Source organism: Cupressus sempervirens, chromosome 6, assembly GCF_028749045.1.
Source record: "Cupressus sempervirens isolate cs-2001-9-10 chromosome 6, ASM2874904v1, whole genome shotgun sequence".
Classification (NCBI taxonomy): domain Eukaryota; kingdom Viridiplantae; phylum Streptophyta; class Pinopsida; order Cupressales; family Cupressaceae; genus Cupressus; species Cupressus sempervirens.
In genome coordinates this window covers 117,547,155-117,691,333 of record NC_143123.1, presented here as the reverse complement: position 1 = coordinate 117,691,333, position 144,179 = coordinate 117,547,155, and the positions used below count along the sequence as shown (strand labels likewise).

Sequence of the window (144,179 nt, the reverse complement as noted above, 5' to 3'; positions counted from 1 at the left end):
ATTGTAGTTGTACAACATGTTTTAAGGTTGTTAAGAGATAATACCAATGATATAGTCACTTGAAACAAAAATGCAAATTAAATACTACTTGATCAATACCTAAAATTGAGGGTTCTTCAAAGAAGATCTCGTACACACATCTTTTACGAGACAATTATTGGTGTTGGTATACCAATAAACAATACTCTACATACCCTTTTGAAAATTAGTGATAAATTTGTATGGATTGAAGGCATATTTAGTGGAACTTTGAGTTACATTTTAATAGTTTCTTTGCCAAATTTGGCATTCTCATCAAGTCCAATCAATGAATTTTTATGTACGAATTTACTATTTTCTTGATTCAAATGTTTCAAAATACCTCAATGATGGTAAAACAACAAGTGAGATTGAAGTTAACTTTTTTTGGGGTGCAACTTTAATACTTCAAACAGATTTCATTTACGGTTGTGGAAGAAACTTGAACCTTGCTATGGACCTTGAATAGATGGAATGTGGTTGTGTGCAAGTTGGGTTCTTCTTGATGGAGGAATATGTTGTCGTCAAAAAGGGAAGACTTACATTGGTTCTAGATGCCATCATTGACATATGGGTGAATATTAAACCAAGTAAACACAAAAGTACCACACAAATATCTCAAGTACTCTTCACATAATTCCAATGCTCTCTACCAGGTTTAGACATAATCTTGCTCAATACTCTCATTGATTGGGCATATTTAAGTCTCTTCCATAATAGCCAAAACCTAAACAATAAAATTGGTAAGATATAACTTATGTTACATTCGAGTTTCTATTAGTCAACCTTCAATTTTCATGCATCCATTGACATGTGATCTTTTTTATTAAATCATATTGGTGTTATGTATTCTATGATTAAAACATTTATAGAATTCCCTAAAGTGGCACAAATTTAGTGGTTGCAATGTACTTTTTTCTGTGGAATGAATCTGTACCATACGCATTAAGAATCATTAACTTCCTTAGTGAAGAAATCCACTCTTTTTCATAGTTTTCCTTGATTTAAATATAAATTTCCTTTGTTTTTTTCTTGAGAGGGATTTATATGGTGTTCTGGTGTGATGTTGTGCTTATTTTGAGACTGAGTGTTTGATTAGGTTTTGAAGCTTAGATTTGAAACAGTGCATCAAAGAACTGAGATAAAGAAAATAGAGAAGGTGGCAGCTACAATGCTATGGGAGTAATATATTAAGACAAAAAAAAACCCTACCTTTTAAAATGGAATATACCCTACACATGAACATTAAAAAAAAGAGAATGAAATTGTCCACACCTGAATGTTGCAAAAATGCTTTTCTATGTTGACGTAATGATCTACGAGACTAATATCCCCAAGAATGAAATGCTTTCCAATCTACGACAAAAAATCGTTTATCAAATTTATGCCTACTAGTAAAATAAAACACAACAATATATTTGACATTTCCCATACTTTGAAGTTGTGATAACTAGATCTACTGCAAAAACCCTTTTTTATGTTGACACAACAATCTGAAAACTAGATATATGAAGATGCACAATCAACACAGTACTAGATCTTGGAGATCGTAGATGGGAAATCACCTTTTTTATGTTGCGAAAACCAAATCTACTGCAAAAACCCTTTACAATGTCAACGCAATGATCTAAAAGCTAGATCTATGAAGATGCATAATTAGCAATAGTACCAGATCTTAGAGATTGCATATGCGAAATCACCTTTTTTATCCAAATGATTTTTTCCGCAGCTGTGTGAGACTATTGGGACAAAATGAAAAATTAAAAAAGTCAGTTGCCGATTATCGCACCACATATTGTCACCCAAATGTCAAAATTTAAAAAATTATGTGTGGTCTAGTTAGTTAAACCATAGTTACAATTGCAGTTATGGCTGCAGGGTTAAAAATTAGATTGTTACGGTGCACATGATTACTAGTCTGCTGACAGTTATGTTGACACGGTTAGGGGTTAGTCTAGTTGGGACTTTCTAGTGACGATGATGTCAAACGTCATGTCCAAGGTACTAAAAAACATAGAAATAGATGGAAAAACTACTGAATGTACTTAAGGTACTAGTTTTTATGTATGGGTATGTAATAGTTAGGCATGGATGATTTGTCTAGAAAGCATTGTAACACACACTATACATTTCATTTCTTTCAAGTTGGTGATAGTCTGGTTGCATTTGTAGAAAGATTTCACCTAGGAATGACATCAGAAGATAAAATACTTTGTGCTACATTCCTTAACACCCTTCTTCTTGCAACAAGTTTTTGTCTGTTCTAGTACCAATTGTACTCCTTCATTGCTTGCTTGTGGAATGCTTGTGAGTTGACTGTTGTAGGCTCTCCCAATTCATTATGGAATGATGTGCTCTTCTATCCTATTAATTGGTAGGGGAAATTTCCACAGTGCATTCAATATTGCATGCTTGATGATTGTTATTTTATTTTACCACATAATCTCAAACACTGATCTATTAATCAAATAATAAAGGACATTGCATTTATTTGTTTCTCCAAGATGTATTCCTTATATTTGTAGTTTGGTTCTGATACCATGTTAGTTTTCATGGATCGTTGCAAATGTACTAAGCACTGCCATGTTAGGTATGTGTTTTGCAAAGAAACAGTCTCTTCCATTTATATGGAGAATCAACCAAGAAGAGACATGTCACTTCATGAAACATGTCTATTAGTTATCACAAAAATAACACAATGACACATATAATTGTGATAATTAAATATTACAATGTAAATTAAATTATTCCATATAATATTTTTCATAAATTATATGTGTGTGTATCTCATATATATAATTTAAATTATCTTACTGAATTATAACATTAACATCTACTAATTTAAATGTGATTAGGCACATAACCAAACAACAAAGTAGCGTAGAGCTCTTCATCCATCACCTTAGATGACTTCTCCCCGAGGACCCCTTTTCTGACTCCGAGGATGTCACCTCCATGTTCCACTCACTTGCATTTGCCTTGTGGGATTCTGCCCTTCTCTCCATTCCCCATTGCACCTCCTTGCTCACCCCTCACTCCACTCACAGGTCTTGTCCCATGAACCAATGGTTCGATGAGGACTACAAATCCTTTCATTGCATGCCTCGCTCTTCTTCACCCACTACTTTTTCCTCCTCTTCCTCTCAGTTGAGGCTCAACTACTGCCACTTTCTTTGCCATAAGAAATAGAAGTTCACTTTATTGTAGTGTAAGTCTCTTTGTGCCATGTTCTTCTAGTCCCCAAAGCTCTTTTGGCGCACCATGTTTCCTCACCATCCCCCCCTCCCTCTACTCTGGAAATTCACTCCCTTACCTCCCACACCTCCAAACTCTATGATATTCCTGGCTAGCCCCCTCCCCATCTCATCCTCCCCCCCCACCTGTTGTCACCTCTTCTCCTTTTCCAACATTAGTGAGGCAGTTAGAGCTATGAACAGTAGCAGAACTCCAAATGAGGAACGATTTCAAGTTGACTTCCTCAAGTTGGGTATCTTTGTCCTGGGTTCCTTTCTTATAGTGCTCTTTAATCGAGTGGTTTGTGTCAGCTTCCCCGCTTCTTGGTCATGACATATTATCTATCTGATACATAAATTTGGGCCAGCCTCTGATCCCAAAAATTATAGGACCATCATGGTTAGGCATACCTTTACCAAACTCTATGCAACTGTGTTGAATGGTATCCTATCTGGTGAGCTCGACCAGCGACATTGTTGGCCTAAAGGTCGGGTTGGGCTTCGTTCAAATTTTCAGACCACTTGTCACATTTTGACTTTACGAGCCATCATTGAGGAGCCTCGCCACCACTCGGTGAAAGTTTATTTTTGTTTTATTGACTTTTTCAAAGCTTTCAACTATGTTCCTCAAGTGGCTCTCTTTTAGCATCTTAGGTACATCAAGATCTCATAGATTCTTCTTATAGCTATTATGAGGTTATACGAGCGCATTGAGGGCAGATTCAGGACTCCATAGGGCTTCTCTGATCTTTTCCAGAGCACTATCGGGGTGAAATAGGGTTGTCCTCTCTCCCCTACTCTCTTTGGCATCTACATCAACGAGCTTGGGGCTTTTCTCCATGATTGCTTGCTCCCTGGCAACGGTTCTTATCTACATCAAGTATTGATCTATGTTCTCCTATTTGTTGATGATGTGATTCTCCTAGCATCTTCTCTCGATGGTCTTTAGCAGCTCCTTGATGGCTTGGCCTCTTTCTACGACTCATGTCAGCAAGTTGTAAATCTAGGCAAGACTCGAATATGGTTTTCAATTGTTTGAGGACATCGCATCTCCATTTTTACTTCCAGGGTACCGAGATCGAGATTGCTTCTCCATATACTTACTTGGGGGTTAAGTTTTCTAGACCTCAATTCAACTTGAGACCAGCCATGCAGCCCAGATTCAACAAGGGGCTTGGCTCCCTTGCTATTCTTGAGCGACAGTGTTTTTGACACCACTTTGAGGACACCACGACTAAGATGTCTCTTCTTGACTCCCTAGTCAAGGTGATTGTCCTCTATGGCTCTACTGTTTGGGGCCCCTCCGTCTTGGAGTTTGACTGGGCCTTTGTTGAGACAGTCCAAACTCTTTTCCTTAGGTGCATTATCAAATGTCACTAGTTCACACTACACAACATCGTTTTGGCTAAGTTTGGTGCTCACCCTTTCAAATTGGGGACTATCTTTGATTTAGTTTGGCTTCTTCACTGAATCTGGAGCTTCACTGATTCCTTCGACGATCATCATAGATATTCTTACTTAGCTTATTATTCCTCTATGGAGGTTGTGGGTTTAGACTCTAATCACAGGTGTCATTGTTGGTACACTCAGGTCTCTGCTCTCTTGGGCTCGATTAGTATTAGTTTGGATTGTCTTCCCCCCTTCCATTTTTTTCTAGATGCTCTAGCCCATCTTCTTCCACCTTAGTGGGAGTTGAATGAGCATGTTAGACTTGACATCTACAGATAGTATGTTATCACGACCTAGAGGAATCACCTAGGTGGGCTTCGTTTGTGCATGGCCTTCTATGTTGAGCACTTTTTTGATATCCAGGATGGGATCACCTTTTGTCCCTAGTACCTCACTCATCATTGGATTGACACTCTTTGCATCTCCTTGGGATCTTTTAGGGTGGGATCTCACTAGCTACGTATCCAAATTGATCACCATATTGGTAGGGAGGACAAGATCTGTTGGCTTTGTCACCTTGGGGAGGTTGAGACTGAGTCTCACTTTATTTTTTATTGTCCCATTTACTATGAGATCCAAGGGAGATTCTATTGTTTGTTCAGAGAGTGTCAGTCTCTTCCGTCATTCTTCAGATATATTGACCAGCACTGTCTTGCACTCTACATTCTATAAGCCATGCAACTTTGTGAGCACACTATACAACTCCAACTTTGCTCGACATCGACCCCTATGTAGCTCATCACCTCTTTCTTCAGTCCTACAGTTCCTACTTGGGGATCGAACCGGCCTCTTTACACTATCTTAGTTCACACTAGATCTGTGAGACCCCGCAGAGATTACACTAGGAAACGTCCCTCTAGTAGACCTCAGAGGCGACCTTCTAGAGTACCTGATTGTCCTAATGTCCACCTTTCCATTCTAGACTACTTCTTGCCTATGAGGAGTTCTTAACTGTTGTTATTTCTTTTCTTGGTTATTTCATTGTTTTGCTTTCACGTTCTTTCTATGGATGTCGTTTGGTGTTCCCTCTATTGGTGTTTTGCCCTTTGTACTATTTCCAATCCCTTAGATCCTCATTGGTTTCTTGTTGGACATTAATGAATTTATCTTATCTTATCTCGATGGCAAGTGGCTCATTTACATTCCATGATTTCACAACCATTATATAGAAGCATTTATTCGACTTAAAAGAAGCAACAAACTCTACTATTGTCATGTGCTTATGAGAATCATGCATCTTGGATGAATGACCTACAACAAAATTATATTTTTTTATAGCAATTCTCCTATTATGAATAGATTCCATATGCCTAATTCAAAAACTTCAAATGAATTATGGCGTTAAAAAATGTAATAAGCTTTGTATTTCATAAGAAAAAAAATTGAGTACAAGGAAAGGAGGTCTTTCATTTCCTACTCTACTTTTCAGCTGCTATTTCAGATATATAATAACTTTCATCATCCAAAACCAAATCACTCAACAACAACAATTGATTTGAGCACCTCTCATGTAAATTAAAGTTCATTTTCTCAGCATTGATATCTTTCACACATCCATTTTTTTTCAGATATCTCAACCTCAAAACAAAGATTTGATATATACTTGAACACAACACAATCTCCCAATTGCAGCCCATTTGATAATTGAGAAATGTTTCCCACACAGGTTGGAATTCAAGATTATTGTTGATGCACTGAACAACATGTAGCAGTGGCTCTGAATGACACACACGTCTTTGTTAATTTCAATAGAAAAAATATTTGAAAACCCACAAATAGTAGTTTTAATTAATGTCAAAGAAGTGGAGTTGGCAAAATCTTTGTGATAACCATCAAGGGAAGAGACCCAGTAGCCGCTAAAGCTAACTTCACATACCTAGATCTCCTAAACTGTAAAATCAAATTATGTCAATTTTTTAGGTGTACCTCCGTAGGTGACTCAAGAGCTTAAAGCTAAGGTTTCAGTATTTGGGCATTTAGGGATCTCTCTATAGAGGTCATAGAGTGTGAAGTGGTCGAAAAATGTCATTTTAAAACACTTGCCCGATACTTGTTATGTTGACCCCCCAATAGCCGCTACCCAAAATGAATAGTATTTTTAACACAAATGGACCAATCAACAACTAAAAAATCTAGAAAAATATCAACTATCAGTACATGTGTTACCATTATTTGAGACTTTTTTTAAACGGTGATTAGGGTATCCATGAGGAAACTCTCACGATCATTAAACCCCCTCATAGCTATTGACTCTCTCCCCTAGTCAATTTCTACGGATTGTTTAGTAGACTATTTTTAAAAGAATTACATTGATAGTCAACTTAAAAGTATTTTTGCAAACTAATATATCTGCACTGAAACTATAATATATTAATAATGGATTTTAGTTTAGTTTTAAATCAAATTTAAGTAGAACTTAATTAAATCTTTGTTATATTTAAATGGGATAATTTAAATTGTTATAATGAAATTCCTAAATTACATAGAATAAATAATAATAAAATTAATTCAAATTAATATTTTGAAATTGTTATAGGAAAAAAATATCACAACTATATTAATTATTTAAACATGTTTAACATTAGAAGACTAATCTTCTATATAATTTGCTGGAATATTTTAAAAAATGATTTATTTGATTAAGAACAAATGATATAGATTGTGAACATATTAATTTTTGGTATATCTTTAAAATTAAATTTTAATATTTATGATTAAAAAAATACTAGTGGTCAATTGTAAGTTATATGATTTATCTTTTTGAAGACATTTAATTGATCATTAATTTGTAATTCTCTAATTGTAGAAGACTTTGGTAATGAAATTTACTGTAGGTGTCTAAATTTACATACCATAAAATTGTTTTAATATGATAATTAAATAGAATTAGTATAGAAATATTTAACTAAACATGTTCAATTGTGAGAGTTTATATGATTCATCTTTTCGAAGACAATTGATCACTGTTTTTTAATTCTTTAAGCGAAGAAGAATTTGGTAATGAAATTTATTGTAGTTGTCGAAATTTACATACATGATAATTAAATAGAAATCGTATAGACATATTTAACTAAACATGCTAATCTACATATAAAGTTGTGTTACAAATTTTTATTTGTAAGAAATTTAAAATATATTAATATAAATAAGTATTACTTAATTTTAAATATGAAATTATTTTGTTTTAGATGTTTTCAATTATGTTAGTAGTTTGTTAATATAATTTGTTAGAAATCAAAATTATTATTAGAATTAAATGTTCCCCAACTCGAAAGTTATGAATTCTGGGAATTATTTTGTATTGGATGAATAATTAATTACCAAAAAATTATTTTAGAAATTATTTTATATTAGATGAATAATTAATTACAAGACAATTAATATTTAATATTGGATGTTGTGAAGTAACAAAAAAATGTCATTTTGAAACATGTGATAGTAAAATAAAAGTAGAAAAGAATTAAGAAAAAGAAATAACAAATAAACAATAATAATTTCGTTATTTATCCTATAAAAAAAATTGATAATTTATATTTAAGTGTTCATTTAGAATTCTAAATGAAAGTAATTCTTTGAGCTTCCCCTACAATTATATTTAAGTGTTCATTTTTCTAAATGAAGTAATTCTTTGAGCTTCCCATACAAAATCACAATACAAGTTACTTAAAAATAAAGTCAAAAATAAAGTCAAGTTCAAAGTTCAAAATAGAGATTTCCACTAGATCTAATGTCTTATACTTATTTTGAATAAAAACAAGTCTAAATAAATCTAAATAAATAAATCATGAATGAAAAAATTAACAAACATTTAAATAATTAGTAAAAACTAAGAAGAAAGAGGACGAAAAAATTAACAAACATTTAAATAATTAGTAAAAACTAAGAAGAAAGAGGACGAAAAAATTAACAAACATTTAAATAATTAGTAAAAACTAAGAAGAAAGAGGGAAAAAATGAGGACACAAAATAAGAGGAAAAAAAAAGAGGGGAAAGAAGATGGAGAAAGAGGATGAGAGCAGACAAAAGAAAAAGAGAGAGAAAGTGAAGCAACATAATAGGAGGTGGAGGAGATATTTATGGAAATGATAAAGATAATGAAGAGAAAAAGATAGGGAGGAAAAAGAAAAATATAAAAAATACGATTTTCTAATATATAATATATAGATATACATGATAAATATATATTATTTTATTTTATTTTATATATGTTTCTATTTTTTGTTTGTTCTATTTAGATATGTTTCCATTTTGATGATTGTATATTTGTATTAATTCAAAATCGAAAAATATGTATTATTTTATTTTATATATGTTTCTAATTTTTTGTTTGTTTTATTTAAACATGTTTCCATTTTGATGATTGTATATTTGTATTAATTCAAAACCTTTGTTGAAATAAAAATATAATGAATTTTTAGAACTTTTATTGTATTTTCATATTACTTATTATATAGTTTTATAAATTTAAAAATCTACAAGCTTCCTCTTTTATTTGAGATTTTTTTATATATTACTAGTTTATAATATTAAATTCTTCATTAAGAGTTTTGCACATATTAATTAATTAATATTTATTATTCTCATTTATAAAATATTTAAATTTAAAATGATCTCTTAAATTATCTTAAAACTTTAAAAAAAATTCTTAAAACGTAAAATAAAAGGATGAAAAAAAAATTCTCATTGAAAAATGATATGACAGGCAGGGGCAACCGGGGACCATCAAATTCCAGACCCGATCGCCACTATCTGGAAGTTGCTTGAATTGCGACGCAACTAAATTAGATCACCAACACGGAATATGCTGAATGCATTTGCTGTTATATAATGCAAACTATCACAGGAGAAATCCGTGCTTCTCTCTCATTTGAATCCCTTCGGTATTTTTCCAAACAATCTGGGGTCCGAATGCCCCGAATTCCTCTTAAAAATGAGAATTTTGGAGAAATATCATCACCTCGGGAACACCCGAGGAATTCGATGTCCACGTACATACCAATTATATTTTATCCTCTTGCAAAGTTGTCTGGTAATATTCACTCCTTTTTTTACGAGACGGTGGTGAAAATAAAGGAATAAAGTATACCATCTTGTGAAGCACGAACAGTGTGTTCCATTATAAAGGTCCATTGCCCATTGTGACGCTTAGTTACAAATGCTTAAACCAAGAATCAATATCAAATTGCTAACAGAAGGTTACAGGAAAAAGGATAATCCTGATACTTCATAGTACAAACTTGCTTGATAACAGCCTCATCTTCTCCGCTCTCATGGTTCCATCTTGTATAAATAGGTGGAGACTTGAGAGGGAGGCAACACCAACTAAACATCCCTATTTTCGCTCACATCTTGCTCAGTTCCACTTCTAAATTCCCTAAAAAAGGTACAGACGAAATCATTGGTCTTACGTGCCTCATATCAATCAAATACATATACGGCATCTCAACTAAGACAGTAATATTTCACATCAACACCTACAAGTATCCCTATTTTCACTCTGACCTTGCTCACTTTGACTCAACTCCTTCAAATTACAGACCAAGTCGACATTCTCAACATAAGGCACATGCTAATTAATGCATAAAAGGCATGTCAGCCAAGCTGTACTGGTTTCCTGTATCAGCATTCCCAAGCCAACCTATATACGTTGTGAATGTCTCCTCCAGTAGTTCTTTGACAACATTCCGTGCTTGGCAAACGCCAATTAAGTTTCTTGTTGAGATTTTCCAGCAATATCAGCTACTGTAGCAAAGGTAGATGGCTCTCTGATACATCACTACGATTTTCCAACTATAGACTTTCCCAAAACCCATGATACCAAGGACAACTCTATAAAAAGCAGGGTAATCATCAAGGCTCGGTCCACTGCCAATCCAAAAACGGTGATCCCAGCATGATTGAACTGAAAGTACATCACTGTAAAAAATAAGCAGAAAAATCATCAATCATCGAAGGGCATAATGAGGAATAAAAACAGATGGTGGTTGAAGAAACCCTCAAACAACAAAGTACAACAGTTAAATGAGTTAATTGCACGACAAAGATGTTCTAACCTTTGTAAGATTTGCATCACAAATTAGTATGAAGCAGCTAAAGAATTACTTTATATCCCCTAATTTATGAGTTAAACGTTTTTTAGAGTTATCAAGATAGTAGTTTTGCAATTTATGTCAGGACTTGACCAGCATTAGACTTAGCAAATCTAGAGTTTACCAAGGGCTTGTCGCTTGTGATACGAAGCCACATCAGAAGCAAAATGAGATTCAGCTGGAAATGCTAAGTCTTCTGAAGAATCAAAATCACTTTCATAGTCAGCCACCATTAGAGAATAGATTGGGTCTTCATCTCGTACAGGACCATTCCCATTAGCCTCATCCTTTGATTCATATGCATTGCATGTTGCCATAGCATGCCATTGACTTGCAATTGAAGCTATTCTTTGGGCTCTATGTGTAGTTTTTGCTGCTGCACGTAAACAAAGCAAAGCACCAACAAGCTGCACGGCAGACAATACCTGCAAATTATACATCATGTTATATTCATGTTGAAAATTGTCTATACGATGATGTATGCTTAAGAAAACCAATGTATTCCACCATGCACAGATAATAAAATTGGAATAATTGGACTTGCCTGATTCAGCTTCAGAACTCTCGAATAATAAGATGTAATGCAGACACATATATAAAGACAAGGGATGTACACAAATTGCCTCCATCAAATAACACAACACAATAGAATTTTATAACGTATGCCACGTTGAAAATTGGTGTTTACACACAGGTTTTATAACTCACATGAAAGCTAACCATAAGCCGTAGATATCCAAACAAGTAAGTCCATTAAGTAAAGGTTGATAATGATTTCTACCATTCTATAGTCCATTAAGCACTAAATAAATCACCGTCTTACCTTTTGAAGGGAACAAAAGGCAAAAAGCTCATAACTAGAGGTCTATTAGTAAAAAACTCTGGCCAACTATTTGGAAGCACGACTTGGCAATTTCTTTGATATGCTGTTAACAGCCTTTCACAAAGGCTGTAAAAGGATTATGATTTAGAAGACTTGAAAACAAAGGCCTCAGATGAAAAGGGCCCAAAACTGAAGTACTGGATGGCAAGATTTAGTCTATTTTGATTCTATAAAGGGCTTTGTGTCACTAGTTTTTCTGAGTGGCAAACCTAAGAGTGCCCAGCCACAAGTATATTAACACCAAAATAACACACGATGATGGTATCACCACTAGGAAAAACAAAACAGAACCAGATCATTCATGAAGGAAACATTCTAAACCCGTAGTTTACTTAAGAATATGATATGCACACTGTTAAATGATAGAAGAAAGTTACTGAGCACAAAAAAGAGTAATAAGAAGCCAGGTGTTGTTAAGAATCAGTAATTACCAGAAAATCGCCTGCATTGATAAAAGTAATGGTTCCACTGTAATATGCTGTCTCGAAAAAAATCATCAACTGGCTAGCAGTCACCAGCAATAAGGCAAGAAGAAGATACAAACGAAATCTGTGACTTATTTTATAAAGCTGGAAGCGGAGGTACATGTGCTCCTTTAAGAAGATAGACACATCAGATGTTCCTTCTAAAAGCTTTCCAAAATCTTCCACATGAACAATTTGAAGTTTGCACACCAAGTTGAATAGAACACACCCAGAGAGGAAAACAGTTGTCAAATAAAGCCATGATATAAGGATGGCTATAAGAATTGCTGCAGTGTGCCACCAGGATTCTTCATGAAGATGTATGATCCGCAGAACTTCCCGAATCACCTTCACCACAAAGCAAGGAAAGATGACCCATTTAAGAAGACTAAAGCTTTCCTGTCGAAAGAAATATCCAAAAGTCAGTTGTCCAAGCACTAATGATCCTTGATCATATACAAACATTTAAAGCAACTGACCATCCATTTAAGAGAACATACTCCTGCAGAGCTAATATTTGATGATTGATCACATATGGTTCCCACATATTTAACACGAGAAAACCCAAAATATAAAAAACAAAATGTCATAGCAAGTTCCCGATTCAACTAGTACTACATATTTGAGCACTGTCAATCAGCTACTGCTACAAAACAACCCAATGCTCACTCGTTCAGATGTGTAGAAATTCTCAGAAATTAAACTTGGATATGGTAGTTGAAATTTTCAAAGGACCAGCTATGACTCAAACATGGGACCTCTCATTTTCTGCTGGGGTTCTCTATCACTGAGCTAGCAGCCCATTGTGTGATTCATCCCTTTGCAATTTGGGTATGCCTCATTCCTCCAAAATACCTTAATCCCCTTTTTAGCCACACTACAGATGTTTTGGGCTCTTGGCCTGATACCAGTGATTTTTCCATGGACCAACAAGAACTCAAGCACAGGGGATAAACTTTTAATGGACAAACTACGAGTTGAACCTAAGAGTCAAGACCTCCACTTCACTGTTGAGATGCTCTACCAAAGAGCTACTGGCCCTCTGGGTGACTGGTCCGTCTATGATTTAGGTATGGCTCATTTTCCAACACCCTTCCTCTTCAGCCACACTACAGTGGTGAGGGATCCTAGCTTGGCTTACCTTTGTGAACCTGGGCACTTGGTTAACCCGGGCTCTGATACCATGGTATACTTTTCACTGACTAGCTAGTATTAGAGATTAGAAGAAAATTTATGTAATAATACATTTCTATATTCCACTCCTTGATTTGTTCAATCATAAATGACATATATGTAAGATTTTCATATCCTATATTATTGGAAACCTATATAATAACTCCTAAATATATGAGTTGTTTTACCTCACGGCCAAAAATACTATCATTTAATATTATGTTGTTTCTCAACAACTTAATACTAATGTACATAACTCTATTTTACTAATTGTGCTAACCTAAATGCCTATGTGAACACTGATTCCCGACATTTGAAGTGGAACCTAAGATCGCCCGTTTGTTGCTAGGCTGCTCTACCATTGAGCTACTGGCCCTCTTAGTCATTGGTCCATCTTTGATTAAGTGTAGCTTATTTTCCAACATCGGGACTTGCCATTTTCTTTCTTTTGGTATGCTCACCCATTTTTTGACCAGTCTTACTGTTCGGGTGTGGCTCATTTCCTTAATAGATAAACATACTTTGGACTAAAACAGACAACAATGGATACGGCCTTCCTATTTGGAAACACCACATAACCATGATCAATCAATAATTATTTGTCTTCGATAAAATCATGAATAAGTTGTCAAATAATGACCATTGAGATGAACATGGTAGCCTGCATAAAACAAATGCCATTTTATTGTCATCTTGTACTCAAGCACGCAGTTCTGGCTTACATTCATGTGCACTCTCACATCATTTTACACAAGGACCAGTATGTCCCTCATTCATGCCCCTTGTTCATGCCATTTCATAGTCAATGTTTTTCTCAATCGCAATACTGTCTTTAGGGCTTCCAGATAAGGATGTGACCCAAGGGCTTCAAGCATGCAACTGATAATGTAGTCTGAATCGTGACCCACTCCACAACATCCTTATCTATCAAATCATACAGTTCGAAACAATAACCAGAAATATGTATTGACGATACCAAAAAGAAGTCATTATATATATATATATATATATATAGGCCGCTTGACAAACTACAATTAATAAGTTCCTAAAATATATTTGAAACAGCTTTATAAACAATTCTAACTTTGTGTTTCCATGTGGCTGCTCAAGTATATTTTGTGCTTAAATTTTAGCAGTTACATGTTCCAATGAAAATCTTTAAGTGTCTAAAAAGGATTAATAGAATCTTTAGTTATTTAAGTGGAGCAGCTATTATTTAGCAATTAAAAATAATGTGTGGGAAAAGAGGAGGGGTGGAAAATAAGCAGTGGTTTCTTATTATCAAAAACACCACGCGGCTCCACAAATATTTCTCCCTTGTTTTTTTTAAAAGATTTTATTTCTACTTTCTTTTGTGTAAAAATATTATTCAATGAATTAATTCAGATGTCACTTTCCTACTTAAATTTAAGCTACAAAATACATATTAAAAGGGCCACCAGCTCCACAATTATTTCCTAGAAAAGTTGAGCAGCCACTGCTAGCCTAAATAAGCTAAACAACAGCATGGGAACATGTTCTGAATGAACAGACTAATATTTAATATGATATCCCCACTTTATATTATGGGCATAAGTGTTTGCATCTTGGTCTGCATTGGGCTGTAGTTGCGGTGCCTGGGTAAAGGCAATCTTCCAGATTTAGCTAGTGTGAACCTTGAAAAATATGTAATCTGTAAATGTTAGAGCTTTCATTACGTTTCTTGTATTTTATTCTTGTGACCACTTGTTTGTTTTCAATTGGGGTTGCATGGTTAGAAAATATGAGGGCCGCCTATATGGCAAGAACCTAGAAAGATGTGACCCCTTCCTTGGTTTCAATTGGGGTTGCAAGGTTAGAAAACATAAGGGCATGTCTTATGTGGCAAGAACCTAGAAAGATGCAAACCCTTGCTTCATTTCAATTGGTTGCATGGTAAGAAAATATGAGGGCCTGCCTTATGTGGCAAGAACCTAGAAAGATGATGGATAAGTATTTGGGATGCATTGAATACGGAATTGTATTGAGTTATTGGTGTTTGACTAATCTTGTCTATAAGGATTGTGAGACCCCAAGTTGGTATCAAAGTATTAAGCCATAATGTCCCGACTAAAGCATCTGTGTGTCCAAACAAAGTTTTCTTTTAAACTAAGGTAAGACACGCAATAAAGCTTATTATAAGCCAAGGTAAGCTTATAAACTTTGGTTAATTGGAAAGCAGGTTAAAGTGCAAAAAGCCAGAGAAGCAGTGGACTTATAGCAGACAAATGCTCCGAGTGTTTGTGTTTTTTATATGTCTTATTGCCTTGTGATTCGTTGTCCAATATAACTGGTAAGGAATCTAGAATTCCATCTCAAATCAGTAATTATTTACGACCATAGTTATTACCCAAATTTGTCTCTTGAAATTGTAATGAAATCGCATGAGTGGGTGTTGAACCTCCACAAACAAAAACTTCCAGAGGCCATATTTTCTAATATTATGAGCCATGCACATCATTTTGACACTGCACCTAAGCATGACCCAGATATCTATATCATCACTTCAAACTTAGTCACCTCAATTTGTGTACAGTCTTTACAGACATTCGCCCACAAAGCAACTATCGGCACAACAATCCCTAGTGTAAAAAAAGCAACCAAATACCACTTTAAGTGGGGTCGAATGATCAATTCCCAGGAAAAACAACAGCTTTCCCAAGCGTCTATGCCTGAGATTAATATCAGTGGCATCCTCGGAGCTTGGATTAGACGTGATATTTTTCAATGGGAGGAAATTTTCAATTTCTTGCCCCAAACAATCCACTCGGATCTCCATTTCTCGACTTCCGTTTGCCATTTAATACTACAAGATGGGTATGGAAGCAATTAGAGAAAAAGGGAGTTTTGCCCTGGATTTTGTAACGAGAAATTCAATGTACAGCTCGACCGCTCATAATTGTTTCCAAAAATATTATAAAATGTTTGATGGGCCTACAAATATTATATTACTAGTGTCGATTGGCATACATGTTCTCTGTCTCCAGACTTTTATGCATTTGAACTATTTGGCTTTGAAAGGATTATGGAATTTTGTAAGCTATTTGTCTTGGTGGTTTCCTTGATGCAAATAAAAACCCCTCCATGAGGTTGATGTACCTAAGCCGCTACTAAGCTACCACTCAAGTTGGTTTTGACTTTGAATCTAAACTGTAGGCCAAAAGCTATACATAAATCCTTCTACAATCACTTCATGGTTTGGTAAAGCACTTCACATTCATCTATCTCACAGACAAGAGCAACTAAATTAATGGAAATAATAATATTGTTTTTGATTAAGTAAAACAGGTTTTAACGGGTGCCTGAAACCCAAAGGTAAACAAAAAAATCAACATCAAGTCCTGAACATGAGGCAAACCAACAAGAAACAATAGGCGATAGAAGGCCAGGAGAACTTAACAAAACAAAACACAACCTTTGAAAGAACAGGCAAGCCTAGCAAACAAAAAACCATAGGAAAAACCAAAAAGCCAGGGGAACCAATCAGGGCATCGTATTTTGACCAGCTTAGCAACCTTGAGCTCCAGCATTTCCATTGTCTCAGCTGCTTCACTCATCAACTGTATGTCATCAGGAGAGTCATCCCTGTCCCTCTTCTTCTTGTTCAATCTCGTTCTATTGCTCGGGCTATCAACAAGGGGGTTGACATCATCTTTTTGTTACCCTATTGCCCTCATTTTCCTTGTCATCTTTGACCCCTGTGCTAACCTCCATCATAGAATGTAGTTGTTTGATATGATCATTTAAGGCTTTGATAATATTGAAGCTCTGGTTAGCAGTGTTGTGGACAGAGCTCTCCATTCTTTCCATTCTTTTTTCCACCTCAGTTACCCTGTTATCCAAATTGCTAATTTTGTAAATCCCATCTTCCCCTTCCTTTCCAGAGCCAACAACTTTTTCTTTATCTCCTTAGTTTCATGAAAAATCCACTTGATAGACCGGAAGTTGTCCACCATGTTGTTCCAGGCATTATTGAGGAGATTCATCTCAACCTCCCTAGCATTATCACTGAAAATCACCATAGCCGGATCAATCAGTTCCTCCAGATGAATTCTACCATCATTACCCTCCAAGACCTTGGGCTGGATAATTTCTCTCACAATGCCCATTTTCATCGTCCGAGTTTCAAAGTTTCTCGGACTGTTTTCCTGCCCTTAGAGTCAAAAGTACAGGTGTTTTTTTCTATGTCATAATCCTCGTGAAATAATGATATTTTTACTTGTACGACTACTTTCATAACACAGAATCATATATTATTCCAAGTTGGGAATACCTTGAGTATTCAAGCTTTATGTGATATAGTATAGGTAATCCACCACCCCCCATACACACAAAATGTTGTACACGACTTCAGTTGGTGGCAACTTTGATTTTTGCTTGATTGATCATTGAATATTGATTTCGAAAAAGGCTCTAATAGGCTTTACAATCACACAATGAACAACCCCAACCATTATCAATCTATTCTTCGCAATAATGTCCCCTCCCAACTCCTTCGCTAGTGAAAGCAATTTCAAACAAATCGTTTAAGATTGTCTTTATAAGTGTTTTTTGATGTAAGAAAAAGTTTTTGATGAAATATAATCTTACATGGATGAATTAAATATCATTTTACTATAATTTAATTTATGTTCAATATTTATAAACACATAAGAATAGGGGAGAGGACCCACTACCTAAGCATCCTAACTTCACGCTTATCCAAATCCTATGTGGAAAAATTCCAAATCACTTGGCAAGTCGTCTCCTTAAAACTAAACTAAGGTTTTAAGTCCACGTCATCAATTATGATGTCACAGTGGAGTACTTTTTGTGAAGATGTCTAAAACATCCTAAATAAAAAGTCAAACCAATGGTCGTGCAACAAGGATACCCATAGTTGCACAATTGATGTGGCATCATATCATTAGTTTTTTTTACAACTTAGGGTAACTTAGGATACGTTTCATTCAATTATAGGTAATCATCATTGTTCTAACAACTTTAAAGTCACAACTATTGGTTCAATGTTGTGAAAACAATAGAACATAATAAGTATGAAATTAAATCAATAAGTGTGGGTATCAAATCAACGACTTCTATCACAAGCACTGGAACTCGTTCAAGTATTCCCCTATGTGTTACAATAAATTATTAAATTATATAAAAACGTTTCAAATGAAACCTCATGAAAAATGTGACAAATATGTCAGGGGTCCTCTTAAATACTATTTCAAATGTTGCGGTCCTTTCTGTAGGGATTAAAGTGCCTCAATCTTAGGAGTCTTTAAGTAAATTTAATTTAATTACTTTTAATTGATTTTATGTTGTTGATTTTAAAGAATTTACGTTAAGTTATAAATTATCAAGATATATAGTTTAATTAGGGAGTTGGGTGCTATAACCTTCAAAACAAGAAAGAAATTGTGACAATTATCACAAAGATGGATTTTTTTGAGAATAGAAATGCTTAGGAGCTTTTCAAAGTTCCCTCCAAGTGATGTGTGGCAACACTTTTGTTTTATTCTGTTGCATAGTTTTGAAAAGCTTAGTATATGACCAAATTTTCCACCAAAAACAGCTTGAAGTAAAAAAGACATTTTATTTATGTGCAAAAAGGAGTTTCTATTTGAGGAGATGCTATTATTTTTTGCATTGCAAGCTCTATAAATACAAGTGTTGTTAAAAGAGTTGTAAGAGAGAGGATTCCATTCCACAGAGGTTATACAACCCGATTTTCTCTAGAATGGAGCATGATGTAAATCCCAATGTAAACACAAAGTCTTAAGGCTACATTGTAATTGTATTATGTTGCTAAATGGTACAATGGCTCTCTAGTTTTCGAGATTGGGGCTTTTACCCACAAGGGTTTTCCAAGTGTAAAATTTGTGTGCTGGAGTTGTCTTCCTTGTTCTTTATTTTTAATGATTCTGTGTTGGTGACTAAATGGATGCATGTTGTTGAAACTACTTGACCTAACATGATGTAAAATTGCAAGCACTTTCCTCTTAGATTCTAATCAAGAAAATAAACTGTCTGATATCGTTTTCTAGTATAGTTATCTGTTTGTCAGCACATTGTCATCATTGTCATCTTTATGTGAAGAAACGATAGGTATTGAATGCAATAATCTCAATTTACTTATTTGGGATGCCCAATTTCCCTTCACTTTTTGAGATCATCTTTTGTGACTATTTTCTTTAATAAACTCAAAAAAGTCTTTCCTTTAACTTAAATATGTTATAAAACATGTATACTACAATTAATTTTATAACATTTTTTTAGTAAGAGATGTAATTGTTGAAAATTAAGGTGTTTATATTGGATTTTTGAATGCACATCTTATTCTGTCATCTTGCTTGACATGACACAGTAAATTGTCATCATATGCTCAGAGGCGACATGGGATGTGACAAGGATGTTTTTGTCCGAACATGAGGAGATGGGTACATCACTTTCGACTGGAGCTATTTTTTCACATGTAGGCATTTTAGGCAGTTTGCAAGAAGCTATAATGACTTGTGACAAGTTATGATGTATAAGAACCTATCTTATGACAAAATAGAAAAGTGCTAAGAGACATCATTGCATGGAGAAGGCGGGCACCTGAGTTCAGTTATGAAAGCTTGAAAGAGAATCAACTATTAATAGTCAGTTATGACAGATTCTCTTACAGTTGTTAGTGTTGTCAGTTATGATAGATTCTCTTACAGTTGTAAGTGCTATCAATTATGACAGATTATTTCATGATTGTAATAAACCAAGTAAGAATCTATTTAATACCTTATTATAGTCATTTTTTTGCACCCAAAGTTCTGAGGTATATGTGAGGGGCTGGATATTGGTGTGCAAACATCATTTGTATGCTTATAGGTGGTTGGTAAATTTGCCGTTTGGTTTTGAGTGTGCATAATGTATTGATTTTTATGAAAAGGTTTTGGTACATGAATTTGTGCTACTAGAATCTCCCCAAGTTTAGGATTTATTGTCTTCTAATCTTGATTAAGAAGCCTATTGTTGTCCTTTGTATTGCAATCGCTTTCTTTACAAATAATACAAATTGTTGTGCTTTTTTAGAGGGGGGTTTTGCTCTCCAATAGTTTTTTTTCTCACATATATCTTGTGTTTTTTATGATAACATTCATCATTTTTAATAACTCTTCTATCTGTGTTTCTTTTAGTATAAGTTAAAATTATATAAAGTTTCCCATATCTCCCACATGTTAGTGTTTTGAAGTGTTTTCCACACTTTGCCTCCTTTTACTAATTACAAGATGGATGAGAAGACGATGTGCATTGGATTTAGTAATCAAGTTCTTTTTCCATTTGGAAATGGAGTTTCTCGCTCATTAATAAGAGCTGTAAGAAACAAAGAGAATGATTTCACTGTAAGGATTTCCGTGTTTGAAGCAAGGTGGATGTAGAGATAATTTGATTGATTAGTTACTAATGTCTAAAGTTATAAAATGTACAACGGAAAATATCTGTGCAAATCAAAATATTCAAATGTGGGTGGTTTCCAATAGATATGTCAATTCTATTTAGATTATCATTGAACATTAAAAAAATGTATATGTTATGCCTAATTTAGTTTATAGAATGTACGAAGTAGGTATTTATACAAATAGGATGTCAACTAAGATCCACATATAAACCGACAAGTTCCAAGCATATGATACATTATGTAGACAGGCTGATGGAAAATATCAAACATAATATAGTGCAAATTGCATTATAGTCATGTGGTGTGGGTGATGATATGCCAAATGTGTACGATGTCAGTTCTACAATCTTGCTATGTGGTGTATAGACCACCAACGAGAACATGCATATATAAACATAGCATGCAATTGTTGACAATTCATGCATATATGATCTAACTACATATTGGTACGTTGACCATGAGTAAGATCGTTATATGCATGTGAGAAGTGTTGTATTGTTAAATCTAAAAATTATATGTAGAGGTATGAAGGCAATGATGTGAGAACATTGTGATGCACACATTGAGTGAAGTTGAGTGCATGAATGACACCACTAAAGAGAGTGTGGAACTTTGCACTTAGATCATTGAACCCCCTTAAGGAGTAGTGGCTTCCATTGCATCAATATTTAGTTTATAAAAACTATGCTCAATATTGCTCAAGAATGTAACCCCTTAGTGTAATCTATATACTACCTAATTGGAATATTTGAAAGAGTTGTTTAGTAGCGAGTACAAGGAGTGTATTAATGATAATATTCTCCATTGTTTGTTGGGAATGGGATAAGTTGAAATCAGCAGGTTAGACAATCAGTGGCTATAATGAGCAGGAAATATGACTTAAGGATTTCGTATTGAATACCAAGTGTAGCACCAAAGCATTCCTGCTAAAGATAAAATTGACCTTGTGGTGACCAACATAAATTGCATGAGGTGGAGTGGTTAATATTGTGTTCTATATATTGCTACTGTTTGTGTATAACTATTTATTGAACTTAAAAATGCATATTTTCAAAGTGCCACAAAAAATTTATACCTTGTCTACTTCTTGTTGTTGTGAGAACAGCTTTGATGCGGATGGTGTACAATAAGATGTTTCAAATCATGGCATGGGCTACATCCCAAGTCATGTGTGGAAATGACTATGCCCCAAAGAGCTATAAAGTGCTCTATTGTAGGCCTATAGGATATACATGATGTTACTATCCCAACCATTTGAGTGTACACTATTGTAGATGCAAAAGAGTGGGGTTGAATGCCTCTATTCGGCACTATTTATGTAGATTAATATCTCTAGCAAGGTTCACAAAGTCTTCTAAAAGCGACTAGCATACTATCAATTGTGATCAAACAGTGCAGATATTGATAAGCTAAAATCGGCCCAAACATGGTTGAAGAAAAGCAAAACATCTAACATAGTGGGGATTTTGTTGCATGTGATCATGAAAGCTAAGTTAGAAAGTAATCTACCACAAGTACAACATCATGTTAATGACTTCATGTAGATAGTCTGAAGTATCCATGTTTTTTATTAAGGCAAAAATGAGTTTCAAAGGGACTTGAAACTTTTTACAAAAGGATTATAAAAGATATATCATGAAAGCCCATCAAAACAAGAAGGAACAAACAAAGACCACAAAATGGGTTTCAGCAGCAAGCTACCACAACCTGAAACAAATGCAGCACACAAAAAGCCAGCAAGTAACAAGAAAGAAAGGACTAGAGAAAACTCCAACCCAAGTACCCACAACTAGGAACCATCAAGATTTGCCTTTAGCACTGCCCTTGTGGGAAAGAAGAGTCATGTCAAAAGAGGGTGTAGACGTCTTAGATTTATTTCCTTTCACAGTGATAGATCCTTCTTCCACCTTAACAACAACATCCTGCTAAACCAACAAACCCAACACTGGAACATGATGATCTTGAAAGTGAAGGCGAGCAAAACCCACCCTCTTCAAGGTGGAGTCACAATTTTTTCAAACAAGCCCAACATCCCCAAGGGTGCAACAAGAATTAATAGCCATAGCATTATAAAAGGGACATAACCACCAGGGGCATATTCCCACTCACATCCGGAGAAACAACGGGAGGGACAATAGACTGCAAGCCAACCTCCTCAAACACAACGCAAGTGGCCAGAATAGCATGAGAAGAAACTGAATTAGCAACCTGAGGCACATTGGCCATAGCAAGCCCATCATCAGTAACTGGAATGCCTTAGAAGAAGACGCAAGGCAATCTGTGCAACCACCTGGGAGAAACTCCTTTGGGAGTCAGATTTCTTCTCAACTGTAAAAATGATGAATTGAAGCACATTTTCACCATGAAGCGGACTTTTTCATTTTCTCTAATCTACATTGAGCCGCCACATGACTAGTTTTGAAACACCTTCTACACCTGAAGGGAATCCATTCAAGTCCAAGGTTTGGATCCAACTACCCTTAGAAGATTTGATTAAAATCTCAACAGGTAGCCTCTTCGACACATACAAGTCAACCAAAATACGAGTAAAGGTGGAATGAAGAATATAAGATGATTTGTCATCCATTATCAGAAAATCCCCAAGAGCTTCTCCCACTCCCTCGAGAAGAGGATCAACCCAAATATGAAGGGGAAGATGGGGAAGCGAACCTAGAAAGGAAATTTGTTGAATGTTTCAAAAGAAGGGTTGGAATTAGAGTGCCAAGGTTTAAGAATAAACATAATTTGTCTTCCCAAGTGAAAAAAATGACGACAATATCCTTTTTTGTCCTGAGACTTGAAATTTTGCAATAAAAAGATCCTTTGCCATAGGATAAATATGAACTGTACCAGTGAGTAAGGGCTCCCAAAGTTGTGAGATACAAACATGCAGCTCTCGAAGACTGGACCAAAAACCCCTGAATCGGCAGACCACACCATGGGTGGAAAAAACAAAGACATTATGGTGAATTTCCTCCTCCATCTGAAGAAATCCATGTTGATAGATTCTTGAGGCTATTGACACATTTTGTTGTTGTTGAGGTTGTTTTGGATCTAAAATTACAACAAAGTTTATCACTACAGATTATGGTGGTTGTTTACTAATTTTGTTCACTCTGCTAGTGTATCACTTTGATTATAATCTCATCTTGAGAACAACTTTTTATTACAATTGTATTGTCTTGCTAGACTCAGTGTCCCCTATTATTGTATTTAATGCTAGACAGTATTCTATTATTGTATTTGATATAATTATTTCGTTTCTAATATTTATTATATTTCTTATAAATATGAACTCTAATTCCACAATCTTTTTATTACTTACTATAATTCTTTGTCATCTAATTTTAAAAAATTATCTATGCGGAGAAAAAAGTTTGAATATGGAAATGAATTCTCAAAAAAGTGACTGGGAATCATCAATATGAATCAGCGGTGTCCTAAAAACCATCTAATCGTGAATTAAACAACCTAAATGCAACTCCTTACACTTTTAAATACAAAACCTTTTCATGACAACAAGATGGGTTCGACACCTGTACATCCACAGGTGGAAAAGAATTCTAGAGTTCTTTTATTTAATTTCGTGATAAAATATTAAATATTTCTAAGTGTGTGGCTACGCTGGTTTTGAGGATTCTAATGATCTGAAAGTGGAAAACAATGAAATTAATCCACCTGTATTTCAGCCATTTCAATCGCAAATGCCAGGAGAAAATCTTTACAAATTCAAAAATCTTCCAAATGCTTCTGAATAATTAATAGGCAAATTACAATAGTTTCAGTAGTTTCAGAAGCAAATAAAATCTATAATAAATGGATTGTGCAAACAAAATGTAAATGAAATTTTAAAAAACGCAGATATAATTCCGCAGATTTTCAAAAAGTCCGAAAACATTTCATTCAAATTCTTCTAAAAACAAGAATTTACAATTTTTTCGGAGGCATTTCAATCTATGATGAATGGACTGTGCAAACACAATGTCCACGAAATCTTGAAAAATACCAGAAACAATTCTACATATAAGAGGTTAAAAAATGCTGAAGTTGAAATGCAATTACCCGGATTTGAGTCTTGACATCGTAACGAAAGCGCACAACAGGATGATGAACCTCAACGAACAGAAATTTCCTGAGGCCATATTTCTTCAGATTGTGAGCCATACACAGCATCGACAAGGCAGCTAAACAGGCGCTCGAAATTTCAGCCATCACTTCGAATTTGGTGACCTCGAACCTTCGGCAGTTTGTGCAGGTGGTGGCCCAAATCGCAACAGCAGGCACAGCGATCCCTAAGACGAAGAAGATGAAGAAACCATAAACTACCCTGAACGAGGTCGACTGATCGATTCCTAGGAAGATCAGCAGCTTTCCCAGCCGCGCAAGCGCAGGATCAATCTCGGCCTCCTCCGAACGGCGAGTCGATGGAGTCTGATTCCACAGAAGGGGCTTCTTCATTTCCTTTCTCGGAGAGTGCGTATTAATTTCCAGATCCGGTGTTCCGTTCGCCATTAAAGATCTACAAGCTGAAAATCGAAGGAGAAGGTTACAATTAGGGCATTTTGAACCTCCTGCTGCTGCTGTGAGGTTAAATAATATCTGCCTCGTAATAAATTATTAAATTCACGTCAGCTGTCGAAAAACTTCCTGAATAAGTTCCAGAGAAAATGTATTTGAATAACGCGTGGCTTCAAATCGCATACGAGGTTTTAAATTATTCTTCATTGAAAAAAATATAAAGAACTTTTTTTCAGCTGATATGCTCAATCGATGAACCTGCATTTTCAAACGATAATATTCTGGCTGTCCAGGTGGTGTGCTACGTGTTAAATTCCTTTCCATTGAAAATGATGTCGAGAACATGCAAGGGTTCAGCACAAATTCACGCCAAGCCGAGAATTTTTCCCTGTCTTATTCCTAGCCGTATATTTTTGGCCTTTTCATGAACAGCAGGGTCCCATGCAGCCCGTTAGAGGGTCTGCTCAAATATTATAGGAGATAAATGGCATCATGTGATGATGTGTTTTTTAAGGTGCATAATATTAAATTTAACAGGATTAGTAAGGTTGATCTATGATGACATTAAATATAATATAATAATAATAAAAAGTCATTTAGTAAGGTTGGCAATGTCTATGCCAGCATCAAAATTACAATATTTAATTAAATATAAATTTATAAAACAGTTTTAAAATAATTTTTAAAATCAGTAAAATGTCATTTTGATGCCGGCATAAACATTGGCGGTGTGTTTGGGCTAAGTTTGATGTCTAGCTATGTGGTTGCTTAGCTTAAGGAGATTTGTAATTTAGATATATGTTTATAACTTTCTAATTTCGTTATGTGAAACATATCTATGTATGTGGACATTTTTCTATTAAAAAAGTTAAGAAAGTTGTTTAAATATTGTAGCTCAATTTTTAAAATCAGTAAAATGCCATTTTGATGCTGGCATAAACATTGGCGGTGTGTTTGGGCTAAGTTTGATGTCTAGCTATGTGGTTGCTTAGCTTAAGGAGGTTTGTAGTTTAGATATATGTTTATAACTTTCTATTTTTGTTATGTGAAACATATCTATGTATGTGGACATTTTTCTATATAAAAAGTTAAGAAAGTTGTTTAAAAATAGTAGCTCAATTTGTTGAGTACAATTGGGAAGGATGAATGGTATGTGATATAGAAGTCATTCACCAAGGTTCAAACATTTGATTAAGAGGGGTTTCAAAAAAATTGTAGATCAATTCATTGAGCACAATTAGAGACAAAGATGGTATGTGATATAAAAGTCCTTCACCAAAGTTTAAACGTCCAATGAAGAGGGTTTCTCAAAAAGTTGTATTGTGATTCATTGAGTGCGATTGGGAGATGATGGCATGTGATATAGAAGTCATTCATTAAGGTTCAAAATATGAAGGTATGTTTTAGTTAGGTTTGACTCCTCGGTGAATTTGGTAGTTTCAAACCCCTTGCATGTCATTGCTTAGCCAAAGACAAATGTTGGTTGAATGTGATATTGGATCCCCTTGCATGTGGTTGTTTATCCAAAGGTAAGTTGTGATTTATATGTATGTTTACTCAGAGCATTGTTATTCCTAGATAGGATTTTATAAGAGAATTGTGAGTCGAACTTTTTATAGGCTTCATGAGGTGATTTGGGTAGAGTTGCTCAGTTTGTAATTTAGGACATGAAATGTGATTTCATTTTAACATGTTTACTATATAGTGAGGAAATAAACAAATAATTGTGTGAATAGTATTGTTGGTAAGGTTCAAGATTGTTTATGTGGTAGGATGAATTGAAGAATTTTGTGAAGTGGTTTTTAATAAAAAAAGGGAGGTGTCACTATTGTATATGTTGTCTTAATGTAATTGAAGTTATGTTTATAGTTTGGGTGATGGGTGTTGACATTATGTTTTAGAGATTCTTTAAATTTTTGAAGGCTAGATTAGCTAGATTCACTCAAATTTTTCATTATGGAGAAGAGATCAATTCACAATTGGTTATCTTATCTTAAGTAAAGAAGTCTCACTAATAGTAGCAATTTTTGGATTCCCTACATGTTACTTGTGAAATTAAGATGAGGCTAAATAAGGTAGTTGTTGATGCAAATGTAAAGGCTTAAAAAGAAAGATGGGTGGAGTGGGTGTTGCATTTAATAATTTTATTGACATATTTGAGTTAATGTAATTTATTGTTCAATTCAATTGTGTATGTTTTTAGCATCAATGTTTCGGATCACACTATGTGATCCATCATCATGAGGAAGTTGTTTTGATTTGAAACATATCTCCCTCCCACGAAGGTCATCAATTAACAATATTAGATTTTCATTTAGAAATGGATTGTGGAAATCTGATATTGTTAATTGATGCCCTTCGTGGGAGGGAAATTTGTTTCAAATTAAAACAACTTCATCTTGATGATGGATCATAGAGTGTGATCCGAAACGTTGATGCTAAAAAATATACACAATTGAATCTAGAAACAAATTACATTAGAAATGGATTGTGAAAATCTGATATTGTTAATATTTGTTATCAAATGGGTTCTTATTGTTAGAAAATTATATGCTAACCTAGGTTATAAAGTTGTAAATAATAAGTGGCATCAAGGCTATTTTCAAATTTGGGGAGTTTTTGCACATTTGCTTGAGACCTAGTGTCAATGTTTGATAATTAAGTGTATGGTTGAGTTATATAGTGATAGAGAACAATTCCTCCGAGCAACAATAAGGATTAAGGTATGGTATTTGTTTGGGGGCCCTTGAGTTTGCTGGTGTAGGTGATAATGTAGGATTTTTTTTGCACATGTTCTCATTTTGGTGGTTGTGTTGTGCTTTGCTTGATGTAGGGAATCATGTTTTTTTATTAGTTCTCATCTCAAGTGGTTTAAGTTTATTTTGCTAATTTCTAGTAAAACATGTTATTTTTTATTTCAAGAGAAATAATGATGCTTTTGTGTTATACATTATGACTAGACCTAAATCCACTTACACTCTTACAAATGTTTATTGTAAGAACTTAAGAAAAATATTATCATAATTTCTATAAATAATTATTTATTTCAACCTAATTATTGAATTATAATATTTTAATCATAAATATTAAAATTTAAAGATTAATATATTCTATCAAATGATCTTTGTAGTTTGAATATCTCTTAAAAATCTACTAAGACTATGTCTTACATTTAAGTTTTGTTGTAATTTAAAACAATAAATAAATAGATTGTACATTTATACCCTAATACATCATATATCTCCATCTCACCTCTCAACCACAAAAGATCCATATTCATCCTGTCCTATTAATATTATAAACCAAATAAGTTAGTAATAAATGAAAATAAAATCTATCACAATCATTGATGGATTTATACTTAGCCAAGAGCTCCATAGCTCCAAATTCTCATCTTAATCTACAATAAAACTTTCAAACACTGCAACCCATGTTCAAATAACTATAATTATCACAGAAAAAACACTCAATCTACACTCAATACCAGTCAAAAACTTCCACAGCAGTATCAAACAAAACCGTATTACTCATGTAAAGCAAGGGCATGTGACGCATGAAAATCTATATAATTTATGATTGTCCATGCATCTGTGTATGCATTGCTGTTGGTTATCCAGTGGTGTTCGAAAGATTCTACAATTCTTTTTAACATGGCGACAGAGAAGCTGTTATGAATAGGCAAAAGTTTTCTGTGAATGATTCAGCATCTAAATCCTGCCTGCCAACTAATCATAAGGAAGATGGCGACCTGAATAAAGCTTAGGAAGCTATGGACGTCATACCTGAACAACTGGGGATTTCATAACTGCTGGATATGCCCCACAAAAAACTTTATGCAAGTGGAGATACTAATGGACAATAATGTTACTTGTGGAACAAGTAGATTGTAATTTTATTTTTTAAATAAAAAAATTTGTCCATTTTGTGAAAAAAAGTGGTTTTTACACAAGTCTAGTAAAGAGAAATTATGTTCATGAAAGAGAGGTCACACGTTTAGATTCAAAAGACAGATTGGTAAAATGTATATATGTTTTGTTTGTAGTACAATTAAGTGTTACGACAAAGAATATGCGGTCACCAAAAGTAGACTATAATGCTGATTTCCTTTTTCCTTAAATCATGGAACAAAGTTGAAAAAGAATGTAAGACTTTGTATTTGTTAGTCTGTACCTCAAGCTCATCATTAGAGAAGTATCTTTCAGTAATGCTTAAATTGTCTACAGATGTGTTGCTTCTTTTTGAAAATGGACATTAATGACTATTAAATCAACGAGTGTAGGTACCAAATCAACAACTCTTATCACAACCATTGGAACGTGTTCAAGTACTTAGTCATTTCCCCTAAGTAATATATAATTAAATGACTATGTTAATTTTGGAAGAATGTCCACATATATGTCCATATCAAGTAGTGCAATTATTTGAGAAGTTAGATTTATTAGTATAGTTTGTATGTACTTTTGTATTTGTATATTTTGATCTACTTAGATTTTAATTTATGCTTATGTATGTATTTTGATACATTTGTATTTTTTAAGCATTTGTCACATGTGTATGTATGCATACCTAGATTTGACCATTTGTCTACCCAAGGTCATTTTGTGATTGTGGGATTGACTTTGCACCAACAAACTTGTCCTTGTTCTCACCTTGAGGACATCTTGAGAGAGTTGTATATAAATTATCTTCATATGCTCTACATATTTGTCACACCAAGCAATTATTATAATATTTAGAATGGAATGACCATGTTTATTCAAAAGAATGTTCTTAAAATATAAATAGATTAAGAAATGAAGGAATTGTATAAGAAGTAGATTTATTCATCTAGGTCTTAGTGATTTTTACATTTGTATATTTTCATTCATATGATTCTTATCTTATCTTTTATATATATATATATATATATATATATATATATATATATATATATATATATATATATATATATATATATATATATATATATATATATATATATATATATATATATATATATATATATATATATATATATATATATATATATATATATATATATATATATATATATATATATATATATATATATAATCATTTCACATTTTATCCCACTAAAGGAGCACAGAAAAAGGAAAAGCCTAGATTTTGTACACTAACGAAAATTTGAAAAATTGCACACATCATATTAAGGCCCTTCACAATTATTTTTAATCTTTTAGACACATTCTATGGGATAACCTAGGAGAGTGTGTGTTGTTGTGACATAATAATAATGTTTTCTGAGTAATCATAAATATTGCTAACTCTTGGATATTATAGAAAAGCAAAGTAGATGAAGATCAACTAGGTGCATGAAATAGTGAAAAATGCATTAAGTAGGGTTGAGTATAAACTTAGAAGATGAAATCATGATTGTGAAATTGAACCAAACCTAGAGAGTAATATAATTAGACAAATTGAGGCATCGATGGATCGTATTCCTTGAATAGATACTAATCTGATTCCAAATCTTCAACAAAAGAAATCATTCTATAGTCATAGACTAAATAACAATATTCAACACATTAACATTCTTCAAATATATATATATATATATATATATTCACTTAATCACTCTAGATTAAAACCAACCACCACTCAAACCTATGAGAATGGTCTATTTTGATTATCATAAGAAGAAGAAAGGGGATTATGGCCATTATTTCCATATGAATAATCAAGAATGTCTAAATGAATTAACTAGTTTGGCTAATGAAAACACCCAAGCTAGCTTGGATACTAAGCCTTTAGAATTAGACTTTGCAAGTAGTTTATGCTAATCTTCCTTCACCTATTGTGATCACAAAAAATATTTTTTTCCATATTTCTAACATAGATTCATTCTCTACCATTACCACTTCCACCACCATTTAGCTCATATTTATATCCTTTTGGCAATAATCATTTTACACATGGTGTATACACCACGTATCTTTCATCCACCACTATTATGCCTACCATAACCCCTCTTATCCAACTTAATTGCACAACCTTAGAAAGTGTACCCCACACCATTAATGTCATTATCTTACTCCCTTTATACCCTTATTCCAATCTATCACTTTATAGACTTTCTCTCTCATTTATCATTCAAATGCCCAAACACACCATGGTGGTTCTTAATCTTTGTTAAAGACCACTCCCTCCTCTAGACTAAATATGATTTTTTTATGAGTAATGACCAAATTAGCTTTTATATATTAAAAATAGAATAATAAATTATTCATAAAAAGGGGAATAGGTGGTTGAAAGCAAACCCTCAAAATGTAAGCAAGGTCAATGTCAAACAATAAGTATCACCAAGAAATTTAAATGGTGACACGTACATCATTATGGTGGATCAAGGTCATCTAGTTTAACTCAATTGTCGATGTGGAGGGAACCATTAACAATTGGTCCCCAATAAATAAGAACACCCCTATTCTTGATCTTCATTGGTATCTTCCTAAACACAAATTAAAGAAATTGCTAGATAGGTGAGAAAATATGATAAAATATAGTCATGCAAAAGAACCATGTTCACATAAATAGGTAAATGTTAAGAAATAAGCTTAAGATTGCCTATAGGCAACAAAATCTCTAGCTTGTTTGGAAGGTGATTGAGATTTAAGAGCTCTTCTAGTAGATTTTTTGCACCCTCATATGTACCCATGTGTAGATAATTAACCTTGGTATGAAGTATAAGAAGATGGCCCACATTCGAAATCCTACAAAATGTATTACCTCAATGATCTAAATGTTCTTGTAGAAGAGTGATTAAGTATGTGCACCAACCTGGGAAACTAAAGAGTGCTAAAAAATATTTTGAAGAAAAATATAATGCCAAAAATTCAAGTGCACTATAAAGTGCTCACATTAAAAAAACAATATTTCGATGTATGTACAACTTTTTGAATTTATAATCCTCGTATTGTATGAGAGAAAATTAGGAATGCAATAATAATAGAAAGCACTCAAACAAACTCAACCATATAAGTCAATACCATAAAGGAAGCATAAAACAAAAAGAGATTTTCAAACCTTCACAAACCCAAAAAAGATTACTCCATTGAGTAGACTTGGTCCAAGATGGTGGATGTATGCTCACAAAGTATTCTTTAAGCTTCAAGAGGTGTGTGGAGATTTTGGCATTAGGATGGTATGCTTTGTGCTTTTCGGATACAAAATGTCATGATAACTTTGTTGTGATGGTGGATGAAAGTGAAGGAAATGAGGTTTCAATTTATAGGGCAAGGGAGGGTTGAATGGAGGGTCATGATTCAAAGTTTGTGAAGGGATATGATACAATTGAGAGGACATTAGGGGTTTGGAAGATGTGCCATAAAGGCATATCTTGTCTCAAATCCTTACGGCCAAATTCAAAGCATTGTGACCATTTTGAGAAGTGGGGAGGGATTTGGAGAAGTGAGAAGAAATATTTTATTCATTGGACAAGGCAATGGTGTAAGGAATGTGATTCGAGATGTAAGAGAATTTAAGGTTTGCAAGTGAAGAGGCGATTTGGGATTAGGGAAGATGCGACACAAGTTTACTTAGGTTTGGATTTGGATTTCTTAGTCCTTGGATTAAGATTGTACAAATGTTTAGAATGAGATTAGACTAGGATTAGGGATGATTAATGGCCAAGTGGGAGATTTATGATAGGATTGAACTTTGGGAGTGGATGTAGTTGGCTTAAGGAAGGTGGCAAGAGCTCCAATAATTTTTTAACCTTGTCAAGCATATGTGGAATAGAGGGGGAAAGGGACTTATTGAAATGGAGAGTATTTCTTGTGATGCCAAGTTAATAAAGGTTGAATTATATTCTTTCTTTCATACTTTGTTTTCCTTTAAAGAGATTAGTGAGTCCATATAAGATAGAACTTTCAAAATATCTTCCAAGAATTTTTTTTCCAAGAGGACACTAAAGCATCAGATGAATATGTTTCCTTAGATAAACTTTGTCTCTATCATTTGGTCTTTTGAAAATGGTAGGTCTCCACCTATTATTGGCCTTCCTATTATCTTTAACAAAGCCAATAGTGGATTGATTAGAGGGGATAGATTCAAATATACAAAAAAGATTTCATAATGAATTTTTAGATAAGATATTAACAAAGGTATGATTAAGGTTACCAAAAGGTATGTGTATAGAGGAAAATGGTAATCAATGATAGATCCCCCACTTTACACATGCATTGCAAGGGTTCCTAAACTGTGACCCCTTTGGACTAAACTAGAGTAGCATAACCCTTATGAACAAAAGAGTGATAATGCATGATTTAGTTAAAGGATATTTGATTCTAGGGCCATTTTCCTACATGGTCAAAAATGCAGTGTATATGCAATGCAAAGTAAAATCAACACTCATTCAATGATAAACAACAAGATATCAAATCTAGCATATCAAAGTAAGTACTATAAAGAAATAAGAATGATGAAGTACTCACCTTAATTGCTAGTATAGGAGGAAAATTTAGCTTTGTAAAAGCCCTGTCATAAGTTGTTAGAACTGAAACTAATTGAGATCTAAAAACCTGAAGACTATAATCTGCTAATGTCAAAATCTCAGAGTTGTAGGAACATGTCGAAACAAATTCCACCTATACCAAATATAAGTTGAAACAGGTTCAACTTATACTCAAAATGGATAAAACTGAAGATCTCATAATTGTAACTATTACTATATCCGCAAATGTGCAAATTCAAATATGTATCTCTACAAATCTGCACCTACACAAAAGAAGAATGGGAAAAAAAATTGGGGTAGGGGTTTGTCTTGGTCAAGCCCCTGTATAAGAATTTACCTTGTAATGAAATAAGTAATGCATGTAAAACAAGGTAGGTGTAAGTATTCACCTTGCATGTCAAATCTTAATAGATGGAAATGGATCTAGTATATCCATAACAATGTATGAATGCTTGCTTGAATGTTATGTTGTAGAATGTACAATGTCTTCACAAATATAGTAGATCTACACTTTGCCAAAACATAGATCATAGATATATGTATGTATGTATATATGTATTTGTGTATGTATGATTGATATCTTGGATGAGAAGGAGAGGAAAGAAGAAATGAGAATTCCTCTAGTAATCCATCATGGGACAGAAATTCACACAATTAATAGAAGATTTTCCTTTGAATGGGTGGACAAGGACTTGGAGATCTTGAATAGATGATATCCTTCAAATCTTGGAGCCAAATCCTTGCTTGCTTGCTAGAAGTCGCACACAAAAAAAATTGATTGCACTTTAGACTTGAATGCTTGAGAGTAGATGATTGCTTAGCATGAGATAAGATGTGAAAATGAGGGAAGAGGCCTCCTTTTATAGTGATTGTGGAGTCCAAATTCAGGAAGTCCGATTACACTCAACGAGAAACTAAAAATACTATTAAATTTCTAGGATCTTGTTGCAAATGTACTAAGCATTGCCTGTAAATAAGGTATATGCTTTCCATATGCAACATCCTCTCATTTATATTGAGCATGGGTAAATGAATAGACATGTCTATTCAATAAACATATAATTAATAATAAAAACTTTATATATATATATATATATATATATATATATATATATATATATATATATATATATATATATATATATATATATATATATATATATATATATATATATAAGCTTATATCTCACATAATATTATATCTCATATATAATTTTATATGAATAACCATAAATTCATCTGACATAAGCTACCAAACATTAACACTCCCTCTTACCAAGGGAGGATAACCACAAGACAAATATTACACCATTGGTGATATCTCAGAAGTTTTCCACCATTAATATTGCATACGATATGAGGAGTATTGATCTCTAGAATATCAACATATGATATTCATCAATTACTCAAACTTATGGTAATATATCACATTTGATATCAAGAGTCTTGATCTCCTAGAATATTGACATCCGATATTCATCAAGTACTCAAAAACAAGGTTTGATATCAAGAGTATTAGTCTCCCAGAATATTGACATCTGATATTCATCAAGTACTCAAAATCATTTAGATATCACATTTGATATCAAGAGTATTGGCCTCCCAGAATATTAATGATATTCACCACTTACTCAAAACGTTTAGATATCACATTTGATATCAAGAGTATTGGCCTCCCAGAATATCAATGATATTCACCACTTACTCAAAACATTTTTAGACACCACATTTGATATCAAGAGTATTGGCCTCCTAGAATATCAATGATATTCACCAAGTACTCTAAGAGTAATGGCCTCCCAGAATGTTGAGATACAAGACATTCACCATTTACTCAATTTATTAGATCTCATAATACAAGTTGATTGTAAGATCGTCACCTTACAACAACTTCTCCCAAATACAAGTGATGATCATTTGGAAGTCGTCACTTCCTCATGACATACACAGGGGATAGGCCCATATAAATATCACATGGTCACAATCCTCTTGACCGTGACAATTTATAAATCATTATAGAAACCATCTCAGCATGGTTTACTCCCTCTTAATCAATAAAATCAAGTTCACTAAAGGTTAACCAAATAGCATCCTCAGTCTTCTCCCTCTGAATCTTAATCTCCTTCTTCCTGCAAGAACATTCTCCGAGGAAAAGATCATGGCAGCTCTTATAGTATTTATACAAATAAGAGAGAGACTTCATTAGTTAAATAAAATATTCAAGAATAATACACAAGTCCGCATAGTATAAGACCACTCAATAAAACATATATGTTCCTCTCATCTATCATAAAAATTATATTTTCAATAATAATTAATTCATCATAATTTATCTTCATAAACATATGCCTACATAAATTAATCTCAATATACATATTTTCAATCATCTTGTTTCCTTATCAAATAACTAACTATGATTATGAAATTCTTATTCAAATAATGAATAAAGAAGCATTACACACATAGTTAGTAATTTACATAATCGAGTTATTCATCATTTAAATACAATTTACATGATATTTCTTCTATTCTCAACATAATAGTTCTATTGGTAATATTAAACATGACTTGTATTTATCGTTATATTAAAGTTCATATAATATTAGAAATAGTTGTAATGATAAATTTCAATAACCCTTTTATAGATTTATATATATATATATACCTCATGTATGTTCCTTCCTATCGATGGTTATGCACATTATTTGGGGTTAGGATTTTGTAATAGTCACAAATTGTTTTCGCAATTGCCTTGGTGGAATCCATTCAATACCCATGTATCTATACGAAGACAAAATGCCAAATCAAAGGCATGCATTTCTACCCCTCGAACAGTAGTGTGCAAGACAAAAAATCCGATCCAGCACCAATCGTTGTGAAATGCACATGTAGTGATCGCTCATCTAGATAACCAAGCGTCCAAGTTTTAGCAGCAGTCTGTGTTAATTTGTGGTTTGAACCCTCTCAATCGGGGCCTTCTCTTCTCTCTCCACACCATCGAGCAGCTTAATGATGACATTTACCTGAACTACACTTAGTCATAGTTCGATCTCCAAGTTCATTCCAAAGTTACGTGTACTTATATGCTTCTGAAGTCGCCGCGCACAATCTTTTCATCACCACTAAAGATGTTAATAATGTCACTGAGACCAGCTTGTGAAAACTTGCAGATGAATTGAAAAACCCTAGCAAGTCATTAGTCCAGTTCCTCATCAATTCTTTTCTCTCCTCGTCATCAACTTCCAACTCCTCATCGCTCATCTCTGTTTGTGTCGTGGTTTGTCCACAAACCCTGAGACTCAAACAATCGTTCAGACCCTTCCAAAAAAAATGAACTCTGGACTTGTAATAATTTAGAAGAGAAGAGGAGGACTCAATATTAATCAGCACGTGATTTTAAAAAAACACTTGAAACCAGCACCATTCTGCAACAGATTCTTTTTACTGAAAATCACTGACTTTCTGAATGCTTCCCATTTCTTTTTAAACTATATCAATGGGACCTACATATAAAATTACTCCTCTGGAATTGTAACTTGCTTTGATACCATGTTAAAATTTCTAGGATCTTGTTGCAAATGTACTAAGCATTGCCTGTAAATAAGGTATATGCTTTCCATATGGAACATCCTCTCATTTATATTGAGCATGGGTAAATGAATAGACATGTATATTCAATAAACATATAATTAATAATAAAAACTTATATATATATATATATATATATATATATAAGCTTATATCTCACATAATATTATATCTCATATATAATATTATATGAATAACCATAAAGTTATCTGACATAAGCTACCAAACATTAACAAATACCTTGCATCATACCTCAAACCCATTGAAATGCAACCCCTCAGATATAGGTCAAAATAGGTTTGACCTATACATGTTATGGGTCAAAATAGGTTTGACCTATACCTAGAGAGTGCTAATTTTGAGGCAAAGTTTCACGATTCAAGAAGTATTAAGTAATTACAAGAAAAATAGAAAGGTAAAAATCAAGCATAAATGCATCCAAAATCTAGTAAATCATTAAAATAAGGCCTAATATGTCCTAGAGCTTCCAAATTGACAAGAATTAACTTTTTAGGACTATACAGTATGTTTTAGAGTCAAATTATGAATTGGAAGCATATTATTTTATCGTCCTAGAAAATTCTAGCCAAGGCACTAGCCAAAAGATTGACAAATGTTTCTAAGGAATTTTTCTTTATCACCCGAATTGGCTTGGTGAAAGGATGACATAGTGTCCAAATTTAATTAGTAGTTTGAAAGGTATACAATGAGCTATATTTAGTGGCCAAAATGTCTCCATGATTTTGTTGTATTTTGGGAACATACAAATATAAAATTAAATAGGCCTTTGTCCTAAACATGGTGAAGGTTCTTCGATTCCCTTTCAAGTTTTGTAGATAAATTAATATTATTTTAAGATTCCTAAACTCAAGTGGACATCAATGGTAGAACCATTGAGCATATTTCTTACAAAGGTCTGTTAGGAAAGATTTCCTTTTGGGTCTAGATCTATTTGTTCTGGCTATGGGTGCCTTTTATAATGTCTTGACATCCAATTGTATAATACCTCAAGTTGATGCTACCAATCTTCACGATGACAACCTTTTGTTGAATGCCCAATTTTCTAATAATATTGTTTTTTTTGTGGAAATAAAAGAAAGTAATTTGATATTGTAATGAATATATTGATTACTTTTTGTCATGTCTTTGGGACCAAGATTTCTACTAGTAAAATATAATTCTTAAATAGAATCAAGAGCCTCACAACTATATTAAAAATAGCTTAGTTGTCAATGGGCTAGACCTACTGAGATTATTGAATACCTTGGCATTGCTTTTGTCATCTCTCTATCATTGAAAGACGTGGGACTGGTCGTACTTGATGATATAGAAGAAAATAAAAATGAGGGATCTACCTACTTTTTATTATCAATAGGATTCAATATGATTCAAATTATTAAAAATACAATTGCATATCACTCTATAATTCTCCTTGATTTGGCTGTTTTCTATCTTTTTGAGAAACTACTAAAGGTTTTCAGAGATTTCTTATGGTTTGATGGTAAGACAAACAAAAAGAGACATGTTGCCAACTAGTCCAAGTGTTTTTCCCCTAATAAATGCAAAGATTTAGGCTCTAGCATTGTCTCTTACTACAAAATTAGATTCTAAACCATTGAATCCAACCTACTAAATGTAGGCAATCCATGTTTGATTCATCCCACTATAATCAATCGGGCCTAACCACATAACTCACAAATCCAAATACTAAGCACACAAACTTGTCACCGCATTAGTAATCTACAAATTGAAATATCAAAGAGAATAATCCTATAGATCAAATAACTCAAACACCAAATCAATATTTTATCTTATTTTTCAAACATGTCTACATCAAGTATTATAGTCAAGAAACTAAAAAGTGTCAAGGAGGTAAAAACAAACATCCTAATTTTAAACCAAATCATCACTAATCTATCACAAACATGATCATGTCATAATACTAGCATAACCATGTTACAAGAACCATCACCAACATTGTATTCCACTTAACTATCATCCACACAAATCTCCAAGTCTTAAACCATGTCCAATCATGTCCTCAAACCAAAGACAACTTGTATACATTACACAATCAAAGTCCAACTTTGGAAAACATGTACCACAAGCACCAAACTAATAATCATTGATAACATCACAAATATCTCATAAAAAGATGTTCTCCCTCAAGGTTTCACCTCTCATCTTGTATGGATGCTTGCAAAATCACACCTTGAATCAAAGGGACCTACAAGCAATCAAACAAGTTCACACCTCTTCATACTCACCAAACTAGTAAATCAACAACTCCACACTCTAGTAAATTGAACATATTTTCCAATCCCATTTAAAATCAATAATATAATTCATTCACAAAAGTTTTGATCAAAACTATGAAAAGGAAAACATTTGGCTTTACATCCAACATAGGTGGGACTCCCCATAGTGACTTTCAAACCTAGGTTTGTCATCCATCAGCCTCGCCACCCACAAAGATCAACAAACTAAACGAATCTATCTTTCAACTTTATTCCAAATGGTTCAAATTAAATACCAAAATTCATCACTTTGCCAATTTGGATCCAATGGCAAGGTTCATTTTTGCCGAGGAGATTATTTTTCCAGACTCCCTCGCAAAACCCTCATTTAAATGCACATACAAACAACACATTTGGCCTAATATTTTGCAACGCTACAAGCAACTAATCATAACAACAAACCAAAAACCCTCATTTTAATTATAAAACAATATGCAAATGTGTTTCATACCTTGTACGTCCCAAATCTTTCATGCATATCCATAGGTTCTACTTTGCACCCTATCCACCCCAGTTGGGATTATAACTAAAATCAACAATGAAAACTTCGATACCACTTATTTCTATGTCCAATTACGATTAATCTATTTCCCACATAACACATGAGAGATGAGTATACAAAAAAGCTTACAAAAAATCACTATTATTCAAAAATAAAATAGACAAGACACAAGATAAAACAAAACATACATTGGGAAAACCCTCATGAGGGGAAAAAAATAGCCTTCAAAACCATCCATAGTCCATGAATTATTTGCCATAAATAAATAAAAGACACTTACATAGTTACAATTAATAGTCCTAAAATATTGAACCCTCCAATGCACTCCATGTCTTCATTCATCTCATGACATGCTTCACAAATGTGACCTTCCAAAAGACATAATAATTACAACTCAATCAACCAACCCAAATTGTTGACATGTGTTTTCTTTTATAGAAACAAGCTCACACAAAGTACAACTAGTGGTAAAGTGAAACCATTTGAATACAATACCATTAACCCCTCCTTTAATATTGGGTACTAAGTTTTCACAATTATCATACGCCAATATTTAAAAAATATAAAATCATACACTTGCATCAAATATAATCTCAATGTTGTAATACACAGTACTAAAAATGTTTGTGTCTGGTGATGCACATCCATAGATAGGTTTCTCTAGTTGCAACACATACATAATTATAAAATAATACATTATAAACATTATGCAACATATACAACAATTTATCCCAATGATTAGAAGATTATTCAAATAATTTGGCAAAATTGATTTTCTCATACTGCATGAAGTGATTTTTTTGGAATTGGACACCAAGTTGAAACTTATATGGAAAGACTCTGTACAATTTGACTCCAACGTTGAGAAAGGTTGAGGACATATTGCCTTACTACTAAACAGAAGATGGTCTCATGTTATAAAGAACTATTGTGTGTCCCCGTGTAATAGAGTTATATGGATTTTGGAGATTCATGGAAAAATATTAGGATTTTTTCAATGTATGCTCTTGATTGTTGATGTGATAGGATTGAAGTTTGGTAATGGATGTACACTCTGCCTAATATTCCTTCAATTATTGGTGGAAATTTTAATATAAAAGAATGTAACGAGGATAAGTTTGGTGGAGTGTACAGTGTGGAGGGCAAAAGAAGTTTTAAAACATAAGATGAAGAATAAAGTCACCCTCTTTTATCAATTTGAGGTCCTCAATAAGGATAGTAAGGAGATCTAGTTTGCTTGTTGTAATTATCAAAAACATCTCAAGAGTATCTACTATAGACTTGATAAATTTTATGCAAACAAATATTTATTTTTATTTGATCTACTAGATGAGGAGTAGAAAAATAAAGTCCATCCACACTCCCTCTCTTACAACCATCATATTGGAGTTAAGATCACATAATAAAGACAAGCCCACTAGAATAAAAAAGAACAAATTGTTCATGGTAAATGCTTCCTTGTTGAAGATGGATGGTAGCAATGACATTATCTTCACCCTTAGGGAGCTTAATAAAATCTTCTTAAATGATTGATTCCTATTGAGAGGTGGAATAAAATTGTTAATAGTTGGATTGTATTATTTTAAACCATTGGGAAGGAGGCACTTTATAGGAGGGTAGAATAGTTGTTGTTGTCGAACGAATTTGATTTTCTTGATGAGACCTTGCTAAGCCTTTTGATGAGAAGATACACAATAATATGTCATCTGCCCTAAAAACGCTCAAGGTTTAAGAATTAGATTCATAGTGAATAGTGATAAGGCCTCTAGCTTTTTCTTTAACTATATTACTAAGCAAAGAAATGTTCGAGAAAGAATTGGAGTTTGAAAAGATGTGATGTTAAAACTTAAAAGAGCCTGAGGAATTTGTCAATCAGTTTCCCTATCTTCTAGGAACCTTTTCTCTTCCAAAGGGAATTGTCATGGGAGTGAAAAGGCTGAAAATTTTTATAGGGGTTTTTTCTTCCTAGAAAGCTTAGAAAAGAAAATGTGGAATTGTTAAGTAGGAGCATTTCCAAAGAGCAAATCATTCAAGCCAATCTAGCCCTACAGAATTAGAAATCACTCCATGTAGATGGCTTATCTCAAAAATCTATAAGAAAATTTAGTGAAGGATCACTGAGGAGTTTTGCAATTGTCTATGATAGTTATTATAATTGGCTCTCTTTTAAGCAATATTAATAAGGGTATTGCTAGAATCTTGCCAAAAGAAGGTGATAAATCATTAATAAAAGTTAGAAGGCATCAATTATCCTTAAATGTTTCCTACAAGATTTTGGAAAAAAAAAAATAGCCTTAAAGTTGATTGAAATCTCCCACACATTCATATGCAACGTTGAAATCTAGTTCACAAGCAATTGAGTGGACCAAAAATGTTGAGCAATAAGTTGGTATATTTTTTCCTAACTTTCAGAAGGGCTATGATAGAAAATGCTCCTTTGCACTTATTTCTCTTGATGTATTTTGATTTCTTTCTATGCTTCATCAAATGACCAACACAATTTTCCAAGATGTAGTGGCCCAAGTAGATTTCGATATATTCTCTCTGAGCACTTCACCATTAATAGGTCCATTAAGTAATGGTTCAAGCTCTCTTTGTCACTACTTCAGAAGTTCTTTAATATCTGCTTAGAAATTTGAGATTAAGCCAAGAGTTGAAGGTATTATCACAACCAAATCATCATAATGTGTAAGTTGCAAATGATGTTGTCATGTTTATCCCTTGGAGTGAAAAGCTTTGATAACATAATGAATAGAATGGAGATTTTTTGCAAAGTAGCGTTAAGCTTTCTATAGCTAAATCTACGGTTTTGGGTTGGGAGGGCAAACAACTTGACCAGTTTGGGAAATTTAACCTTCAATTGGGTGGCCCAAATAGCAAGTAAAATATTTGGGCATCCCATATGTTGTCAATCCTTGTCCAAAAATATGTGGAATTGGATCAAACAAAAAGTAACTTCTACAACTCCTAGATGGAACCAACAATATTTCTTTAGCTAGGAGATTTCAGGTATAAAGTATTTTTCCTTTTTATAGCCTATACCACTAGATTTTGTTTGGTTATTTAGTAGCTATCGAGTGAGTGAGATTCAAAGAGGATTAGATCTTTCCTTTGGTCATATACTAGAGGGAAGAAAAAAACATTAAGTAAAGCAGTAGTGTTGTCTAAACAAAAGCCACACTCTCAACAATAACTTAAGGCCCATTGTTCGTTTCTAGCCCATTGCAATGACTTTTGGCTTTTCTTTACCTATTCCCTCTTCTTTTCCTTGTCTTTTTTATTTCTCCTCTTTAAATTTTATTAAAATTTCACTTACCTCCCTATTTAATTACTTGGATACTTATAAATTAATTATAATATCCCATACAATTTATTATTATAAGAGATGATATTAAATAATTGAATCAATAACTTTTATGACCTTATCAAATACTTATATTCCAAGGTCCACGTTGAAAGGGACATTGGTGGAAGTAAAGGAATAAAGAACAATTTCAAGGAAGTAAGAGAAAACTTATCAAGTCTTTCGTGAAAGATTTGTATTTCATGTTGTCTATATGAAGGTCACCATTACTTTTGATATTTCCAAGGAAAGGTTCCGAAGAGTTGAATGATGGAGGTCACACAATTGTCAACAAATTAGAGATCAAGCATGCCAACTTTTGGGAAAAATTAAGGAATGCCTAAGTTGACAGTTTGAGTTCAAGGACAGACTCAGATTCAGGTTTGGGCAAAACATTTTTTCCCCTTTTAGCCTCGGGGGGGGGGGGGCAGCGGTGCATGTGCGTGTGAATACCAAAAAAAAGAGAAAAACATGCATAATTGCAAAACAAAGTCATTTTATAATATGATTATATGTTGTTTGATCATTGATCAATGTCACATGTCAGAGATAAACATTAAATACTTGCTCATTAATCTATGTTCACGATTGTAAAGAAAAACATACATTGAATTACTAAATTGCAAAATGAAACGTAGATTTTTTTTTTTATTTTTTTTTTGGGGGGGGGTGGGCGGTGCATGTGCGTGTGTATACCAAAAAAAAAGGAGAAACATGCATAATTGCAAAACAAAGTCATTTTATAATATGATTATATGTTGTTTGATCATTGATCGATGTCACATGTCAGAGATAAACATTAAATACTCGCTCATTAATCTATGTTCACGATTGTAAAGAAAATCATACATTGAATTACTAAATTGCAAAATGAAACTTGAAAACGTAGATTAGTTAATCAAACAATAAAGTTTGAAACATAATGATAAATGAAAATCATAAGGACAAGTGTTTAATAGTTTATCAATGATCATAGTATCAATGGCCTTCAAGGGTCAAATGGATCATCAAAAATGAGGGATCAATAGATTCAGCCCCGCCTACAACTAAATCTATATCATCATCATTGGAATCCAAACCGGTTCCACTACCCCTAGATGTTGCTATATCATCAACATCATCCTCAAAATCTAGCAAGGCAGCTCTAGCTAGATCCTAGATGGTCATATCCAAGTTAGCAAACTCGAGTGCTACATCCCATAACTTCTTTGGCCCATGCTTGTATCTTGGATCCTAGTATGACAAAATGTGTCAGTTGTTGTGAACATATACCAAGTCCTCTGCTTTCTTGGTACCCAACCAATTATGCTTCATTGAGTGTATAAAGGAGTATGTACTCCAATTCCACTCAGCGGCAGAAGAGCTCGCAAACTAGAGAGGCAACCGACAAAATATTTATTTATTTATTTTGAATTGTAATACAATAGAAATTTAAAAGTGTTAATTCTACAAGCTAAGTGGCCATTAGAGGAAAATAAATAACTTATAAAAAAAATTTAAAAACTTAAAAACTTACTTGTGATGGGATCTTAATGGCAAGGGATTGGAGGTATATATAAGCTTGCACATGTAGGTACCACCATCTAATACCATCCAATCTACGTTGGTCATTAATTGCATAAGGATCTATATTTTTTCTTGAGACAAACTCTCCTAACAGTTGATGCCAAACTCATGATCGCTAAAGGACATGTTGAATGCCTTCTTGTACCCACTAGCAACCTCAAGATCTTTGTATCGTAGCACTCTACCAAGAATAACATCTTAACACTATTATACTTGGGAGATAGTGCATATGTCAAGAGGTGTAAAGCTATAGTCATCTTGTTCCAATGCTGAAGAACAATTGAGTCCACTTTTTGTATAAGGTGTCCTCAGGATCATGCTCTCTCCTATGAATGACCTGGGATGTCAAATGATGTTCATGTAAGTAACATTGATGCAGTATTGATGTAGTGCTAATTAAAATAAAAAGAAATAGTCTCTCAATAAACAAAGATAGAGTATTGTATAAAAATGTGAACTTATTATTTTTATTCTCTCGAACATGGAGTCCATGGCATCATAGATGACCCCCAAACAAAGCTCATAGTGTTGGCAAACCGAAGCATAAATATGATGGGCTCAATTAATTCTAATACAAAATCCACTTGAGCAACCAATCATCCTCCAAGATCATTGCATTTACCTTTTGGGCCCTTGTATTTGATTGCTTACATGCAGTCCATTGGTTGCTAATAACCATTTGGGACAATGCAGCTTTCACCCTCACAAGTCATCTAAGGACTATTGTGTGTGAAGGAAACTAAGTTTCAGCCATCTAATAACATGTTAATTGTAGGTTAATAACGTATTTTAAACATGTAAACAACACAAAAACATATTTTATTCACTTATGTAAAGTATAAAACAAAATGATAAATGAAACTAAATAAAGTTTAAATTAAATTTTAAAATTTACATTCAATAAAATTGCTCATGACATGGTGGTTTGTCATAAACATTTGGATCTCCTCACCCTCCTCATACACTTTTTTCACCCATTCAATTTAGGTGTCAATTGCTTTCATCACCAAATTGACACAAGGTGTCCAAAAGATATGATCATATCGTGTTTCAAACATAGTGCCTACAACCCTACAAATTTTTGCATTGTCTATTACTACTTGGACAACATTATCAACACCCACAGACTCTATGGATTCAATGAGAGTCCAAGCAATAAATTCAACATCTTTTTCCTCCCCTCCTCAATCAATCATCTTAAAAAACATTGCCCCCTTAGCGGAGACAACAATCACATTTATTAATGGACAATTTTAGCAATCTGTTCATCCATCAAAGACAATAGTCACCCCTATTTGGATCCAAGAATCTCTTATTGGTTTGAGGAGATTGTCTACATTTTTTCTCTTAGTATGCAATAAGGTGATTCTCACATTTTCATACCCAAGACCTTGATAACCAATAAGGGTTTGATTTATTACTTGCACCATCTCTCTCCAATAAGGTGATCTTACTAGATTGAATGAAAGACCATTCACAAAGAGGCAAGGCCCAACTTTTACATCAACAATTTCTCTTAATCATTTTGAAATGCCCTATCTAATGTGCATGTCTTGCGGGTGGTGCTTTGGGTTGTTTCTACATCTTCATCCATAGAAGGGCTAGGTAAGATGGGATGATGTCGAGTGATTGTTTGAGAGGGTGTTGTTGGTGGTTTGTGCTTTGATTTTTCTTGTTTTGCCCTTAACACTTACTTATCAGCATCTTATTTTTTTAACATGGTTGCTATTTGAGTAGTCAGCAACCTCTTCCTTATCTCTAAGCCCTCACACATATTAATCCCTTTACCCCCAAGGCTTAGAAAATTATATTTAATGTTGTAATAGGAGCTTCTATATTGGGTTTTGTTCCATAAAAGAGAACTTTTATCAATTCCAAACTTTTGGGGACCCCTCCCCACCCAATGAGCTCTGACTACTCATCCTTGCAATCTACAACAAAAATACAAAAAATACATATTTCAAAACTTATACAAGAACTTAATAAAGTTTAGAACAATTTAAAAAACTTAAAAAAAACTATCAAAGAAACAAAAGAAATGATCAAATGCATACCTTGAACACACAACACTAATTATTGGAAGGATTTGAGACTCGAAAAATAATCTCTACAAGCTTCTCTTCAAACTTGCAAAATGAGCACACCAAAATGAGAGAGCAAAATGAGTGAAATCATTTTTAATTCCTTTTAGGATTAGCAAGAAAATTATTTTAAAGAACTCATTATTTAACTTCTTTTTTTCACTTTTTCAAGTGATTGGCCGCAGGTCTGCCCTGGTCCACGCCACAACCTATGGGTTCGCCCAGGTCCACGTTGGCGCGAACCAAGCCAGACCCACAATCCATGGCGTGAACCGTCTGGGAACCTATCGTGGACCCCAGGCAAATCTGGACCTGGACCCACCTGGCGGGGTCCAAACCCTACATCTCAAAGGAAAGGTGATGAAGAGTTTCTAAGGAACTATCTTGAATTCCAAAAGCAATACAACAAGAAATACGAAGCCATCCTCATGGAGAACCTAGGTAACAATGAAGATAAGGACAAGGTACTCGGTAATGATGATTTCATACCAAAAGCACTGAGATTCACCAAAGAATCTTCTACCATAAAGCCACTTGTAGGTTGGAATGACATCGATTACCCCAGTGAAGGCTTTGCTTAATTAACCTGTGCAATGTTTGGTGATGATTTCATACCAGAAGCAATGAGATTCACTAAAGAATCTTCTACCATTAAGCCACTTGTAGGTTGGAAATGACATTGATTACTACAGTGAAAGCTTTGCTCAATTGCTTGTGCAGTGTTTGTTTTGTTTTGGTATTACATGGTGAAATCAGTCTATACATTATGACAGTCTACATATCATGACAGTAGTATGTGCATTATGACAGTCAACATATCATAATAGTGGCACCTATGTAGTAGCAGCAATCTTTTTGTCTCTAGTGAGTGTAGCGTTTAAAGTTTGTGACAAACTCTGCTTGCAACAGTGGAGAGCTTATTCTTTTGATAGTATTTAATTTTCAATCTGAATGTAATAGGTTATCATCTCTTAACTGAGACTTCGTCTCTGCTGATTGAATTCGGTAGTGACTAAATAGCCAACTAGAACATAAAGACAAATCTTCAAAAAAAAATCTCTCCCTTGGTAAGATTTGTGTTTTAGTTTGCTGTTTAGACATTGCCATTGGCTTCTGATATCTGTTCTGAATGGTGACATTGTATCCCCTACATATCAATTCAAAAGGAAAAAAAATAGAAAACCTTATATTCTGTGGCCAAAGCCTCACTGTTAGATCTGAAGTTCACTTTATATTTCATTTCCTCATCATGTCGTAGGGGACAGCAGAGGCTAGCCCTCTTCAAAGTCTTTGGAGGATGATATTTCATGAAAGATTGTTGAAAGAAGAGAAATCTTCCTCAACATATTTGTGCCTCCCACACCAAAGTCAAGGGTGCTCGGAGCATTAGAAAGACCCTTGTTTGCTATGTCATCAGCTTGGTTGCGAATATTTATAAGATTTAAGGTCCCTTTTAAACCTGCTTGTTTTCTGTGGTTGGAGTGTAACAGCTAAGCTGTTGCTTCATGGTACCCTGACCTTTTGCTTACTTTTTTGCTATTATTTTTGTGTTCAATGTCTGGCTTTCCAAAAGGTTTCAGGGCCCCTTGAAAACATATTTTACCCATATAATCAAAAACTTTCATTTCATAGTCCTCTTTATTATGAAAATTGCTAGCCTCAAAGAATGGAAAGGGAATCTCCTTCAATAGGAGGGCCTTTCATTCTTCAGCCTCACATTTCTGTAGACCTATATTGAGAGGCTTCCACAATCGTTTTAGTGTGGATCACTTGGCAAAAGGTTACCACAACTCATTCAATGCAACCTCCTATGGTGTTCATTATTCTTGCCCGCCCTGAATTACTTTTGGACACTCCATTAATATTGAGCTTGTAAAAGCCTAAGGGAGGTGGATCCCAGTTTGTATATTTGCAAAAGGACAAATAATGCTATGGGCAGTAGAAAGGGATATCATGGTGTTGGCCATTGGAGGAATGGGATCTAACTATTTTCAGTAATTAGTAGTTACTTTACAGATTTACAGATTCCCAACATCATTGTCTTGGTCAAAGGAAGAAAGAAAATGTCTTTTCCAAAATATGTATGAAAGAAACTTGCAGTTTGAATAAAACTGTTAATTTTTATTTTTATACTCAAAAATCAATATGTGTCTCATAGCCCTTAAAGCAATATGGAAAATCCATAAACAAGATAACATGGCATTATTAAGATATTATTCCAACTGTACAATGTTACAAACACCTCAACCCAGCACTGACTTGAATAGAAGTATTTTGTCACTATTTTTAATATGACAAACTATTGCTCTCTTCCCTCAGTCATGAATACTGTTGATTCTGACACTTTACACTTCAATATTTCAGTGTGTCGTCACCATTCATTATTGCTTTCACGTGCTACTAATTTCAGGCTGTAGAAAAGTGTCATCACATCTCAATATATTGCCATGAACTTCAGTGTGCAAGTTAAAAATTAGACCTGTACAGGAAGCCCTCTAATTGCCGACATTTAAGATGCAATCATACAATAATATCCACCGCACAGCTTCGCTTAAAACATGAATCTGCATGTCGGTTAAAGTATATATTCTGCAGAATTGATATCTAATGAGATATATCAGACCTACAAGATTATACCAATAACGAATTCTGAAAATAATAATTGAGAAATTTTCATTCCAAGAAGACTTACATTACGTAAAAAGCTACATGACATCAGGCATACAGCAGATTTAAACATCAAATACTTACAGAATGGCCTCAACCAAGAGACAATCTTCCAACTCAGACCCCAAATGAAATTTTCATTTCAATGTGGGACTGTATGGACTGGGACATGGAGCTACAGCAAGATAGGGTAATCGATCAATAATTTCATTAACTGCTTCTAGGCACGTGCTAAGCATTTTTTTCTCTATTCGTACCAACCGTGTTGCCACCTGCCTTTTGGGGTCCGTACTTGGGTCTGCAAGCTGATGCAGTGCAAATATGTTGTAAAAAATCACTTTGAATCATATGTTGGTTGAAAAAGCATAAGGATATAGTTATCCCCAACATGAAGGGAACAAATTCTTACCACTCTTTCATCTTCACTAGCAGTTGATGGATAACCTGCAAGTCGTTCTCTGAAGTAACTAGATAACTGATCTAGAACTGCTCTTTCTGTACATGGACTCACCTACACTCATATTCTAATTGGTTAATTTGACTGTTCATAATAAATACAATATATAACCAGCAAGAATAATGAAACAAATATAAATTACCAATACAGCAAGATATGAATATTATCTAACCACCACCCCAATGCAAAATGTTGGGCTCAATAGTTTCTACGATCTAGAGATGACTATTTAATATTCTGTTTCTGCAATATAGATCTACTAAAGATAATTTTACATTTGAGCAGCACCAAGAAAATGATGCGTCCACATATTTCTTAACTTCTAAGATGACGAGGAATTCCATTTCCAGGAATTTCCTGGAAATTGTAATCCTTCCTTTGGTAAAAATATATATCTAAGATCAGAAGCATTCAAAAACTACACCTTCTCAATCTCAAAAAGGAAAAATGTATACCGAAGATGGTATTAAATTAGATCTTCCATTTAAAGAACCAAAGATTTAACTACATCAAACAAAATATGCCACCATATTGTTATAAAAATAAGAGCAACAGTCTAAGAAAAAGCCATTAAGGGTAAACGGATCCTACAGTCTAAAGCATGTATAATATTCAGTATTTTAAGAGAGAACAGATAGTCCATTTTCTATATGAAGGATTTTTTAGAGACTACAAAGAATAAGCTGCAACCTTAGCCTCGGTTGTAGTGTGAAAACCAGACTTGAAAAAAAAACACAATACTCCATAGCTCACTTTTGCTTGTTCTTTAATTAAGCATTGTAAGAGAACAGAATTTCCATTCTCTATATTAAGGATTTTTCAAAGATAACAAAGAATGAAGCTGAACCCTTAGGTTCAGTTGTAGTGTGAAAAATAAGCTTGCAAACAAAATGTATTCCACGGTTCCCTCTTGCTTCTTGCGTGTTCTTAATTGAATATTTGTTTAGTTTACAAGACCACATAACAAAAGTGACTATTAATCTCATTTGTCCAAAAAAGACCCCTGCAGTATAACCATAGGGGCCAGACTAGACAGCCAAAAGGGGGACAGGAATAAACTTGTGGGCGGAAATCTTATCCTAAAATCTAGTAGGAATATAAACATGAACGGGAATATACTTACCCTCTTCATGGCAACTTGGCAATCACCGTGGATGATCTGTTCAATCAAGCCCTAAAATTCAATACAACTTTGCTCATCTCAGTTGAGATTCACTAATTCATTTTAATACCACAAGAAGCTCAAATTGGAGAATCGCAACCTTATGCTGAGGAAGTCCTTAGAGCCATGGCAGAATAAGCTTTTGACCTTTAGCTTAGTTAATCAGCACTTTCCAACAAGTTGAAAGCATTCATATGACTTTTTAGTTTGCTAGCAGACAAAGCAGATGGAATGGCCAAGAAGGGCTCATTCCATGAATGCCCACCAAATGAGGATAGACCCGTAAGTAGGATCTGATGACAATAAACAGGTTGGGCCTGAGAATCTAAATCTCCCAACTGATGTCATTTTCTAACTTGAATGATGGTAAATTTGGAACAGTTTCTAACAAACAAAACTGTACAATAAAATTCTCCATCATGTTACAATAAAATTCTCCAACTGATGTCATTTTCTAACTTGAATGATGGTAAATTTGGAACAGTTTCTAACAAACAAAACTGTACAATAAAATTCTCCATCATGTTATGATTCTAAAAATAGGTAGATCTTATTTCAACTTCATCTGGTAAATGATCATGTTTTATCATGCTAAAAGAACAAGAATTATATTAAATTTTGCATTTCTGGATTAAACTGTACAATTTTTCATCGTTAACATTTCGGATCATTCTACATGATCCATCTTCAGGATGAAGCAATAGCTAGAGAGCAAAAAAGAATCAAGATGCAACAGCTGCAGACTCAAGAGTATAAATAGAGCCAAGAGAAGGAAACCAAGTCTTGGGGGAAAGAAGAGCCTTAGTTTCCTCCTCTTGCCTCTATTTAAACTCTTGAGTCAGCAGTTGTTCTGTCTTTTTTGCTCACTATCTATTGCTTCATCCTAATGATGGTTAATGTAGTATGATCCGAAACGTTGATGATGAAAAGATTTGCACAGTTTAATCCAGAGAGGGAAGAATCTAACCTGATGGACTGTGGAAATTACATGACTCTACAGAATTATATTAATGTACCTTTAAGTCTTTAAGATTGAATTATAACATAATTAGATAGATATTGCAACCCAAAACTCTTATTAAGTGTTTTATGGACAAATCTACATCATAATTCAAAAAATTAAAATAATATATTTATTGACCTATCAGTTTGCATTTCATCCTTCGTTTGAAACTTACAGGGCAGACAGGACCTTGCGAGGAAATAACTGACTGCATCTCTGAAGGATCTGATACATAGGCTAGTCGCAAATAGGGAAGCATGTCTAAGACGGCTTCCTTTTCCCTTCCAATGTAGATCTGCAAAGCAACATGCTCAACTTGTTGTTAATCTAGAATGACCAAACAAAATCTATTTTCATGAAATTTAGATGTCTTTCCTTACATTAAATGTCTGGATGGATAGCTTGCCGTTTCTCTGTGCTATAATTCGTTTATCTTGATAGAGGGGATCTTTTGTATCCAGTGCTACCTTTCAAGAAACAAAATGTGCATGTCATCTATAACATTTGCCAGTTCTGAACTTGTTTAATCTTTTAAATTGAGTTTGCAGATTTTTATCTTTTTCATTGAGAACATGTGTGAATGCAACTACAGGATTTACCTGAACCACAAGACGGTCATAGGGATTATCCTCGTCCACAAAACCATAGTTCAACAACAATCTTTCATTTGGCTGAGGGCCGCACCTGCAGAAAGTACAACTAAATTAGAACTTCAAATTTTTTATTTATCCAAACAGATACACAACAACCTAAATTTGCTTATTCAAGCAGAATTTAAGCTCAAGAGGACAATCCTGATTCCATACAGATGCTATAGACTTTATATTCTTATTTGCCCCCAGCTTACCAGACAACAATTGACTCTCCTGCTTTGTATGGACGATCCACTTCCAATTGAACAAAGTCACCCACAGCTTTCAACATTGCCTTACACGTGCTCTTGTAAGCTAAAAGGGGAGGCCCTAGAGGAACTAAAGCAAATCTTCGTGCTAAACTGACATTCTAGCAAGCCACAAATTAAAAACAATCAGATCTGAAACTTTAAATAAAAAACGACAAAGTACAGAAGCACAAAAATACAATTTAACAAAAAACCAAAAATGAGCAAATCTGAAATATTATCATTCGTTTATAACTTTATTCTCTTCATCCAAGTGGAACATTTGATTTACTTTTTTATCAAATTCAAGCAGTTATTTCAATTTTTGTACCATCTCTTGCATGTGGCCCCTGTTGTAGTTGTCATACAAATCCGTTACATCATTCCATTGGGGATTAAAGAATTGCATGAAGTAAGAGACTACCTTGTAATAGTTCTTATTATAAAAATCACTCAACCCTCAGACCTGAATTATACCAGGAGAGCAATGAAACCACTCAGCCAACTTAAAGCAAGAATTGACAGCTCTTGAAAAAATACAACCTAATCTCCTTTTTGGCTTTTTCTTGTTCACTTCCCATTGTCTTCTATATGGACTATATTCTGTGCTAGTAATAGGGGGCTTTGGACTACAGGCAGGGCTAAAAGATTGGATGCATGCCCCTTGCTTTTTTCAAGATTTTGTTTTTTAACAGACAGCAAGAAAAAATGATCTCCTTTCAAGAATGCTGTGAGTTGAATTTAGAAGACAATATTTTATTAACATACAATATTATATAGAAAAACTTCTTATTAAATGACGAAGCTGTTGGAATCACCGCTGCCGTTACACCAAAAGATTGAGCTGTCAATGAATGTCACAACAGCTAGAGACAAGGATCCACGGGAGGCAGTTAAGCACATGTCACAAAAATTCATCGGTCTATGTTGAATGGTACCTTCACCTAGAGGCACCGACCTCCCAACAATCCCCCTCTCAGCATGACCCGAGGGATTTGAACCCGTAACCCAACACTATGATACCACTTGTTGGAATCATCGCTGCCGTTACACCAAAAGCTCAAGCAGTTAATGAACGTCACAATAGCCACAGACGGGTTTCCATAGGAGGCGGTTAAGCATATGTCACAAATCCATCAGTCTATGTTGAACACTGTTTTCACCTAGAAGGGACGGAGGCACCAACCTCCCAACAGAAGCAACACCTCATAATTAGTTTCTTGTGATGCTATAGTGTTGAAGAATATATTTTTCTTAGGAGGCAAATTTTAGTTTTTTTTTGACAAGTGAGGTATCTCACCCCTGATCACAGTCAACTGGTGGTGCATGAACAAAATTTTGCATATGTATACTTTCCTTTATTTTAAGTGGACTTTAGCATTACTATGAAAAAGTATTTGACCACAGTATGTACTAAAATTTAAAATACATATAGAGAATAGCTCAAATGGTAAAACTGTAAAAGTACTTAATTTAGTACATATTTTGATTAGCTTCCATGACCGACATAAAGGAACTCTTGTGTAATTTTCCAACACTGCTTATATAACACTAAATATCTGAAGAAAAAATAAATTAAAATTAATGTTATTGCAAAATGCAAAGCTGTTGAGATATAACAGTGGTATGATAGTAGAAAGAGATTCATCTCTGGTCTAGATAAATTACAAATAAAGTAGCATCATTCACTTACATAAGACATACAACTCATTAACTAATCTATGTCAATGAACAAAATAAGCTAAAAGTGGTTGATCAACAATTTCAAAATTCATATTATTGAACCTTCTGCACAACAAACATCTGCCAGCCTTGGGTTTTGCTAATGGCAAGGCTGGTTACCAGTGAAATTCAATTAACTACTAGTTGTCTATAATTTTACTAGAAGGCTAAGACAAGCACCACGGTCAAGGTCTAAATATGTTTTTACTCCATCAGAACTACTAATTAGACTTTGACAGCATAGCTAATGACAATCCAAGCCCAGCAGGTGGAGGAGGAATATTAGAGATGAGAGTTATCAACAACTGTTAATCAATATGATGCATGTTAGGTGTGATACTACAATCGGCTATCAAGTAAAGGTGATGGATAGCCTAAAAAACATCCAGATAAGAGTCATAAGGGAGATGAAGATGTTGTTCATTGAAGGTGATTCTCAAATTATATTCAATGTGACAAAAGGCTGTCTAATCTTGGCATTTAAAAGCAATAACTGGAGATGCCAAGTGACTTTCACATAAACATGATCTCATCACCTTAAACTATAACCGCTGGAAAGGCAACATGGTAGCAGATCCTGCACCAAACTGGGGATTGCAATCCTCACTTCTGAGAGTGTTTTTGCTGAGTTTTGAGAGAGTCTTTCTAGACATTTTCAAATGCTTTTGGCCAGAGACATGTCTTTGGCATGTTATCCTCCTCGACCTCAATCATTTAATTGACTCTTATCTACCAAACACTCACATTCCCTAACCCAATTGGAAGTTCCTCTCCCTTGGCCCAATGCATTTACCTCCCTTAGTGGGCACTCAAATCATAGTTAACAGCTGCTTTTTACACACAACAATGAATAATTAAGAAAAATAATGATTAAAAAAGTGGAACATAATGTCCCCATTCCATCTCAAAGCAAGACAACTGGCAGCAGCTGGCTGTCCTTTTCTTGGATTACCCAAGAGGAAGAGGACGCAGAGCATCATTGCATAAGAAATGAAGTCCTTGACTTGTTCTAAATTCTAATTTTAAGTTGAGTGCACATCTTTTTATGCAACTTAAGTGAACTGAAGTTATCTTAAGTTGGTCTCATCTTTTTAAGCAACTTTAAGAAATGCCTAGCCAAGGGGCTTAAGTTGCCCCCACTTTCATGTTCTTAGGTGATTTCATGTGAGAAAAGCCAAGATGGCCCCCCATCTTCAAAGATTTTCATTGGTGCATACTTTACAGTTTTATTTTTGAAGTGTCAGATTAAGAGGTAGACTATCAAAGGTGGAGATTGACTCATCATTTTAGAAGTTGATCAGTAGGAGTTATTTTGCGCAGCAAGTCATACTGTGATATTGCTATCAGGATTCAACTGTGTAGTTTTTCGACTCAAACTCATTGACACGTGTTTCATGATTACACTACACAGTTGAATCCTGATAGTGATATCAAAAAATTTAGAAGTTGTTATAAAAAACCCTAAGGGCTCATGTGAAACTCATTATGTGATGAAGTTTTCCATTTACTGCTGCTGCATTTTCTCTTGAGGATTGAAACCCTCAATAATCCCTGATTTCGGTGAGACATACGGACTCTCCCTAGTGAAAACAGTGTGCTTCAGTGAAAGAACTCCAGTTTGTAAATCCCTAGCACATAGCTAACTTTGTGCTGCAAGTATTCATCAGGTTTGGAGGCCAAATTAAGGACAATAACAGCATTGGAGACTCGGATCTAGGAACATTTACTGCTGCAAGTCATTCATTTCTGAGTTTTCTGTGGATACTGTTAAAATAATCAATTTCAGACTTAATGATGGTCAATTTGGGAGCCCAGGGCCACTTTGAAAGGTTGGCTAGAGTTAGAAAATATTCTGACCCAAATCTGAAATATTTTAGTATTATATCTGCACATTTATTTGATGGCAATGTCTGATTTTAACTTCTGGAAATTTCTGGGCAGTTATAAGGGTTGATTTGTAAATTTTTCCGAGCACAATAATAATCAGAATTCCTTTCCATTTTAATTCTGATCAGAAATACTAAGTTGGATCGAACTACTTTAATGCAGATAAATTTTCAGGTTTATGCAAAAGGTTGTAAAAGCTCTTTTTATCAGACTTGTGCCCTAATTTGCAGAAAGTATTATAATGGTGACACATATCCTGCACAACACTAATAAATGGCAACAACAATTCAAGGCAGGCCCCCCCTTTAACTGTTTCCTATAAATAATTTGTTAAAAAAGTCAAGTGAGCCTTACTTCTCTGCTTCAAATTGGAATTTTCTCTGCTGGGTAAAATCACCCTATCGAGTCCTTACTTCAATAAATAAGTATAATGTGGTAATATGATAATATGTAGCATTAATTTCTTCTGTTCATTGAAGTTTCAGTTTTAAAGAACCACAACAATTTCTATTATTATTTTGAGATTTTCAGCTTTTGTTGATTAAGCTATATATTAAATATTTGAAGATTAAGCAGAGGGGTTTAGTAATGCTGATTGGATTAATCAAGTATGCTTAATAAGAAAAAAGATTTTAAATCACTACAAATAGCCAGGAGAGAGAAATCAGGGGTTCAGAGGTCATTTGACTTGACTGACTTCAATGATGTCGTCCTGTTATATATATTTTAATCTAGATTGCAAAAAGTCATATCATATAGATGTGTTGATTAGGTCATAAGTTTTAGATGATATCCCTATGTTCTATCTTACGGTGGTTTGCAATCCTTCTAAAGTAGTAGTGGACAACGTCATGGTTAGGATAAGGCTTGTTCTGGGTCACAACACGTGATGCCCTCATTCAAAACATAGATTAAATAATCAATTTATTATGACAGCTAAAAGAAGACCCCATTTAGGAGCAGCCGCTACAAGACAAGGGAAAGTAACTTCCTTATAAACTGCCACTAAATTCAGTAAACGCAAAAGGAATTAGAGATGCTGGATGAGACAAACTACAGAAAGACTAAAAGACAAACAGATACCAAATAAAAGAAAACTGAGAAGGCAAAAACTTAGATTCATTGAGTAATAACTTTTTCAAAGGGCAACAGAAGAGTGGTGTCTGTTGAAGCAACATTCTACTTAGCGTTAAGCAAGGTGGAGGGCAGTTTCTTGGTGAGGACGTAATATTTGTTTTCCTCGTGGATACAAACTAACGATTTGGAAATTTGCAGACAGTACCCCTCAAGATTAAAAATTAATGGATGAAAAACCTTCATTTTGATTGTCAAGTTAGTGAATAAAAACCCCTTATGCAAAAGTTTAGGGACATCACAAAGACGTTTTTACACAGTTATCAATGCAATTTTGAATGAAAATTACAGCAGGGACTAAAACGGGTAAGTTTAAAATTTTCAAAGATGTGAAATAAGCTTTAAATCCAGATTATACAATTAAAGCTATTAGTTTAATGATAAATTATAATTTATAATCAAACACACAATTATTATTGTAAGTCACCATTATTTATTCAAGCAAAATAGAGAAATCGCAATGTCCCCCTGCTAAGTTGAAACCAGTTTGAAATTACCAGGGGACATTACAATTGTTATCAGAGTTTCCATCCTGCCATCCTGTTAATGCACCAAGCCAAAGGGCACAGAGGGCGTTACGAAGGTGAAAGGAAACAAACAACAAACAGTACAATGGGTGAACCAGCATGCAATGAAGTCAGAACATTCATGGAGATAACAACCAAAACATTGGAGCAAAATGAAATAGCCATGAAGCTCATGAAAGAATTGAAACATTGTGAATAATTCAATAAGTGACCTTAGGAATCCTAGTGGGAAGGACAATAGTATTAATCATTCAGAAAATGATAGCCGAACAAACACACCCCAAGTTAAGAAACTATCTTTCCTACCCAAACAAAATATCCCAAGGGAGGAAGAGGGAAACAATCACCTTCCTAGCAGCACAGAAGAATTAGCAGAGGCTTACTCAAAATTAAACCCTGAATTAAGCATATCTTTTAGAGATTACTGTGAAGCAAAGAGATTATAAGCTCCCAGAAGAGAAAATGAACAACATAATAAGGACTTGAAGCACAAGGCAAGTAAGGTCACTATACCAAATTTTGACGGATCTCGAAAAATCACAGTACATGGATGGTTGCAGAAATTAAACACATTCTTCAACCTCAATCCCATGACAGAAGAAGATGCAATCCAATTTGCCATCACACACATGGAACAACCACAATTGGTGGCACCATGGTGTCCATACCCAAGGATACGAAAAAATAACCTCCTATGAAGAATTCTCACAAAAACCGATTAAACAGTTTGACAATAAACATCACCAAAGGGATTTCAAAGAATTTACTCAACAAAAAAAAAAGGGTCAGTAGACGAATATATTTGTAGATTCCAAAGAATATCTACAGGATTCACAGGGTTAGATGAAGAAAAACTAACCTATCTATTCATAGATGGGTTAAAAGAATCAATAAAGGGATTGGTGGCCGCCTTCAAACCAGCTACTTTGGATAAAGCCACAGAAGCAGCCCTGAATGTGGAAACAACATCCTGAAACAGCAAGGTTTCAATGATCATACTAAAACCTTCTAAAAAAAGGACAATCACCATAAGGGCAACCCCATCATTAATGAATTAGAGAGAAAAGACTTGTGTTTCAAATGATGAGAGCCATGGGAGAGAGGCACCAATATCATAAAAGAGGGTTGAATCCATGCTGTAGATGCAAGAAAAGATGGGAACTTGGCCACAAATGTAAAATCCAAGCCCACCAATTTGAAGTAACTTCGGGGAATGAAGAAAAGGAAAAACCCCAAAAGAAAGTCAAGTAGGATAATGATGATGAAAAACAAGTAACCTTAGCCACTACTACTTCTCAAAATTCTAAACGTCGTCCCCTCCGTATGAAAGGACAAATAGTCATAACGTTAGTGGACAGCAAAGCTTCTCGTAATTTCATAAGTGAGAAATTGGTGGCAAAAAGGAAATTAGAGACTGAAGATTTCAAGGGGTTTTCAGCAGCAATGGTGATAGGAGCCTTGGTCAAATGCACAAAAAAGGTTCCACAACTAGAAATGTGGATAGGGAAGCACCCCATTAAAGAAAACTTTTATGTGGTAGCATTAGATGTCGACATAATCTTGGACACCCCTTGGATCTACTCTTTGGGATGCTTCTTATTTGACCTAGCAAGTCTAACAATTTGATTCGTACATGAAGGGGAAGAAGTGACATTGACAGGGATTCCTAATAGGTCCCCAAAAGTAGTCTCTTGCAAAAAGATGGAACATTTTATAGAAAAGATCAAGGGCAATGAGCAATGCAATGCATGATTCTTGACAAATCTACACCTCCAGGGAAGGCCATTCACATTGATATAGAACCTATATTAAGAAAGTACAAGAAGATTTTTGAAGATATTCCTCTAGGACTACCTCTCGAACGAGAATCTAAACAGATCATAGAATTAGAAAAAGGAGCACAACCAATGATTACCACTCCTTACTATTACTCAAAATAGTTCAAAGAAGAGATAGAAAAGAACTATAAATGAACTATTAGAGATGGGCCACATTCAACCAAGTTCCAACCATTTCCTATCATCAGTTGTACTAGTTAAAAAGAAGGATGGGATGATAAGAATGTGTATTGATGATAAAGATTTGGATAAGAAAGGAGCCTCAAGGACCTCCTTGTCCTTTTCTATTGCTTCTAAGGCATTAGCAAGGCGACTCTCAAGCATAGCCCTCTCTATCATCTCATCCTATAACCGAGCTGCTATGGTTTCCTTCTCTATCAGTAGGGCCTCACTCTCAACTGCCCATGCAACCCTCTCCTGATACAACTCTTGTCTATGTTGTTCCTTAATCAACTAAAGACGAGATGCCAACTCCTACCTGATAATGACCGATGTTAACTAGTGAGCCTTGGCCCCAGATGTTGTGTTGAGTCTAGTGCAAAGTAACCCTCTTTGAATGTCTATTCCACCTTTTGGAGTAGAGCTTAAACTCGACTCTCCACATTTAGGAATCACCCCAACCCTCTGAAAGGCTCCATCTCTCTATTATCTCAAGAGTCTCTTTGGCTGGCCACCCTCGAGACTCAAAACATCAGCGGAACTAATGATTGCAGCCCGCCTTGACAAACTCCAACAAGGCTTGTACCTATCCCTCAGCCACCTCTTAGCCCTGTGATTGTGCATAGCCCTCTATGCACCTAGCTCTTGTCGTCATCTCCTCAATTTACTTCTTAACATCACCAAGACACTTTTAAGGCTCTAGTAGGCCTACCTCAAGTGTTAGCATCAATTGTGCCACAAGTGCACTCTCCTCTAACTATTTGACTAGAGTTATACTTGCCTCCACCTATTGTACTGGTTAAGTCTCTCCATCTAAATCCAATATCTCCAACGGTACCTGGCATTGGGGAGATACAATGGTTGCCACCACAAGGGCGATAAGCATGAATAGATCTCTACTAAGTCGAGCACTCGTGTCTTCCTGGGATGGAGCACCACCTGTCACTAGAGTGTTATCTGCCACAACTTAAACCTCTGCCCAGTTGGGCTACTCCACCACTACAGTCGCTACTACTCCCACCTCAGCCTGGACCACATCCATCATCTCCATAGGGACCATCTCAACAGCCTTTCTCTCACCATGTAGTACCAAATCTCTCGGCTGCTCAACTTGGGATCCAATGAACTCTACCACAACTAAGGTCTCAACAAACACCACTATTGACTCTGTCACAATTGCAATGGGCTCGATTTTCAGTGACATATTCATCGACACCCTCAATTGGCCAAACTCTAGAATGGGTGTTGTGGTCATCAAGCCAACTGTCATAGGTGGAGTAAAATGGGTTGTATCTCTAAGGAATGGCCAAGAAAAGAGGACTTGCAGGGGTGTAGCCACAACTTTCAAGTCAACAGCTTCTCCCTCCGCCACTTGGCTACCTCTGTCGACCATTTTTAGGCTATCTTTGGGACATGCTAGAAGTCTTTGTAGTTGCTTCCTCAATTCGCCAAACTCTAGAATGGGCATTGTGATCATCAAGCCAATCATCGCAGGTGGAGTAAAATGGCTTGTATCTCTGAGGAGTGGCCAAGAAAAGAGGACCTGCGTGGGTGTAGCCAAAACTTTTAAGTCAACAGCTTCTCTCTCTACCACTTGGCTACCTCTGTCAACCGCTTCTAGGCTATGTATCTCTGAGGAGTGGGCAAGAAAAGAGGACCTGCGTGGGTGTAGCCAAAACTTTTAAGTCAACAGCTTCTCTCTCTACCACTTGGCTACCTCTGTCAACCACTTCTAGGCTATCTTTGAACACACTTGAAGTCCTTGTAATTACCTCCTACCACTCTCTACGTCCTCCCCCGACTTTGATTCTAAGACCACTTTGCATTTCCTCTTCTACTATGTGGGTGCACTATTCACATCCAAATGTCTCCAATAAAGAATTGGAGGCTCGCTAGGTGCCAAAGTACCCTCGAGCTTCACCTCAAACTCACCAAGCATAATCTGCACTTGCATAGCATCCAAGAACAAACCAATAACAAAATGTGGGATAGTGAAGGAACTCGTACATCCAATCTCCTTACACAGACACCCAATCAAACACCAACCTGTTCCTAATACCATTCATGAGGAAGAGTGTAAGAGCTATATCGAAGGCTCTACTACACCCTATAAGTCAGATCTTAACCACATCCATAAGACAACACCATGGTCCCCCTCCAATGGATGGCTTCTTCATCCCTCGGCTCTTAGAGGCACTAGCTACAAAGTCCATCTCTATTGGTGTAAGTCTGTGAAACAAATCATATCAAGGGTTCCTTCTTTTCACAAGTCATCTTCTTGGCTTTCAAATCAGTTTCCTTTCCATTCCTACCAAGAATACCAAACAACCATACGAATTCGGTGGTTGTAAAGGACATGATGAGATTATACACAAGATACTCAAAAGAACTACTGCATGTAAATCTATTGAAGGTCTCCACCAACATACAAAGGGCATCCACATAATCCCAAATGCAAAAAATGAGCATTTGTATGGCCTAATGAGCCTCAGTGTTCTTGATGTCTGCTTCACCAAATCAGTTTCTAGTGTTTCCTACCACCATTTTCAGCACTCCAATCCATCGAGTCTTTCATAAACTACATTTTGTGATGTCATGTTCTCCTCCTTATACTGCATGTGAACTTTCCCTAGCACCATTGACCTTAGTTGCTTCTTTTTCCTTGAGCCTGCATCCATTCTTCCTACAATTCTAACACCAAAAGGTAATATTCTTGCATCCTTGTTCATGTTGGAGGAACTGCTTGAGGTCTACTATAATGATTTCTTCCAATCCTTGTCGGAAATCATCATTAACCATCTTCCTTCTTATCGTTTTGTGCAATCAAATCAATTAGGGTATGCTTGCGAACTTTCTCCCTTCGTAATTGAGTAGAACCACAATCTCTTACAATTGCGGCCATATCACTAATGCATGTTTGTGCAGCTGGTTATTTCCTTTGTTCTAAGCATACCCTATACCTTCATCACTGTTGGTGGGTTTGACATGTACGTTGTTCTTTTTTGTGTACATTGTTTTTTAATTCTCTGCAAGTGTCATTATTGTACAGCCCCCTCTATTCTATAGTTTACACTCATTTACCTTCTCCCTTAGCAACTTTCATTTCACTTCACCATGCGTCTGATGAATTCAAGTTGCACGTCATTGTCACTGGTTATACATTCACTCACGTAAGCTATCAGACTTGTTGCAAGCTACGAGCCTGTTCTTGCTTTTATGGAGTTGTGGTTGTTCAGTTATTTTCTTTCTTCACTGTACAAAAATTCTCCCGATGCTCTATATTTTGCCTCGGTATGGTTATGTTTGCTTGTGCGGTATTTATAGACAATTACGGGTCAACTCGTACGGTGCACCACACTGTGAGCACTGTATGGTGGTCATCGCACGGATTCCACCGCATAGTGGTCACCGAAGCCACCATGCAGAGTCCATCGTTTGACAAATCCTCTCTTTTTTATACATAAATACATACATACATATATATATATATGTATAAATTTTACCTTATGTAGCGCCTTCCACCAACTTGGGTCACCCTTCCTCCCACTTTTGCCTTTCATGGTAGGGCTTTAGCTTTGACCCATTAACCACGTCTAGGATCCCTTGCCCATCAAGTGTCCATTGCTTGATTGCCCATTTTCTCCAACTTCTCTTACATTGTATGGATCAAGACACTTGACCTTGAACTCTCCCAGTGTAATTTCATTTCTCCCATTATATTTCAGTATTAGTTCTATTGGAGTCAATTTTACCTGTTTAAGATGTTTATCGTGCCATGCCTTGCACCTTTGTTATGCCACCTCAATGGCCCATTGCACCATCATCCGACACATGCACAATTTTTGGTATATAACCTTTCCCAAATACTTTCCATATCTCCTTGTCTATTCTCAATAGTGATTCGCAGGCTTAGAACCATAAATTTGGCAAGGATAGCACCTTCCTATCCATACATCAAATGGAATGGCGTAGTTACTTTGTATATACTACGATAAGCCCCAAGTATGGAGCGTAGCTTCTCTTCCCAATCTTCTTGATGTACCCTGCATTATTTGGAGATCACAGACACCAATATTTTATTTGTAGCTTCTGCCTAGCCATTTGCTTGTGGGTAATATGGGCTTGACGAGGAATGAGATATCTTAAACTTTGTGGTGAGCAGTCATATGAAACGATTCACAAAGTAGCCCCCTCGGTCACTAGTTAGTTGTAATGGATTACCATACCTTGTGAGAATTTGCTCATAAATAAATCTAGTTGTACTTAGTGTGAAATCATTTGGTAGGGCTCACACCTCTACCAGCCACCACAATATATTTGAATCTCCTTGCTCTACTAGCCCTTAATGACCCTATGAAGTCATGTCCCCACCTTTCGAATAACTCCTATGCCTATGAGGGATTCAAAGGCATGAAGTCATGCTTCAATGGTTTTCCATCCCTCTAACATGTGTCACATCAAACAACCCACTCCCTAGCATAATTATACAATGTAGGCCACCACAAACTTGCAAGTGGCACCTTCCTTTCTACAGTATCGAGTCCTATGTGTCTTCCAATAGGACCTTCATGCACCTCCAAAAGAACACTCCGACTTCTTCCTCCATGACGCACCTCTGTAACACCTGGTCTGGTGTTACATCCCAAATTTTTTCCCATTTAAAATGATCATATAGCTGTTATATATTTCATATGAATGATAGTTAGATAGTTAAAAATAGTTGAATGATATGGTCTTATGAAATGGAAACTATGGTTAACCGTTTTGATTCATGTAAAAACTACTTGTTGATTGTTCGTTACAATTCAACTAAAATGAATATTTTTATTTCAAGAAATTATAAAGATAGTTGATAGCGGTATGTTGGTTAGCCGTTGTGACAATTATGAAATACTTTTGATTATAGTTATTTTGATTCAAAATTGAGGAATATGTTATTATCGTGGAAATATTCTTTTTTGGATGCAAGAGAAGACAAAAAGGGGGGAAAGCATTGCTCAACAGGATTTAAGGAATGGAACACCAAAAAGGTCGATTAACAGTCCATTAGGTATGGGTTCCAACTTCTAACCATCTTGGTGAAGGATTTAATGGCTAGGCAACATAAAGTATACCTTGGATAACCATGAGGTACCCGATCGGTTCTTAATGCAAGGAAAAAAGCATTAATCATTTAATAACATAAAATTGTTACCTTCTTTTTTTTTATTGAGACCGTTGAGTGGTCGCCAAGATGTAACTCTATATATATTAACACCATGTTATTTTTAACATCTATATTTGCAACTACATATATATGTGTGTGCGCACATGCGCGTGCGCGCACACACACACACACATTTATATATACCTACAACTATAGGTGACACCAATACAATTACGCCAATATATTTTAATATATTAAAAAACCATGAGGAAGTATAATCTTTATGTCTTTAATAATGGCTCCATATTGATGAGCGACTGCCACCTTCATATCGGCTTATATTCCTTTTTAAGTTTTAAATTGGTGAAGTTACTTGTGACCGATGGCTAGCCATGCACCGCCACTCTTTTCTTTCTTATGATTGAGATGCTGTGCAGATGATCTATTTATATTTCTCCCTCCGTTACCTGAGGAGTGTTCTTTTTTTCCTCCTCGCATTTAGGTCTGAGTTTTATTTCTAGCAAGAAAACACTCACGGCTGAAAGCCAACTAAAACTTCCATCGATAATATATCATAAAATCCCTACTTCATATTGTGAACATCTAAATCTGCAAATTACTCAACACTATTGCTATTAATTCTAGACTGAATTCATCATGTTGGAGCTTCTTGTTCTCGAGCCACAATATATGGAGCATCCAACCATCTATAGGTCGTGCAACCATCTCCTATATTTTATTGCCATTGAATCTCTGATCTTGTCGATTCAAATGTGGAAATCAATGATGTAATTGAATTGTTGTAGTATCATTGTTCATCCTTGATAATGAACAAAGCTACAATGACCGTAAATAAAGGCTATAGAATGTTGTTTAATAAAGTAATAGAAATTTCCAAATCTCTTTTACTACCATGCTTATTGGGTGCTGATGATAATACAGACCCGCAACTGTAATGAAACAAATTGGCATCACCATGAATGTTCAATTGAGCACATTGCTAGTGGCATACTTTGTGCATGAATATAAGAAGCAAGCACTACTATATTACTTGAGGCATCAATCTAACTTACACATGGTATTGACCATATACCACTGAGATAAGATCAGTTCGGATGGAATAAATCTAAATTGGTAAAATGATATTTACATTATCCTTGGCTCTAAATCTCCCAGGTTACACCCAAGCCCAAAAGGGCCAAATATTAATGGGTGGGGAGGAGAAGCATCCCTGCAAGAACAAATGAATGTCAGTAAATGAATAATTAAACTGCATATACTGAGTCAAATCATGGTTGTCCAAATTATATTCTTGTTGTCAAGTTGAGGGGTGGGTGATCAGGCATGTTAATAGCCCACTGAAATCCTTGGTCGAGGTAGGTTAGCAGCATGCTTGTCACAATTGATCACTAGAGGTCAAAGAACTAGCTGACGGAGGGGAGGTTCATGGAGGATATCCACTACCTTGTCAATTGCTTGGCCGACACTCTAATACTGAAAAGCTCAGGTGATAGGACCATGGTGCCCCAAGCCTAACCCTGGGGTAGGGAAGGCCTTTCTCGAATGAGATTGTGTGGGGATAAGTTAAGATCCATAATTGGGAGGTTAAGCTCATGCCAATGCTTCTCCTCTTCACCAAATGTCGAGGCTTGCACAACACAGTGACAATTATTGCTACATGTATGACACTTGTTCCTTTCGTATGTTCTTTATCTTAAATTAATGTTTGGTTTTGAGGTTTATATATTGTTGTGATGTTCTTAACAAATGTACTGGTAGAAGTTGGTTATGGAAGTTAAAGTAGTTTCCTTCATGTGAACTAGAAAAGGTCATTATTCTATTTCTATTTCATTATTCTTGTACAATGAAATCAGTTGATAGCTTTTCCATTTAAGTGAAGTAACGAATATAATTGCCTTTATGTTATTTAAAATTTTGTTATGAGAACCAAATTTACCTTAGAATATGATTCTTTTATTGGCCAAGGAAAAATGGTATGTTACATATGGTCCCATCTTATACAACAATCTATTGATCAACTAGAATGTCCTACTCCTTAGGACCAACTTCCTTCTCTCTCCGGGCAACATGTCCCTTGGGATCTAGGATGTGGATAGGTACTCACAAATACTTGTTTACCATGCTGGCAAGACCACGATATGGAACAAATGCATGTCTTGAAAATCATTATTTACTCCCTTCGATGATTCTCTAGACTTGACGTGGGAGAATTGGTGCAATCACATGGCCCTTCCTCGGTCATACGATGATGGTGAGTATAAATTCCTGGAACAATAGCAACCATCTACTTACTCTCCCTTGTAAAATAGGTTTATTGACAAGATACATCAAGCCCCGATGGTCCACAAAGAAGGTGAATAACATTGCCAATTGGTAGTGTCGGAATTTTTGAATGGTGCACACCATTCTGAGAGCCTCCATCTCCATTGTGCTATAATTTTTCTTGGCCTTGAATAGCAACTTGCTAGCGAATAGACCAGGTGGTCCAGCCCATAATCTCCCACTTGCACCACTGTGGCTCTAATTGCAAATTTGGATGCATCAACATGCACATGAAACTCTTTTTCCTAATTCGGGTATTACAACATTGGTGCGCCGACAAGCCTTGACTTGAGCTCCTGAAATGCTTCCTCCTACGAATTCCCCCAAGTGTAGGGTTCTCCCTCCTATGTAAGTTTGTTCAATGGGTAGGATATTTGAAGCGAAAAAAATTATAAACTTCCAATAATATCTTGTGTCCCAAGAAAGACTTCACCACCCCTGTGATGTTTATAGTTGCTCCTATTTCGACAATCTCTCGTACCTTATCCAAGTTTGTCTTCAATCCTTCCTTGTATACAATATGCACTAGCAGCTTCCCTTGTAGTACCATAAAACTACATTTCTTCAAGTTCAATGCCAATCTTGCTCTCCTACATCTCCTCATGCACCCCCTGAGAGCCATGAGGTGTGTGTCCTGCACACTAAAGATCAACCGGTCATCTAGAAAGGTTTTGAAAATTCCAACAGACATTATCAAATTTGTGCAATATAGTCCTCTAAAAGGTTGTTGGTACGTTACAGAGCCCAAAGGGCATCTTGTTATATGTGTAAACACCATCGTCTACTACAAATGTAGTCTTCAACTTGTCCTCCTTAACTATAGATATCTGATTGTATCCTAAGAAATCATCCATGAAGGAATAGATTTCATGTGTTGGCACTTCTTCGAGGATACTATCAGTATAGGGAATCAAAAAGTGTTCAATCCTCGTGACCGCATTGAAGCATCGGAAGTCTACACAAATGATAAATTTGGTTCACCTCCTTCAATGATATAAACATGGGAGAGACCCATTCACTTGTCTGCACTTTCAAATAATACCTTGATTTCCTAATTCACTCATGCCACATGATTCTTATTCATCGTTTATGATCTCTTCCGTACTAGTGCAATGCCAAGAACCAACGGAATATAGTGTACATACAGCTTGGGGGGGTAATCCATTTAAATCTTTATACATCCAACCAAATATACACTTATACTTCGTAAGGATCTTGAACGTTGTCACTTTTACGATGGGATTCCAATCATCACCCACGAGGACGTTTCTTGGATTACCCTCATCACTAAAGTTGGTAACTTCTAATGAGGGTTCCTCGTACCAAATTGGCTTCACCAAGTTAGACCGATACATTGATCCCTCGTTCACCAAGCCCTCCTCTCCGGTGTACTTGGTGCACTCTACCCCTTCATCCACCTAAAGTATGTTGCAATGAAATAGTTCATAATCTTCCATTTGCCAATGGAAGAGGTCATTCATTGAGTTTAGGTATTCCTTGTAGAAGCCTTCCAATTTGAGGATGCCCTCCTTATTGGGTTTCATCTATCACTTCCTTTCCTCTCCACCCTCCTTACCTCCTCCTTCAATCTCAAATTCTAATGAGGATATCAAGTCTTTGCTCGCCATCAATGTCTTGAGGTCAATGGTGAACTTTCTCCCACCCGTCTCCATTGATAGTGTTTCGTATCCAACCATAGTTCACCTTGGCTGCCACCAACCAGCCTCTCCTGAGGATTGTGTCATAGCCCTTCCTCTTAAGTGGGATCACTACAAAATCCAGTATGAACAACAAAGTAACAATCATCACTCTATGCCATTAGCGTTCCAATCAGCTTGATGTCATGTTGGTCTGTACCCACCGAGTCAAAGATTGGTGCCAACAATCTAGGTTCCCCCAACTTCTTCCATGTCTCCTTCAAACGCACATTAACAACAAACCCTCTATCAACAATGGTGTCTATTAGAATGGTGCTGAGAATACCCATTTCTACCACTACTAAACGTCTCTCAGTATTGACAGCCAACTCCATTGGATCTATAGAAGGACCAATGGACTCCTTTGTGCTTTTCGCACGGTGTGCCATACGATGTCGACCCAATACGGTGTTTATGTGGCAATGTTTCGAAGTGGACTTTGAGTTTGATCGGGACCTCTATCGACATCATCTGTTAAAATATATTTTACTCAGCCTTCATCTGTAGTGAAGTGATTGTCATTTCATGTGTCTCCCTCTTCTCAACCATCATTTCTTTTTCTATGTCGGCCTTAGCATCTTGTACTCTCTACTTCTTTGAACAGGGATCAGGGTACATGGCCTTCTTTGCCTGTGCACAAGGGACTCCTAAGACATCCTCTTATGTGTTCTATTTTCCAATATTCAACACGTTAACACTAGACTTTGGACAACTTGCATCCTCATGGTCTACTGGTATGCACCATTTGCACAAGAACTAAGGTATTTCTTCCCCCAAGCAATCACGAGCCAAATGCCCCTACTAGCTACATGTGCAACATTGGATCATTGGCCTTCCCTTCACATCACACTAGATGTGGCTCTAGCTATTGTTATTATTTGTTGTTGTTCCTTCCTCCACACCTGTTGTTCTGAAAATACCCAAACAACATCGTGGTGTTATTCACCTGAACACTGGTTGTTGTTGATGTAGAGGGTTCTTAGGTGAACAATTATTGACCCCATGTCTTCATATTAAATGGGCATTCCTTAGCGGAATGACCCATAATAGGGCAAATGTCAGATAAATTGTTTTACAGGCATGCCCCCTTGGCATGGTCCTCTTCCTTACACTCGATACACCACAAATCTCCATCCTCATTCCTACTTGTATCGGCCTTCATGGCCTTTAATTCCTACATCATTCTTAGCTAGTCCTTTTGGAGGGCTTGTACTTTCTTACTTGATTCCCCATCATTTCTCTGTGTGGAGGAATCGTCGTCCTCGGATGATGACCCATGTTTCTTCTTTTTAGCCACTTGCTCACTTTACAAGTCCATTTCTCTATTGTATGCATTTGTGTACAATGGCGAAGGCACTATTCTCATATTCTTCTTCAATGAGGGTCTTGCTCTTCAATGAACCACTGCTTCATTAGGCCATATGTTGGTTGGTTGTTGATCTTGCCCAATAACTCCTTCAAACTCTGACCACATGCTCAAACAGCCTCATCCTTTTCATGTTCGGTACTATTAATTTCTGGCATGATTTCATTACCATCTTACTGTAGTCGAAACTCTGTTTGGAACTTCAAATTTGTCTACAAGGTCACTTTAGTTTTATCCACATTTGAGTACCAGTCTATTGCTACTCACCTCAATGTGGTTGGGAATTGTTTGCCCCACTCATCTTGGTTTGTCACCCCATTGGCAGACTAGGTGGTTTTACAGGTTTTGCAATCGCACATGAGGTCTTCCCATCACCCTATGAAATTTGGTGATTTCTATTTTTGTGACATGACTACAGTTTTTATTACTATCAGTATAACGTGGGTTCCCAAAATGGATGTGTTAGAACTGAATAGGTTACATTGGCTATTGTGCCCCTATGTCCCTCCAACACTCGTAGTTGCACCGATACCCCTTGCACCACCATCCTCACCACCTTCTTCTCCCCCTCAGACCTTATGAGCCTCCTTCCTCGCTGTGAGATGAGGTTTCTCAACCAATTTCTAGTATCTTCTAATCATTTATCATTGTCTATGTCTCCACCATTTCCATCGTCTCCTTCAGTGTGGTACCTGTCTTCCATACCAAATATCACGACTGCAATCTATTCACTTTCTATGGTGCCTAAAAGGTTCCCTTCAGGCAACCTTTCCTTTGGCCTTCCCTCTACAAGTCTCTTCAGTTGTCTTTGACGCTCTGCTTGTTCCTCAAGTCTCATAGCCCTTTAAATAGCCTCAAACTCGTCTATATATTCTGTTTTATTTTTGTCTTTGTTCAGCAAACTTGGCATTAATTCCTCTTCCAAAGGGTCCAAAGGATTGCCTTGTTGTCTTTTGCTTTTGTCCTTGTCCTCTGTCTCTCTTTGCCTATTCTCCTCAAACCTTTGGACAATTTGTTGCCATTTGTTCTCTCAGTTGGTTTCCTAATGGGAGTTTTGCAACGGCAATAATGGTTGTGCCAATAATGGTAGGAGCCTGCTCGTCAACCAATCTACAACAGGGCTTACTTTGAAAGACTGCCACACTACACTCTCTAGAATTTGTTCCTCTGCAAACTCTCTCCATACATGGGTTTCTATCAATGCTTGCAATGATGAGATGAAGTCAAGTGTACGTGTTATTTCTCCCTCAAACAACTCTTGAAATGTATCATCCTTGTTGTGGCTACTTCCTTCGTTCATGGGTTGTCCCATTATGCATCCTTCGCCATGTACCACTCTATCACTTCTATATTCTTTAAAAGCAGCACCGCCAAATGTTTACTGCTTTAGTAACAAGTTTAGAACATACAGAATGAATAACAAGGAAAGTAATTTAATGCAACACAACGCAGTATCAACACTGTACAAGAAAACTCACCAACTTCTTTATTAATCTCAACAAATGTTTACATTCATGTATTTAGACTACAATGACAGCATTATTTCATATCCCAATGATAATAATCAGATATAGTATACAAAATATAGTGTTGAAGGGTTGCGACAAACCGTCATGACCAACCAATGTAATGTTCCGAAGGCGAACTTGGCTTGAGGGCGATCTTGAGCCGAATGCAATATCGGCACTAAGGGGATTTCGTCCTGAACGGGATATTGATCCGAAAGGAATCTCAGTCCGAAGGGGAACTTGACCTAAGAAGAAACTTAGTCCAAAGGGAATCTCGATCCGAAGGGTAACTCGATCCAAAGGGAAACTTGGCCCGAAGCGAATCTCGACCAAAGGGGTAAATCGATCCGAAGGGAAACTTGGCACGAAGGGCATCTCGACCCGAAGGGAAAATCGATCCGAAGGGGATCTAGTTCTGAGGAGAAACTTGATCCGAAGGGAAACTTGATCCGAAGGGAATCTCAATTCGAAGGGGAACTCGATCCGAAGGGAATCTCGATCCAAAGGGGATCTTGACCCGAAGGCAATTACTCTGATACCACTATAATGTTTCGATCCCATTTGTAGACAAAGGTTCCAGATTCGAAATGTCAGTTTGTATAGTGTGTGTAGTGGACAATAGAAGTCCCTACGGTAGACAAAAGGGCAACTGCAAGGGTGAAGAAAATAGTCTGTACTGTCCAAATATCATATAGTGATGTTGGCCTAGAGGCATGTCATACAGTCGAGGCACTATTCCGTACAGTGGTTTGTGGGAGCCATATGGTGATGTTGAAACACTTCGTACGATGCAAGTAGATGGATCTGTATGGTTGCAAATCCAATATTCAGTGGAGGTCGTTCGATGTATAAGCGAAGGGTGATGTGATGTAATCACTTTGCCAGGGTATTGCATGCATCCACGCAAGAAAGATAAATCGCTACCAATAACAATTATATTGCAGGTGATTGCACATAGAGAAATAACCTTAGCACTTCAGATTTGCCAGATACAAATGATAGATAAAATGCTAGTACAGATAATTACACGTGGAATGTATATTTGCAAACGAAGATGGCACTCTAGATTTGCCTGATCCGAGCAAAGTATTCCAGGCGACAGAATAGGGTGAGGGTTGAATCCCACCGAAACCGGAAAGCCAAATAGGGAAGATCTTGCACTTCCGAAATGGCAAACAATAGAGAATCCCAATTGGAATTCGCAATATCAAAAAATATAATTCAAATCACATACCAACTACTACCTACATGTTGTGCTTAAATACCCTTCAGAGGAACTTCTCGAGGGTTTACAAAGAGAGCCGATGGCCACACCTACAAAAACAGTTAAATAAAAATGGGTCCGAGATATACTAAATCAATCGAAACCACAAATACACATTATTAACTTGGGCCCCATCTTAATTAATTAAAGTAACTAATTAAAGGTCCTTTTATTATATTATTTAAATTTTGGAACCAATTAATTAATTAATTTAATTTAATTATTACGTTAAAATTTAGCAACATGACAACCAACTACCCAACTGCCTACCCCTTCAAACACACGAATCACATGTTAACTAACTATTTTACCGACAACAATTTGATCTTACCAGGGGATGTTACAGAAATATCAGGATTGGATGTTACAATTGGTATCAGACTGGCAGTCCCACCAACCTATGGGTCTAAATTCTAATAATATAGTGGAGTGAAAGAGATCAGAGAGCCTTGGAGACAGAAAAGGAATGACTACAGGCAGCATTACAAGAGGTTAGCAATCAAATTAGAGGTAGAGGAAAGAGAAAGATGGCCAATCAAGAGGAAGAACAAAAGAAACAAATGACACTATTGCTCCTTCAAATGCTTTAGAATACGAATAATACAATCAGTTCCCTTAGGCCTACACAAGCTAATGGTGAAGGAAGTAATCCAAATCATTTAGGGTCAAAAAGCCAATAGGACTCCACTTCGGTCACCACCCAGAATCAGACATCTCTCATTCTTACCTAGAGTTGAGCAGCCAAAGAGGAAGTGCCAAACATGGTATAGCAAATGACTTTGATGAAAACATAGACACATATTCAAGAATTGATCCAGATATTACCAGACAGATCCATTTATGCAATTTCCTAATGATAAATCAAAGAATATTTCAAGAGGATAAAAAAGAAAACCCAACAGTGATCTGCAGAAAAGGTTAAGTAAGCTGATCTTCCCACTTTTGATGGTTCGGAGAAGTGCACTAAATGTTCATGGGTCCAAAAACTAGATACCTATTTTGCTCTTAGCCCCAGTGTAAAAGATGAAGCCATTAAATATCCCATTCTTCTTAGAGAATGCAGCAGTGAGTGGTGGCATCATGGGCTAATCACACAAGCCTCAAGGGCATCATTAAATCATGACAGATGTAATTTAGGGAATTAACACAATAAGACAGCAGGGTATAATACAAAATTACATAGCAAAATTTCAAAAGATTTCAGTTATGGTGTCAGATATTATGGAGAGAAGACTTGTGTTTCTACTTACGGAAGGATTTTTGGAGGTACTTCATGGCTTGGTTCCAGCTTTTGAGCTATCATCTCCACAACATGCTATTCAAAGGACTTTGACAGTGGAAGATTCAACAACCAAGAACAAATTCCACCCCAAGAGTGGACCAACAAAGTAGCATGAGAAACCCTTTTTAAAAGGTACCCCTCACCCAATAGCTTTTCCTCCAAAAACAGACGAGGGTTGAAGAAATTAAGAATAAGCTTCAGAGGAAGAAGTGCTTTTCTTCTAAAGAGCCATGGGAGCCCGGACATAAATTCTTGGAGAAGGACCAAATAAATTATATAGGGGTTCATTCCAAAGTAGACTTAAAGGCCAAAGGAACTGAGCCTAAGGCTATGACTAATGAGACAGAGTATGAAAGCAAAGAAGAGGAGATTCCGGGAGGCACTCTAACTAATCTTTCTGGAGCACTCAAGTACCATGCTTTGAGAGTTCAATGGGTTTCCCACGGTCAAAAAGCTTATAGTGTTGATTGATAGTGTAGACACTCATGATTTTAGAGATGCACATTTAATTTTATGGGTACAATGTTATGCTTGCAGATGGCCATATCATTCCTTGCACCAGAAGATTACAACAGCCCAACATATTTTGGGGGAGGTATCAAGGATAATTTAGATGTTGTGGGATTAGGCAAAACTGATATAATCATAGCCCATAGGCATGCAGTGGTTGCATTCACTAGGAGAATTGACTAAAAACTATCAGACTATGGAGTTCAAATTCAAAAAAAATAGAAAAACATGATACTTTTAAGGCATTTTGAATGGAGCCCCATGCATGGCTGAAACAATAAGAATGGAGATGTCTTTAGAAAGACCAAGGAACTCCATGCATTGAGATAATCAAAGACTCCATCCACAGTTTGATACTGATAATGTTTGATCCATTTTGAATACAATCAGAGTAGCGTATCACAAATGGCTACCATATGAGCATTGAGCAAAAACAACCTTTTTAGGAAATACCATTACGCTAGCATGGTTGTTTGGGATTTTGGAGGCAAGATCCATAAGACATGGGTCATTGTGAATACCACTGCCCATCTCGGTACTATTGCTACTTATATTCTCAACTTTCCCCACCCATTCAGGAAAACCATTGAAAGGAATCTTCCACCTTTAAGCATTGAAGAAGCATTTTGTAATGATGCAGGAAGGTTTCCAGCCAACATTTCTTTATTTCTTAGCAAGGAAAGAAAACAATAGCCATGGTAAATATTTCAAGTGGCAGTATTATCTTCGGTCAGTTAATATCAGCCCCTACAAAGAAGACATTTTTGTTTAATAAGTTATACGAGTGCTGCCACATGAAAAGATCATTGGGTACGTCTGTCCCACTATTGTCAACAGTGTCAATGGTGAAGTTCAGGGTAATATGTGACTTCTGTAGTCACCAATCACACTCATAAAAAGTGGGGTATTATGATCAGCAAATGTAAAGGTGAACTTCATAACAAAGTTTTGCAACAGACATTTGCTCATGATGTTGAAGCTTCCACATCAAATGATAAGGTCATTAAGGAAGAAAGGGTGGTGTGGAAACTAGTCTTAATGTCTATTTCTGCTCAAGAAGAATGTTTATTTCTTGCAGTAGGCAGGATCAATGAGCATGGATCCATGTTATGCTGTCTCGGTATGAAGGGGATAAAGGTTTCAAGAGCTGTTATCACTTTAGAACAATCAATATTGGAAAGGATGGACTGTAATGGCCCTGGTTCAAAAAATAAATCCAGTTTAAACTATCAATTTCTGACGGCAATCAAAAGAAGAACCCATCTAGGAGCAGCTTCTATAGGACAAGGGGGGGTGACCTTCTTATAAACTAGCCACCAAAGGAATTAGAGATGTTAAAAACTTGATTGAGACAAACCACATCAAGACTAAAAGACAGAAAGATACCAAATAAAAGATATCAGAGAAGGTTAAAAAGCAGTACTTGGATTGACAGATAAAATTAAAGTTTATTTTTCAAGGGCATTGGAAAAGTGGTGACTGTCGGAGCAAGATTCCATTTAAGAAAGTTAAGCAAGGTAAAGGAGGGATTTTTGGTGAAGACATTATTTATATTCCTTGCAGAATACGTACAAAGGATTTGGTAATCTGAGAACAAAACCCCTCAAGACTGCAAATTAGAGGATTAAAAACTTCAATTTTTGTTGTCAACTTAGTGGACAAATTCACCAACATAGGCAGAAATTTAGGGGCATTACAAAGGCATTTCTACAAAGAGAGATCACTGCAAAATGGAAAGAAGAAGTACAGAAAGGCTAAAAGGATAAGTTGCAAATTTTCAACAGACATGTCATAAGCTCTAAATTGGAATTATAAAATCAAACTTCTAATTTTTTTATAATTGTGATTTATATTCAACTATGCAATTATTATTGTGAGTTAGGGTAATTTATTCAGGAGAAAATAATAAAGTTTCGGTACAGGATAGTATACAACAACTTCCTGAAATCTAATCAACCATGCATTTGCAAGTAGAGATAATCCTCTAACTAGGATCCTCAGATGGCAATTGCCAAACAGGGAAGCTTCTACGGTAGAGACCAGAAGTAATCCATAATTAACTCCAACTAAGATTTTTCTGTCTACTTGACTAATCGGACTCCCCGTAGTTGCTCATAAATTACCTTGGCTCGCATGTTGGCTTGATATCCAAAATACAAAAATTATCTCTTACATTTCCCCACAAAACACCTTTTTCCAACAATTGAACCAATACAAGAAGAAAAACTAGAGAGTAAATCAAGCAAACTAGTAGAATTTCAAGTCATTACTTTCACATTTCTCTTGACTTCACATCTTAAGAAGCCCAATTGTATATTTAGTGCCTAGTCAGCATTCTCTAGTGAGTATTGAATGTTGTTTGAATGAGATGTGCCTAGGACCTTCATTAGAATATATTTAATTATGACAGTTAAGTTGATTCCCTGTAGTGATCTCTGCTGAATTGGATAAAAAATATCGAGCTTGGTCTGGCGAGAATTTCGTCAAACAGATGTTATGTAAACCATTCCTTGAGCAAACTTATTACTGTTATCAACACTTCATTATTTCATTGAAAACCAATGCTAAGAGATGAATATGCCAATCAAAGATACCAGTACTTCAAGTAAAATTGAATTAAAACTGATTCAGAATTTAATGATAACACCTTATGTTCATGACAGCAAATCAATGATCCTTAAGATATGATCTGAGAATGCGGTTACAGCCTCTACACCATTATCTGATATATAAATAGTACAGGATTAGTAAAAGATGGACAGACCCATAATAGTAGTGAGTACAGAAAAATAGGTCTGACCCTGTAGCAAACATCCAGTCCATCACCTCCTCCAAATGCCTAACCAGTCTGCCGCCTGCGACTGGACTTTATCCTACCCGCCCGTGTTGTTGAGGGGAGCCAATTCGTGCTATGGGAAGGAGAGATAATATCAATGCTGTTGCTAATGCGAGTGCCGTGCAATACTCAGAGACCCTCCCATGATCACTTCTCATTGATCTGCCACGTTCTCACAGCTGCCAACTGTAGTATATATCCAATGCCGTGATTACCACCAGTGATGCCGTTATTCATGCTATGACACCCGTTATCCAATCCTGAAGAATGATATCCATGTGCAGGGTAACAATGTAGGAGTGGCTCAGTGCAGGAGGTGTCTATCCAAACTAACCCGTGAACTCCTCTAAATGGAAAGTATGCTGTCCATATGTAAAACCAAGATGAAGAAGATTACACTTACACCAAAACTTCATCCAAAACTTTCGGTCTGGGAATGACTACCTGCTTGAACCCTGACTCACTTCAAAGTTGAGTAATTCAAACTGATACCCTGTAGAGTTACACCATCCACCAACCAGTTTCTCTCTCTGTTATTCAGTAATTCCAACTTCTTGCCTAACCTCCAAATACCAACTCAAGCTCCAATCTGATAGTAAACTATGAGGCACTAGGTTTGCATCTAGTCTCACACTTTTCCTCAAGGGGTTTCGTCCTGAGGAAAATCCAATCACATCTAAGCAACCATTCGGATTTATAAAATAACATATATTCGTGGTGGTAATCCCAATGTAAAAACCTTCTTTTATCACCTCGAAGTATGGGAGAACAAATCTCTTAACAATGTGGGATAAAAGACTATTTCGTGTTTTAGTCACTTAAGTCATTTTGTCCTAGAGTGACTTTAATCAATAAAGTACTTTATACTTAACTTACTAAAATAAAGTGACTTTAACCTTAGGATTTCCCATTTAAAATCTCTTCAACTGAAACCAAACACCTGTGACTAGCTGGCATCCTAAATCACATTCCGTTAGCCTATCCGGATGGGAAGATAGACCAACTAGGCATCATTAATGCTAGAACGAAGAAGGGTACATTTCATTCCCAAGGACTTCCTCCCCAATTTGCTCCATACGCACAACCTTTCATTGCAATTTTAACATGATCTAATTGGCAAAAAGATGCATATCACAAATTATGCATACATACACACACACACACACTTGTTCCCTACCCTTATGCAAGAGGATCAGGTTGCTAGTTAGGAGGAAGGTTGGATCTATTCCTAAGTATGGATGGATGGGTGGATGCCGCTTACTCAGCACACTGAAGCATATGACAGAGAGAGAGAGAGAGAGATGCCATTTGCTACAATTTTTTGGTGATATTTTGATTTGAAAAAAATTAGGGTTTGCGGGTTTTCTAATTTGTGTGGCTTTTTTCTGATTTTGCCCTATCCTTACACAATTTTCCCTACTTTTTTCTGATTTTAAATCGCATTCTTTTGGAATAAAATCCTTTATCTTTTAGTTTGCCAATTTATCCCCATGAGCAATTTTTACTACCATGGATCAAAATAATAGCACAATAAGAAGGCACAAAGAAGAAGATACCATCAAAAAAGTTTAATGTATATTGTCTTTCTTCATCTAACTATTTTTTTTTTTTTATATATTCTCAATTTGTATACTACTTGTATAAATGATAAATTTGTCAGTGCCACACAACTGCAGCACCCTTGGATTTGTGTTCTTACTTTAAAATTGCATATTGTGACTGTGGTGTAACTAAATTAATTGTAGGCTAATCTAAAACCGAACATGATATATTAAGGGTTCCCACTATAGTACTAATTCTTGATAGGTATTCTATAAAGCACAAACATTTTTATTCTTGCTGCAAATTATTCCTAATCTTGATACTGATATGCAATGACAAGATGAAATCACGATAACAGCAAGGCAAGATTTCTTTTCTTAATACTTTGGCCATATTCATGAATATCCTGGCTGCAGCAAAAAGTAAGTTGACAGCATTCAACAGCAATATTCATTAAAAAATCGTCATAACACAAACAATTGAACATGAGCTACCAAAAGCTTGTAAGCTTAAATTTATCATAGGAGTGCGCTTTCACTTCTCAGAAGATATTAATAAAAAAATTATGTTCTTCTTCAATAACATATATTTTTATTTAAGCGCTATGCACAACATTGCAAGTTGTCTATAGCTAGAAATTAGGGTTACAAAGGTTAAGTAAACAATACCTGCAAATGTACAACACATGATTGAACTGCAACAAAAGCTTGCTTGAAAATTTCAAATGGAAAAGCCTCAGTGGGTATATCATAGGGGTATTGCTGCAGAGCATATATAATAATTAGATGAAAATAAGGAATTTGAAAGAACCAGAGTCTTTTAAATATTTAAAACACAACTGTGACATTAATCCATAGTTGTCCAATGTCAACTATAACAATTTGTATTGTACACCAATCAGCCATGTCAAGCATAAATTATCAGTAAGGAAGACCACCTTAAACAGAGAACCCGCCATAAACCAAACAGTATCAAGCTCTTCATATTCCCTCTTAATCCCTGCACTCCTTTCTAACACAACTTCCTGCACAAACCCAATCAAGTATCCTATATCAATAAAGTTCACTGGATTTTGTGATCTGGAATAACCAGGACACATCACAGAAGTTTGGTATCAATTCTTCTGAAAGTCATGTGCACAAAATCAGAAGTATCTATTAACTGCTTCAAGTATAATACCTTCATTGGACTGCCAGTAATATACTTTAGGTCCTCAGATGACCATAAAAGTGGAGACTCAACTGCCATCTGTCCTCTTCCTCGCTGCCGGTCAAGCTCACGGATGAAGGGATACCAAAAAGACTCTTTTCCTTGCTTTTTCTCATACATCAAATATAATGCTAAGCAAGCTAGCTCTGAGAGTTTGTTTGTAGTAAGTAGCTCCGCTACAGAGAATTTATATTTGCCACAGGGTAAGCAAGTCATTCAGGATCCCCATAAAACTTGATTATCATGCAAACTATAGGACACTTAATGATGTAAACCCATTGGAAACTGCATAAACCAAAATATCTTAATGTGGATTATATATTTTATGCACATTCATATAGTATGTCACCTTGGAAACTGGTTTCTGTGACAAACCATAAAATGAAATAAAGTAGGTATGAAAATGTGATTTCCTTGATAACAAAACAATAATAATATAACATGGCTCTTGCTATCAAATGAACCTACAAGCAGAACCAACGTCATATTCAAAGGTATCAAAGATTGTCACACAAGTCTAATGTTTTGTGGGACATATGAAGCTTTTCTACAATAATGGGATTACGGGAAAGATAATTTCAAGAAAGTAGCCTACGTCTGCACCTTACACTAACTAAAAGTCTAAAACATGCTTTTATGAAATTGATTTGAAAAAGTAGCCAAATATGAGATAACGTCTATTAATCTGATAAAATGTAATAAATATGTTCTAATATTAATCCAAAAATGAAATATGTTCTAATATTATATGCTTTTATGAAATTGTTTGAAAAAGTTGCCAAATATGAGATAACGTCTATTAATCTGATAAAATATAATAAATATGTTCTAATATTAATCCAAAAATATTCAAGAAAAACCAGCACTATGATGTCTTTCATTACAGCTTTCCTCTTCTAAGAACTATTCTATTATTCTTTTACTCACAGCATTGCCTCCCAACACACATTAGATTCCTATTTGTTTATCACCCATGACACTATGCACCATACCTGCAGCCATAGAAGCACAGCTAATCCACAGACATAACTTGCACACCTGAAAACAAAGGATTGTACTTACGGATCTGAAGATGGAGAAAATACTTCTCCAAAAGAGTGATTATAGTGATAGTAGAAAAATGAGAAGCAGATAAAAAATGACAGAGGGTAGAACTATTTATAATAGGTGGGTTAAAAACTTCTACTCACCCCTCAATGACCCACCTACCTATAGGCCCCTAAGGCACATAAGTAGACTCCTTTTGCATTAAAAAAACTATTACATAAGACCACTACATAGATTAGAAAACATAGGCACATTGAAAAATTAGCCCATTCACATCCAAAGATATGTTACTTGGTACATGACATGTACTTTAGCCTTTGGGAAGTTTTGTTCTGAAAGAGGGAACCACCTATAGAAACCCAAACAACAGCATTTTAGCACCAAAATATACAGGGTTCAATTGATTCTCATATCATATTTAGTGAAGTCAAAAATATTCCCTTAAATTTAACTTTAATGATATATTACACCCTTTGATGGCATTCCTCAAAAGCTATGAAGTCCAGTTCGCCTTCCTGGGACCCTGGTTTGGGCAGGGTTCAAACCCATTCTTGGTTTGCTGGTTCACCTGTGGGTTTGGACAGGGTTCAGGTAGGCTGGTTGGTCTGGGCAAAACCCAGATCAAACCAAGGCAGACCTAGGCAGACCTAGTGCAAACCAGGTACATTTCCATTGAGAAACATTTTAAAATTTAGTACGGGAAACTATTATTACAGAATGTGAATAAGATTTTAACATTACAAAACAAATTTGCTGAAGCTCAGATATTTCTTACATCAAATTAAACTAGCCCTCAAGATTTCTCCAGTGAAATTTTTATATTCAATTGCTGAAAATGCACCCTGCACAATTAATTGCAAGCTCTCTATACTGATAAATTATATTTACAACATTAAACAATATTTACAATAGTTGAAGGGAGTTGCAAGATAATTTTTTAACATTTTTCAAGTAGGATGCTAATTACAAACAAACAAGCTCTCTGTACAGTGAAAAAGTAAAAAGCAGCTGAGGGCTTGGAAGCGAGAATGTTATTGGTACAGCTGATCCCATTTGCATTGGCACAGTTTGTGAATCAACTAATGCCTTGAATGAGGAGGAAGAAGAAGATGAAGATTTAGATAATCTATTGATTGAAACTTTGTATAAAGCTCCAATTGTTGAAAATCAATACAATGATACTTGAACTCGATATTTTAATATTTTGATGTTGATATGATGCTATGATTGCAAGTTTCTGGTGCTTTTGTTGTTTTTATGATACTGTGTGACATTATAATCTTGATTCGTGCTTCTAGGCTGCATACATATGTGTGTGTGTACAATTTTTACATGTTCTTGTTCTAATGAATCCAAACCCCACTTCAAGATTTTGCCGTACCAGCAAACCAGTTCTTCGTACCCAATTTAAACCCAAACCCAAATCAGCAACTTTCCTCAAAACGACAAAATTCCCTATACAATCACAAATTTAACAAATAACAATAAGCTAGATTTCTTTAAGTTAAAAAAGAACTCTGAGCTTTCAAGTTAATAATGGGGTCAACAAGAACTCCAACACACAACATGAATAACAGACGATGTATGTAATAGCAGCTACTAAAAAGGCTTCCATGATACCAAACATCACTAAAACTACCCTACAACTTACTTAAAGGGGCCTATCGAAAGGTAGATGTAATGTAGTTCAGATCCACGATTATGGATCTCTCTCTCTCTCTCATAAGTCATTTTGATGAGTCCATAGTTTCCATCCTTGAGCCTATGGTCCAAAGGGTTTCCGTCATCTAGTTTTTAGCATATTGAAGGGTTTTCGTCCTCAAATTGATTGTTCAAGTACTCACAACAATGTTAACTAGGGTTTGGGATTGGAAGATAATGCAATAATGCATAATAATCATTATCAATGACTACTCTAGAAATATATCTCCTTTTGCATATCCAAAACAACCTAGGGAAGAGATTGTGGTCTATAACCCTTGACGTCATTAACATTAATACCATCCTCATGCAAGGTGGATGTCCATAGAAACCTCTAAAACAATATCCACTTCAACTAACACATTAATGAGATATGGCCATTATTATCTTTCAAGCTACAAGTACACATAATTACACGGCCTTCATTTTGAACAATGTTTTTTGGCGAGAGAATCTCTTATGTAGAAATCACAATGGCTCATGTAGCCATTAATGGCAATCTTTGCCATGCAAGGGGTACATAGAAATGACAGAGTAAAAAGGCAAGAAATGTCAAGAGTTCCCGAGTTGGAGACATGACTTTGACCACTATTCACAATCAGAGTTCAAGCAAGAGGCATGTCACGATGGTAAAGCCTGACAATCCAACAAGAATAAGGAAACAAATAAGTTTGAGAACATGGCTTACTAGAATAGTTAACTCTAACACCCCAACAATTGTTTTACGCTTGAGGACTTTAACATACCTTCTACTTAGAACTTTTTAGGACCTTAGCTAGGTATATGGGGAATGGAAAGAGAGTGCATACAAGTAAAAATCTAACCAAGGTAGACACTACAAACGGGAATTTGGCTATGTTATCCCAATTTTTCGGTACAAAGGAACATGGAAACGGGTTTCTCGGATGGATTTCTTTCTCCCAAAGTAGGGAACAGCAGGGGACACTAATGGGGATTAAAAAATAGGGAAAATTTAAAATACACAGGGAAATTTAAATATTCGTAAGAAAGCATGGATAAAGCATGCTTATATACATTATAGAACCTTAACATATAAAGTTTGTGTCAAATAATTTAAATTGAGAGTTCACATGAGAGTGGAAGTCAAACACATTATCAAATTTCAAGAATTAATTTTATGGACAGTCACCGGACGGGTTTCCAGAAGTTTTCGAGATTGACCAAATTATGTCGAAAATGCATTCCTGGGTAACATTGGAATTTGGCCCTTGGCCCATAAACACAATTTGATGGGACATTACACCAACATTGTGATGAGGGGGAGACAGAGAGCTAGAAATAGACTGCATGTAAAAATTGTGAATCTCATGGAATATATGTCATATGAAAGCTTTTAAAACATAAGTCACCCAATCAAATAAAAGTAAAGCTGAAATTCTAGTATTTACATCTTAATTTGACCTTGCAAAACATTGTTTTACTCAAAAACACATAAAAAGGAAGATTAGCATTTCCATTTTGGCTACCTTCTTCTGCATCTCAAATCAATGTTGTTATGTTCCCAACTTGGTACCCACGTGAGTTACCCCTTTTAATGGTAAACCAAGTCTACTAAGTATGGGCCTTCCAAACTACTCAACAATATATTGTCACTGTACCAATTGGTAATGCCAACGTACTAGTCGGCTCTACCAACAAATTAGTTTGGCTAACCTATACTATTGGAGGGATGAGATTGGTTGTACAACAGAGATGACTAGTATAGTGGTAGTACGGACTAGTACGTTGGCAATACCAATTGGTACAGTGAAAATGTATTGTTGAGTAGGTTGGTAGGCCCATACCATTGAGTAGACTTGGATCACCATAAAAGAGGTAACTCGTGTGGGTACCAAGTTGGGAACATTAGAGTGGTATTAGAGTTGGTGATGTTGCCAGCCGTTGGGATGATTGAGAGATTTTGAGGTTTGAATCACACTATGGCACCCAACAGCGATGGAGAGTGGTGGTTGAAGGCACTACAAAAGTTAGGAAAGGATCTCAGTAATGGTATTGACCTTCCTCTAGTTATATTAGAAGTATGTTTGAGATAGGTGAACCAATCACCCTCAAGCTTTATTCAAAGGATCCTTGCTCCGATGATGGCTTTAAGCCACCCCAGATTGTTGAGACACCATGACAAGAAAACCAAGCTAGTAGATGCAATCTGTCTAAGTGAGATTCTTAGAATCTCGAAACCTCAAGTACCGTACGATGATGATACCCTGACAAAGATATTGCACTTGATCGAACAACTTTTAGAGACTCGATGACATCACTGGTGATCTTTTTGGCAAGAGATTTACAATATTGGATAATTGTGCAAATGTCAAAGTAACCTTCTCTTAAATCCAGGTTAGAAGATTTGATCCATGATATGTTTCACAGTCACCATCAAGGAGTATTGTGACACTATGTTTTTGATCGCTATGGAGAGCCTTATGATTTCATGCATTGAAGAGATGGAGGAAATATCCCAACCTATCACATCTATGTTATGAGTCATTCGCAATCTTGAATGCATTTCTTCTATTACAGCATGTAAATTGGTCAATAACATATTGAAGCATTATGAAGAAAAATCACCATATCAATTGCACAAGGCTAAGGAGGTTGGTGATGGTAGACAGAGTTATGAAGAAAATGAAGTCACGACAAGATTTACAAGAATCTATTGCTATGCCTACAAGTGGAGAGCAGTTGTAACTTCAAGATGATGAAAAGGGTGAAGAAGATGCCTGCACTAATTTCATCGAACTAACACTTGTCAATCAACTCAATGAAAATTTGAGCCCTATTAGCGATCCTCCAAATGAGCAAGCTCTACTAGTAGTTGTTTAACTTCATGGAGATGCTACTAATGATTCCTTCCAAGAGTGACCATAGTTGGTTGAATATGGAGTTTATCCTTTGGTTGTGCATAAGACGTGCATGACTGCAATACTTCCATGTGAAGGGCTTCCTTGTAGAAACAACCAAGATCTACATGAGTTGCAAGGTTCTTGAGGAGACTGATGATTACTTGAAGGTTGTGGATCTGGATATCGATGTGGTTTATGACTAGCTTCTTTGGGATCTTGGTGACTACAGACATGACAATGTAGCACAACAGAAGTTTGATAGAGATGTTTATATTAGAATATAGCAGCAAAAGCTTGATGGAGTGTTACTCTTCACTGGTATGGTGGTAGTCCCAACAAATACGGGTATAGTGACCATGCAAGAGTGTTATGCATTTGGATCCATGTTTATGCAAAACCATCCTCATGGAAGTGGCAAGATTCGCTTGAATTATGAGATTTCAAGGGAGACTGGCGTGCATGATTCCATAATGGTTTTGGATCAAAGCACCGATGTGTTTTATGATTGGCTTAATGGGATCCAAGTTCTTTTGGATATAGCAATGTTTCTATCAGAGTGGTGCAGCAGAGGCCTAATGGTGGTCTACTCATCTCAATTGAATCCCATTATGCACATGTGATCCTAAAAAAGCATGTAGGTTTTAGCAGGTATAACTATCAATGTGCATGGTTTGGGATCCCGCAATTTGGGGATTGCTTGAGAACAAGCAATCTTTGGGCAGCAAGGATTTGTAATGTCCCCAATTTTAATTTAAAAAATTAATTAATTAATGGTTCCAAAATTTAAATAATATTAAAGATGGACCTTTAATTATTTAATAAAGGGGGCCATTTTTTATTAATTATCCCTAGTTGTTTGTTGTGTTAGCACTCTTTTGTAAACCCTCGAGAGTTTTCTCTAAACTGGTATTTATGTCCAGCATGTAGGAAGTTGTTAGTAAGCGACTTGAATAATTTTCTTGTACTCCAAATTCTAGTTGAAGTTTTGTTTTCGCCATTTTGGAAGTGAAAGATCTTCCCTATCTAGCTTGTGGCAGTTTCGATAGGATTTGGGTGTACCCTACTCTACTTGCGGGTTACTTCTCTTGGATCTGGTAGATCTGTGTGCTATCATATTTTGCAACTATAATTTTCTATTTTAGCAATAAATCACATATAGCTCTGAATTTATTGTGTATTGTGGTGCACCATATTCATCTGGTTAATAGCAAGTTTGGAATCATCAATTACACACTACTCCACTTTTGATATTTGATGAATTCAGCATTCCAGGCACACAAAAGTCTTCTCTCAAACTTTTGTCACTACTTGATCCAGTCATCATTGTACAAACTCCTTCCAACAATTGTCGTGCAGACACCCTCCACTTCACCCTCCATCTCACCCTCTATCTCACCTTCCACCTTCCATTTCACCCCCATCTCACTATCCATCCCACCTTCCATACCCTCAATTTCACCTTTAATCTCACCCTCCATCTCACTTTCCATTTCACCCTCCATCTCTGGCAAACTAAACACCCTTCAGTTCTGGCACACTAAACATCACCCATCTCTAGAAGACTAAACATTCTCATTCTTTGGCAGACTGCCTTCATCTACAACCATTCATATGGCGTACGACCCATCCTTCACTATGCAACATCCTTCATTGTACAGTCTGCTAAAACCGTACACCAATTGCACCTTGTCTCTCTGTCGTACGCCATTGCACCCTCCATCTATCAGACAACCAATCCCTCCCTCCAATCGTACGAGTTACCCAACTAGTATGTTGGTAGAGCTAACTAGTACATTGGCAGAGCTGACTAGTGCATTGGCAGAGCCGACTGGTACAGTGGCAATGTTGACTAGTACAGTGGCAGTGTAGTAGTACGTTCACAATGCTGACTAGTACGGTAGCAATGTGGACTAGTACGTTGGCAGTGTGGACTGGTACAGTGATAGTGTATTGTTGAGTAGGTTGATAGGCCCATACTATTGAGTAGACATGTTTTGCCATAAAAGGGGTAACTTGTGTGGGTACAAAGTTAGGAATATTACAACCACCCTAGATCAATGTTACCCTACTCTATTTTTTCTATTTGGTGTGGATTGTTACTATCACATGATTGTTTCTGTTAATTAAAAAAACTTTTAGAAACATCACTATAGGAAAAGTAGAGAGCACCCATACAAACCCTTAACAAACAATAAGACCTTTCCCTGATCTCATTATGTATACCAACCATCTAAAATTAAGTGATCTTCAATTTCCACCTATTAGAGAGGAAGGCCAACTAACATAAACAACTAGAATCAAGAAAAGTACATAAGCACACCTAATTGAACCTAATTGTAACCAATAAGATTTGTGACTTTTGTAATTAAGATGAAGCAAATATTTGTACTTTGATGCCCATGGAATTTGAAATGTTCCTTAAACTGTGAATCTTGGGCATCTTCCAAAATAAGTCAAACCTGACAAAAAGGTTATTTGCACAATTTGATTAATATATTTCAGAAAGGATCAATTCGAGATCCAGATCTCAAAACATACCTCATGGTTAAAGCAACAACCAAGATTAAACTGAGCAACCTTCTTAAAATAATATGAATTTTCAATGCATATTAATGGGAGATGTTATAGTGGCTTTGTAGTATATTGCAGAGATGAAGAACCTAGTCTAGGAAATGAATATTTGCAAATGATCGGGGGGGCGCAGGAAGTTTTCAATCGATAGTAATTCAAGTGGTTGAAGCAGGAACAAACTGGAATATACAACATACTTTTTCAAAAAATAGCTAGCAGACATGTGAAGTGATCGGAAGATGTTGTCATTCAACATATGTACTTATTTGTATAGAAAATCGCCTTAGAGTAATAGACTGAATACACTGTCGTAGCTTTTTGTCTAAATGATGATAACAGCATGTAATGTTTTGTTTTGTTTAGAGAAAAACAAAGTTTGACTAATGTAGGTGTCTATTTGAGAAGATATGAATTCAGTTCCATTGATAAAAGAGCATGTATTGTATAACTATATGTGTGTGTGTGTACGTATATGTGTATATATACATACATATATACATATACATACATACATACATATATGTGTGTGTGTGTGTGTGTGTGCGTGCTGGTGTAGCTTTTTGGTTTAATGATGATAACATGATGTAAGGTTTGGTTTGGTCTAATTTATACAAATTTCAAAAAACAAAGTCTGACTAATCTGATTGTGTATTTGGGATAATAATAATTCAGTTCCAATAATAGACGAGAATGTATTATATAACAATTGTGACTTATAGTTCCATAACAAACAGCAAAATATGCCATCGGAACTGCATTACCCACATGAGACGTATAAAAGAACAATAGCCCAAAATATAACAACTATGATGTTTTTTTAGCTCCATGATTCAACCTTGTACATATTGGCTTGTTAAGGATGCAAAAATGATAAGAATAAATGAATAACTGCAAAAATGACAAGCCAATTCCAGATTTGAACTCTCAAAACTGCATCTATCTTTATTAAAAGTTAAAGCTGAAAAAAAAACTGTACTACTTTAACTCAACACTCAAATATGCTCCTCTATATTTGTTTTAATGGTGTGTCCTATGTCTATTTTTAAACAAAAGAACTCTAGAGTATACAATGAAAAATCCCCATTCCACTGGAGTGTATAGGCCAGGAAAGAGAAACCTTAACCTAAAAAACTAAAGCGACAAAAAAAGTGTTTTGTTCTAAAACTAGAGTATACAATGAAAAATCCCCATCCCATTGGAGTGTCTAGGCTAGGAAAGAGAAAACCTAAAAAACGAAAGCTAAAAAAAAAGTATTTAGTTCTAAAATAAGAACAGCACTAATTGAAACAATCCAATCTATAAAAGCAAAAAGTAAACACCATGCTTTTAAAAAAACAAGACTTAAGTGCCTAGCTAAAGATAGAAAAAGCTAAAAGAAGCTCGAGTGCTAAAGGAGAAAAGCATCCAAGCAACTACAGAAAAATAACACTCATTCCTCACTAAAATCATCACTCAAGAAATTGTATTAACCATTTAAACTTTAAATGTTTGGAGTGGTTGTGAAACATTATATTCTAACAGGGATTGATGTAACTTTTGTCACAAACACAAACGAGGGCTCCAAAATCTGATCAATAACTTATACAATCAGCTTGTGAAGCAAGTAGCATTCCAACTAGCAAAAGGAGCCACCAAGTATTCTCCTCTGCTGAACTCAATATAATTGCTGCTTGCTTCCTACTAGACCAAGATATTATCATTGACACTGAGCTGAAACAAACCCTCAAAATATTCTTTGTAGAACTAAACACCTGCCCCTCTTGAATCCACAAAAACATGTAACATAAATTCTCCAACTCCAACATACCTCAAACCGTGATAAATTGTGCCCTTCCAATATCAAAGCATGTGCTTTTCAATAGTCTAACGAATCTAACTCAACTCAACCATAAATTGACAATATATTCATTCCAAAGTATATTGTAGGTCACATATTCACCAAATATGTAAGGGATCCTATCAACTGCCTGTACACTGAAGGATCCATCAAATCTAATTCTAAATCTACCATCAACTTCAGATTTGGAATCGTGGGAGTAGCTAAGGGCTCACAATCCATTATCAGAAAGCTCTTGAAAAACTCTACTATGTACCTTCCTTGACCAAGGAGAACCTCAATTGTACCCTAACACACCACAAAGACCCAAAAATAGTGTCTGATGTACATGCTTTTTACACCAAACTCACCAGCAAACTCTCCATGCAACATTTTATGAGCTTCTTACTGCTACCTATAAGGCTTAGATCATCCACATACAAGACCAAAACTAAAAAATTGGACTTACAAATAGATGGTAAAGGGTAGGATCTGCAACAATTTTGGTAAAGCCCAAGTTCAGCAAGTATACATCAATCTACAGGTTCCAGCACATGGTGCTTGCTTCAACCCATAAATTTCTTCAACTTGCATACATGGATCTCTCACCCATGCACCTCAAACCCCGTAGGCTGATTGACATACACTTCTTCCTCTATCTTGCCATTTAGAAAAATTATCTTTTCATACATCCAGTATGAAGACCAATCAAAATAAGTTATTACAATGAAAGAAGTCTATCATGCAGCTAGAGAAAATGTTACAAAATTTTCCCTAATTTAAAAATGTTCTTACAGCTGTTGAAATTTCATGTGAAGTCGGTTGAATGGTAATCAGTTAAACATTATGGTTTCATGTGAAATGGAAAAGTTGCTTATTCATTATATTTTCATTAAAAGTGAAATGATGGTTAATCATTATGGTGTTTTATGAAAATGATGGCTTGTTATAGTGACCTTGATTTTATAATGAGGAATATGTTGTTATTACGTGGCAATTCTCTTTTTTGCAAAAGCGTGACAAAGGGGGGAAGCATTGCCAAAGAGGGAATTGGATAAGGGACACTAATCCACGTATAGGTCAACAGGTATGATTTCTAACCACCAAGGCAAGCAAGAGCATACTATGGATTATCATGAGCTAACCGGTCAATAAATATGTATTATTAAATAAAAGATCCCTAACCATTAAATAAAAAACTAAGAACTAATGTGTTACCTTGTAAATTGGATGATCTCAGAGCTTCCTGTGATATTTGTCAAGTCTTAATATAACAATAACATAGTATCCATATATACTTGCATATGTATATGCACATATATGTATGTATGGGTAAATTCAAATGAGACGTACGTATACACCCACTTAATATATGATCTATACTTTAGATACATTGTTGGAATATATATATATATACACACACACGCATGTGTCTACATACATACACAAGTATAGGTAGGTATAGTATGTTATTTTTATATTGAGATATTAGCATGAGTTATTATTACTCTTTGATAATAGTTTTATCAATTTATCTTGAGCGGCCATATTTCTATTATTCATCAGGCCTTATATTGTTCGGTGGCAATTTTAATAATATTGCCACATATATGCCGATAGCTTTTGGTTATAACTTCTTTCCACCTTCATACTGTCTTGCTTGTAACCGGGCATGAAGCCAAGGAAGGCAAAGATCTATTCTGTGTGATGGTTTCTACTGAGCAACATTCATATCGATAAGTAGCAGATAATTTCCACAACAAGTCAAATTGTGATATTGCTATGGAAATTATCTGCTACTTATCGATATGAATGTTGCTGAGTAGAAACCATCACACAGAATAGATCTTTGCCTTCCTTGGCTTCATGCCCGGTTACAAGGAAGAAAGTATGAAGGTGGAAAGAAGTTATAACCAAAAGCTATCGGCATATATGTGGCAATATTATTAAAATTGCCACCGAACAATATAAGGCCTGATGAATAATAGAAATATGGTCGCTCAAGATAAATTGATAAAACTATTATCAAAGAGTAATAATAACTCATGCTAATATCTCAATATAAAAATACCATACTATACCTACCTATACTTGTGTATGTATGTAGACACGTGTGTGTGTGTGTGTGTGTGTGTGTGTGTGTATTCCAAGTTCCAACAATGTATCTAAAGTATAGATCATATATTAAGTGGGCGTATACGTACGTCTCATTTGAATTTACCCATACATACATATAGTCCTGGTGCTTCACCCCTATGAGCATCACCTAGATCCAATGAGTGCTAAGTGTTCCATTTATCCTCATGAGAGATGGATTCATGTTGAACAACTACTCATGAAACATGGGTCAATGAGTTTTGACTCAAAATCACATAGTTAAATCCTAATAGCAATATCACAACATTCATATCATCAGCAGAGTTTTTACAACTTAACATTGCCTACATTATTTTTTTCATATTGCTTCACATATTCTCATTTTCGCCTATGAATCCTTCATATCTCTCATAGTCGCATACAGAGTTCTTATTTTCCATTTTATTTGGATTGCCCTTTTGCCTTAAATATTGAATCAAGGGTCACCGTGGTGTGACCGTACCACAAAGAAATTATCTTGCTCATTATTTGCCATATGATGTTGGACTTCCTACCGGAATATACAAGCACAAAGGTGTCATGAGAGGCATTGAGAATTATTGCAATACTTTTATGATCTAAGCAGCCTTCGTCCTGTTTCACCAACATTGCTTAATGACCAACCGGGCATTTCAAGAAGCGACATTATAGTCAAGTCATGAAAATACTTCTACATAACTATTTTCTTTAAAATTTATATTGTGAGGCTCATAGTTATTAGCCTGGAATTAAGAAGGCAATGTTAGCATTTTTAGAGCCTTGATCTGATATGATCAAATGCTTTTTCATTTGTATAAGATTTGTAAATATGCTCCAAGTCTAGCAACTGTGACGCTCTACATATACATTTTCTTTTCAGAGTTATTATTTAACCTAGAGTAATATCAGGTAGTGCAAGCTTATATAAAGGTATCGGCTATATACTCTCCCAAATAAGAGACAACACCCTTATGAAAGTCAAGAATGAATCTTTTCTAAAGCAATAGGCCTAGGTCAAGCAGAATGCATTGGCTGTGAATATATAATGTTTCAGCACTCTTATGAAAGTCAAGAATGCATTACAAGTATTATGAATCTTTTGTAAAGCCATAGACCTAGGTCGGGCAAAATGCATTGGCTATGAATATATAATGTTTGGACAATCACCCCAAAAATTCATCAAGGAAGACCAACATGGTATAACCATCAAACCATAGGTTATCCTTGCATGATAAGAGAGAGAACAATCAGTAACAATCAAGCAAGTAATAGAAGTGTTTAATGGTAGTCCATTGTATAGGTCTTGTTGTCAAGTTGAGCAATGGGTCATCGAGTACATAATGCCCATACAAATCCTTTGCCAACGTAGGTTAGTGGCATGCTTATTGTTGCGATCACTAGAGGTCAAGGTTGCTAGCAGTTGGCAAATAGGTGCATGGAAGGTATCCAAAGCCTAGTTGGTTGTCTAGCCAACACTCTAACACCAGGATGCTCAGTGGTTGGACAGTAGTGTCCAAAGCCTAATCCTAGGGTAGGGAGGGCCTTTCTCAGTAGAGATTGTGTAGGGTGCTTAAGGGTCTACGATTGGGAGGTTAAGCCCTTGGTAATACTTCTCCTCTCTTCCGAATGCCAAGGCTTACACAACTCAAGGATAAGATCTGCACGCAAGATAACTACATTTCAGGTATTTTATTTTTATATTTTCTGCATTCTAATTTATGTATTGTAGATGGTTCTTATAGTTAAGTTAGTTTCTCTTTCATTGGATTAAGAATTAGTTAAATTTGCTATTCCTTTCACTTGAATATATAAATTGAAATGAAATTGCATTTCATGTGTAAATGATACAATGGTTGTTAAAACTGCCCTTCGTATGCATCTGAAAGGAAGTGTTATTTTTTTTATTTAATCAATTAAAATAGGATTGGAAACTTTAACATGTTACAACAAAGGTCTTGACACAAGAAGTTCCCTCTCTTTGCGATACCCACATGCAACAAATTTGGCCTTGTACTTCTTCATGCTCTCATATGTTGCATGCTTGACCTTGTACAACCACCTTGTTGATTTGCGGTGACTAATCAGGCAAGCATGGTTAACTCGTCAAGCATCTCCCTAGCTTAACTCATCAAGCATTTTTAGTGTTAACTTAAAGGGCCTATATATAAGTGGTAGTGTGATGTAAAATGTATCATACTGTAATTTGCTCTTCACTGAATAATAAAATAAGTGGAAGGTTGTTTTTGTAAGAATTATAAGGTCCAAGATTACTAAGAGGGAGGCTGAATAAATAATCTATCAGATTCAAATTTTTATCCAAATAATTAACCCAAATCTACAACCTTACAAATACAACATTCTAAAATATAAATACAAGCTTTACTTGTTATGGCAGCCACCACTTAACCAAAGCATATTACATTTGAATTTCACCTCTGGCCCACCAAAATGTGTTACCAAACCCTAATCCATCATTTAGCAGATCCAATCGATTGCCAATTTGTACGCACAACAATTTGACCAAGAACGTTTAGACCTCTTCACTTTTTCCCATAAACATGCATGACTTGAAGACATTCGATCACAACAATCAATGCAAGGACAAATCAATTTAACCAAGCATTGTCACATCATTGAAGCATCATAGCAACACCTTTAAATGCAATAGGATTCATCGGAGTCGGCCACTACATCACCGATTAGGATCAAACATAAATTGTTCCAAGTATTTTGTCAACTTCCCACAGAAAGATTTTTAGTTGTGATCCAAACCATGTCTTCCGGTAAACCAAACATTGTACGATCAAAACATCAATTACATCACTAAGTCTAGATCATGTATCCAAAATCACAACATCTAATACATCATAGATTTGATAAACCAATCAAAGCATTCACCATTTGTCACTGATTGTTCTTCCCGATTGCTCTATCACACTTCAACAGATCATAACTTTAGTTAAACTTGTTACTAGCTTGTGCAACCATAGGCACGGCATCTAGAGACATCATTGAGTCTCCCATTCCAACCACACACTCTAATTCCTTCTGCAACACAATCACACTACATACGCTAAAACAATGCTCTTAGTAATCTGTCAACCAACAAGACTTAAGTTGACATCAATGACAAATAATTGGTCATTTAACCATCAAACCCATATCAAGAAACCTCTACAACATAATTTGCATCAGTGACACCAGCATTTTTTGGTTGATGTAGCTTCTATTAAGCAAACCATGTTAAATCTTTGAGATATTTTTTTTGTCTTCTCTAATTCTATATTATCTGAACATTGTTTATGGTCATATTTGCCTAAACCCTAACATGCTTGAAATCAATACCAACTTCCCTTCTACTTTGGGCACAGCTTTCCAAACATCACTTGTAATGTTCCCATTTTTTGCTAACATTATAGTTTGAGGGATTAGCCTATTATTGTGTCATGTCCCCATTTTAAAATATGATTTTAATAAAAAAATTAAATAAATAATGATAAGAAAATTATATTCAAGTATTTTAATAAGAAATAAAAATAACATATATAATATCTTATCAATAAAATAATATTTAGTATAATATTTAAAATAATTAAATAATAATAAATTTAATATGAATAAATTAATTAATTAAATTAAATAGAAAAGAAAATTGAAGAAAGTGTGTTATCTTTCTAAATAAGATTTAATTATAAATGATAATAAATACAAACTAGATAAGTAAGAAATAACATAATCTAAATTAACTAAAACTAATAAAAAGTCAAGAGATGTAACAAAAAGATGTCTCTTTAAAATTAAGGTATAAAAGGGAGGAGAGTTCATTTTAAAGAGTAAGGAAGAAGAGAATAAGAGAAGAGTTAAAGAAGGATTATTAGAAGAGGAATGAGAAGAAAACAAGTGATGTCTCTTTAAAATTAAGGTATAAAAGGGAGGAGAGTTCATTTTAAAGAGTAAGGAAGAAGAGAATAAGAGAAGAGTTAAAGAAGGATTATTAGAAGAGGAATGAGAAGAAAACAAGTGACTTTTTTCAAATATTTTCAATGATGAAAGGATGTGACTCTTTGAAAGGGTTGTAATTATGAATGGTTGTGACTCTTCAAAATATTTAACTATGAAGAGTTGTGACTTTTCAAAAGGATTCTGATAATGAAAGGTTGTGACTTTTTGATAGTATTGTGATTATGAAGTGTTGCAACTTTTTGGTAGTCGTGAGATTATGAAGTGTTGTGACTTTTCAAAGGATTTTGATTATGAAGTGTTATGACATTTCCAAAGGATTGCGATTATTAAGGGTTGTGACTTTTCAAAAGGATTGTGATTATTAAGGTTTTCAACTCTTTGAAAAGGACATGGATGATAAATTAAATATGGGAGGATTAAAAAACAATTATATCTAAGAGAGTTGAACTACAAAACCATCAGAGTAGAGAAAGTAAAGAAACTAAACTAATATATATTGAATGTTGGGATTTGAAGTAATATATATTCTATGAAGGATTATAAAATGAAAAACTAAAGGGAACAAGACGTGTGTTCATTTGATATGTTTATTTCATAAATAAATATGAATCATTTGGTAGATAAAATTATCAAGATCAAGGATTGAGATGAGAACTATAAAGTTCTCATAGAGATCAAGTAAGAACGTGATAGAGGGAATTCATTAGAATGTTGAATTTCTTTTAAGAAAACTCAAAGATTAGAGGGCATTCTTGATTGAATGTCGAGATTCCAAATTGGAACCGAAAGAGAGATTTGTAGAGAATCTCTTAGAGACAATATATATTGTAGTGGTTTATCATATGCATATGTTAGAGACAAGAGGCTTGGTTAGAGGTGAGATCTCTACCAAGTATATATTGTTAATGAGTTCACTCATTAATAAAGATCCTAGAGGCCTTAGAAGGTGCTCTTAACATGATGGTTTCCTAACTGAGAGTTATTCTCATTAGGGTTAGGTAAATCTGAGTAGAGCCTCCTTCAAAGCAATAGGTGGGTTTAGTATGGGAATTAGTACTTAGATGATTTAATAGTATTCATCTTGTTAATTTCTAATAATTGTTTTATACTCATATGTTTATGTTGTTTTTTCCATCTACTAACATTTGTTACAGGATATACTCAAAATGGGAGAAGGGGCACTACATATTGCGAACCTCATAGGCTAATTATTGTGGACAAAGGGTCTTCTAAGGCAGAGACGTGGCTATAAGAGAGTCTTGTCTTCTTTACGATTCAATATATTCCAGTTTGGTCTTCGTTTGACTCAAATTGGACCTCATTTGGGCTTAGTTTCATGCACCTGCTATTTATGACAAGTCAAGTGATAATTGAGAGGGACCCTTTATATTTTCGGAAAGTGTATTTGATCACATGGTGAAATAATAGGATTGACTCCTATTTCAAATGACATATTTAAAGGATAAGTATTTTAGGAGTTATTATTATTTTAATGGCCAAATTATTATTAAATCATTAAATGGCTTATTATGAAGTTATAATTTAACTTTATAATTTCACTTAAGTTGAAGGTTGAGTCATCATTGGAATGGGCCATCTATTTAATTAATTATAAACCTAAGTCAAGTATTAAATATAAAAGTGCAAGGAATTATTATATTTAAAAGGCGGAGCCTCAAAGTGAAAAGCGTCCTCATGAAGCCATGCACTTGAAAAGTTAATTATTCAAGAAATCTAATGGAAGCTTCTAATTGATGGTGTGTTGGAGAAGCCAAGTGAAAAATCCCTGATGGATCTCTGCTGCAAATCTGCTGTAGATTTATTTTATTTTTGTTTTTTTCCTGTTTATTAATGTTTTCTTGTAGAACTAGACGGAAATGCAGAAGAGTTTGTTTGTTTTTGTGTTTTTGATGATTATTCCACATAGAAATGAGAAGTAACAAATGACAAGAAAAGATTCTGAAAATAAATAACAATATGCAGTAAAGTCAGAGTTGATACAAATCGTACCAGGCAGATCTCTGAATTAAAGAGCCACATAAAAGATCCAGTACATTTCCTCTAACAATGACGCCACAACTGGCTGATGAAAACAAGCTGATAGGATGCAAGATTATGCTGCTGAGTAACCGATTTTTCTATGTATCCAACTGCTGCAAATGACAGAGTACGGCTGCAAGTACGGCTGCAAGAAATGGCAGTGTACGACTACTAGAATTCACCTTCCATATGCCAAAGAACATGCCCAACAAAACAAACTGTAGGCCCAAGCTGAAGTGGCATCTACCTTCCTCCTGAATACTGTTGAAACTACTGACAAACCAATACCCAATGCTGCTGAGGGTTACGTCCCAGCCAGCAATTACCCTGGGGTTTGCGTCCTAGAATGCAAATCGCTCAAGCAGAGCAAATCTGAAAAGAAGTGTTTGAAAAATATGCATGATCATGAGAAATGGTGCCCATCTCCTTATAACCCTTTGCAAAGCAATTCGAACCCTAAAGTGACCCCCAATTGGCGTTGGCTATAAAAATGAATTAAATCTTATTTTAAAGTGACCATGTCACTAGAAAATGACCTTTTCCACCATAGTAATAAATCTGCTCACCGAATTGCCCTGAGACCAAAGAGGAAGATTTAGAGAATTTCAAGACCTTTCCAACGAGCTATCATAACATGGGATACGCATCCAGATGAGGCCAAAATTCCCTTATTACTCCAAAATGGCTATTAACTTAGCCTTATTTAAAATTTAAACGCTAACTTAGGAAATATTAAAAATATAACCCAAATAGCCACAAACTGCCCAACTGACATCACAAACCATAAAATCATCATGTCACCTGTTTGTGACTGAAGTCGGAAATCAAGGATCCACTGGCAGTCTCATCCCTAAAATCTAGGGATGCTCCTAAAATTTAGGAAACAAGCCCTATCCCTCTGAAACTGAACCCAAAGGGTCATCTCATGGAAACCCGGCCCTGGGCATGATCATACCTCCTAAAAAGTAGGAATGAACCCCATAAATGTAGGAACTGCCTCCTAAAAACAAGGAACGTCACCCAACTGATCAATACCCACCAGAAAACCAAGTCCCCAACACTGAATAACCATACTGGGTCTCTATCCAACCCTGTCAGCCTACAAGACCCCATAATAAGCTGACTCACATGTCTCTGTTAGACTGAGCTAGAGTGGGGACATGACACCAAGTGGGTTATAAAAGGTGGCTTCATGAAGCAAATGATCATCTGATTATCTTATTTGCTTTTGTTGTCTTCGTGACCATTTCTAAGGGTTCTGATTTTTAATGCCCTTGCTGAAGTATAAGGGTTTGTCCTGAGAATTGCATTTGAAATCATTTTGCAATTTAGCTGCCAAGGTATAGCAAATTGCTTTGCTTCTCTACTGTTCCTACTGTGTCTGAGAAGTCAATTCTTGCCTGGAGAATTAATTTATTTGTGAAGAGAGTTTGGGTTGTTGAATACTGGAGGGAATCTGTGATTACTGTTATTGGGAAGTTTGATTGTGCAAGTGGTTTAGACTGAATTCTGAGATCTAATTGAAGGCTGAGACTGAATTTGAGTTGAACTTAATACCCCTGCACTTCCTGATTGGAAGTTCTGAATGCTGGAGGGCTGCCGACACATTATAAGGCAACGGTTTGACATTATACAGGACTGTGTTTATCCTTAGAAGGCCTGAATTTCAATTCCAAGGACCAGCGTTGAGAAATTGGGAGCCTGCATCAAGAATTGAAGGGCCTGCATTTGTTTTTCTGGAGCCCACGCAGTATATATTGGAAGCTGCGTTTAGATTGAAGGCCAGAAGACTTGTGCAATCTGCCTATCATGGATGATCATAGGGAATATCAGGGCTGTTGTGAGACATGTGGGGGTTTGAATTTGCAACTAGGCAGTTCCTTGATACATCTGGACATCAAAGACTGCATAACCTTCAGGTTCCATTTGTAATTAAATTGAATTTCTGCAATTCCATTTCTAATTCTCATTGTTATGTAAACAATCAGAATTGCATTGATAAGAGACTGCTTTATGTTGTTGAGTTCCTTCCTGGCCATTGCATATGTATATCATTTTATATATGTTCTCATGAAAACAAAATCAGGAAACACAAGAATTCAAAACACAAACATCTTAGATTTTTTTATCAGCATTACTGGACTTCTTACAATGGTTGCTTGAGAAGTGTTTCACAAATTGTCAAGTAAATGAATTATAAAGGAATTTGGTGTTTGTTAAGGTTATAACTGAACAGGGTTCATCATTTTGCATAATAGAGTGATACTCCTCTACCATGGCATCTCACCACACCTGCTCTAAATTTGCCTTCTCACAACTCCTAAATGTTCATATGCCTCTAGTGCATCTAAGTAAACTATCTAAGCTTCCTAGCTGTACTAAAAAGTAATGAGGTACCTACTATGAATTAGAACTTAGCGTGATTGCAATTCATACTAATATACTTTGTGGGTCAACACCTTTCACCCTCAACCTCAATAGGCAGCTCATAAGACATAAAGGACTAAGCATCCTCATCCAAATACGTGTCTTAGCTCAATAGCATCTTAATCCGATCTGTGAAAGCTAATCTTAGTAATCTACCTACACATATTACTCAAAATGTGGACTAAAGTACTCACAAATCCAAACTCTCAAAACTACATGCCTTCATTTAAAAATTAAAACTGAGAGAAGAATTACAAAGCATTAGTCCAACACTAAAAAATGCTCTCTATTTATTTCCACCATGTGCCCTAGGTCTCTTTTATAGAACAGGTGAACTTTAGTGTTCACAGTGACAAGTCCTCAACTCAGTGGAGTTCATAGGCTGGGAAAGAGAAACCTAACCTAAAAACAAAATCAGAAAAGAATGACTTGTTCTAATTTAAAAATAGAAAACAGAAACGCTTATATAAAAGGTAGAAGGGGTCTGCAACCAGCTAAAAAAAGGAAAAGCTGAAAAAATGAAATGCTGAAGAAAAACTGCTGCCAAGTAACAGCTACAGTAAACTAACCGATAATTTGACAATCTATGATAGATTAATATGTGTTATTATTTATTACCATCTAATGGAAATAACTAAAAGGAAAATCTAATAAACAATATATCACCTTTTAAAAGTATAAATATGCTCAAACAAAAGTGGAAAGATATGAAAAGAAATGGTCATTGACTGCTTCATTAATATTGTTTATTCAGCTATATTGCTTATTTTTATATATCTTTATGTGCAGGCATACCCAAACCATACTGAACCTAGGGTCTAAAAGAAATTAAGAAATTCTTGTACTCATTCCCAAAGTAGTAACTTGTAATGAGCTAATATGTACCAACTGAATAGACAGAAACTGCAAGTGAACTGAACATAAGGAACTGACTTAGGATTAAAAATGAAGCATGATGAAGCCAGCATTCCATAGAGATGCATTCCCAGGATCCACGTAAGGTCTCCAATATCCCAGGCACTTAAAGAATTAGAGAAGACTGCCCCTTTTTCAGGACTGGACAGCCTGCTTCATTTGGTGAATTTAAAAAAAGGCTAACTTTTTTGTGGAAAATTTCACAAATTGTAGAAAATGCTAGTTTTAGTGATCTCTGATAGACAAAACTATTACAGCAGATATGAACAATAATAGATATCTTTACTTGAATAACCGCTGAACCAGAGATGCAGAATTGTTCTTCAAATGGCAATTGCTGAGTCTTTAACTTAAGTTTACAATGAAGAAAGAATATCTTTCAATGAAGATTGCTGAGAACATGTACTGCAGAAGGAATATGCAAATCGTCCTTCAATGGAGATCATTGAGGAGAATGCTAAGAGTTATCCTGCAAGGAGAGTATGCAGATCACTGGGACTTATAATGCCATATATTGATATTGTCCTCAACGATCTGCATAGACAATTATATGTTTGTGAAAGGCCATGCACCCATAGAGTCATGACTCTATGTGGCCTTTGGCCACGTAGGGTCATGTCTCTAGAGAGGCATAACTAACCATCTGTTAGTTAGAGTAAACAAATTTAAATATCAACAACATCACAGTTTATGCAACTGGTGCCAGAACACAAGGCCCCCGATAACATATATATCACAATGTCTGCCGATAGTAATATTGAATGATAATAATCCAAATGTGTATGTGTGTATAAGTGTAGGTCTGAAGAACAGGATTCACGTATCATAATTTATAATTACTTCTACTGATGCTATACATTAACACTCCCTCTTAGCAAGGGAGAAGTAACACACCTTTTAATAGATTTCAGAATAAAATATCTGAACACATTATCTGATCTTCACACTCTGAAACGGTGACTAGTCAAATAATTAAAATCACCATGCTATGAACACTATCATAACATATATTATGATCTCTAATTGTCCGAAACAATATCTAAAGTAATCATAATGGATTCATTATCAATGATCTTCAATTATCCGAAACAATATCTAGAGTTTTCATGATAGTAGGCCTATCATTTGCAAGATCATCACCTTACAAATGATTACCTTCTGAATATATATGTCTATGAAAGATCGTCACCTTTCATTACATATCTAATGCAACTAAACAACAATAGAAGCATAAACTCATATGAATTGAAAATTTAAATTCAATATTCAATATTACAATTTAATCGTACCAAGTTTCCCTCTGAAGTTTTCCAATTTCACTTTAGCAAGAGCCTTAGTAAAGATATCTATTGTTTGCTCATTCGTACTAACGTACTTCAATTGAACAACTCCTCAATCCACCATATCTCTAATGTACTGATAAGGAATTTCAATATGTTTGGAATGATTGTGAAAGACTGGATTAGCTGCAAGCTTGATGCAACTTTGATTATCACAATGAATCATAGTGGGCTTCAAAGGTCTTTTGAACAAATCAACTAGCAACTTTCATAGCCATACAACTTCTCTAGCACCCAAGGAATAGGCAACGTATTCTGCTTTGGTAGAACTTAATGCAACTGAAGACCGTTTTCTGCCAAACCAAGAAACCATTCCAGATCCTAGACTGAAGCAACATCTAGAAGTACTCTTACATTCAGTAGGATTGCCTGCCCAATCAGAATCAGAATATCCATGAAGGTTGATGTTCACTTGATCATATGTGATTCCCATGCCAATAGTACCTTTTAGATATCTCAAAATGTATTTAGCTGCATGTAGATGTATCTTCTTTGGTGCACACATGAACTAACTCAAAGTGTTAATTGCATAACATATGTCAGGACGAGTATTTAGTATTTATGAAATACATTAAAGATCCGACGATCTACTTGTAGTAAGTAGAATCTGTAGATTCCGATTTGATCATATCGTCCTTCAACTTGTGTAGATTGACTTCCATAGGAGTAGACGCTAGTTTACATTCCATCATTTCAAATTTTGTTAAAATATCAACTATATATTTTCCTTGATTCAGAAAAATGTAGTTACCTTTTTGTCAGACTTCCAATCCAAGGAAGTAGTGTAAAAGACCTAAATCTTTCATTTCAAACTCTGCTATGAGTTCTTGTTTGCATTTCTTTATGAGATGTTTCTCACCTGTTATCAACAAATCATCAACATATAATACAAAAATAATCATATCATCACCATCTATTTTGAAGTATAAGTTAGGATCAAGTTCATTTTTAGGATATCCTAACTTCATTAGATAGTTGTCTATCCTTTCATACCACGCTTTGGGAGCCTGTTTGAGACCATATAGTGCTTTCTTTAATTTACAAAAGTGATTTTTACTGTCATGAGTGCAGAATCCTTTTGGTTGCTCGATATAAACTTCTCTTTCAATTTTGCCAATTAGGAATGTTGTTTTGACATCCATTTGATGAATTTTCCATCCTTTGGATGCTACAATAGCTAAGATGGTTCTAACTGAAGTGTATCTAGCAACTAGCGCAAATGTTTCTTCATAATTGATGTCTTCTTTCTGTAAGAAACCCCATGCTACAAATTTGGCTTTGTATTTTTCAATGTTACCATTAGATGCGTGCTTAATTTTAAACAACCATTTAGATGAAACAACTGATTTGTTTTTAGGCCTAAGTACAACATCCCATACATCATTTTTTAGTATGGAATTATACTCTTCAATCATTGCTTCTTTCCAAGGTTGGCTTGATAGTGCTTCTTTACCATTTGAAGGTTCTATTTTTATTAGTTTGGTTAATAATGCAACATAACATGACTAATTTCTCGTTCTTTTAATTTCTCGAATCACTTCATTAGGTTCAACTTGATTTTCTTCTATCATTTTCCTAGCCCAAAGCGGCCTCTTTTTATTGTTAACATTTTTAGAATCTTCAGGATTAGATGTAGTGGTAGAGGATGGTTCAATATCATTCTCCCTCTCAAATTCTGCTGGGTGATTTTCATCTACTTCAGGAATAGGTTCAATAAGAGATTCATCATTGTTTCTAGAAATATTAAAGGCAATATTTTCTTCAAATTTCACATCTCTACTAATCTCAATTGTTCTTTGACCTAGAACAAAAACCCTGTAGCCTTTGGTCGTTTCACTGTATCTAATGAGTATCCCCTTCTTTCTGGATGGTTCTAGCTTTGTTCTTTTCTCTTTAGGAATGTGGAAATAAACGGGACATCCAAATATTCTTAGATGACTTAGATCTGATTTAATACCCATAAATACTTCTTCAGGAGTGGTGTTCTCTAATACTGAGTGTGGATATCTATTTTGAATGTAGACTACAGTGTTAGATGCTTCAGCCCAGAAGGAAGTATGAAGATTTTAATCGTGCATCATTGCTCTAGCTGATTCAACAATTGATCTATTTTTACATTTTGCAACTCCATTTTGTTGAGGATTATGTGGTACAAAAAACTCCCTCTTGATCCCAACAGCAATGCAAAAGCTTTTGAAAATTTCAGAGATGTATTCACCTCCATTGTCTAACCTTAGTATTTTTATTTTTTGTCCTAACTGATTTTCAACTAGGGCTTTGAATTCTTTGAATTTTGATAATACTTCAGCTGATTCTTTTTGTTTTAGAAAGTAGATCCAAGTTCTTCTAGAGTAGTCATCAATAAAAATTACATAAAAGAGACACCCGTTAAGAGAAGGTACAGACAAAGGACCACAAAGGTCAGTGTAAATCACTTCAAGGATGGATTTTGATTTGTTAACACTTTTAGGAAATGATTGCTTTGTGTTTTTGCCTAGGGCACATCCTTTGCGAATGCTTAAGTGATCAATTTTGAGACTAGGTAAACCTTTTACAATTTTTCCTATAGATGATAATGCACAATAGTGAAAGTGACCTAGCCTCCTATGCCAAATTTTGGTAGAATTTGATGTTTCATGACTTAGAGCTAAGTTTTGATTGTTACACAGTTTATAAAGACTTCCATCTCTAAATCCAATAGAAATGGCTTTCTTAATATTAGAGTTCTTTGGCTAAGATAGAACTTTGTCCTCTTGAAAAGTGATTCTAAACCCTTGATGAACAAGACCAAAAATAGAAACAAGATTTCTTTTTATTCCAAGTACATATAAAACATTTTTGAGTTAGAAAGTAATTCCTGAATTCAAATAAATTGAGCAGGAACCAATACCTTCGATAGGATGAGTGGAGTTATCTCCAATGGTAAGTTCTTCTAAGGAGTGTTCTGAGAAGTTTTTAAATTTGTCTCTAAACCCAGTTATGTGTTGAGATGCTCCACTGTCTATGATCCAAGTGTTGTTGTTTGAGTTTAATTCACTTAAAAGAGCTATATAAAATGCATATTTTTCTTTTTCTTCTTTCTCTACTTCCTCTCTTTTAATTTCTGCTAGGGCTGCTTGAATTCTCTTCCGTTCAAGGCAAAAATTATGAGTGACCAATTTTATCGCATTTGAAACATCTAACTTTGGACCAATCACATTTCTTATATGATTTGTCAAGTTCCCTCTTATTATGTTTGAATTTTCTTTTCTTATTTGAATTTGTATGAAGCGCTTGAATGTCTCCCTCTTGATTTATACTTAGTCCTCTTGAGACTAATCTTGATTCTTCTTGTGTGCATTCATTTTTTAGTAATTCAAATTTAGGAAGCTCGAGTTGAGAGCTTAGGCCTCGAATAAATGTTTCCCAAGATAGAGGAAGCCCTCTTGATGCTTTCATGCTAAGTTCTTTGTCATCTAATCCATTTTCCATTGTTACAAGTTGATCTTTTAATTCAAAAATCCTTAGAAAATAGGATGTAATAGATTCTCCATTTTTCATCTTTATATATAGTAGATCTTGTTTTAGGGTTAACAATCTACTAGTATTATTGATTTCAAATGTATCTCTAATAGTAGAGAACATCTCAAATGCAATCTTGAGACTGGATATGGATGGAAGAATATGATCTTTTACAGAATCTATTATAATTTTCGTTGCCTTGTTATTGTGTCTTTTCCATGTCATTTTATCTGGATCATTTTCAAGCATGGATTTGTTTGTTTCTATATACTCCTCTAATTCCATTTCCCTTAATATTATCATGACTCGAATTTTCCATGATGAAAAATTTGATGCTCCCTCAAGTCTATCCTCTAGCCTTACATGATTCACCATTTTGATTTAAGGATATAATTTAAATTTTATAAATCTGAGACTTTAGATTTTAATTCTAAGTAATTGAATTTCTTATCAGAATGGCTCTGATACCATGTTAGTTTTAGTGATCTCTCATAGACAAAACTATTACAGCAGATATGAACAATAATAGATATCCTTACTTGAATAACCGCTGAACCATAGATGCAAATTGTTCTTCAAATGGTGATTGCTGAATCTTTAACTTTAGTCTACAATGAAGAAAGAATATCTTTCGATGAAGATTGCTGAGAACATGTACTACAGAAGGAATATGCAGATCATCCTTCAATGGAGATCGTTGAGGAGAATGCTAAGAGTTATCCTACAAGGAGAGTATGCAGATCGCTGGGACTTATAATGTCATATATTGATATTGTCCTCAACGATCTGCATAGACATTTATATGTTTGTGAAAGGCCATGCCCCCATAGAGTCATGACTCTATGTGGCCTTTGGCCACATAGGGTCATGCCTCTACAGAGGCATAACTAACCATCTGTTAGTTAGAGTAAACAAATTTAAATATCAACAACATCACAGTTTATGCAACCAGTGCCAGAACACAAGGCCCCCGATAACATATATATCACAATGTCTACCAATAGTAATATTGAATGATAATAATCCAAATGTGTGTATGTATATATATATGTAAGTGTACATCTGAAGAACAGGATTCACATATCATAATTTATAATTACTTCTACTGATGCTATACATTAACAAAAAACCCTGAAAAGCCAGGAGGAGTATTTTTATTGCAAAAATCAGCACACTGCATGTCTTTCCAGATTTTCTAAGTTTTCCTAAGTTATATTTTAATAGTCATGCCCCACTGCCCCCACTGCCATCCCAAAAACAGCATTCCATATCCCTGCATCCCACCCTCACAAAACTCAAAGACCATGGATAGAACAAAGGAAAAGGAAATATTCAAATATGAATGCATAAATCCAGCCAAGATCAATAACATACTCAATTGCCATTCTCCAACATGTGTGAAGGATCATTAGCTCCTCCATAAAAATGTCCCCAAAAATTAGCAGACAAATGCACAGAAATAGTGTTAACAAACAACAAAAAACATTTGAAAAGCTAAATAAAAGGATTTGCAATGCACAGGTTTCAATACTGCCTAGCACAAGGTCACGAAACAGATTAAAATCAATAGCTATAGTCATATGTGATGTTAACATAACTATCATCAAACATACCCTATGTCCCTCTGCCATCCCCCAAATAAGGGAAAATTTTTGCCAACCCTGAAAAGTGAAACTGTAATCTCCTCACTGCATTCCCCAATCACAAAACTTGGAGAAATGGTTGACAGAACCAAGGAAAAGGAAACATGGAGACATAAATCAAGCCAATATTCACAGTATACTGAATTGACATTTTCCAACATGCTTGAAGTAACATTGCCACTTCATGTAACTAGAAACACGTAAATCAACATTAGCAGAGAAATCCCCACAAATAGTACCACCCCACATTTCTTAACAAAGAGAATGCTTATTTATTTATAAATTAAGAAACGACAAGATATATTGGTTAACATAATGAAAAGGATTCTAACTTCGCAAGTAATGGCACTGCCTAGCATCAGGTGACAAGTAAGATTACAGCCAATAGCTATAGTCATATAATGTTAAGCAAAACTGTTACCACAATGTAGTTTTATTTGCTATCATTCAATTACATTTTCAATAACAATAACAAAGCATCCAAACATACATACCTTTAGTGCAATAAATAAAATTGCTCAAGATGATAATTGGTCAAAAAATGAGCCATTGTGCATTTCACAATAAACCATTTCAATACTTGCACAGTTACAACAACAATTTATGTTGCAAAGCTCTTACCATATGGAACGGATTACCCCTACACAAAAGTTGACAATAATTTTAAAATATTTAACAATAAAGTGGTATATTAAGGGTCTGCAGTTGGAAGGTTAAGCCCTTGGCAATGCTTCTCCTCCCTTCTGGATGCCAAGGTTTGCACGACTCAAGGATAAGATCTACATGCAAGATAACTACATTAAAGTTATTTTACTTTTATATTTTCTGCATTCTAATTTATGTATTGTAGATGATTATTATAGTTAAGTTAGTTTCTCTTTCATAAGATTAATAATCAGTTAAATCTGCTATTCCCTTTACTTGAATATAAAAATTGAAATGAAATTTATTTCACGTGTAAATGATACAATGGTTGTTATAACTGTCCTCTGTATGCATCTAAAAGGAAGTGTCATTTTGTTATTTAATCAATTAAAATAGGATTGGAAAATTTAGCATGTTACAGCAAAGGTCTTGACACAACAAATTCCCTCTCTTTGTGAAACCCCACATGCAACAAATCTGGCCTTGTACTTCTTCATGCTCTCATATGCTGCATGCTTGACCTTGTACAACGACCTTGTTGGTTTGCGGTGACTAATCAGGCAAGCATGGTTAACTCGTCAAGCATTTCCCTAGCTTAACTCATCAAGCATTTATAGCGTTAACTTGTTAACCGACATTGATAAAACACCTAAAGGGCCTATAAATAGGTGGCAGTGTGATGTAAAATGTATCAGACTGTGATTCGCTCTTCACTGAATAATAAAATAAGTGGAAGGTTGTTTCTGTAAGTATTATAAGGTCAAAGATACTGAGAGGAGGGTGAATAAATAATCTATCAGATTCAAATTTTTATCCAAATTATAACCCAAATCAAATCTCTCAATAAAACATTTGACCTCATTCATCCAATGTTAACTTGTGAAACAATAAGCAAAACAACACATGAAAACATCCACACAAGTACTTTTCACATGGAAACACTTAGTCAGAGGGAAAAACCATGGTGGGAATTCGTACCCACAAAAATGTGCACACTTCTAAAATGTGCCTGGTTAAAGGCCTAGCCTTGTTAGAAGCTTAAAATAATGCCCGGTTAAGAGATGACCCTATTAGGAATCACCCATTTAAGGGATTTGCTTCAAGCCCTGTTAGGAGCTTTACCCTGTTAGGAGTAACCTCATTGGAGGGTTTCTGGCTCAAGTTAAAGAGCCACCTGACTAAGGGAATTAGTCTTCAAACTTGTTAGGATCCTACTCACCCTGTTAGGAGTGACTTGGTTAAGGGATTTAACTTTAAGAACCTATTAGGATTCAATAAGGATGATCTGAAAATAGCACTTATCTCTTGCTTTTACGAATCCAATTAAGCTCTGATTCTACTTCTTGCAGACATTCAATCAACTGCTCGACTGCATCTACCACTCGCAATCTACAACCTTGCAAATACAACATTCTGAAATATAAATACAAGCTTTACTTGCCATGGAAGCCACCACCTTAACTAAAACATGTTACATTTGGATTTCACCTCTGGCCCTCCAAAAAGTGTTACCAAACCCTAATCCATCATTTAGCAGATCCAATCGATTGCCAATTTGAACGCACAACAATTTGACCAAGAACACCTGGGCCTTTTCACTTTTTCCAATAAACATGCATGACTTCAAGAAATTTGATCACAACAATTGATGCATGGCCAAATCATCTTAACCAAGCATTGTCACATCATTGAAGCATCATCACAACACCTTTTAACACAATAGGATTCACCGGAGTCGGCCACAACATCACCAGTTAGGATCAAACATACACTATTCTAAGTATTTTGTTCAGCTTGACCAAATCAAATTTGACAGATTCCAAAGTTGTGTCGCACTATATAAGACTAGGAATATCAATATTGAAGTACTTCGAAGTATAGTAAGTGCTACAAATTAAAAGCAAGTATCCTCCCATAACATCATAGACATCCGTCTCCAAGAAGATAAAACCTATAAACCAGGATACAAGTCAAATAGACTAATGTGTGATAAACAAGAAAACCTCCTGGGAATTAAAGATTTGACACCATTTGTGGTGGATCTACAATGGCAAAAATTAATCTTACAAGTAATGTTTGTATGTTTTACAGCAGGAGGAGCATCTATCTATGTTTACATGTAATTTATGTGATGCAAAATGACTCCTATAAATCAGGATGCAAAATCAAACCAATCCCTCAGATTTAGGAGATGAGTCTAACTGTATTTGCTATTTTTGAAAATAGTTAGGTAAGGCACAAACTAATGGGAAATGACAATTACATAACTATTAAAAATAGAGAGTTACCATTATATTGGTGTCTTTGTGAGCAAAGAAAGAGATATTAAACTGGAGATTCATAGCAATGAGAAAATAGTTGGGAGAGTTAGACTCTGAGGTTTTTGTAAATATTTACAGAGTTGATGAAAACATATTTGTTGTCTTCTACTTACTCTTTATAAGTGCTATCATCTATGCTCTCTCATCCCTTAGCTGATAATTTGCTCTGTCATCCTTGAATATTTCTTCAATTTATGTCTGGGAATTAGCAAAGTCTGATAATGTTCTTCTATTTGACTGAAGAGCTGATCCACTGCATTAGTTTAATATCAGAGCAAATAGACTAAAGTCGAGCATTTGTGCTAGAGAAAAAGATTGTAACTTGGAAGAGTGAAGACACATCAAGCTGTGGATGGATGTTGCAGACTTTCGTTGCAAACTTTCGTGGAGTATTTTGGAGTTGTTGTCTGCTCTTTTGATGTGCATGAGATATTTGAATGTTTGTCCAAAATTTGTTTGGCAGAAAACTGCTTCAATGGTCAGCATGAAAATTGCACTGTAAACTTTCTAAGGTTACCATGTAGAAGACTGCTGAATCAACAAAGGGAGCTGAGAGATAAACTCTGTGGACCTTTTTAATGGTGAATCAGAAACTAGCCAAAATAAACAATTAAGTGGTTAAATTACAATTGTTTATGTTAAGATTTTGAACCACAACAATATAAATGCAATATATAGAAAGCCAGAAAAGCATATCTATTATGAACACATGACACGATTATTTATCCTGGGAAAACTCTCCTAATCAAGGAAAAAACCCAGCCACACTCAAAAAAATCCTTTATTTGAGTTCTTAAAATAGCTACAATAAACATCTTGCTTATGATTGAGCTCTCTGATCAATCAATCAATAAGCTTTTAATCCCTTCAGTACATAATAATCATGAAGGAAAATAATGTGTCTCTTAGATAGAAATGCAACAGCAAGACTTAAAGTATTGATCTTATACAGATCAAAATATATACAATATTCAAAATGTCCTTAGAAAAGAACAATCACAGAGATCAAACTCACTAATCAAAATGTGACATGGCAAACTCTTAACTCCGAGAAAATTCCCATGCCAGAAGAATACCACAATCACACAATCACAGCTTCAACACTGGAATCACCCAATAAAATTCTGCAGCTCTCGAACATCCTCACAAAAGACAAAAATACTAACTATAAATAGAGCAATACACATCAGCAAAGAAGTTTGATTGTTTCTTCATTGAAACATTTTTCCAAAGTTGCTGAAGAGACATGCATGGTAGGTGAAAAGGTAGCTGTTACACATCATCACTGACGATAAATGCAAACTACTCAATGAATCCCATCATGAGATTCATGACCTTTACAAAGGATCCGGCAAAGGGTAGCAAGAATGCTGCAATGCCAAACCATCAATAACACAGCTGTTACAAAACCATTCGAATGAGAGAGAAGATATGAACTCACGCTGGTCCAAATACCTCTTTCAATAAATGTAACAGAAACCATCTCATGTGTAAACAATCGCAGGTGATTGATCTCTCTCACAGCTACAAAACTTTATCAGTCCCTCTTAGCAGTTGCAAATGATTGATCTCTCTCACAGCTATATTAACTTTAACACTCCCTCTTAGCAAGAGAGAGATCATTTATATGATATAGTGTGTCTCATCTTCACAAGCACAATGAAGCTGCAACAAAAAATGTCAATAACAAAATCTCATCACAGATTTTCTCAATATAAATTTGTTATCTCAGCATAATAGTATTCACCATAGCTACTGCTAGACGGTGAAACAGAAAACTAGGTCATGGAGTCACAAACGACTTCCAACTCCTAGAGGGTGGATCCACCATAGCTACTCCCAGAGGGTGGAACAAGGGATTTCACCTCGAATTCTCTTGCAGAGAATAATTCCTTAATCAAGGGTTTGCACCTCGAACTACTCTCACAAAGAAGAAGCACCTAAAGATCATCTGAATGTTGAGACTCCCTCTCAAGAGGGCAGCAAACTCACAGTTTAAATATCACAATGCAAGGAGCTTTTGCGTTCTCCCTCTGTCACACAAGCTCCCTCTAAATATCATTTCTTCCTCTTCGAAGAACCTAATAATAATGATAACTTGTATAGGATTGTCCTCTTTAATGAAGTTATGTATCACTAATTCAGTCACATGGCTTCAAGTAGCATTCCCCATGTTCATTTCTACAGCCTGCATGACTTTGCATGTAATCTCTCATTATCTGTTGTTTCTCAATCTTTCTAAGAAGCATTTTTTTTAAAGATTAGTAATAGTTCATAGAATCAAACTATCATGGGGAGAAATATACAGATCAATTCTAAAAGCATACAGTATTCCCAGTTTTATAACATGAATTAATATTAACTACATAAAATTCATGATCAATATTCAAAGGTATAAAACTAGTTCAAGAGTGCCTATACTTATCTCTCAATTGCACCAACCATTCCTTTGTCAGTAGCAAAGTCAATAGATTATATGCCAAAAAAACAGTTGGGATTGCTTTGCAAGTGTAGCACATATAAAATCTGCCTCTACAACCTCTGCTGGAGCTTCCTGTACATGTAACTCTCAAGAAATTATCATCTCAATCACTTAAAATGTAGCAATGAGCGCCCAGATGACTTCTAGATACAATACTCTTAATCCTTTATGAATCTTACGGGTACCAAGCATAAACAGACGGCGCCTCTTAAGAATACACTAGGAATTATAAGTGCTGATACATAAAACTTTCAATAAACGCCAAGCTGTGGTATCTTCCCTATGACTTGTTTTTCTGAAGAAGAATTCCAATACACCATCACCCACTTTTCCTACTCTGATTCTAAATCTTTATTAGACTTGCCCCAATACCATGTTAATATTTTGAACCAGAATAATATAAATGTAGTATACAGAAAACCAGAAAAGCATATGAGCAGATGACATGATTATTTATTCTGGGAATACCCTCATGCTCAAGGGGAAAACCCAGCCACACTTGAAAAAGATCCTTTATTGAGTTCTTCAACAAACTACAATAAACATCTTGCTTATGATTGAGCTCTCTGATCAATCAATCAATAAGCTTTTAATCCCTTGAGTACAAAATAATCATGAAGGAAAATATATGCATCTCTCAGATACAAATGCGCCAGCAAGACTTATAATATTGATCTTATCAAGATCAAAATATACACAATAATCAAAATGTCCTTAGAAAAGAACAATCACAGAGCTTAATTCACTGATCAAAATGTGACATGGCAGACTCAGAATTCCAAGAAATTTCCGATGCCAGAAGACTACCACAATCCTACAATCAGAGCTTCAACACTGTAATCACCCAAAAATAATACTGCAGCTCTTGAACATCCTCTCAAAAGACAAAAATACTAACTATATATATAGCAACACACATCAGTAAAGAAGTTTGATTGTTTCTTCATTGAAATGTTTTTCCAGAGTCACTGAAGAGATGCATGGTAGGTGAAAAGGCAGCCGTTTATCATCACTCACAATAAATGCAAACTACTCAATGAATCCCCTCGTGACCTTTACAAAAAAACCAGCAAAGGATAGCAAGGAAGCTAAGATGCCAAGTCATCAATAACACAGCTGTTACAAAACCATCTGAAGGAGAGAGTGAATATGAACCGACACTGGTCCAAAAACCTCTTTCAATATGTAACTGAAACCATCTCATGTGCAACAATCGCAGGCGATTGATTTCTCTCGCAGCTACATAACTTTAACAGTTTACACCTCGGTATTTTGTGATTAGGAAATACTTGCTAATGTTATGTGGGTTTAAAAAGAGATTTAGTACATTTAAGTTCAAGCTGGAGTGTAATGGCCCAGATGCTCTGCAGTGATTTTAGATTGAAAGATCAAAAACTTAATGGAAATTATAATAGTAATTGTTGAGTGGCTGAATTCTCGAACCAGGGTCAGCCAAATTCAAAACTCAATTGCAAGTTTGAACAGATAACAAATGCTAGGGTCTATAGGGTGCACGCACAGGACTTTTTCTCTCTACGGTAAAGAAGGCAGACATGAAGAGCTTTCTGTGGTTACAAGGCAGAAAAAGGTGGTTGTGATGTGATTAGCTCCATAGTTTAAAAACTCGGTATTGGCAATATCTCGGTCGACCAAAAAAATTTGAAAAACTCGGTGAAAAATTCGGCAATAAATCGGCACTTTTATCGAACATCTGAAAATATAAAAATTTTAAAATATTCTTTAAAACGCATACATACATCAAATTTGTAGAATATATAATAATTTGAAAATTAAGATATCCACCATATATCATTTAAAGTTCAAACCAATATTACAGTATTAGAAAATAGATTTACAAAATAACAAACAATAAAATAAATACTAAAACCTATATAGGTTTTAATTAAAAATAAATAAAATTAAGTTTTAAAGTTTTAAAATTTAAACAATGAAACGTTACAAAGTTTAATTTTAAATACAGGTTTTAATTAAAAATAAATAAAATTAAGTTTTGAAGTTTTAAAGTTTAAACAATGAAACATTACAAAGTTTAATTTTAAATAAATATATATAAAAAATTAAAAGAAAATCAAAAAAAAAACCTAGTTTGAAGTCGATGCAGGCTGGGAGTCGATGGTGGCTGGAAGTGGATGCCAAATATTGTAAATGGCGAATACAGAGAAAGTCGAAGGCAAACGCAGAAGGCAGGCAATCACGTTTTTAATCCAAATCTGTTGCAGATGCAGGTAGCCGTGCTGCCATCGAATGGAAGGAGCCACAAAGAGCCACCGAAAACAAAGAGCCGCCGTAAAAGTCTAAACGATGTGTGCCTCAGGATAAGTAGAAACAAAAAAAACAAAACCTAACACGCAAACATCGACGACCGACGACTTTTAACCATTCTTTGCAATGATATTCTCATTTTCGCACGATATATTCTGATAATTTCACCGCGGGTTTTTCCTTTATTTCGCTGCCGATATATGGTGCGATATATTCGGCCTGTAAAGTGGACTGCAAAATATCAAGAATCTGGCGATATATCGCCGATATTGTAAACTATGATTAGCTCTACATAACTAAAGAAGAAGATGAGAACATTAAACTCTATAAAAGACTATTACATGTATTTATAACTTTATTGGTATGTATGTTGTTAAGTGCAAATGCCTAAATTAAAGATTTCTGAGAGTTAATACTTAGAGCTTATTTTCTAATGGCCTGTGAGTTATTAACTTGCAGATGTGGGTAATGTCCTCTTTCTTAAATTGGATTTCAACATAATTAAGAAAATTAAAATATGAATAAATAAACAAATTATATAATAATATGATCGTGAGTTAAATTTAATGAAAGGTCAAGAGGCATGTAGTGAAGAGTTGTGACTCCCTCAACATAAGATATATGAGGGAGAATATGTCATTTGAAAGGGGACTTGGAGGGAGCAAAGAAAATTGGAAATTAAAATATGGAATATGGAATATGGAATATGGAATAATAAGGTTGGAATTGGAGAAGAATTCAAAATAAACCCGAATTTGAAATATATAGCAGAGATTAAGATTATTTTCAAACCAATTACAAAATGGAAGAGACACCACTCTGCGGAAGACATTTTAAGAAGTTGTAGAGTGCATTTGAGGAGAGCAAGAGTTTATATCAGACTTACAGTTGCAGATCTGCAAATGAGAAGATAATGAAAGATCATCAAAGAAAGGTAAGAGGCATAATTGTCAAAAGAGTTTATAACAGAATTGTATGTATGTATGTAGGTATGAATGATGTTTATACTCTCTGACTGCTGTAACCAGCTATGGTAGGGAATATGAAGGATTATAGGGAGGAAAATGGTGATGGAGTCATCCTCTAAGTTCACCACCTCATGGTGTCTAATCAAGGAGTCCCATGGGGGCAAAGGGGTCACATTGTTGTGACTACTCCTCATGACGTCTTTCATGGAAAATAAATGCATAAAGATATTCAATCCTTGGAAGTAAGATAGAAGTGACAAGATTAAGGAGAACACTCATAGGACATCACACTAGGTGTGCCACCTCATCAGCATGGCACATGCCACATGAGGCCAAGAGGGATGGTATATCCACTCTTGAGCCTAGTGTAGCAGATCCCTAGGGCACTTGATCAAGTCATCATACCTTATCAATTCTATGGTTGAGTTGTCTTAAAATTAATTCTAGCAATCTATTGATTTGATCTACATTTCTCATATATATTTATTTCTAATTAAAAGATTCTAACCATGAATTATGATTATAAATAATCCCTAAATTGTGTCGCAATGCCTCAATCAAAGTGAAAGGTGTCCCTAAACCCTACTTATTTGATAATAAAATGAAATTTTGGGCAAATTTGGGTACATTAACTGGGGACATTAGAATCTGCTCTACAAATTTGTGATAATTTCTTTGAAATGATGAAGAAGAGCACAAATAATGTTGGTACTGTTGAAAACAATTGTTCAATTGTATATTGTCTTTGATGTTACACAAAATGCCAAGTCTTTACCAGTCAATGTCTGCTGAGCTCACTCAAGCGATGAAGACAGTTTCCAGTGTTTGTCAAGCATTCTAGAATAAACCAAGTTCAGAGACAGTATGTGTCGAGCTTCACTCGGGCACCAAAGAAAGTTTGCAGGAAGATAGTGTCTATCGAGTTCACTCAGGCACCAAAGAGAAGTTGGCACAGAACCAATGTTAACCAAGCTCACTCGGTTACCAAAGGAATTCAGTTAAGGATGCAATGTTAACCAATTTCACGCGGTTAACAAAGGAAGTTTGAAGAAAGTCTTTTTTGAGTTAGTGTTGACCAAGTTGGGTCGGCTAATGAAGGATTTTCTTGAATCAGCATATTTAGTTTCATAAGTTTAGCCAACTAAAGGGATGAATTTTGAATATTTGTAAGTGTATTCAAGCCGACTTGACTAGGCAAAAGATATAAGTATAAGGTCAAGTTGTGGGATTGAAAGAGAGAAGCATGGAATTGAAAAGATAAACCAAGGAAGCGAATTGGAAGGATAGCAGAGTATCCTGAGTTGACCGGGCTGCAAAGTTTTATCTGATCAAGGAGGATCAAGTATTCAAGTCAGAACAGAGATCTGAAATCAGCAATACATTTGCATCAACAATCAGGTCATACCATTGTTACTCTCTAATAATTGTAGCAGTGTATCAAATCTCTTAACACAGTTAGCTTAACAACTATTTGCCAAATCCTCTAACAAAGTAGCATTTCTAGATTGAAGTGTCTAAAGACCTCTAGCAAGGCCACTCCTAATAGGGTGATTAAATCTTTTAACAAGGTCACACCTAACAGTGTGTTTTGTAACCTTTGACAAGGTTGGCTCCTAACAGGGCTGACTTCAGAAGAGTGAAAAATAGTAACTAGTTGCAATTGATGGTTTTTCCCAAATTGAGTTTCCATGTTAAATCCTAGTTTCATATGTGTTCATGTTATTTCCTTTTTATTCTGTCACTAAGTTATTTGTGGTTAATAACATTAAACATCTTAAGAAGCATTTATTTCAGTAATTGTCGAGTAACAGAGATTCTTAGTGTTTACCCAGTGATTCAGTGCTAACCGAGTTACAGCAATATTTTGAGTTTCAGCAGAGTTTGGTTTTGATTTGAACTGACATCTAAGGGATCTGAGATTTATTTTTGTGGTAACTGATTCACCCCTCCCCTCTCAATTACTCCTCTTATATTTCCAACAATTGGTATCAGAGATTTTGGTGCTTGCAAAAAAGGTTTCAAAGACCTAAGTTAAAGATCAAGATGTCTTACAGAATAGAGATCCCTAAGCTGAACAAAGATAACTTCAAGGCATGGTAGGAACTCGTGAGATTGCTTTTGGCAACCATTGAGACTCAGGCCTAAAGTACCCAGACGCCAAGTATGTGGCACCTTCTAGAACTACAATTGTTGAAGAAATCACAGAAAAGAAGAATCATAACATTATGATGATTGATATTGCTTCAACTCTCAACTATGCTGAATTTGATGAAGTCAAAGACTGTGATATTGCTCATGAGATGTGGATCAAACTAAAAGTCATCTAAGGAGGAGATGATAATGTGAGGAGGAGCCAAAGCAGAAAGTCTCAAAGGTCAATTTGATCAATTGAGGATGAGATAAGATGAGAACATTGCAAAATACAGTGAAAGAATAAAAGCCTATGTGTGTGCAATCAAAGCCTCAGGAGGAAAGATAGAAGATGAGACAGTGGTAAGCAAGGTTCTCAGAACACTTCTTCCTATATATGCAATTAGACTGTCAGCAATTCAAGAGATGAGATGCAATCCCAAGAATGATATAACATTGGATGTAGTAGTGGGAAGATGGACAGCATTTGAGTTAGATAACTATGACAATTATGTTCCTAACACTAGCAACCTTGAGTCTGCATTTCAAGCCAAGCTATCACTAAAGAAGAAAGCTACAAAATCTAAAAAGCAATCTGACAGTAAGGATGAAGATGGTTCTGATGAAGATCTTGAAGTCATTGAAGCATTACTTGCAAGAAGATTTCCCAAGGGCAAAGGGAAGTACAAAGGCAAAATTCCTTTAATTTGCTTTTCTTGTGAAGAAGTTGGTCACATTGCTGCAAGACATCCAAACAGAGAAGGCAAAGAAGAAGAGAAGAATGACAAGCAAGGGCAAGAAGGACTTCAAAAGCTACAAGGACTACAAAGAAAAAGGTAAGAAATCTTGTTACATTGCTAAAGATTCTGAAAGTAGTGAAGAAGAAGATGAAATGGTCTACATTGTTGTTAAGGATGAATCATATGATGAGAATGATAAAATGGCACTTATCTCACATATTAGTAAGACTGATACATGGATTATTTGTAATGACCCGTACCAATAGGCCACTAAACAAAACCCTAAATTTAATACACTGCTAAAATATATTGCTGAAATAAAAGAAATAATAGTGCCAATGTATTCATTCAATGAAAACCAAATGTTTTTACAAATGATATGGCAAATTTCAGAACCAAAACATTATGACATAGCACATTACAGAGAAACCCTAACTGGTTGTATACAATTGAGAACTTGTTGCAACTACAGATTGAAATGAAGAACCTGGATTGATCAAACGGTGGAGACTGAATGCTGAAGATGATATGGTGAAAGTGCAACTCCACTAGAAACTCCAAACCAGCAATTAAGCACAAGTGAAAGGACTGAAATATCCTTCCCACAGTTGCAATAATTCAAGTGATCTTTCACACCCTCAAAATTGCATGCCAATTGAGAGTTTTCGTTCTCAATGGCCAATTGTGACTACTTGCAGAAACCCTAGGCTCCACAATGCACATCAGCAAAAATTCAATAATAATACTTGATGATAGGCAATGAGCCCTCAATGCCTATTTATTCTTTTTTCCTTGATAGGTCGGCCTCCTTTTTAATTTTTCTCCGCTTCTTCCAGCAACCTCTAGAAGATTTTTTTTATTTAATTTATAAAGTTACCTTGTAATATTTTATTTTTTTTAATTGATAACTTTATAATTAACTCCTCCAAAAAAAAGAGACATTACAGGTTGGGACATTATAACTTTATAATTAACTCCTCCAAAAAAGTGATGAAAGAATATTTATGGGATATTCCAATAAGAGCAAAGCATATAAATGTCTGAATCTATCTACTCATAAAGTTATAGAAAGTGCAAATCTGAAGATTGATGAGTTTGTAGAAAAGAGGGAAGAACAAAGCAATAAGGAACCTGAAGTCTACAAAAACTTTGTTTACTATGAGCCTAATACTATTCCTAATATTCAAGCAAGTAGCAATCAGCAACCTTCACCACCCGAGTCCCCAAAATCTCCAGTTCAACCCGAGTTGCAGCAAGTGCAACCCGAGTCATCAAAAGGACCCAAGTCATCAGAAGGACCCGAGTTTCAGCAAGAGGAAACCGAGTCACAGTCTGATGGACCCGAGTCACAGATAGTGGGGACCCAAGCCACAGACGATCATGGTGAACCTAGTGATTTCAAAAAGGAGCCCAGACTCGCTGGATATGTCAAAAGGCATCATGCACCCGAGCAAATAATTGGAGATCAGTCAGTTGGTACAATGACAAGGAACAAATTAAAAGGTATGTGTTTGCTTATTGAATTTGAACCTATATCTATAAAAGATGCATTAGAGAATAAAAGTTGGATTAAAGCTATGAATGAAAAAATTGATCAAATTGAAAGGAATAAGACTTAGACTCTTGTTTCTAGACCCGAGGATAAGAATGTAATTGGCACAAAACAGGTATTAAAGAAATAAGTTGAATGAGAATAGATAAGTTTCAAGAAACAAAGCAAGGCTAGTTTGCAAGGGCTATGCTCAAGAGGAAGGTATTGACTATGGAGAAACTTTTGCTCCTAGTGCTAGAGTTGAAGGTGTTAGAACACTCCTTGCATATGCAGCACACAAAGGATTCAAAGTGTATCAGATGGATGTGAAATCAACATTCCTGAATGGAATCATAGAAGAGGAAGTCTATATTGAGCAACCTGAAGGTTTCGTTGATCCTAACAAAAGGGACATGGTTTACAGACTACGCAAAGCTTCATATGGTCTCAAACAAGCCCCCAAAGCATCGTATGAGAGATTGCACAAGTATCTCATAAAGATTGCTTTTCAGAGAACTAATGATAACAGCAACCTATACATCACAGAAGGACCAGATAAGAAGATTGTGTTGGCAGAAATCTTTGTGGATGGTACATTATTTACTAAAAATGACGATTTGTGTAAATCTTTTTCTAAGGAAATGAGTAAGGAATTTGAGATGTCAATGTTTGGAGAGATCAAATTCTTTGTTGGCTTGCAAATTCAACAGAAGAAGGATGGTATTTATATTACTCAATCAAAATACATCAAGGAGATACTGAAGAAGTTTGGAATGGAGGATTCTAGAACAGTTGGAATACCTATGTCTACTGGACATAAGCTTTCCAAAGATGATGATTCAAAAGAAGTGGATTAGACTACATACAAATCAATGATTGGAAAACTTCAATATGGTGCATAAAAGACCTAATATAGCATTAGCAATTGGAATGGTGGCAAGATTCTCTGCTAATCCAAAAGAAAATCATATGATGGCAATCAAAAGAATCATGAGGTATCTAAAGAGTACTGAAGATTATGGTTTGTGGTATAAGAAAGGAGGCAACTTTGAATTGAAAGCATTCACTGTTGTTGATTGGGTGGGAAGCATTGATGATAGGAAGAGGACTTGTGGTGGAGCATTCTTTCTTGGAAAGAAGCTAGTATCTTGGACAAACAAGAAGCAAAACTGTATCTCTCAGTCAACAGCAGAAGCAGAATATGTTGTTGCAGCAGTCAATTGTTCAAATATTGTTTGGTTCAAACAATTATTGACAGGTATGAAGGAAGAGATCAAGGACCCAATTGTTGTTTTCTGTGATAACACCAGTGCAATTAACATTTCCAAGAATCTTGTGATGCATACCAAAACCAAGCACATTGCAATTAAATATCATTTCTTAAGAGAATTGGTGCAAGATAAAGAGGTAAGATTAAGATATGTGAATACAAAAAAACAGATTGCAAACATATTCACCAAGCCATTACCTAAGGATGCATTTTTGTATCTAAGAGGTAAGCTAGGGGTCATTCCCCTATCTAAAGCTCACTAATCAGATCTTAGTGATGCATCAACCAAGCATGTTGAAGATCGGTCAAGTTGATGCAGTATTGCAAAGGGCAGATTGCATATGAATCAGTACATCAAGTACATGGAAGTTCACTAAATGCTATCTTTGACATGAGATGTCAAAGAGGGAGAGTTTTGTCATACATCAAAGAAATGTTATGTTTGATAGAGAGAGTTTGCTGTCATATATCAGAGATATTTTTATATATCAGAGATGTCAAAGAGGGAGAATGAACTTGAGTTGATATCAAAGAGAGAGAGCTTGATATTGCAGTCATAGCAATCAGAGATTGATGTTAGAGGGAGTTCACACTGATAGAGGGAGTTCTCATGGATGAGAATCAAAATGAAACTAAAGAGACTATCCTTACTTTTATTTTGCTCTAAAATTTCATTGTTTTATGAAATGTTGTGTTGCCATCAATGCTACAGAGGGAGATTGTTGAGAACAATTGTTCAATTGTATATTGTCTTTGATGTTACACAAAATGTCAAGTCTTTACCAGTCAGTGTCTGTCGAGCTCACTTAGGCAATGAAGATAGCTTCCAGTGTTTGTCAAGTATTCCAGAGTAAACCAAGTTCACAGACAGTATGTGCCGAGCTTCACTCGGGCACCAAAGAAAGTTTGTAGGAAGGCAGTGTCTACCGAGTTCACTCGGGCACCAAAGAAAAGTTGGCATGAAACCAATGTTAACCAAGCACACTCAATTACCAAAGGAATTCAGTTCAGGATGCAGTGTTAACCAAGTTCACGCGGTTAACAAAAGAAGTCTAAAGAAAGTCTTTTCTAAGTTAGTGTTGACCAAGCTGGGTCGGCTAACGAAGGATTTTCTTGAAACAGCATATTTAGTTTGATAAGTCTAGCCGACTTAAAGGATGAATTTTGAATATTTGTGAGTGTATTCAAGCCGACTTGACTAGGCAAAAGATACAAGTATAAGGTCAAGTTGTGGGATTGAAAGAGAGAAGCATGGGATCGACTGAGCTGCAAAGTTTTATCTAATCAAGGAGGATCAAGTATTCAAGCCAGAACAAAGCTCTGAAATCAGCAATACAGTTGCATCAAGAATCAGGTTGTACCATTATTACTTTCTAATAATTGTAGTAGTGTATCAAATCTCTTAACAAAGTTAGCTTACAGCTATTTGCCAAATCCAGAAACAAAGTGGCATTTCTAGACTAAAGTGTCTAAAGACCTCTAACAAGGCCACTCCTAAGAGAGTGATTAAATCCTTTAACAGGGTCACACCTAACAGTGTGTTTTGTAAACTTTAATAGGGTTGGCTCCTAACAGGGCTCACTTCAAAAGAGTGAAAAACAATAACTAGTTGCAATTGGTGGTTTTTCCCAAATTGGGTTTCCACGTTAAATCCTAGTGTCATATGTGTTCATGTTATTTTCTTTTTGTTCTGCAACTAAGTTAATTGTGGTTAATAACATTAAACATCTTAAAAAGCATTTATTTCAATAATTGCCGAGTAAAAAAGATTCTTAGTGTTTGTCGAGTGATTCAATGCTAACCGAGTTACAGCAGTATTTTCACTTTCAATAGAGTTTGGTTTTGATTTTTATTGACATCTAATAGATCTGGGATTTATTTTTGTGGTAATTGATTTACCCCTCCCCTCTCAGTTACTCCTCTTATAGTTAGGTTGTTAAAACGTTGTGGTTTAATTTGTTGAAGTTTGTTCTTGTACATTAAGCTTTGAACCACGAGGTTAAAAATTATTTAAGAAGGGGAGAATGATACAATTTGAATCCTACCAAATCAGGAAGCACAATCAAACCTATCCCTCCCATTTAGAAGACAAGTCTAACTGTATTTGCTATGTTTTGAGACAGTTAGTAATGATATGAACTAGTAAACAACAAGTATTACATAACTACTCGAAATAAAAAGTTAGTGTTATAAGTGGGTGTCTTTGTGAGCCAAAAAAGAGATGATAAACTGGAGATTTGTAAAGATAAAGAAAGAAAAGTCGGGAGAGTTGGACTCTGGGATTTTTGTAAATATTTGCACGGTTAATGGAGAACGTGTATTTTGTGTTCTCCTTGCTGTTTTTTTATGTGTTAATATCTATACTCTCTTATTCCATAGCTTATAATTAACCCTGTCACAGTTGAATGTTACTTCAATTTATGTCTGTGTATTAGCAAAGTCTAATAGTGTTCAATTATTTGACTCGGGGGCTAATCCATTGCATCACTAAGTTAACTGGAACAAGACAGGAAATGAGAAACAAAACCTTTTTTATTTTTCATAACTTCATTTTTGTTTTATCTTTTGATAACACTCACTGTTTCTTTTGAAGGCCGCTAAAAAGTCCAAACTTCTAATTGTAAGCTCAAATTATGATAGCTGTCATTTAAAGAGCCAATCAATTGTTCTTTCCTATTTGGATTTTCATGCTTTTGGTCTTCTTTTGATTAAAAAAGATCAAACTTTAATATCTCGTTTCCAAGAATCCAAGGTAAATTCTTCTTTTCATTCACAATATCCAAGAATCGACGATTGGCATACCAATTGTTTCGTTCCCCAGTACTCTTTCCAGCGTAACCACAAGAGAATTGGGAACAGCAAACGCTATATCCCCTGGCTGCACCAACCCATTTGAAAACCTCCATTTAATATACTGCCAGGTTAACTTAAAATGTGAACAAAATTGTAACCCCCATCACCTACCTGAAGATTTTCGCTGGCAGCAACGTAATGTATAGGCTTATGTTTCCCGTCCTTTGACGCCCTTTCTCTCAGCTCGATCTTGCAAGGCGGAAGGCCGTGTTTGTGCATCCAAGACTTCAAATCCACGTCATCTTGTGCCGCGCGTTTCGCCTGGCTTGCCCTCTCCGTCTTCTTCGCCTCTGCCGCCAGCGTGTCTCTGCAGTATACCACTCTAAACACTTCGCGGCCTCCGGGGATTCGAACTCCCGACCTCCCGACCTGCCCAGCACAATTACCACTGACATTATACTTGCCTGAGACAAATGAGCCACTAAAGCACAGTTTTGGAGCTGAGGAAAAGCTTGTTGCAGCATGGGAATGGTAAGGGAAAATGTTTGCTCCATAACAAAATCCCATGGCCGGCGTCTCAGTAAATGTTTTGCTTTTTCGGGTATGAATAAGCTTCAACTGTAAAGTCCACTTATCTGATTAGCGCAGGAGGGTTTCTTTTTGTCCATCCAAACCACGCGCCTTATAGTCTCAACCAAAATGGGTCCGAACCAGAATCCCACATGGACGCCACGGTCATAGCCAGCGTGGACGTGTGGGTCTCAGTGGTAGACCCCACTTTGCCATCGTGGCATTTCGATGACATGGACTTAAGCAAGGAGGTTCCTAGGAAAATATTTCTTTGCCTCCACTAGGGGAACATCTGTTTCAGAATTGTTCAAAAATTATTGTCATTAATAATATAATTTTATTTCTGAAATTTAATTTGAAAAGTTGGGTGTATGAAGAATTATTTACATTATTTTTATTTGTTTAAAAAAAATTGATTGATCGTAATGGTATTTTATATATTAAAATTTGTGATATATATTGAGTAAAATCAGGGATCCTTGTTGTCAAATGACTAACTTTTTGTATCCAATTTTGTTTATTGACGAATCTAAACTTGCAATCTGAAATGCTCATTCTAGTGCAAAATATGGGTGTTCAGGAGGGGTATTACCATAGAAGTAACATTAACATCACCGAATTAACCATCTAAGAGAAGCAGTTAGGCAGAACTACAAACCTATTAGTCAAAATTCACCTGTTGGAGAGCACATCTAAATAAGAGGTTACAACTGGCTTAAGTTTCTTAGCACCGTATCTAGGGATGTGTGCTAGTTTACAAGTCTCTACATTGTTTTGGCCTCATAGACATTATTAAAATCATTCATTCATTCAAGAAATGAACTATATGTTGCTTACACCCAAAAAAACACAAAATTGGGCCAGCAATTAACTAGTTTGAGATGTTTCGAACACAAAAACAGCAAACCCCGTCCCTAAAAATTGGTGGGTTCTGCATTCCTACCCTTTTGCAATTCCTCACGAAGGATCCTTTAAGGATGAAAAGTCCCCCTCTAAGGGCAGGTCCCCATGCGACTACTACACTTATTTTGACAAGCAGTCGTTGTTCAATTTTTTAAGCAGTAATTTGTGAAACTGGTGGCCCCGTGCTTATGAATTTCAGTTGCCTATTTTCTTAATAGTTATACTAAAAATAATTCTAAAACAAAATCATCAATAAAAAAATATTTGGAGAAAAATTGGAGACAAATAAAAGGAGGGAAAACAAATTGTAGAGATGCGTGTTATTTTTTCCAATTAGCATTGGTTCCTTAATTCTAGCACCCCCTTTTTCAATGCTTGTTTTCATTTTTTAAGCAGTCGATGCTCCACTAAAATAGGTGAAGATTTTGTTTTATCATTTTCATGTCATTTAAAATATGTATGGGAACACTTAAGCTACTTAAAATTAAGAAGGAATTAGAGTTAAGTGGTCGCATGAGGACATGGGGTAATGTGCAATTGCACCTTCTTGGTGCTCGTATTCCTTCTATTTCTTGTCTTCCTCTATCTGCAACAATGTTCTTTGAGCAATTCCCATCTATCCCTTGCCTCCTCTTTCCTTCTATCCTTGCTTGTTAGCATGCTCCATATGAGAAAGGGATTTTAGCTCTACCTTGTGCCCTTTACCAACCTCCAATTGCCTTTTTCGATTAAAAAATCAAGACCTAGTTCAACTATTGCCAACATGGGAATCACTCCCCCCGTCCACTCTGGCTTCACATAGGCACACATTATTCATAATGACTCTTATTTAATCCCCATTTCTAATGCCATGCAAACACTGCAAATACTACATCAATATTGGTGTGTGTATGTGCTTTGTGGTCATAAATTATTCTTCCCATAGAAAATCCAAAATCTACCAAAATTGAGGATTGTCAAGCAAAACTATTCTTTTCATTCTTTTACCCTAAGCTCCCCTGGGAACATTTGTTATTGATTTGGAGTTTTTAGCATGAAAATTGCCTCGAATTATGTCTAGTTTATCTCTCTAGTTCCTCAAACACCTAGCAATGAAAATAATTCTAATTCCACCAAATTGTAGTAGCTCTGCCCTTGTTGCCTATATCTTTCTTCAAGCTTTTTTTCTGCTCAGACTTTATTTTTTAGTGTGTTGTTAGTATCTCTAACCATTGTTGTCTATTAGTGTTAACCACTTAGTCATTTATAAGGCAGAGTTAGATGGTCATCACAGCGACCGAGCTACTCTATATAGGTCGAGTCATGTACACAATCAAGTATGTACCGAGCTTTATAGGAGCCGAGTAAGTTTTTGGTCACAAAGCAATTTTCTCTATGTGTTGAGTTCATCAGCGACAAAGCGAATTCCAAGTATACAAGTGTCAAGTTATATAGTGTGTGTCAAGCACAACACATATTGAGCATTAGAAGAGTAATACAGACCGAGCAACAACAATAACAAGCATCAAGAAATAGTATAGATCGAGCAATGCAAAGTTTACATAAAAGTTAGGAATGGAACAAAGTTTGAGGCAAAATAATTATCAAATCAACTTGGAAGGAATATTTAAATTTTGTTGAGGTTGTTATCGAACATTTAATACTGGAAGAGGTTGTTACATAACATGTACATGATGTGGATCACGGATCCCTATGTTATGTGTTCAACGATCAAGATGAAGAGGCAAAACATGGAATCGTTTAGAAAACTCTTTACAAAACTCTTTAAATAGCAATGATCTTAACCTAGATTGTAAGCATGTGAAGTAAGAGCAAAGGAAGAGAGGTGTATGCATGTGAATAAGAAGTGTTGTGCAAGAGAAGGATTGAGAACATATTAGAAATAATCAGCAAAGGGTTTTGTTATCATCTAACAGAGCAAGTGACCTAGTCATGGAAGTGAAGTGAAAGGGAAAGATAAGCATATCATATCAGAGGAGAGGATCAGTTAGCAAGGAGAAGACTCAAAATCAGCTTGCAGAGAAAATCGATAGTCGGGTACTAAATCAATTATTTTGTAATTGAGACAAGGTAAATCTCTTAACAGAGTGGTCCTAATAGGTCTATGTAAATCTCCTAATAGAGTCTTTACTTTGTCATAAGTGTTAAATCCTCTAACAAGGTGAGACCTAGCAATCTCTTAAGCCTCTAACAAGGCAGACCCCTCACAAGGTAGATCTTATTTTATGGTCAAACATTGTAACCTTAACTAGTTAACTTTATTACTACGGTAGTAAAGATTTTTGGGTTTCATCCCCACCCTAGTTTTACCTTCACCTTGGAGGGTTTCTAGTTAACAAATAATGTGTTATGTGTTTTACTTTCATGCATGTGATTGATTAAATTTATATGTTACAATAGATTTAAATTATAAGTTTTACATGCAGAAGTTATTGATAGGTGTGAATGAATTGGTGAAAATTAATAAAGTGTTATAGATTTTGATCCCCCCCCCCCCCTCTCAGTATCTAGTTTGTCTTATATATTCCTCCATTAGTCAACAATTAGTACTAGAGCATTAATTCTCTAAGAGAAGCTTAAAGGCTTGGAGATTAGATCTTGGAGATGGAGGCATTCAAACTAGGTAAGGTTATTGACAATCAGGTGATTGACATCCAACTCACACTACAGAAACTTGAGAAGGCAAGACAAGATACGACGGATTCCCTAAAAAGGAGAACAAAATTTGTCATCCAAATAAAATAGTTTCCATACGAAGAATTTAAGACTGAAGGACTATTTGAACCAATCAATCCAACTGACAAAGCATCCACTGATCTACTTGACATGAATAAACTCTTGAATGAAGAAATAAGAGGATTGAAAAGAGAACATGAAATCCAATCAGCAAGACAATGTGAAGTGATTGAACAAAAGAAGAAAGTTGAAGAAGATAGGACTATCACTGAAGAAGACAAAATGGCTACTAGCCTTGAAGAAAGGATATGAGATGTGCAAAACCTCACAAACACTCAATTGGACATGATGAATCAACTCATGCCTGCAAATTACGAATTGAATCACAAAGACGAGGAAATTGCAAATATGAAATCACGTAATGACATACTGAAGAATGGATTGAAAACTGAGAAAGAATCCATGGAGAGATTCAACAAACCAAAGGAAGCAATGAAGAACTTTGAAGAACTTATGAAGTCATCAAGTTGTTCTAATTGGTTAGGACATTCATGCACTGAGAAAGGAGAATCATTCAGGAAAGGAGAACTGAGGAATCTAAAGTAAGGACAAACCAACATGTTATCATTGTGGAAAACTTGGTCATACTACAAATATTTGCAGAAGCAAACATGGTATGCAAAATTCTAAATCTAAGTATATTGGTTATTGTTTTTACTACAAGAAACAAGGGCATCAAATACAGGAATGTAGGTCAAGATTGGGGAATACATCTACAACGCCTAGATTTGAAGGATATTGCTATAGTTGTTAGAAATATGGGCATAGAGAATATGAATGTAGATCACAGACAAAACCCTACTGGACAAATCAGAGAAATAATTATGCCCCTAACAATGTATGTCCCAAATGTCACAAGTTTGGACATCAAAGCAAGAATTACAGTACTCGAGTATATCCAAAAAATTAGACAAAGGACAAAGGCAAAGGCAAAGTGGACATTGAGCAAATTAGGAATGAAATGAACCATAAATGGAAAAAGAAAAGAGAAGATGGAAATAGTGGAGCTAATGGAGCTGAGGTCACCCAATCCAATGGAGAAGGTGATCATGTCATCTCAAACTAAGCAAGAGAGGTATGTATGGAACTATATACTTAATTGATATATCATACATAAGCTCCTTACATGAAAGTGTGCCAAGAGTTCATTTATGGGTGTCATCCCCACCCCAATTTCACATTCACCTTGGAGGGTTTATGGGTAACAAATATTATGTTATGTTTTTTACTTTCATGCATGTGATTGATCAGATTTATATGTTACAATAGATTTACATTTTAAGTTTTACATGCACAAGTTATTGAATAGTGTGAATGTATTGGTGAAAAGTTATAAAGTGTTATAGATTCTAATTCACCCCCACTCTCAATATCTAGTTTTTCCCATCTATTCCTCCATCAATCAACAGTTGTCTACTAGGATATCTGGGCACAATTTTAGGACAATTTGAAGGAGGGACACTTGCATTAGCTTTTTGCAAAAACAAGACTACACAAAACAACTAGTTTTTTATGCAGATTCATAATAGGCATGTTGACATAGAAAAAAAACATAAAAAGTGGTTCCACAGGCATTAAAATACCTTCTTCAAGAATTTGAGATACTTCCTTTGTTAATGAGTATCAATGTACTCTCCCAATCAACCATTATCTCCAACCCACATGTGAATTCATTGCCACCCTTTGCAACATTATAGTCTTCTAGATTCCTCCACTCACAAGTTACAAACTCAACCATTAATAAAAGCTTGCTTATGCATAATTGGTCCATAATGACTCTGAAAAAAGATGGGCAACTTAGTACCATTTAAAATTGAAACTTTACGAGATGCATACCAACACATACCTGCAATTACAACTCTATTTATATGATGAGTTATCCATAAGAAAATCTAAGATCGCAATCAAGTCACTCACCTTCAATGCCCCAAAAATGTTTGATTCTCTCCCCTCCTCTTTGAGTCCCAATCCAAACTTTGATATTACATTTGCTACATCATTTCCTTCTTGCATTACATAAGTGATTTTGAAGCTCTCAAAGAAATCTACCATTAAGTAGACCTTTTTATAAATTTCTTGAGATATTAGATAGTTGATTCCCCTTTCATTATCAACATGATGATAACTAGTGAATCACCCTCCAAATGAAATTCTTTAATTTTACGTAGCTTTTCCATTTTAATGGCAAGGACAATGACTTGAGCCTCAGGCTCATTATTTGCTCCCTCAACCAAATTCTTAATGCCTACTACCACTATATTACTTGTCCAAGCTTTGATCACAAAACTAACACCACAAGGTCTTATGTTGCCTTCAAAGGCCCCATTAAAGTTGAATTTGTTCCATTATTTCTCTATAGGACTCCACTTTTGTTTAACAATTCTCATAGATGTAGTATGCAGCCTTAAAAGGCCTTAAATGTACATTTTTTTAAATGATTTTGTTTCTCTTGGAAGAGTTGTTCTTTCTAAAAGAGTTATTTTAAAGTATTTTTATTTAATTAATATTTAATTATTTATACTATAGAAATATCGGGAGAGGAGCTTTAATACTCATTATAGCTAACTTTGTGTAGCATGAGTACCTAAACAATACATTTAATTTTGACCAAAAAAAGGTCTTTGTATATAAGTTTATTTTTACTATCATTGTGGCTTATAGGTAGTAAAGATGAGTGTTGTGAGACCCATTATGCTTGCAAGAGTCAAAATTTGGTCACTTCAAAGTGTAATTTGAAGCATATTCCCTATTGCCCCATTAACCATTCACTTTGTCAACCCAAAAAAATGCACAGTTGATCTAATCTCTAGCGACAAATGCCCCAAAAATTATGCACTATGAGTAATAATAAAATTGGACAATTATCTAATTACTATTATTTTCCCTGAACATGGTCATCCATTAGCTCATTAGATGATTTTCTAGTTGGTTTTAATTAGCAAAATCTAATGAATATAGTTATGATGAAGAATGCTCCCCTTAATACTGTAACAAACAACAGAAATAGACAAATAACACAAATTGAGAGGACAAAATATGAGCTTCTTACTATCACCGCAAATGTGGAATTACAAAATTACAATATGCAAACCCATGCAGGTGTCTTCCTTACAACAGTTTGTAGGACAAAGTTGTAATAACCACCCATAAATCCCTAGATAACCTATGGACTTCCTTATAGAGGCACTTTTTACTGCCCGTGAATGTTCTAGACACTAAGCCCTAACCCTTGAGTCCAACCAACCTCATATTATATTATTCCATTACACTTTATTACATAGGATCAAATTAAGAAAATTTACAAATTACATTTTCAGATGGGTCCACTTCTGGAGACCATAACTAGTAAATCATTCACCTGATGGGCTATTATAACCTCATTCTAGAATTCTCGGCTAGTTACCTTCAATGAATAATTGTGCAAGAATCTTTTACCCAAGGTTTCATCTTGTTTCGAAGCCATTTAGGCCTTCATCGTTGGACCTGAAGTTTGGATACCCAAAATTCATATTAAAAATCTACAATAACAACACCAATGCATATGATATGGCAATAAAACTCATATGGAAGGATGATATGTCAAAGATGAACTACCACATATGAGATAAGAACAATCTAAACACATAATATCAACTTACTAAAATTAGCAAGCTCCCTCAAATAACAACTCTGTACAAGAATAGCCTTTATTGAAAACACAAAACTGGAAATAGAAACGTTTTTGGGTGACGCAAGATTTCCCTTACACCCAAGATGCTCCTACATCAAATTGGCACATCAACAATACCATGTTCTCTTCCTCAACTAAAAAGTTAAGGAAACTCCATGTTTAAGTGCACTTGAGTTGGAGTCATACTCTAATAGGTGATGTCCCAGGAAGGTCTAATGCTTCACTCTAATGAACATCACCTAGAATTAATGAGTTCTAAGTGTTCCATTTATTTTAATGAGATATGGGTTTTTTTGAATCGCTACTTATGAAACATGGGTCAATGATTGACTTGAAAACTACATAAGTGAATATTGCTAGAAATATCATAATATGACTTGGTACATTGAAGATATCTTTTAATTATCAAGTTATTTTATAGTTTTATTCTTAAAAATATATATCATTGAACTTTAACAAACTGTGTTAACACATTCATGCTAGTTCACTTGATTTTTTTGTTGTAAATATAATTATCTACAAAAACATCATTAAGAGAAAGTTGTAAATGTTGGGATGAACTACTATCAAGGTTGAAATAAAAATAAGATTAGAGAGAGTTTGTTTGAGTGTTGAAAATTATGAGAAATATTATTAAAAAAAGTAGTTTAAAACATGATAAATATTAATTACAAGAAACTCTTGTTTTTGTGTCACACTTAGAAACATCGCTTACTAAGGTATAAATGTCACTCTCTTTGGGTGTGAGTTTGTCTATTTCATATAAATTTGTCTCTCTACTCTACATGTGTGTTATTTACACAACAATAGTCTTTCACCTAAACCGTTGGAGTTTTGTTCATTAAGTAGTTTGGGTTGAATTTTACACAATCTATAGCAACACACATTGATATATATGCACCAAAAACCATAATGTTTTTGCAAATAATTTTAGGGATTTTGCTTGAACTCTGGAAGTACATGTATCGTTCCAATGAGTTAACATGGGAGAAAAAGTCTCCTTATATTACAATGATTATCCTCTCCATAGTACCTACATTGAAGGGGCAATACAATACCATGTGTGTTTGTATTAGAGGGTTTAAAATGCACAAAAGGGGGGCAGTGTATTTCCTAAATAGGGGGGGAGGGGGGTGTTTCTTTGGGTGGAGCTGGGGGTATATATAGGAAAATGGGTATGAGGGGTATTAGGTGGGTATTGGAGGGGAGTGACAAAAACAAATTCTGGGGCAATAGTTTTTTGAAAACAGGGGGATTCTTTTGTATGTCGTGAACACATGTACTAAAATTTACGTTTACTAAGTGAAGTCCTTGTGACCCTTTCTAGATATTTTAAATATTGTTACATCTTGAATATCAAAGAAGACCAATGTAGAAAAAGGTTATATATTTGCACAACTATTAGTGTGGGCTTTTATTTTAATTTTTTTCCCCTTAGTTCTAGGGTTTTCTTTTTCCTACGTTATCTTTTAAACTTGCTTAGGTTCTTAGAGTAATTTTTCCTATTCAATGTTCAAACATTTACAATGTGGATCCTTTTCTATTTTTGACTACTTGGTATTCATAGCATATTGGTTAGGTTTTCTACCTATATCTATTCTTATTTATAAAAAATCTCTCTACCTTGCTTGTATTTCATTATTTTGAATATATTATGATGCTCTTGTAAGGTTTCCATTCATGTATGTTGATTTGTGCAATCATTTTTTGTAACATCTATTTGAGATCCTAATGCAATCTTATTAGCTTGAGATTTTCACATCTCTTGGAATCACATGCTTGTAGCTGGTTTGTTTCATTTATATTTTATAGCTTATCTATCTCTAGAAAGATCTTCATTTTTGCATATGTTATGAATTTCTAAGATGGTATAAGAATTTTAGTTTTGAGGGTTATGAGCACTTAAGTTCCTAAGCGAGAGATTGGAGTTATTGTATGATATTGTAAATTCTTTTATGCTCTTCGAGTGTGTTTATATGTAAACAAGTAACTCATAAAGGATTTGCAAGATATTTTATCTTATTTTTGTAGCTATTTTGGTTGTCATAATAGCAATTTTTGTTATGTAATTACATTTTTGGGGCTCAAGAAAGTTAAATCTAGCTCTCTCTTTTTCACTTAGTTTGGTTATCATATTACATAGTAGGAAATGGTGTTGACGCTCAAATTAGGTGAACATGTTTTTATTAGAGGATTTATTGTCATGTAGGTGGTTTGATTACATTGAGAAAGCCCAAAAAATCCTATATTAATATAAAATTCATCAACTTTTTATGAACTTACTATTTTGATAATTTTTCTGCTAAGGGGGTTAACACTATAAGCTAAATTCAATGAACAAAAAAAATTGTGCATCTCATTAAAAAGATCAACAAAAAAATATGCATATCATTAAAAAGCACAACAAAATAATACCAAGATATATAAAGAAAGATTCAGCTAGATATTCAAAGGCCACTAATTACAATAAGGACAAGGGAAAAGGAAAGGATCTCGACCCAATAGTTTGGAAACTAATATTCATTAGTGATTTCACTTGCTTGGAGAAATGTTCAATTCCAAATATTTTGATGGGTAATAATTCACTAGAAGATTTTCTTGGGATATGTTCCCGTAATGTTGGTGAAGGGACATTTCATGATACTCTATGTGCTCCTACTTTGTTAATTGATATCCTATTAATGTATTGAATATGGACATGGAGAAAGAAAATATTGTTTCAAAGCTCTCTAACTTTTCTTACTTTGTCCTTGATTCTCCTTCAATCAAATTGTTGACTCATTTATATAAGATGAGTAACTTTATTATATAAATGATTTGTACACTTGAAGTAATACTACTTGTAGTAGCTCAATTAGCATGTATAGTTTTTGGACTTTCCTATAATTAGTTTTTATAGTGATAGTTTTCATGGTTGCAACCTATAAAATATTCAAAAATAAAATTTGACGAAGGAAAAGCTTGGATAGTCTCATAATTTTTGTAGTTAGCATAGAGCGATTAGGTAGATTCTGGTGTAGGAGCAGCCCATCCTTGAATTAAAGGACCAAAATAAATGGGTTCATAGCAGGGAAAAATAAGTATAATAAGGTCACATGGATCATTTAGACTAATGATGTAATGGGTAAAATTCCTTGCAAGCCAAAGTTGGCATAAATTTGTACTTTAGGACCAATTAGGGATTATTATGCATATTTGGTTGAATGGGTACTTGATAAAATCCATTTGATCATGTTTTTTATTATGTTTGAAGGTAATCATAGTCATTTCATTTTGTTTTGGGACTTAGAGTACTTAGGAAGTTGCATATTGCAAAAATCCCAAAAATTTTGTGATGTTGTCAATGACAACATTAACAACATTTGCAAAAAGTTAACATTTGCAAAATGAGTGATAACAGGAAAATAATTCAAAAATTACATTGTCAAACATTATGAAAAATGTCTAAAACCTTTATAATGGTTCAAGAATATGATGGTGAAGGATATTTTGTAAGTTGTGAGGAATTGTAGCAAATTTTGTGTTTCTTGTGTTGTTTTTCTAGGATCATTTCTGCAATTGCAGTAGCATTGCCAATGTGATTGATGTCTTCCAAATGCAAATTTGAAGACTCTTAAATATGGGAGGAGGGAACATGTCTCACGAAGAGACATATCTCTAAAGTTAATCATCATTAGTTAATAAATAACTATATGTATAACTCATCTTTAAGCATATATGTAATATTAATATATTGACCATATATGTAATATATTATTATATTATTATATAATAATATATAATGTATAATATATAAAATATATATTATATTACATATATAATATATATTATATTTATAAGATATTTATCTTAAAGATGATTTACTATCAACAAGGTATCTCATGATAAAATCAATTCGACAGAGGCTACAACTTTAACATCTTGTATGTGTTTTATATGTTATTGGATTGGTAGAATTAAATGATTCATAAATATTATTAGAGAATTATTTTGTATTTATTTTTCACACACTTGGAAGATGCGAAGTTGTAGGATAAGTGAGAAACAAACAAATCTCTATTGTCTAGTTAAGACCTTTGTTAACTATGGTTTGGAGACAAATAATAAGTTTTGGGCTTGCATCCATGGTTAGAAAAATATGAAACTTGAGGGATTACATGACCTATTCATGCACATTAATACTTTAAAAGAATTTATTTTTCCACTCCTTATGGCTAATTATGTGGGTGGCCCTAGCATCCTAGCATCATTGTGCAAGAGACATAATTGTATAGCAGAGCAATGTAGATTGATTGGATAGTTTAATCAAGGGGTTTGATCATCGTGGAAAGATTGTTTGGTTTGTAATATACCTAATGGAAGTGTTTTCATGAGTGGATTGCATGGAGGAAGGGTCACAAAATAAATCATATCAACAACCCTATAAAACAAGCCTAGTAAGCCTAATAGGTGCCTTATAAAGGCAACCTTGATCAAAGAGTGTCACCTTGACTTGAAATTTGGGAATTTGGGAGAAAATCCAAAAGAGTTTCCATATATAGTGAATATTTGAGAGATCCCAATTTGAACCAAAGTTATGCGTTAAAAATTGAGTTAGGAGGCTTGATTAGGGGCTCATAGACCTAATAGCCAAATTGGTGAGATCAGGTATATGGAAGAAGTTGAATCATTACAACTTGTCAATTTTGTGATCATTTTACCATAGGATACTAATCATAATATGAATTTTTTTAGATAATAAGTGTAGGTGGTTGAACCTCTAAAATTTCCTTGTTTACACCTTTGTATCCAATTACCTAAGAATGGTTGAAAAGTGGAACTTGTGGACTTGCTTGTTGAGTGGATTGTAGATGCATTGTGATATGCTAAGGAATTAATTTTGAAGGGTGAAATACGCCTAGGGCTTGTGTTTGACAATTTTCTAGAGAATAGGAAAATAGGTCTATTTCAAGGTGAAAGACCATCTCAAGCAACTTGCCTCCTCATCAAATTGATATTATAAAGGTGATACATAGGAGTAGGAGAAAGAGGAGTTTATGTAATTTGAAGAATTAGAGGGATAGATATCCATCATGGTGACTAATGTGGAACTTGCATAAATAAATTCAAGAACAAGAAGTAGATAACAAATGGCTTAGGGAGGAGTTGGAGAAACTCAAAGACGAAATGAAGGTAGTGGAGAGGAACTTTTTTAGAGAAGAAGAGGATGAAGATTAAGAGGAAACACCTAGGTAGGATGAGGAAGAAGAATCTCCTACAGAACAAAGGCCAATTCATAATGTCCTAAAGTCCATGCAAGTTAGGGTCATGGAAGGAAAATATGAGGTAGCCATGTTTAGTGGGAGAATAGATGTTGATGATGTGATAGACTGGTTAGAAGCCCTAGAGAACCTATTTGAATGTGAAGAAACACCTAAAGGGAAAAAGGTGAAATTTTCCATGTCAAAGTTAAGGGGAGCAATCCTTGCATGGTGGAACTTATCCCAAATACAAAGGGACAAAGTTGAGGATGAATGCAATCTCTTCTTTGAAGGGAATGTTTTCTTAGACAAAAGAAACTTATAAACCCTGAGCACTGTGAAGTGAAAATTCTTGGGAGGAGATTGAACCTAAGATAGAGGAAAATATATGTGAATGCATACACTAGAGAGTTTTAGGTGTTTTGTATAGGATCCAAGCCTTCAAAATAGGAGTGTGTAAAGAGAGCTAGAAACCTAAATGGTCTTAGGGTGAATATTCAAAAACAACTTAACCTTTTTTTCTCTATTACAGTGCACAAGTATTATCATTTGACCCCAAAGGTGGAAGATATAATAAAGAGAAAGAAAGAGTGGTGTGGAAGAGGAAAAGGGAAGAATAACAAAGACAACTTGGTGGTAGATCAAACCAAAGAACTTTCAGAAAGTCTAGTCAAGGAGATAAAGAGATTCCAATAGTAAAGGTGGATTTAAGGGAAGAATACCTAATGACGAAGGTGGAACAAATGGATTACATACATGGGATCCATATTTACAAACATGAAATGTTTTACTTGCTACTAGTTAGGGTATCCTTCATATAGGTGTCCTGAAAGATCCTCAATTTTCCATGGTTAAGAGAGAAGGACTACATTGGTCCAAGAAGATGCAAGAAGTGTGACTTTGAATAATTTGGAATTGGCCTCAGAAGTGGGAGAGACCTTGATGATAAGGAGAAATTTGATCAAGGAACCAATTGTCCACCTCAAAGGAGAGCATTGTTCAAGATTAACTACAAAATACAAGGTAAGGTTTGTAAGGTGATTATTGTAGAACAAGAATTAGTATGCAAAGAACATTAACAAATAAAGTAAACATTCACAAACCAAAAACTAAATTCACATATATGCTTAGACAACGGAAGAAAACAAGAAGTGCAAACCTCACAAGAAAAAGCACTCCATGCTTTCTTGATTCTGTAGATGTGTCCTTATTGCTGTGGATGTATGCTCAAGATGCTCAAAAGCTGCTTCAATGGAGATGGGTAATGGCAAATTGGTAGCTTTGTTAGCTCTCAATTTGGCATTATAAGGATATGGTTGATGGCTTTGGTTCTCAAAATAGCATGGTAACTTTAGCTCAAAGATTGTTGATGAAATGGCTTGGGATGGGATTCAATTTATAGGCTAAGGGGTAGAGAGATGGAGGGCTTAGATGCAAGGATGGATGAAGGCTTAAGGAGGGCTAAGATGCACTCAAAGGGGAGCACATGGATTGTGCTTGTTTAGCACCAATGGGAAGGTGACACTTGTCACAAGGAGGATGAGTGTGAGAGAGTAGGGTAAAGGGTTGGTTAAAGGCATGATGAGTGGGGTTGAGTATGTAAGAGGGATGTAAGAGGAATGAGTGTGGAAGAGGGAAGAGTGTGGAAGATGGGTGTAAGCATCATGAGTGGGCTTGTAAGAGTCTTTTATGTTTTGTAAGAGCACTCATGACTTATTGGTTGGGTTTTTTGAGGGGAGACTTTGGTTTGGATTAGGAAAGTCTTAAACTTGTTTAGGGAATGTGACAACATTAGGGGGTGGATTAGGCTTGGGTTTAGGATTAGATTAGGAGTGTTAGAGATGTGCAAGTGGATGGCATTAATGAGGGTGGGTGAGTTAGTGGCTAAGCTTGGTTAGTATGGGTGGATGGGGTGGATTAGGCTAAATGGAGGTTTAGAGATAGGTTAGGGGTTTTTGAATTTGAGGATTTCATTTATCAAATAGATTTATTTAATAAATGGGGATTTTTGGAATTAGATAGGAGAAAAGGATTTAATTGATAAATAATAGATTATTTGATTTATCAATTAGGACTATAGATGATTAATTAATTTAATCAACTAGGGGATGACAAAGCATTAATTAAATAGAAATTTAATTAATAATGCCTTTTTAGATAATTAAATAGGATTACTAAAATAGTGTAATCAAATTTAGGTGTCTACATTTTGCCCCTCTTTGACATAGTGTTGAGACAACACTATTTCAAAGAAGTTCGAATGAAGACGACACGAAGAAGATGTTTTAGCAACAAGGTTGCCCCAGTCTCGGATAAGAAGAGGAGAGACTAGACTCAGATGATGCCCCCTCAAGAAGGTGGCGGGGAGAGAAATGAGGCTCGACGACTTCTTGAAAAGTACAAGAAATTGAGATGAGCTAAGACACATGTTGGCAAAGAGAAGGGGTTGAATGAGCTCAAACTCTCACTATGGGAGAATGATGAAGGGAAATCAAGGGCACAACAGTAAAGCAAGCTTAAGACTTTCCAAGATTGGGGGGAGGAGGATGGAGGAGCTGAGCGCTATAAAAGGAATCCAGGATAGGGAGATGGATGAGGGGATTATAAAGCTGATGCAATAGGATTTCAAAGAGTCAGATTGGCGGAAGATGGGTTTCAGAGATCCCTAGGACTAGGATTGTGGATCTCGAAAGATGAGGCTTGGTGGATTTATTTGGATTGGTGAATCCCTAAGACTAGGATTGTGGATCCCTAAAGCTAAGTGTGAGGAGTGATTCAAAGAGATACTGATGCATAAGCTGGGGTAGGAGCGACAGATGTAGGATATGGATGGGGGATAATGGAGATGAAGGGAATCCATTGAAGCTTTTTGAGCGGGGGGATACTTCAAAAAGAAGTACCACCATGTAGTTGAGCACTAGATTTGCTATAGGACTGTTGGTTAATTGCCAAGGTTACCAAGAACATCAAGGCCTTTTCACCAACCGTCCAGAGGACTGACGAACTGACTCGAAACAAACACGCAAGGATTGCCCCAGTATCACACATGAATCCCAGAGGAAGCAGCGTGGAAACGACACTAGGTAACCCACAAGCAAAAAAAGAAAACAAGCAAAAGACCTAATCAAGACCTTACGCTCTAATTGCCCCATTCGCAGCATACCATGATATGGAAGATCATGGCAACCTTGAGGAGGGAACAAGGAGATTGCTTGGAAAAGATATTTCAAGACCCAAAAGGGAAGATCCCAAATCCAAAGAAAGCGAAAATCCAAAAGAGAACTGTTTGCCAACGAGATGGGCAGGGCGAGGTACTAACGGACCAAGATCAGACATGAGGAAAGCTATATCCTGCAAGGATCTATCAGAGAGCACCTAAGCTGATGGATCTGGATGAGTGATGCGTCTGGCAAGCTGAACTAAGAAGGATAACACTTTGGTGACAGGAGATCTAGCTAAAGGATGCATTGGAATATCTAACCAAGGTGTGCGATGTGTGCAAGATGTTGACCAAGGATGAACTAACATGAAAGCCGGATAGATACAATGATACTAAGCTAAAGAGGATGTACAAGCTGACAAACCAAGATATGTTACAAATGTACAAGTTTGTTCATGTTTTGTTTTTTTTGTGAGATAGAAATGTTTGTGAAGGATGGGATGTCTATAACAGTTGATAGGTGGATAGGTAGATTGTTTGTGAAAAGCTTAAGGAAAATGGGATTCTATGTGTGCATGTGATAGGATACAGGCTAGGATACAAGATTATTTACAAGCTGGAATATGGTACAAGCTTTGGACAAGATTTGGATATATACAAGGTATGGTACAAGATTTACAAGGTATAATACAAGCTTTGGTACAAGATTTACAAGCTATACAGGAGGTATTGACAAGCTCCATCAGATTTTGGATATTTGATTGGAACACCAAGGGAACAAGCAGGTGTTTTATGGGATGGTGGGTGGATGGATGAGGGATAGGATAGTGATAGATAATGGATTAGTCTTTAGCACACAAGGCGCCTGAATTACCAGGTTTTCACCAAGGTACCTATCCAAGGCGCTTGAATTGCCAAGTTTTCACCATTGGACGCTTATTTTTCTTTACTATTTTTTTTTTTTTGTATTTTTTTCAAAAGTTGGGTATACCAAGGATCTTCAAGCATAGAACTTCTTGAGATGAATGATGTTAGTGGGATCATTCAAGAGTTCTCCTTCTGGTGTAGATAATTGATAGGCTCCGGAGCCAAAGGAGGCAATAACCACATAGGGACCAAGCCATGTAGGTTCAAACTTGCCTTTCTTTTCTCGATCTGCTTGGACTTTCATATTTTCTTTGAGGACCATGTCACCTGACTGAAATTGTCGTGGGAGCACCTTCTTGTTGAAATTCCTTTTCAGACGAGTTTGATAGAGTGTGAGATGGTCATAGGCTTGTTGTCTCTTCTCGTCTAAGAGATCTAGCTGGGTGAGTCGAGCTACTCTGTATTCTTCATCTGAGATTTGCCCTCACAAAGATATGCGTAGTGAGGGAAGTTCAACTTCTATAGGTAATACTGCTTCGACACCATAGACTAGGGAGTATGGAGTTGTGCCTGTGGATGTACAGAAGGAAGTTCGATAGGCCCATAGAGCCGGATTTATTTGAAGGTGCCAATCATGGCTGAAATCATTGACAACTTTCTTTAGGATTTTGAGGAG

The 144,179-nt window shown here is 35.4% G+C and overlaps 2 protein-coding genes and 1 long non-coding RNA gene across 5 annotated transcripts; all 3 read right to left on the bottom strand.

The window, feature by feature from the left end:
* Positions 1-9,849: 9,849 nt before the first annotated feature.
* On the bottom strand, positions 9,850-25,750 carry LOC149551496 (uncharacterized). Its single transcript, XM_089786991.1, has 4 exons — positions 24,813-25,750; positions 12,104-12,535; positions 10,914-11,214; positions 9,850-10,616 (listed from the first exon to the last, which is right to left on the bottom strand). The coding sequence occupies exons 1-4, from the start codon at positions 25,260-25,262 to the stop codon at positions 10,477-10,479; spliced, it is 1,323 nt and encodes a 440-aa protein (XP_089643117.1). The 5' UTR covers positions 25,263-25,750; the 3' UTR covers positions 9,850-10,476.
* An 18,549-nt stretch (positions 25,751-44,299) lies between these two features.
* On the bottom strand, positions 44,300-46,002 carry LOC149551495 (uncharacterized). The gene is made up of 2 exons (XR_016352757.1): positions 44,985-46,002; positions 44,300-44,839 (listed from the first exon to the last, which is right to left on the bottom strand). It is a non-coding gene; the product is annotated as an uncharacterized LOC149551495 (long non-coding RNA).
* A 3,285-nt stretch (positions 46,003-49,287) lies between these two features.
* Positions 49,288-127,013, bottom strand: LOC149551494 (fructose-bisphosphate aldolase-lysine N-methyltransferase, chloroplastic-like). Of its 3 annotated transcripts, none has more exons than XM_089786990.1 (12): positions 126,529-127,013; positions 126,367-126,442; positions 81,225-81,430; positions 80,983-81,069; positions 80,714-80,806; positions 53,252-53,406; positions 53,004-53,088; positions 52,785-52,871; positions 52,580-52,699; positions 50,192-50,293; positions 49,867-50,087; positions 49,288-49,738 (listed from the first exon to the last, which is right to left on the bottom strand). In XM_089786990.1, exons 1-11 carry the CDS (start codon positions 126,922-126,924, stop codon positions 49,920-49,922), a joined length of 1,575 nt encoding a protein of 524 aa, XP_089643116.1. In that variant the 5' UTR covers positions 126,925-127,013; the 3' UTR covers positions 49,288-49,738; positions 49,867-49,919. The 3 variants fall into 3 exon arrangements, with proteins under 3 accessions (XP_089643116.1, XP_089643115.1, XP_089643114.1); XM_089786989.1 differs by having other exon boundaries at positions 49,288-49,719; XM_089786988.1 differs by having other exon boundaries at positions 49,288-49,704.
* Between the last annotated feature and the right edge of the window lie 17,166 nt (positions 127,014-144,179).

Coding starts and splice junctions, on each gene's coding strand:
- LOC149551496 (XM_089786991.1), bottom strand. CDS start 25,262: ATGGCGAACGGAACACCGGATCTGGAAATTAATACGCACTCTCCGAGA. Junction 12,536..24,812: donor ATGTCAAGACTCAAATCCGG/GTAATTGCATTT, acceptor TTCTTTCGACAG/GAAAGCTTTAGTCTTCTTAA. Junction 11,215..12,103: donor TCAATGCAGGCGATTTTCTG/GTAATTACTGAT, acceptor TATAATTTGCAG/GTATTGTCTGCCGTGCAGCT.
- LOC149551494 (XM_089786990.1), bottom strand. CDS start 126,924: ATGGGATTTTGTTATGGAGCAAACATTTTCCCTTACCATTCCCATGCT. Junction 52,872..53,003: donor ATGACCGTCTTGTGGTTCAG/GTAAATCCTGTA, acceptor GTTTCTTGAAAG/GTAGCACTGGATACAAAAGA. Junction 50,088..50,191: donor CTAGTGAAGATGAAAGAGTG/GTAAGAATTTGT, acceptor GCACTGCATCAG/CTTGCAGACCCAAGTACGGA.